Genomic DNA, 121,896 nt, shown 5'->3' with positions numbered 1-121,896 from the left:
AAAGAAAGAAGTCCATTGTTTTTTTCTGTGATTTAAAATAAGGTAAATGTCCTAGTAGAGGACCAAGTCCCGATTCCTGAACGCTAACACTAATTTTATCCAATTTTAAGTTTAAATTGTAATATAAAAGAGAACAAAAAATATTATTATAAAATAGTGTATTTAATTACTGGGATGCATTTGGGATATGCATTTTTCGGTTGTCCATTTACTGGGACATTTAACATCTTAAGCGTCCAAGTATTGGGACATTTACCTTACTTTGGCTCTAGGGTCTAGATACTATTTGAAATTATTTGAAAATAGCTAATTTTTTACTTGTACTGTTCTTCCCCTCATCGATTCAATTTTAAAAAGAAATAGTTTTCACGTGACACGAAGTAAATAATCCAACAGGGGTACCACTCACATCTCACGAAAGGAATCATTCTCTTTTAAATTAGAAACATTCCACGTCTAAGTTCTTTAATACCTACTTCCTAACGCTATTCAAAATTTATAATTTTAAATATTACTCTTACTAACATCGATAGACGATGCAAAGATAGATAACAGTATATCACGAGATTACATTCCATTTTATCAGTACACACGTTTATTGCTCAAGAGCTGGCGAATCTCGAGTATCAGAAATCTTTGCTCGATGAATAAATAACTTAATTACATTCAGGGTCTGTTTCGCGAAGTTCATCTGAATTGAGTATCAATAAACTTCAGCGGGTCTTGCCGTCTGCAAGCAGAAAACCGGTTGGACGAAACTTTCGAAAATTCCAGAATGACGTAGTGGTCTTTCTTACGTGTATATATGCACCGTGAAGATACAGAGGCGTGTTTCTCTCATCGTTCTTCGTTTACAGTTACTTACGTAAGATAGTCGCGAGCCTCTTTCTTGGCTCTTCGACGCATGGCGATCGACTCGGTCACGTTTTATCGTACATACGTGAAGAAAACGTGCGTCTACCTTAACCTGTGTCGCAAATACTCCTGGCTATAGCCATGACGTACCTTTCGATAAGTATATTTTTCCACTTACCTTAGTGTAAAGTCACATAAAACACAATCACAAATACGGACACTCTTCCGATAAGTTATTCTTAAAAGGACACACCCGATGGAAATATTTCGCGGTTTTATGAACGTATTATTGCATTAAGATATACAGGGTGATCGAAAAGAAATTGGTAAAATTTAAGAGTTTTAATATGGTAATTAATCTGAGATTCGGTTATTGCAGGAAAATATGGTGGAAACTACGTGCAAATATCAAGGTTCGATATTTTTATTGAAGTAGTTAAGCAGTTATTTTCAAACTAAAACTTATTGTATTTGATCAACTAAAGTTGAAAGAATATTTACTGTATTTTTAAGAAATGTGTGTAATATAACATAACTGAATTTAACTTAATTTGTTTTTAATTTTATCATTAAATGTTCGTCCCATAATTTAAGAAAAAAGCACTTAAATTAGGTTTTAACGATACAACAAAAGTACATAAATCACCCTGTATACGTTTAATATAAAGGATTTCGTACGTTATAAAAATTTCATAAATTTTAATGCATAAATTCAAAACTTTCCTCGATTCAGTTCACAGAATAATATCATTCGGGCAATTGTAATGACACAGAAAAAAGGTTCATAAAAGATTCATGCAAATAAAGAAAATAAAATAAATCAGTACTCACGTTACCGCTGGGAATTCGATGCACGATCTGTAGGAGTCGAGAGGATTGGTGGGACTTCGTTGTCTTTTCGTGGTCTCTCCGGAAGCAACTATAAATAATGTACGTATTATTTAATCAGACTAGTTACAGTGCGTTCAAAAAATGGTGTCACATTTGAATTAGTTGAAATTTTATTTTTAAAAAACTGGTGACTAAATTATTTTGAGAATTCAAGAAAAAAAGAGCAACAAATTTAATAAATTAAATATATTATTTATTATGATTACTATTATTATTCATTATTATTATTTAGTATATTCAATTTAAATATAATAAATCATTTAAAGAATCGAATTTATAAATCTAAACAGTCATTCGTACAGAGTTATTTTTACTTGAACATTACTTTCCCCTTTTACTATTCTTGGATCAATGAACAATGTAAGTTTTTTCCATGATAGGAAAAGTTTTTAGTTTAAGTGGATGATTACACTTTTTACAGCTTGCCTTTGGCCTATTGTTGTTTAAATAGTTCTAAAATTATACTGCTATACTATCATTAGTTCTCAACTACAACACCAGTGTATAGTCTCTATAGATTAGCACTTTTTACTTGCTTAAATCTTTCTTTTTACATACATAACTGTATAAAAAATATCATATGATATCAAAAATGTCAAATAATATTCCATGAAATTTCTAAGAATTTTGTTCTGCAATAAACAACGATAATGAAGAACATGTACTGTATATAAGAGTAGAGAATTAGTTTATGTCAAGGAAAACACAAATGCATATATTATTCTTCCTATCTTGTGTAAGTTAGCTACCAAAGTTATTGTTCATAGTTAGCTCATTTAAGAAATAATTACATTTTGAAAACATAAATAAAATACGTATATTTTATGTACCCTCACAGCTGTAATGCAACAATGCTCGCTAATGGTTTTCAACTTGATGCGACAATAAACAAATACGTAAATAAAAATTTACTAAAAATATTACCCATTTAAAAAAAAATATAAAAATAAATACAATAACTCAATTTCCCGATTATCATCAATGTATCGAAAAAATAAAAAAAAACTTATACAATAAATTTGTGTGTGTTAAGTATTACAGTTACATAAAAATTAAATGAAACATTGAAATGTACACATGATAAAAAAATTCAAATACATACCATTGCTGCAAGTGCGTTGGTAACTCGGTGTTCCAGTGAACCTCTCTTCAGATCTGGCGGTCAATATTTCGTGGATCCTCCAATCTTGTATTTCTTTACGCAACACAGTAATTGGATCTTCATGATCTTCGTCACATTTATTTTTCACAGATTCTCCATGTTGTTTGGACTCGATTCTTTTCTCCTCCACAGTTTCCTTTTGAGTAAACGCACTCCTCGTATATTGTTTTGACGCGGGATTATTTTCCTCCCCACTCTTCCGAGCTAATGGAGTTTTATTTTTCACGGCTATTTTCACGGAAGGCTGTTGTGATTTTATCGAAATGGGCCTTCCGCGAGAAGTGGAATTCACAGCTCTATTGTATGGCATTTTCGCGAATGTTGAAGATAATCGAAGCTAGTTTTCGTCGCCTTCTTCCGATTTCCTGAAAATTAAAAGTTACGATTAAACAAAGTAGCGAAAAATGTAGAGACGACTCCTAAAGTTTCTCAGAAAATTTTTTAAGTATCTTTAGAGTTTCAAATTACAAACATTTTTGATTTTAATATTTGTCTAAAATTAATTACTTACATAAAGACTTTGACAATTTGAGTATTTTCAACTTTATAAACATTCTTAATTTTAGTAAGTTGGAAATAATTAAATTTTCAAAGTGTTTATGCAAGTCGTTAATTTTAGACGCTATTTAGTGTAAAAAGAAAAAGATAAACAAGTCAAATATGTAAAATTACAAAGGTTCGAATAATCGAATGCAAACGAATAAACGTGAAAACTTGAAATAGGACGCCATCTATAGAAAACAGCGTTCGTTGCTGCAATATTTTCCGATAGCATAGCAGATATGAATATGATAATCGAGATATGATAATCAAAACTTAAGAAAGTAGAAAAACAGTAGAATTTATAATTCTTTATGTAACTTGCTTACTTGAATTTCTAACGGTTAACCTGTGATGCATGTAACATTGCGGTTACAAAGGTAAGTAGACACAGCAACATCAACGTGAATAAACTATTGTAATTTATGACCAACAACAGAGAAAAGAATTTACTGGGTAACATCTTTGGATCTTGTTCGATAACTTAACTGAAATTTTGCACGTCGTATAAATTAACGCGTTTATAATGACATAATGTTAATTTCTGTCGAATTACGTCAAGATATTGAGACCCATAATGCAGTATGAAATAAGTTTTGGTTGCTTTTACCACAGACAAGATATGAAATAGATCTATCATCTTATAAAAATTTGTGTTGCATGGTTCAAATACCAATTTCCAAAGAATTAGTGATTTTATTGCGCCCTCTGTGGTTATGAACGGTGGATTTTGGAAACACGTTTCGAATACCAAAGTCGGTAAAGTGTGAACAAATGCATAGAATTTAAATTTAAGTACGAGAATTAGACAGTTGCAGTGGAATTTTAATTAACCGAACCTCTATTATTTGTAGTATCTTTTATTTTGGGACTGATGCTATTCAATGTAGTAACAATGAGAGTAGAATTGTTTGAGACTTAAACTATGATTTAATAGTAAGCTACCGAAAATAATAAAGTTGGTCGTAAAGAGAGTGCTAATATAAATTTTACGACTATGAGCACAAAAGAGAACACATGATGAGAAGAATTTTTTGCAACAATTAAATTAAATACTAATGGCAACCTAGATTATTTATATGTTTAATTAAAAATGTAGATTACTTAATACTAAGACGAAGTAACTTGACTTTTAAAAGAATTATTCTTATAATTATGTAATTTTATCAAAATAAGCTGTATAGTATACCTAGTATAGTCTCTTATGAAATTGTATAAATAATGTACAGACGTAATAAATAATAATATCTTACAAAAGAATATCTGAATTATTAGATTCCTCATAAATTCAATAAAAAATTATACAAATTTATTCAAAGTTCATATCGAATATAATTTTATAAATCTAAAATCTAAATTTGTATTAATGCAGTTAATGGTGACTGAAAAAATTACGATATACAATTATCATTGTTCAACAATCAACACTAAAAGGGTTAAGTAATACAGTAAAATTTAAGATCAAGTAAAATTTATTTGAATTCTGCGAAATTTAGTAATATATTCCATAGTACTAAAAAATATTTTTGTGAGGACACACGACCATGTATGCGACCGTAGAATATATATTTTTATTTAACAAATGCAATATAGTGCATTTTATAATACCATTACGTGACAAGTGAATTTACAAATTCTAAGTTATCAGTGAAATAAAAATGAGAACGATATATTCAAAAATAGCGACAATAAGAACATTTGTGATCGTACCTTCTGCATAAAAAAGCAACTGCTTCGACACATCCGAAATAAAGTCGGGGCTTACTACGACTGGTATACTGCCATCGACTACCGACACGAAACATCTGCTCTTCCACTAGCTTCGTCCCTTATTTAAGCAGTTTCGCTCACTTCTCTGTTTTAAGAAAGAATAGAACTGATCTTTTGTTTATTGAATATTAATCTGATTAATTGTAACTAGTCTGCGAATTTTTATACATTTATGAGAATTTTAAACGTGTAAAAAGTTATAGATGTACACATGTAAAAATACACAAAATTTAAGAAATAAAGTAAAAATTATAATATTTGAAGGGTGACACAAATTTTTATTTAAGTTTCGTTTCTTTGGCTGTGTCTATAAAAATACGCATTTGCATAAAAATCTGCAGTCTAATCGTACCGTCATTTTTAATTATATTATCGATCTTTATATTTGATTTCTTTTTTCTTAGATGTATGTTAGATTATTAAAAATGTTAAGAAATTTTTTCAATGAATATTTAAGAACGAATTAGATGGATATGTTATTCCCTACGAATCTTATGAGTAGGATGGAATATAATTATTGAATACATTAAAAAAATTTATCTGTGTATCTTAGAAATACACTGCATCTCTTTAAAAATGTTAAACAAATACATTTTATGTAAATATGAAACTGGATTTTATATTGTGTTCTAAAAATGCATAATTTGATTCGACACAATTACCATAATTACGCGTTATGAAATAATGCATTTGTATTTCTATTTTTTATACAGTTTTGTAAATAAAAAACTTACACAATTCATTCACAAGAAAATTTTCAGTACGTTGGATCTTGTTCGTTAAAACACAACACAGGCAAAGTCCACTACATACATGACGCGCACGTGCTGTATGAAAGTAGATTCATTCTAACCTGTCCTAACCTCAAAATCATTTGAATCGAAGTTCCTTCGTCAGCTCAAGTGTGTATCGATAGTTTTCGTGTGAATACACAGCGTTTGAATAAGAAATAAACTATTTGTTGTAATGGCAACGCAGGTTCCTACAAGTGTGGATGATGAACAGATTAAAGCCGTATGTATTTGCAGCGATTTCATACATAATTATTTGTATAAAGACCGCAGCAGAATATGTAAATTAACGATGCATTTGTAAATGAAATGTAGACGGTCGTTAAGTTTTAATACGAAATAATGGAACTAGAACTATGAAAAATGGGAAAGTTTGAATGATCGGAATTTTTGTACTCCAGTTTCGAGACTTCCTGACGTCCTATAACAAATTATCAGAGACTTGTTTTGTTGACTGCATTAATGATTTCACTGCACGGGATATCAAGACAAAGGAGGAGAAGTGTGCTCTAAATTGCATGGAAAAATATCTGAAGATGAATCAAAGAGTATCACAACGGTTCCAAGAGTTTCAAATGCTCGCTAATGAAAATCAATTAGCTGCTAGTAAAAAATTGAACGAAGGTAGATAATCTTTAATGTTATATATGTAAAATTTATACAAATAAATTATTCAAGGAGGATACAATAGCAAGGATTATGAACCACCTGTTTTATTGCAATACAGTCAAATCTTTGTCCTTTAAAAATATATGAAATGAACATGTAATTAAAGCCAACAAGATCATAGCAAAGATTTTAATTTAGGATCTATAAAATAATATTGTTTGTAATATATATGACACCTGTAATAAATTTTAATGTAAACAATGTTAAATAAATAATTGATAGTAATTAAGATGTGATTAAACAATTAAAGTAAAATGGTAGAAACAAATATCTGTGTATTTCTATTTGAATTAAAAAGGTTTAGTGACCCATACATTTAACTAAATTTACCATATTAAAGAATATAAGTAATGTATAGTACATGTAGTCCTTTGCATAAAGTAATTACATATACTTAATTGTATATTTGTCATACTCAGAAAGTGGTATGTAAAAACAGCATATGAAATTACATATAAATAATTTATTTTAAAAAACAAATTAACAAAAAAGAATTTTGTTTGATTTAACTTGATTTTGAGTGTCCAAAATCATGAAATTTTGATTTCCCATGGATTTCAATATCCATGCTATTCGAATTCCATTCTAAATGAGACAATTTTGGTACAGCCTGCATTGAATCTATGTTCGAACTAGGGCTTATAATTTGCGAGCCAAAGCTTGTGCTCGTGACTTGAAATTCCTGATTGTGCATCGCCAATTCCGGATTGGGCGTATTTGGCGGAGTTCTTCGTAATCTTTTATAATCTGAAAATCTCTTTAATGGTACTTGATCTACGCAAACGGCTTGAGTAGTATGTCGAGTTTTGTACAAAATTGGGCAACCTAAATCGCCTTTTAAACTTAAACTATATAAATTTGCCAGTCGACGGAGTTTCTCTCGTTCAGGCTGTCGCATAGGGTGCAATTTTAATTCACTTTGTGTAGGATCTTGTAAAAATCTAGATACTTTTTCATTAGCTGATGTAATAATTGAATACCCAGGCTTATTATCAACGTGACGACGACCAGCGCGAATTTCTCTACCACTAAGACCCTCACGAATTCTTTGAATTCTGTGTCTATAACTTTTCTTTGTCTTATCTATTGAATGGTCAAAACTACCATGTAGTATCATTTGAAACGCTGAATCTGTGCTAATTTTATCTTCATTAGCACTTTCTCCATCGTCCCACCAACTTGGTTCTCCAATCCAATCGGATTGTTCGTCATCTCCTATAGTTAAAAGGTCCATTAAGTGTAGCACTTATTACTTTGCATAAACAATTTAGTACCTTCTCTATCTTCATCATTTGTGATTAGTCCAGTTTCAGAATCACTAGATGAGATACTTGAACTGGATATTCTTGAACAATCTATAGCATCATCAGTCTGCATTTTAATACGATTTTTTGATTTTATGGTTCTATTTGGTTTTAGAGTTCTCATTTCACAGTCTGTAGAACGCTCTCTGCAAGATCTTTTTCGTTTCCCACACCTGCAGCAAAAAACAATGTTCCATAAGAAGTTAATTTGTTTCTCTTCCTAGAATTTCACTTTTTATTGTTTTTTTATTACCATATTGTCCCATATTTGTTTTTACAATCACCGCGAAGAACTCTCTTTTTATCTCCAAGTGTTGTTGACATTATTGCAACTGTCTGAGAAGTAGATGGATTAGAGTCAGAGTCAATAGCCATTCTCTTAAATTTTCTTTTACGCCTTGGATTTACTCTAGGTAAAAAATTTTCATTAACCGAATCGCTTTCAATGTTGCTAACATTATTTAAGTTAGAAAAACGTGCAAATCTTTTGGTTTGATTTGTGTCATCACTGTCAGACTGATATTTGGAGGCAGTATTATTTTTTGGAATATGAACATCACAAATGGAAGATGAACTATCATCCGAGTGTTTGTTCATATGCAATGATGCTGAAATAAACAATAAATACTTAAACATTGTTTTCAAAATTCCTTAGCTGTTCTTCACGTTTTAAAAATTACTTTTCATAGATATAAAAAATTGACTTCTTTATAGAAAGAAATACGGTTTCTACAAAGACAATCTTGATAACAATCCTCTGTCTGCCTTGTAGAAGTAGACTGGAACTAATTTCATAGAAATATGATTAGAACATAAGTATTTAAATAGGTAATTTTTGTTAGAATTGTTTCTCAAAAGTGTTTATCTAGAATCTTAACTAATAAAACATTAAAAAAATAATTTTTTAGGAAAAAATTCTATCTTTCAATAGTTTTATTCCCTTACACTTACGAATATTGCCCGTAGAACGAGCTCTTCTTCTGATGCCCCATCTGCGTCTGACATTTGCACTATTGCTGCTTTCTTCTAATGCCAAAGTTAAGTCATGCACGAGTGCCTCCATTTTTACTCTTAAATCTGCTGGTACAGCTTTTAAAACACGCTCCATTTGAAGGACACGTTTGTTCCTAATTACATTTAATGCAACTATGTAAAATATGGATAACAATACAAATTTATTACATAAGGAGTTATTTACATTATAAAATTATCAATACATAACAATATTTAAACCACCATATTTACTGATTTTTATATATTATTTCAAATAATATCGATAACCGTTCGAGTTATCGTATAAAATAAAAGATACAGAAATTAGTTCGAACGCCATACATTGTCCCTTTAATTTCTTTCATGATGGAATATGGTTTATCTGGATGGTATCTTGTTTGTTACTCAATAACTGATAATGAATTTTGACATACGTTAGAAAATAGAAGCAACAATGAAAGATATTCGCCACTGAAATAGCGATTATTTAAAAATTCGAGTGGAACGTTAGAACATATCGTTTTTCAAATCACTGACAAATTAAAAATCTCAGATTAACGTCGTGCCCACCTTGTACATATAATCTGCAAAATGCGAACTTTCTTTAAACTGGAATCATTGTTGATCAACAACTTTCGTAATTAACAATTACAAAAAAAGAAAAGATACAACGAGTGATAGGAAACTGTCAAGCTTAAAAACTATTTTCACTGTGCCTCACGGACGTTCTCTACCTTTTTTATATTTCTGTGTGTGAAGTTAGATTTGTGAAGGTGCAGCTCGCGTATGTGTGTGTCACTCTATATCTCGCGAGCAATAATTTGGTCATGGTTGAACCCACCATGGGTGTGTTCTAAAATCAAATGTTCGCATTGAGAGATAAAAATTCTCTTTTTTAACAAAAAATGTACGTACTTTTAACTATTGTCGAATAAAAAGTCAATTTTATAGTAGGTTGGATATTATTACCGTATTAATGTTATGCAATGCTAATTACATTTATGTTCATTTGTATTGTATAGGGAGTTCCAAATTGTGGGGGTCAAAGTTCGAGTATGTCTTATAAGCAAAAATGAGCAAAAAGTCGTATAATAATAATAATAATTGCATTTTTATTAGGAAGTAATATTAATTGCGCGTAGAAATAGTATTTAATAAATTTATGGATGGATTGTAAACCTAACCTTGATATGATTTCATATCGTCCATTTCCTGTAACAATGACAGTTCAAAAATCATGATTTTTAAAGAAATGAGATAATGTAGCTATGTAATGCAAGAACTGTTCTTCCTATATTGATAATTCGAAACAGAAAAGTTTAGAATTAATCGATTCTTGCATGATATGTAGGGATTTCAATAAAACGAAATGGGAACGATAAACTTGCTTTCATACTTGTAATGATGTGAAAAAGAACCAAAAAAAACTGATGACGTTTCATTGATCTGATGCAATTTATTGGTCTCAGAGATTATTAAACTAATTAGATATTAAGAATAATAAGATTCTCTATTATACGCAAAACTGAAAAGAAGTACATTAATTTTTCAACAATATCAGTTTTGCTCAATTTCAAGATGTTTCGTGAAATGAAGCAATACTGTATTAATATTCCACATTTATATCACAACTTTTATAATATTCATTTCTTCTTGCTTCAACTCATAAAATACTTGGCATTAAATTGTCCTCATTAAACCCTGACAACTACAAATTATTCTTCATCCCACCCATTACAAAAAAAAAAGAAGAAACTCCCACACGAAAATATTAATCAACTAATTTTACAAAATCACAAATCCGCAGAACCACTTCGAATCCACACAAATTTTCTCCTCATCTCGCTACATAAATTGCTTACCAAATTTAATTCACGCGCAAACAAAAATCATACAACCAATCGCAAACCCTTTCAGCCATCCATAATTAATCAGATTGGTGAGATTCCTTTAAGGCACAGTCCTCATCGCCACGACGTCGTCACGCTTTGAGAACGCGTCCTTAGCATATTTTTTCGGCCATTTCCGGTTGTGTGCTCTACAGACGCTTGGTGTCCGCCGAGGCTGTTGTCGTTTTTTCGTTCGAATGCTTTGGCTGGTCCGAGTCTACGGAAAGATAAGTAACTCCTCTCGGTAACAGGTCCTCCCCGTACGCCTCTAAAACCGTGTGCAGTGCGATAGGATCGTAATGAGGAACGCTCGGGAGCATATTCCGCTGAGAGATATCCTGGCGGTTGTGTAAATAGCGCGTAGTGGTGTCTGCGCGTGTGTTGTGCGCATACGCGGGGACAGATGAGCGCGGGATCGTGGCGGCCAGACGCGAGGGGATTGTAGCACGGTCGCTTATGTCGAGAAACGGTTGATGGGGTTTACATGAAGTGACGCGTCAGGTGAATATTTACGTTTCTAGCGCGCCGTTCGTCGAAGTTGAGAGGACAGAGTGTTTGGTCCCCGTGGGGCCGCGCGATGGAGGAGGCCAACGTGAATGGCGGGAACGCCGAGGAGGCGCGCGAGATTCCTAACCTAGAAACAACGGCCAGTATGCCGGATCTGCAGGAGACGCTAGTGAAGGAGGAGATTGTAATGGACGGTGAGGAGTTGAACGGCGACTTGACGGACTCGCCGAAGAAAAGTGGTAGCACGACGCCGATCGTTAAACGAAAGCTGCGTAAGTTCAAGGCTAACTCGACCAGCACCATTGAAAATGATACGGTCATGAAGGGACGTAAACGCAAGCTCTCGGAGCCCGACGACCTCAGCTCGGAGGAGTCGACGGGGTTCAATGGATTCGATGCGCAAGGGGGTAACGACTTGGTGCCGGGGAGTCAGGTCTTGAAGAAGCTAATTGGTATCGGTAATTTCCATTATGATCTGTTTAATATGCAAAATGTGAAATAGAGGCGCTTAGCAGAAGGTATTATGGTAATGTGGAATAGTTTTTGCGGTGGAAGGATTATGTTGAATGGACTGTTGAGTCTGACATATATTTTGATACATGTTTATTGGTCTGTTTATTGTAAGATGAAAGTTATGACTTTGAATTAATCTGTTATGTTTTAATGTTGCTTGTCTTTTTATGATGTTAATATGAAGTTTATGTAATTGTAATTGTAGGTAGATTATGTTTCAATAAAGTAGCCAGAGAAATATGAGGTATAATGATCGAGTTATTGTCTTAATTATTAATAGAAAGCAACAGAATTTTTTTTTAATGTTTCGAAGGAGCATTATTGAATTATTTTTTTAAATATAGCTATGAAGGTTTTAAATATACGACATGGATAATATTTTAATATGTTTGTTGACAATGATATTATAAGATTTAAATTAGTATTTATAAGATATTAATGCTCATAGCTTGCTAAATATTTTATTGTTCAAATGCTAAGTTATTCAGTGAAAAGTCGTTTTATAATTTCATATTTAATGGAAGTATAAATTTAACATAAATAATTGGCATGTGTATATGTGGTGCAAATATCTGTTGTGTTTACATTTGAATGAATAAAAGAAATAGAATATTTATAAATAATAGAATAATAAAATTTATACAACAAGTATTTACTTTAAGATTGTCTATTCCTTATTCAAAAAATGTGCATTATTTAATCATATAATATGCATACTTATATTACATATTACATTATTATTTGTTTTAATTTTTGTTATAAATTAATTTTCAAGTATGTTAGAAATGAAACAATATTTGTATAATATTATATCAGGGTAATGATGCTTTATATGGTTGATATGATTACAAATATAAATAAAAATATAAACATAGCAATAAGTATTTTATGTTTCAACATTTTATACAGATTGACAATGTTTATAAAATTTATTGCAGCTGAAGCTGAAGTAGCGGAAGCTCAAATGGCTAAACGGTTTAGATATAGTATAAAGAAAAGTTTTGATGGAAGGGAAGATGAACAAGAATCAGATGACAATAGAACACATAATTATAAAGGAGAGTATGGGCTAGATATAGATAAATTAAAACGAGAAAGAGAATCTGATAAATCTGAAACAGATTCAACTGGAGTACCAAATACTATGGAGTCTGAATTAGAAGGACATAAAGCAGAAGAAACATCACTTAAGTCAACAAATTCATCAGCTGCTAGTAGTCCAGCAGTGTCTCTAAAAATGAAAGGTCGTTTAATGCGTGGGTTTAGTCCAGTCACTGCTACCCCAAAACAAAAGGTTGTTGATATGGCAAACCCTGCGTACAAGGAACCTTTTAAATATGGCTGGAAGCGAGAATTAGTATTTAGGGGGAGTAGTGATTCAAGTGTCAAGAGAATGGCTGATATATATTACTATACACCACAGGGCAAGAAAGTTAGAAGTTTTAGAGAAGTTGCAGAATTTCGTAAGTGAAAATTATAATAATGATAGTATATTATAAAATAATTTAAATGTAAAGGAAATAATTTTTTTTTTATCTTTTTTTCTGTTACAGTTAATACAAAAGAGTTAACTATTGATAATTTTACATTTTTCAAAGAACCAATTGGTGTTAATGACCCTGAAAAAGAAATTATTCGTGACGCAAAAAGAATGAGGGTACGTAGCCCTAGTACTTGAACTGTAAATCTATGTTGCTGGTAAATAATAATTTATACTTGACTATTACAGGGATCAATGGCTACTCCTCCTAGAAGAAGTTTCGGATATAAGAAATCTACACCTGTAAGGAGAGCTGTTGAAGCAGCACCTGTGCCTGTACCTGTGCCTGCAAAAACTGTTACTAAATCACCCAAAGGTCCTTCAGCAGGATTTAAAGTGAAAGTGCGTGGGAAGAGAACTCCACAAATAAGTATGTACTTATATTGGTGTATATGATAATAACGTACTTCCATTATTTGTTTGCTATTTTATGTTTCGAAATCTTTATCAATCACTTTTCAAATTTCAGTTGTAAATTTGTGAATCATAATTACCTTTTCATTCAAATCTTATTTACATTTGGAAATTTGCTTTATACAAATCTTTGCTTATATGTGCTTAGCAGAAATAAAGCCTGAAGAAAGTGAGATGCTTCCACCCCAGCGAACCACAATCACAAGAAGAAGTCAGCAGATACCTGTCGAAAAACCACCGCCTCCTAAGGCTAAAAGACAAGTAACGTAAGTAACTAACTGCTTTAATTGTTATATTTATTGTATTGTATCACTGTGATTAATTTGCAATATTCGAGGGTATCCAAAACGCTTACTGATTAAATATCATTAATAATTATGTTTAACGTGCTTTGAAAAGGTCCAATGAAGGATTTACAGCATGTGCATTATATTTTTTGTCAAAAGACTATTTTTTTTTTACGATTTTCGTACAGTAATATGTAAAGATGTCTCAGACAAAAACAAAATACAACAAAAAATTAAATAGCATCATATGATTTTAAATTTCCAAAATTATATTCAAAATATTTATTTTATATTACTTAAATTCTATAGCTTTTATAGTCATTTACATAAAATTTCTCGTAATAATTTTACGCATAAATTTTGCTTTACTACATATATAGATACATTAAAGTTCAGTTCATGTTGATAATTTTAAAATGCATGCTGTATAATATGTATATGTAATCGTAGAATTTAGAATTTTATTCTAAGGCAGTTATATCTGTTCCTTCTATATTTTCATGACTACATCCGTCTTTATCCTTTTGATCCTTAAATCCCTTATTTAAATTTTGTGTTTTGTTCCTGAATCCCTTTCCCCAATCAACGCACATCTTACAGGCCCAAAGTTCAAGAACCGTGCAGTATAAGGTGCTCAACAAGTATGGGATTGATACCAAGTTTACAATGTCGCGTGTGTCTATGTTTATATCATCCTGAATGTGTTGATGGCATGGAATTTGCAGGAAGTGATGATTATGTTTGCAAGGTATGTTTCTTTTACTTTATACAATATTTTTTTTCTTTGTAAAACTTTGATTATTCATTAAATTGCCTGTATATTATAAACTCAGTATTTAAAATTATTTTTATTGTAATTTCATAGAACAGTATAATTTGTATTTTATATTTTATTGAAATATTTAGATTTGTATAATTTCTGTTAAATTTTTGAATTCGGTTACATGAGATACAAAATATCAAACTTAGTTAAAAACATGTACAGTTTAATAATTGAATTAATTTGACTTAATTTTGTTGTAGAACTGTCAAAAGGATACTAGTGAATCTCAACCTCAAACAAATCCATCTTTGACACCTCCTCCGTTAATACCAATTAGTATGTTAGGTGCACAAAATGCAAAATCGAAACACCAAGTTAATTTAACTCCACCAAAACTTCAAAGAATTCCTAAATCTGATAATGCAGATTCGCAATCTCGGAACACTAATAAAGTTTCAAAAACGCCATCTGCGACACCATATTCCACTTCAAATTCAGACAAAACAGAAAGCAATTGGTTTTCTCAGGCAGAAAGTGAATTTTTACAAAGTCACGATGGAAGTTTACCAAAACCAGCTCAGAATATTGCTTTAATGGGAGGCAAAAGATACATTGTTGTACCGAAAAATAATGCTATGGCTGTGCAGCCAGCCATAACAGTGAAACCTGATAAAATAGGCGACAAGCCTCCAATACTTCAGGATGGTTCATTTACTGATATATCTAATGCTATTGAAAATTCCATGACTACGAAGTCACATATGTCCTTGTCAACATCGTTGGGAAAAGATATTCCTGATAAATTAACTGACAAAGACATACCAAAAGATGCATTAGTTACAGAACTTAGTCCTTGCACAGTAACAGAAGAAATAGAAGAAACGTGCAATAGAAGTAGAATGGATGTTTTAACAGTAAATAGGCCAGAGAATGATTTGTCCAATGCTAAGACAGATCTAGTATCAGAAATTAAGAAATCACCAGAAAGAAAAGTTACGGCTAATAATACAAGTACAAATCACGATCTACCTAAAGTAGATTCACGTCAGTCGGTCACAAGTAGTTTGGGTACTATTAAAATAAGTAGCAAGTAAGTGTTTGCTGTTCAAACACACCAGCATATTTATTTTACTTCCTTTTTTCAATAATTTCTCCAGATAAGTTAAGGCAACTCTCTTTTGAGGTTTTGGCAGTTGCTTTGTACATATTGTATTTACAAGATATGTGTGCTCTTTCTATGGTAATTAATTCTATTTTAAATGTATATTAAAAATTTTGGTTTTATTTAAAGATCTTTGCAAATAGTGCCAGGATATTTTCATAATTTTGTTTGAATATTAAAGAAAATGAATAGAAAGTTATAACTACATATTTGATTTCATTTACACGAAATTTATAATGCAAATTGTAAATGCAATATATACTGATGTTTATTGTATTTGGAAATATAAAAGTTCGACGTGAAAAATGAATTTGATTTTATCTTGTGATCGAAGCACACTGCCTTAGCTTCTTAGAAATGCGGCCAAATTATTGAGACATGTGAAAAATGAGCAAGACAATCACATATCATTGGTTCTTGCAGGTATTGCGTAATTGTAGTATCAAAGTAAAGATTTTTATTCCGATTGATTTATTACTGTTTACAAGCAGCAAAGAAGATTGAATCAATTTTCTATATATTGTTTACATTCATGCTACAATTATGAATACAGCTACTGATAAGTGCTTCAGTGGAAAAAATCTAATTCATTTTTACTTTTTATATTTACAGATATAAAGACATGTGCGAGCTGAAACACAAAAAAACTCTTAGTGCGTTTTCCCAAAAATGTCTCTATATCCTTTCTCCTCCTTTATTTATGCCTTCCATTTATGTTTGTTTTTTTGTTTCTCTACCTGCTATCTTCAAAATGCCAAATTTTTCAACCTTTGAAGTTTTTTTCAGAGGCTTTTACTTATATTTTTTACGTAACACAATACGAGATTGTTGGCATCATTGTTGTAAATCATTGGTCCTTTAAAAGCCTCTTTAAAAATTAACGTTTTTTTCATTAATATCGGGAACTGTAAATAAATGTTACTGCATATTCTAAAGGCGATACCCTTATATATTTTAGGCCGATTATGTTTTGAAGAAATTACATAAACGTGTTCTTATTTTCATATTTTCAGGAGGAAACCGACTCATCAAGAAATAGAACAGCAACAGCATTTCATGGATTCAGTTTGTGCTGGTTATCACGCATTACTTCGTATTTTTCAATATCTTAAGGTTCAAGAGTTACTTCGAGCTGCCAGAGTATGTAAAATGTGGCGGGACTTAGCCGCGCATCCTTCTCTGTGGAAAACTGTACGAATGAAGAACAGTCAAGTAACAGATTGGGATGGTTTGGCGGACACGTTACAAAGGCGTGGTACTCAGCACTTAGATCTTCGAAAAATGCTCGTGGCGGGGGAGTCCGATAGCATTTGGAAAAAGTTCTTAACAGTGATACCACGCGTAACTAGTCTCGTTAAGCTAGAGTTGTGTAGATGTCCCGTCATGGTTGTCGAGGAAGTTATCAAGAACTGTCCTCAGCTGGAGGTACTGAGTGCAATGTCGATAAAGTGCGATTCCCTAAACCTAAAATCGGTTGGAAATCTCAAACGTTGTCAAGAATTGAGGCTGAAAGCTATAAGCGGAATGTCTCTGCAAGAAGATCTCACACCTTTACAGGAATTAACACAGTTAACACAATTAGTAAGTGCAATCGCCACTGTTAAATTTGTGTGTGTGTGTTTTTTTTAAATACTAATTACTAATACATTTTACAGAGTTTAACATCAGTTAAAGAACTCGGCAAGAAAAGAATCGATATTATACAAGCCTTGGTTAATTTGGAGATGTTAGAATTGGGAGAATGTTCAGATTTTCCTGACAAATTTGGTACAACAGTTTTAATAAAGTTACAAAAATTAGAGCGTCTGAGGCTTGAAAAGGGGCAAGGTTCATGTTGCACATTCGACATTTTGGAAGGTGTATCTAAGTTGCAAAACTTGAGTCAAATGGAGTTGGTCAATTTTGACGTGAAAAACGGTTTCGACAAATGCCTCGCTAATTGCAAGAACATTAAAAGATTATTAATTATACCAACTTACATATCTCAGTCAGCAACGTCTAACAATATGGTGCTTGGAGGTGTTACGGAACTTTCGAATAATTTAACACACTTCGTATGGGGCGTTACACTTGAGTTACTAAGGGTTACAGAACTGTTTGTTGATCAGTGTAATCTAATGAGCAAACAAGTTACTGGTGATTCGATACCAGTTTTGAAGCCAGTACCCTGTTTGAAATTAATTGAAGATGTTGAGGATGAGAACGACAATCAAAAAGGTATTTTTTCTTTATAAATATGTGTACTCCTAATAAATTATGAGTTTGTATTTTTAAAGAATAGTTTATATACGCGTAAAAGTTATTTTATAACAATTCTCATATTTTCCAGGTGATGATAAGCAACAAACAAATTTAACAAATCCTCAAGTGGATATTTTGCCTTTGCCGCAACTTCAAAAACTTTTATTAACCGCATTACCCAAAACCCGAGTTAAAATTTTGAAGATTCCTTTCCACGCTACATGGCGGCAAAGCATTTCAGATACTGCTACACAATAGAAGAGAAGGAACAAAGTGTATAAATATATATACTAAACAGAAAGAAATTTACTTGATATAAGGGAATAAGAAATTTTGTAAATTTGACTCCAATAGTGTCTGCACAACTTATTCCAATACTTGTGAATTGGATGAAAAGTAATTTAATATTTATGTACAATGTGTTTTGCAGTCTTCAACAAATCCCCTCGAATGGTGTATTGATACACTCTACAGTAATAACAAATACTGTTCACGTTAAATCTTTTAGCAAGTTAAAGAAAAAAATAGGGGACCACAAATGCATCGCATATTGTTCTGGTTACAAAGCAAAATTCCATGAGAGGCTGGTATCCTTGAGTAGATCGTTTAAATGAAAGTTTTATCTTTTGTAGGTTGCAATATTTTAATGAACGATTTACAGATTATTTGGTATACTGTAATGTGTATCTATATAAAAAAAATGTCTGAATTACGAAAAAGGAAACAGATGTACATGTTTAGAATAATTTACTATATAAAATTAAGAATAATGAAGGCATCGCGCACATTTATTAAAAGGGGAATGATAAATGAAGTATGTAGTTTTCGGTTTTTACGAATATATAGAACTTTCAAGATAAATTGTACTTTTAATTTCGTGACATACAATAGATTTCAATGAATTTCTATTGAGGTAGCAGTGACAGAAGGAAATCATGTGGTCTATAAGGCTCTATTTAGAGGTTAGGCTGTATAAATAACGATATACATATATTACTGTAATTGTACGTGTATCTTTAATATTTAAGGTATGAGTTTTCCGCTGCAAAGGAATTATCGAGAAGTTTATAGACAATGTAGAATGTGTAATATATTTATGATTCTGCACAATGCGTAATCAAATACAATATTATAAAGATCTAGTTTATCTGTAATCGGTACAAATTGTATAATTACGATAAATTTCTTAATCGGGATATTTATTTTTTTTTCTTTTATATATACTATTAATGTTTCCTTCCTTATTTTTTTCTTCTGCGAGAGATATATTAGTATATGTTGCAAAATTAGATCTTATATTGAAATAATAATCATGGCATGTTTGTTTTAAAATTGTTGAACGCGAAGGCGCAGTAAAATAATATTACAAAATGATATAGTACTATGTGCATAGAACTTTTCGATTCAATGATATTAATTGTTGTATCAATGTATTTTATTTAAACTCGTACTTGCTTTCGATTCGTTACTTTTGTAAAAAACAAAAAAGAAAAAATTTAGTTACCTTGCTTTGCAGCGTGAAAATTCAATTGTTTTATTATATTATTTTTAGTTGTACACAAACTTGTATAATTTATATACATTAAGGGGGTTCCATAGATGCACTCCTAGTTAAAAAGTTAAATGTATAAATAAAAATATTTTTTATGTTAAGTATGAGCTGTGAATAATACTATTAACTTAAATTTAAGGACAAATATGACATTTTCATGGCTCTCAGCCTTGATACGAGTATTACAAATAATTTTATATCGAAGTAATAAATGTTAAATAACCGATCGAAGATAATTAAAAAAATTATCTCTTAATCATTTTCCAAAATTTTCATCGTTTTCTTTCGATTCTCAGTTTGCATTAAAGATTTTACTAGCTTTTCATTCTTTGATACTTTTTTAAATAATTTAAAACACAAGCGTTGTAACATTTCTTCTTTCATTCTTTTTATTATGCATGTTGCATCTGTGTTTCTACATGAGTAGCAGATGAATTAGAACACTAAATTTTTATCTTACATTTGTAGATAATTGTTTCATTATTGAGTATCTTTCTAGATCCCCCTTTAATGTAATTAAATGACTAGAATGTAAAAGCAATATAAATTTATCCTTAAAAGTATATCAAACGATTAAATCATTTGTTTATCACTTTGTAAAATATAGATCTTATAAAAAAAGAAGATTCGTTTCATTTACGTTTTGTACATACGTTATTCAATTTTTAATGGATATTTCTATAAATAATTCTAAAACATAGAAAAAGATGTGGGAGATAATTAAGTTTTATACATTTGCATGTATATATTATGTACTTGTATATATTTTCAAAGGATGTTGTACATTATGTCGTGCTAATGTCGGCATATATTCGATTATTAAATAAAAATATACGAATACTATAATAATATTGAATTTAATGATATAAAATCTCTTCGACAAACTGTATGTTCGTAAAGTTGTATCAGATGATTCAGATGAAAGAATCGTCAGATTCGTTCCTGTCAAAAAAATTTAACGTAATTGCGAAAGTAGGTGACCCCCGACAGAAACTGAAAATCAATAAAGTGCAGCGGAATCTGTAATGCATGGGGAAGGAAGGTAGCTTCGTTCTGTCATTTCGAGGTTATGTCGGCCGAATTTTCGGAAGGCGCCGAGTGTAGGGTGTTCTATTTTTGTTTCAACGAAAAGTGTTTATTCTTGCCAGCCGTAGGCACGCGTCACACATTATAATGCATCTAAATGTGAGAAGAAGTCGACACGAAAGTGCCGTGAGATAGTACAAACATGGGCAGAAAGAAATCTCACGGATCGTCTAAAAGTAAACAACACGCTCCACATCAAAGGCAATTATCCTTGGCAAAAAGGAACGAGATAAATGCCTTGTGCGAAAAGCTACTTCATCGTGAGTATTATACATTTTTTATCAAATATTTTATAACTGTGTCATTCTATCTCTATCATGCCATTCAAAAACGACTTTGACCCTTCTGTATTGTCGGCGTAATTTGATTCGAAATCGAATTTTGACATTAAATAACTTTTAAGAAAGTACTCAGTTTAGATGAAATTTAATTACTTTTATCAACATTATTTTAAGAATGTATCAGACAAAGGAAAATGCATTTGGTAGTGTTCTGTATGAGATACACGTATTTGTTATTCTGGCACTGTATGGGTCATTAAAATCAGAAAATCTTGAAGAAATTGAACAGATTTTTGAAATGAGAATCCTTTTACATATACCTTGACTATTCTGTGTTTTTCTGAGATGAATACATCTAATAATTTTTGTTTTTTTATACCAGTAAGCAGTAATTCGGCGTATGCAACACAACTATGGGAGAACTATATAGAAATATCATCAGTTTTGGAGAAGGTTAAACGTTTGGAGGAAATGAAGACAGAATCATCGAAACGATCCCAGGGGATTGGACAATTCGTAAATTGGCTTAAAGAGAATGGCGCAGATATAGATGGAGCAAGTGTTGCAGAGTTTCCTAGCTATGATCTAGGCTTGAAAGCAGAACATAATTTTCTTGAGAATGATCTTATTTTGAGGATACCAAGAGGACTTATTTTCAGTATTCATAATGCAGCACCAGAGTTGACTGTTTTACAGAATGATCCGTTAATACAGCATATGCCCCAAGTGGCATTAGCAATTGCCTTACTCATAGAGAGGCATAAGGAAAATTCGAAATGGAAGCCTTATTTGGATATCCTTCCTACTAGTTATACTACAGTCTTGTATATGACTGCTGCTGAGATGATTGAGCTTAAAGGCAGTCCTACTTTAGGTAGATATTTACTCTGGAAATTGGTTAAATATAAAGTAATCATAAAAATGTATAATTAAGATTTTATGATTTTTTCTTTGTAGAGGCTGCTCTAAAACAATGCAGAAATATTGCAAGACAGTATTCCTATTTTAATAAAGTATTTCAGAACAACAATAACGCTGTGTCTGCTATACTCAGGGATGTTTTTACATATGAGAGATACTGGTGAGTAAATAACAGATTGTTATTCTTAATATTTTGAGTTTAGGAAAATGGTATCATATTTATACAAAAAGTCATTTATTTCGCTTACAAATTACTTGTATAAATAAATATATATTTTATCCTATGCATATAAGTTTGAACGTTTAAGTTCATAACATTAGGAAAATGTGAATGTTTTCTGATATCTGATAATCAAAGTTTCGAAGAAGATTGCACTAATTCTAACACTCCAAATAACATTGAATTTTAATGATTAAAGTTAATTAAGAACTCTATACAATAATATATACAAACACCTGCGTCTGAAAAATCAGTCTATTGATTCATTGTTCTAAGAGCAATATTACAGTCGATGATTCGATGAGATGTGTCTCACGCCTTTCACTTCGTGTCATCGCTGAATTCAAGGTACACAATCAGCCTTCGATGTGTAAATTAACTTAACGTAAACGAGAAAATACTGTTATTTTCAAGGTTTTAACGGAGCCGTGACAAATGCGGTTAAATTGGTCTGCCATCATTTCATGTAATCAGGTATAGTTTCCCAGCTGTCATTAGCGTCCAGAGAATCATTATCGATGTCACTTTTAGGATCGGCGTTTCCCACAGGTTCCTGAATTTCGTGTTTATCTGGCCTTTTCGTTGTCGACGTAGCGACTACGTTTACCATTACAGTGCTCAAACTGCTCGAATTCGATAGTTTCCTGGCCGCCAGCATAGGACCTTGGAACACCGCTCTGGAAAAGGTATTTCTGTACCTGTATTTCTGTTTCTGTCGGATCCTGCATACGATGAATATCGCCAGGAAGACGACAATCGTCACCCCCAGAATCGCGCCGCTTGCTATTATGCTTGGTTTCACTTTCGACAGTGTTTGCCCGTTCTCATTCTTCTCGTCTTCGTCAAAAACACTACTCGTCTCGCTGTACACTGCCTGGATATCAATGGAATTTGGCTCCTGTCGTACTATCTCCTTAACATAACCAGAATGAATGTCGTTTGAGGTGTCATTGGTGTGTATCGTCTCGACATTATCCTTCACAAATACAACTCCGAAGTTGTTGTTACGTTCGGGTAATTTTCTGTCTGGGATATCATATTCGCCTGCAAAATTGCGCTGAATGTCTTTCGCGAAGGGCAGCGAGCCGAAGGTCGTCAATAAGTCGACGATCTGCACTGTGCGATGTCTTTCTTTAATGTCTTCTTCATTGTGTATGTCCTGGGGTGAATTATCTTCCATCTGTATAGTACTTTCATCTGGGTTAACAAAATTGGTGGACTTCGATGTCGATTCGCTACTTGTAATACTAATTCCTTTATCATAACCTTCAGTAATACTTGTAATTGGTTCTACTGTTTCAGTCAAGTATTTTTGTCCAAATTCGTAGGGAGCGACTTTTGGTGAAGGTAAAGTGGTTGCTTCTGAATTACTCTTGCCCTCGGGTTGATGTTTACTCGGTTTCTGTACTCTGAGTCGCGACACTTCGGCCAAGTGAACTTTACTAGAACCCCTCTGTCTCAGAGCGATTAGTTCCTCCAAGCTCATGTTCCTAGATTTAAGCAGACGTTCCAATCTTTTCCCTGCCGATCCAGACGCAAACAATTCAAAGATCTCAGCCCGTGCTTCTGGCTCCACTTCTGAAATAACTTCATCATAGCTTTTCTTTTCAGTTGTGTTTGCAGTTTGATGATTTTTAGGTGGATAATTAACATTCTCTTCAGGCAAGCTCCCCGAGGGCACTGAGTGGCTCTTCATCGTGAAATTAGTACCGTAGGAAATGGCATCCAGCGCAGACTCTATTTCCCTCATTATACTTTGTCTCATCTCGTGTTCGTCGACAGGAGCATTAACTTGCGTGTTATGTTCTAGGTCATGGTACGTCGTCGGTGCGTCATCTTGGTATTCTTGCTCGGACACCGTGCTGTAATCTTCACGCGTCAAGATTTTATCCCCTTCCTCGTTCCCAAACGCAATCGACACGTTTTTAATTAGCTTAGTGCGTTCTGTGGGACTCAAGATGTGTTCGATGCTCAGCGTTGAGCCTCTGTCCTCATAATTATCGTTCACATCTTTAACCGTGGATTTATCGTTCTCCTGATCTTTCATCATCAACCAAACCGGAGACATGCTACTCCGTCCGTTCTTGTAATCGGTGAAATCAGAGAATTCCATAATTTCATCTTCATCGAGGCTCTCGGCTTTGATTTCACCATCGTTCGGCAATTTCCCAGCGTTATCGTTGCTCGGCAACAGCTCCATGGAATTGGTTGCAACGGGTAGTGGTAACGATGTCGTAATAGTCGTTGGCGCGCTCATAAGAGGTGTAACTTCGGTTCGTGGAGGATCCAGAGTGGTGAGAATCGATTTTCCAGTCGTACTCTCGGCTTCTGAATACATTTCTGCGCGTTTCGTGCTGCTTAGAATGAGCTTCGTGGAATTAGCTGGGTCTGTTATATCCACTGGGATAAATGAGATTCTAAGTTCCTCCTTTTTCTGACTATTCTTTATGTTCGCAGGCTCTGGATCGGTTACCCATTGCGGTTTCTTTGCGGCGTAGACTTTCGTGAAGGAGTTAGACACCAATCTCGACGTTTCATCGACGTAATCCTCGCCTTCGCCGCTGTCTTTCGATTTCAAGGCGTTAATCGCGTCAGCTTTCCCTTTCAAGAGATCGTTCAGCGTCAGATTCCTGCGCTGCAGAAGCTCGGACAAGCTCAGACCTTCTTCCTGTTGCATTTTCAGCAGAGATTTCAGTTCCATAGCGTTCTGGACGAATTGAGGGTTCTTAGACTCAGAGTCTGAGAGATTTTTCTTAATGCTTGCAGGAGACCAGGGCTTAGAATTGCTTTCTAATTCTTCCTTATACGAAGACGTTTCGTTTTCAACAAGGGCGAATTCATAGTTCTGCGGGGGTCTCCTTTTTCTTGGACGAGGCTTCAAGTACTCCTCGTCGTCCAGTTCATGTTCGTAGTCATTTGCATGAATTTGGAAAGTTCCTTGGTACCTCGTGGACGTTGGGTCTTTATTTTCAGCGAAACTTAGGATCTCTTTGTCTGACTCTTTAGAGTTGGCTATGTGTTGATTAGTAAACAACCGATTGTTCCTTCTCCGCGGCGTCCCCTCGCGTTCTCTGTATCCACGCCTCTTATCTGTCGATTCGTAGTCTTCGTAGTCGGTATAAGAAATTCTTAAAGTGTCCCTGGAACGAAGGGCATCTTCTCCACCATCGTCCTGACGACGCTTCGATTCCTGACGACTGTAATCGTCTTCTTCATCTTCGCTGTCTATTTTGTCCCTAGAATATCGTGAGAACTGAGAAAACGGAAGTAGAGGCACCGTATCGCCGTCCCTCCACTTCGGTTCAAGAGCCTCGCCATTGTTCCGCCACCTGCCAACCAGTTCGCTCGAATTCTCTTGCTCGTCGTTGATCCCGCGACCTGATAGTTCCTCTCTGTCTTCCGTCTGCCCTCGCGTTTCCTTCTAAAAACAGATTGGTCTTAAGAAACATGTAAACAGTCCTTGGCGAACAGATTGGTACACCTCAGCCTACAGTTCGAGTTATATTTGATGGAAGAAACTAGAAAAAGTTATTTTTATGAGTGAAAGGGACGCAAGTTTGACAATATTCTTGGTCGAAATTATTATTACTATAATTTGTTTAAAATAATAGAGGTATTCATGAAAATTTTTAGTATTATTGAACAGCGTAATAAGATAGATATGACAAAGAGACTAAAATCTTTGGACTTTAGCTACTGTTTTTCTTTCAAAGAAAGCAAATTTTTATTTAAATAACTGGTTTGCATCGTCAACAGTTTGAGAAATAATTACTTTGCATATAACATAAAGTTTGGTCAATGATTAATACATTGCTATGTAAAGTATTTGATATTCATTACTTGTTAGTTTGGATGTTGAGAACCAGGCCAGTGTTAATATAATATTTCTGATGTGGAGTTATTTCTGAAATCTTCTGTGAAAGTTTTTATAGTTCCTATAAGATTACATCATAGAGGAAGATATCATAGAGTTGTGCAGACTAATCTCCCAGTTAGTTAATTTCAATTTTAAGAGGAAGTTAGATGAATAATATGAAACAATTGGAACATTAATCATACAATCTATGATGGATTTTGATGATTAAAATTATTCCTTTATTTTTAGAGTTATTGTTATTCTTTTGTTGCTAATATTGCATTAATACAATACTGGCTGTGAGAATCTTTTTATTGATTTTCCCAATCTACAGGCAAAAAGTAGAAAGTAAAGTTGCATCATTGTACGTTATGTATGTGTTAGAATATCTCAAATTATTTACTAATTTCAGGAAGTAAAAATTCAATTTTAACCAAAATGATAATACACTGTTAATTTTGCAGTGCGAAAAATATAGAAATTATGAAATCTTTTTTATACCTATTCTATGTGTAATATATCTATTTTATATTTACTAGTGATAACAAAATAATTCCCTAATCGAGATTAAAAGTTCATGTAAGTATTCAAACATCAACTTTTTATTTTTAATCTAATTCTTAAAAGCTTTTATAAATATGCTGGGATTTAAAACTACTGTCCTTCAATATTTAATTACCTTTGAGTTAAATGTTAAATGAACAAATATATCCAAGTAAACGAAGCATGCGCGCATAAATAGTGGATAAAGTTCAACGACTATAAAAAGGAAAGTGCAATGTCTAAATGTAATTTGTGCAATTTTTCTTGCGTAAAATACAAGGGCGACGAGAGGCAACCAAGTTGTTTGCAATTATTGCCAATTCGATCGGCTTATGATTTACAATTACATGAATATTTTTTTCTATGATCGATGTAGACAGTTCTTGAACAGTTCTGCATACGTACGTCTTTTATTGTTGAATACCAATAATGAGGTCAAAGTGTGTATCTAATTATGTCGAAACTGTTGCAATATCATGATTACTTTTTTTATAACAGTAACACCATTTTTTTACAATATTCTTTTGCGTCATTCTAAAGAATTAATTATCGATAAAGACAGAAATAACTCTATGATGATTCGTTCTAATTTTTTAGTATTTTAAGTAGTTTCTGTATTATATCTAACTTTTGTATCCATTTTTAAACGCTAACTATAAAATCAATGCTTCAATTAAAAAATCGTGAATTATTCACTGTGTAATGAAGCTATTTTCATTCAGTTATGTAAATTTATGAATAAGCTTCGTTAACTATCGAGTTCATTCCACTATTATAAAGGTGACACTGAATACTTAAGTGTATTGATATATCGAAAAAGATTGAACAAATTTAAAGTGGATTTATAAAATGACTTAAAAAATTGGTGAAAGAATACTGAAACATTAAAAAATAAGACTAAAAACACTAAAAAATGAGTTTAAAATTGATTTTTAAAGTAATATCGAAACATGATAGATTGTGATTGATTAAAAGAACGATGTCGATTAATATTTTCAAAAGTATAGTGGCTCTAAAACAAAAACTGCAGTTGCTGTATACAATTGCGCCAATGCACAAAAGTGCATACATAAAAGTAGCATAGTAATATGCACTTTCTAGGAGTATTAATTCAGCATTGTTCTCTTTAAACATTCCAGTCATTTCATTTATGTCGAATCATTTTTTAAATTACTATAATCACGTCAATAAGCAAGAACAATTTCCTTATGAGATACAAAGGCATGCAAATTGCCCATCACAGCAATTTTCTCTTATTTGTGTACAATAACCTCAGCAAACAATCATTTTAAAAACCGCAGAGCGTCTAATCTCTGCCATGAAGCTGTCTAAACACGGAAGTGAAGGATTTGATGAAGTTTCGAAAAAAACAAGACTCCTCTCTCACCAAAGCAGAGAGCAGATTCCAAACAGAGCGGAAATTATCTACTGTTGCTTCAACAGTGTTCGAATAAATCAGACATAAATTTCAATAAAGATTTCTATATCATGATTCAAAACAAAAAGATTAAAAACTAGACATACCATCTAGATAAAAGGTGAAATTATTGAAAGTATCATTTGTATCTGATGTATATATTAAGAAGTTAGAAATAGAAACTCATTTCAAAGTACATATTAAAAATAAGATATTAGATACAAAAAAGAATTTCAGAGAAAGGCTGCAATTTATGTATAAATTAAAATACTTAGAAGACATCCATTTAATACAGATTCATACGATCTTTGGAATAATGAATAAATCTCTAATATAATTACGTACTTGTTTTCAAAATTGCTTTTAAAAATGATAGATATTTTTAGAATTCTAATTCATTAATAACTTGTCGTGTAATAATTAATTAGCAAATGTGGAAGAACCTAAGTAACTATCTTTCAAGAGTTAACATTTCATTATTCTCTAATAATAATTATTATCTATATAGCAATCGATTTTTGGTTAAATAAGTTTTGGCAAGTGTCATTTAAGAAAAATTGCAAAGGAAGGGGTGGAAAGCATAGCGTCTTAAAGGGGGCCAACATCCACGATCGAAGTGGCGTTATTATCCAAAGAAAACGTCATTCCTTTTTCCATCACGTAAGATTACGCGAGTCTATGAACTGACCGCGCAAAATATGCGACAAAATGTTTGTAAAGTCTCGAAGTTTCCGTGCTCGCTGCCAGCTTTCTCTTTCTCTACTGGCCTACGTGCTACTGTGCGGCTAGTTTTTTTCCGCAGCAACGACCTCGACGTGCATTTTGACATTTACTGTCGTCAGAGTTGCTCGAGCGACAATAATGAATAAATCGAGCAACTGCGATTTATAGCCACGCGCCTAGGTCAGGTGTTCTAATCGCAAATTGCTCGGCGAAACTGCGCGCGGAGCGAGAACGTTCGATGTCCTAGATGACAGATGTGGCATTTTTCAGAAGTGCCTAATTAAACTGTAGAAAAAGGAACTCAATGATGTAATTGAGTTGCGAGAAGAGTGTCTCTAAAACTGATTAAGTTAAATATTTTTTAGAGATAAGGAAGTTAAAAATTCAGTATTTAAATATTCAATATTTAAAAATTCAATATTCAATAGTTAAAATATTTTGAATAGTTAAAAATTCAATATTTAAATATTTAAATTTCTCTGTATTTACTCCAATATAATATTAATTACGTAACAAATGAATTGGTAAAAGTGGTTTCAGTTGACTATTTTAGATTTCAAGCTCTTGCAGAATACAAAATATATCTAGTGAAATATAGTATATCTATGTATATAGTCAAAGATGTTGGTTATTAACATTATTTTTGATTATTTACTTAATGTTTGTGTAATATTTTAGAATATAATTGTAATTTGTATAATGAGATCAAATGAAAAAGTACTAGTTTTTTACTAGCTACAATTCATTCTGTATCAATTTTAAAAATAATGCAATGAAAATTGAAGGGTGTGTTTAAAAACGAATACAAAATCTATGTAATTTAGGTATATGTTGAAAAAACATCTGAATGTTCTTAGATCGTTCTTGCATTCAACAGTACAATCCTTTATGGCACAGATTTTTGCCTTTAATAAACAACAAAATATATAAATTGTTAATTACATTGCAGTTTATAAACATTTAGTTTCAAAAAAGTAGTTTCTAACTTTATTATATTACTGTAAATTTAAAAGTGGTATATTAGTATGGTTCAATTCGACATCATTAAAAGTTCTTTTTGTATTGTCACTACTTACATTGATTATCGACTGAAGCCCATATTCCCATGTTTTTACTTCACTTCACGAGTTCAGTATTATTTGCAATTCATGATGACTAAGTTTTTGGAAGAATTCAGACTGTGTATGAATTTAGTCTTTTGAAACAGTTTTGTTTTAATATGGATGTTAAAACAATTTAAGGTAACTAAAGAATATAAGATTAAGGTTTGTTTTTTTGGCGCGAGATCGATGAGACTGGGATCAGATTAGTATAAAGGGATTAATTGGGATTTAAGTTTAAGTTAATTAAATAGTTCGCATTGTTGGATAAAAGCGAGTACGAGTTAGGGTGCATGGCTTCGTTGAATATTGTATAAGTATAAAAATAAATAATAAAAACAAGTGTCTCTGAATAGTAATAAACGAAACATGAATTTTTGAGAACATTGATTTTTTAATTTTGAAATTGAATGAATAAAAAGAATTAACTGCATATTATTAGAATTTTTGTTACAACATTATATTACAGATATATTTAATGTCCTGTTTTTTTAATCAATTCATGTATTATATATTTTATGTTTTTTAGTATTTTTTGTATCAAACTTTCTTCTTGTGTTGGTGTTTATAAATAATACATTTTTTTCTGTTCTTTTAAGCAAAGACCTGACACCAAGATTCTCTGAATTTTCAAATTTTTTAACAAATTCATATATAAAAGTAGAAGAATATATTATAGAAGAATAGCAATTTTACATAAAAGTTACACTAAATCAGTTCCTAAATACGCATAAATAATTTTCATATAGAGCTTAGCAGTTTTTGCAAGCGTGAAATATTAAAAAAAAATGTTGCAAAAATGAATTCTAAAGGAAAGCAGAGTGTTTTATACATTCTTTTCTCCAGACGCTCGATCTTCCAATTTTCTCAAGCGGTACGTAATTATGTATTCAATACTTTTACTCATGAACGGTAATCGAATTCACGAACTCGTCGGGTAAAATGTTTCGAACATTTCACAACGCTACCTGTTCCTCGGCAGAGACAAAAAAGTTAAAAAAGGAGGAGAAAAACGCGACCGGTTAAAAGAGCAAACGACTACTTTAGTTTGGGGGGCGTTCACCCCTTCGTATCATTATAAAACTCGAACACGTTTTAAGGCTTACGTTTCCTCTGCGTTCGGTAAATATTCATTTAATTATGTAGTAAGTTGCTGAGGGGCAAAATCCTTCAATTCATGATGTGGACAGTAAATACAAAAGATAATTAGTTAAGAATTAATCAGGAATAATTGATGAGGCTAAGAATAGTTTATGATACATGGTATCATTGCACAGGGGATAACTTTTTGTACTGAAATAAAGTCGATAGTGTAAAATAAATTTTCTTTGTAGAAAGCTTCACTTCTGAGAAAATTGAATTACAAAATTTATGCCATATTAATCCTCTTTTAACTTCATTTTCATTCATGAAATTATAATAAAGAGATTATAGTACATATCAAATGCAATGTTCGTAAAAATTTCGTAATCTTATGAGTTGATATGCTCTCTATTCAAATAATTACTTAATCAATGCTGTAAATGAATAGTCAAATATGTAAATGTGTACTTATCTGATACATCTTATCTATTTTTTCAAAATCGAAGCTGCAAAAAATTGTATTCTACAATTTTAACTTTATTTAGTTTAAACTATTGTTCCATATGCAATGTATTATTAATTGTACTTTATTTTTTACGACACACCTGATTCAATTTAACAATCGTATGCATTGTAATTATTTCTCAAATTTTATTGACGACGTGATGTCTTATTTGCAACACTTCTTTAACACAATGACCGCTTAGCCACACCTGGCTGCCAATATTATTTAGTGTGATTGTAAGTGCTATTGTAAACTGTACTTCGTTTCGAATAACGTTAATTAGAATTTCTAGCAAGTAAGTGCTAGCAATATCCTATCCCATCAAAGCGAAATTACTTAAGTGTCGTAAGAGATGTGCAAGTTGTTAGTTTCCTGGAAATATTGGGAAACGATAACTTAAGAAATAATTTTTAGTTATTAATTTAAAACTGAAATAACTTCGACATGGTTCATCGCTGACTTCCGTACAGTTACTCTTAATTATTTTTTAACTGTTTTTTCGAGGTTTCAAATTTAGACAAACTGAATTTAATTTGTTATGGCTCTGATTGAACCTCCCAAGTTCAACTCGATTTTAATTTCTACTTAAGTCTTCAGTAAATTATACCTCTTAATTTTATTGCAATAATGTTCTCAAATGCTAGTAATTTGTAATTAAAAATAACTGGTGCATAACTTTAGAGTCTGAAAAAACAAAAACAAAAAAAAACTGCATACTTAAAATTGCACGTTTTTCTATTTACCTCGAAACAAGAGAATGTCATTTTCACCGCACAGCAGAATCTAAAATTCAATCATCAGAAAGCATCATGAATTTTTCAAGCCACTGCTATAAGCAGAGTAATCTACAAACTGAACCCTTTGCAAAAAGAAGCTCCTGTTTCCCTTTTCTTTCCAAACATCTTGATCCCACAATTTGCACAGCTCCACACACCCAGCGATCCTCGCTGGAAACCTGCTCGACCGTTCACATCTACCAATGCCGAGAGATTTCTCTTTCGTTTCTTACCCGATGGCTCGGATCATCTCGAGGAACGAGCGCGTCTACTCGAACAGGCTCGGCTGCGGTGCCTCTATCGCGAGGGAAACCGAACGTGGAAAGCGTCAACGAGAGCAGACAGAATGTTTTCCACATCGTTGCAGCGTGATCGGAAGACCGAGAGCTGCTCGTCGTAGATGCACAAAGTCCCCAGTTCCTCCTCCACGCTCAAGGGGATCCACTGCTCCCCGCTGTCCTTCTCCTCGCTCGTCAACAGGTGCACGTAGATCACCGCCGCGCACAGGATAACGAAAATCGCGTTCTTCCTGTTGCACAGGCCCAAGATTTCCTCAGGGGTCATGCAGACCTCTTTTGTCCTCTCTCGGTTTTAATCACGACGCTCCCTCGGGGCTCGCTCGCTTCTGCGACAGTTGCCAGAAGTTGGCTGAGGTAGAAGACTTTTTACGTGCAACAATTGTTTCAGTGTAAGCTTTGGTCCACTTTGGGGAGAGGAAGATTGACTTTGGGTGCAATGAGGCCTTCTGAGATGAGAATTGGTGAATTTGGAGTCTTTAGTTTTGAGAATCGTGAGCTGGGATTTCTTCTGGGATTTGGGTCAATTATTGATTATGGAAGATTTGGGGAGTTCGATTTTGAGAATTGTGGGGAGGTGTAGTTTAGGAGTTGAGTAAAATGATGATGGAAACTCTGGGGACTCTGACTTTGATGAGTAATTGTGATCCACTTTGGGATTCGAGTTGAATGTTGACTTTGAAAGCTTTGGGGGCTTCAGATTTGAAGATTGTGATGTTCCACTTTAGGGTTCGAGTAAGAAATTGAAGCTTCTATGGAAATTCTGATGATCCACTTCTAAATTTGAGTGAATGGTTTACCATAAGTTTAGGGTTTGAGTACAAAGTCAACTTCGAGAACTTTAAAGTTGGCGATTGCAGTCCTTCTTAGAGAACAAAACTCAAAGAGCTTTAAATTCCAGAATTGTGATCCACTCCCAGCCTGGGCTGGCAAATCGATGATGGAAGCTTAGAGAGCTTCAAATTTCAAAACTCTGAGTCCACTTTAAAGATTGAATCAAAGAAATGTTAGAGATTTCAAAGTTGGTCTACTTTAGGATTCATCAAAGCCCAACCAATCCACTTCAGAATCCAAGTGGCTAGCTCCTCATAAAAACAATCGAGGTCCAATATCAAATCTCACTTTAATCCCAGTGGAAAGCCAACAGGGAGGACTCCAGACATCAGAATTCTAATCCCTTTAAAACCACACAATAAACTCGATCATAAAGCCTCAAGGACCTCGATCTCAAGATCCCCGATGATCCACTTTAATATTCCACTGTAGCTTCCCGCGGCACCTCAAATCCAGAGATATTGTCAAGGAAGAGGCGTCCAGAGGTCCTACCCCGCGTCCTTCATCGACCAATCTTCTCACTTTTATCTCGTGTCTCCCAGCAGGGAGGAAGAACACGTCGAATTTCCTCTGAATCTGTCCTCGGCACTAGTAATCACCGCGATGGCCGCGCTGCAGCATTTTTAATCGGCGCGCGAGGCAATCCTGGGCTCTCGTCACTTTCGAGGCGGCACACCACTCTTCCTCCACGCTCGGCAAATCGTTCTCGCGTACTGACGCCGGTTTTCTCCACGCGCGATCCTAAGTAAGTCGGTGAAACTCGAGAGCAGTCTTCTACTAAACGTTTGCCGAGCCGAGGGACGCTCTCTTGCCTCTCCACGACCACTACCGGATCACCAGAGATGAAATTCATCTGGTGGCCATCCCCGATGCTAGACGGCGCGGGATCGGTTCGATCGGGAAGAGAGATGAAAAGAAAGATCGAGCGGCCTGATCAGCGATACGCTTCGGTTCATCTTTCCTTCCAGCGAGGAATGATAGCGGCAAATGGCGCGTTTTATGGTAACGCTGTTTGCGCTCGGCGAAGGCAGTCTCGAGGGAATTATTCAGAGTTTCGGAGAAACTTTGTTGCGGAGTCTTGGTGGGACGAGCTCGGTGGGCATGGTGGTCGAGGATGGCTTGTTTCAGATTCATAGGGAATGTAAAATGCTCTCTTGTCTTTGACAGAGTTATAGTGACATTAATGAAGCGTTATTAACTCTAGTGCAAACCCTCTCTAAGTCAAATTTTCGTATATTAAATCTCTCTTACTCGAAAACTTCGATAAGTCGAAACCTCTATAACTCGAAGGTGTTAGTTCTTCCCTTGAGATTCGAATTATCGATGTTCGACTGTAGTAAAATTTGATGAAGATTGTTTTTATAATATGCTTCCAAATTATGCTCTATAACTCGAAGGTGTTAGTTCTTCCCTTGAGATTCGAGTTATCGATGTTCGACTATAGTAAAATTTGATGAAGATTGTTTTTATAATATGCTCCCAAATTAATATGATTGTTTATTATCCTACGTTTTATTTTGCAAGAATATTGTGTTTGTATTAAATTGAACCCGAAAACAATTAAAACAAGATTAAATAAACCTTGTTTCCTTGAATTAGATATCTTTTCAGAAATTTATGATTTTTAAAGCATCGATAACAATAAGTTCTTATAATGTATTTGTTTCATTAACTCATTTTAATTATTTAAAACTGAAAAAAATGTTGAAATTATGCGGTTAGAGTAACGCAACATAGTTTTCATATTTTCTTAATTTTTTCCTGCTGTTTATTAAACAGCTAATAGCAGTTTATTAATATCGCGTTTCGATCGAGAAACATTTAACTGGATTGTTCCACGATTTCTTATTTAGATTCCTGAGTAATTAAAAACGATTGCGAAAAAAGTAAATTGTTCCATTATTATATAATTCTAGTCGGATCAGACATTTACCGCGAAAGTACCTTCCTTTTATGAGTGCTAAGGAAGAGGTCTTTTTATATCGTAGAATTAGATGTGCAATTAATTTCGTTCGTTAATTATGTAGCTATTATGCAATTTTCTGTTTTTGTTGACAAACTTTTTATCTATAGAAATTGCTGTTAGACCATGTAAAAATTTTCTCCAATTATTATGGAGCAGTAAAAATACACTATTCTTTAATTCATTCGGTGATTGAATAAACGAAGGCACAGATAGAGAAATACATTTTACATTGTTTCACTCAAGTAGACACACATGAAAGACAACCTATATCTGATCGCTAATTTGCAATAATAATACAGTAGAGATACAATAATTATTTCTTAACAGAAAAATTTCCGATTTGAACTGAAGATTATTATTTAAAAATTGAGAACTATTGTACAGAATTCTTCACGATGTTCTTTAAAATAATGGAAAAACTAAAGTAATTGTAAAAAAGATGTTATAAACTATGAAAAGATTTCGACACAGCAAACTTAGCAAATAATCTAAGCTTTACTCCCTATTAGCTCTAATAATGATGGTTCTGCTGTATCATAACGATTGACAAACAATAGGACGTTCCTAATTTGATCGTACCATTTTCTACGATCTTCTACCTGCTAATGGAGAGAAAATCTAATTTCAAATCCAATGTTTGTTACCGACATTGCTTTAACGATAGTAATTGCAGTTATGAACATATTATGAGTGAAAACAATGCGAAGTAATCGTTGGGATAGCTCCGTTTTAATAGACTAGGATTTGAAAAGTTGATTCACACGGCAATTATCTAAAATTCAGTAGAATTGCTGATTGAAATAATAGGTAAAAAATTACCAAGAATTTCTTATTTGAATGATAATACACTATTCAATGGATATTATAAAAAGATCCAAATAAAACAAGTTCTTCGTTTTTTAGTAATTAAGTAGGTACACTGAATTCTACCTGAAGTAATTATTTGAGAAATTAAAAGGAAGGCTAATTAAAAGAAAGTCCAAGAATCAGAACTTTCTCGTCCCTGTTTTTTTGTGGACGCGGAAATTACTTTTAATTTCTTCATTTTGTATATACAGAGTGTTTCTAAAATTACTGTGTACTGTAATGCTATAAATTGCAGAATCTTTTTCGAAGATTTTCTACTCCCAGGTATATTTATTAATTAGAATAGTTAGATTTGTTCAAATTTCCTACACAAAATATTGAAACTTAACCCATTTAGAAAAGTCCTAAAAATATTCAAAAGACGTCTCTGAGACATCTGATGTTACAGATCAGTATATCTCTAAGACGTCTTAAAAGACACTCATAATACGTCTTAAAGACGTTTAAATTACGTGTATAAGACGTTCAGTTAAAAAATTGAGGTCTTTAAGACGCTTTATGGACGTAAATTTCGCAAATTCTTAAAACGAACACTGTTGGATGTTTTCAAGACGTCCAAATTATGTCGTAAGACATTCAGACATAAAATGGACATAAAATAGACGTCTTCATTTAATTTAAAATCCAAAATTCTACCTTGCAGATCTCTTTCAAAAGTGACTTATCTTATTTTGCTTATACTGTAGAATATTGATATCTAATCCTCAGAAAGGGCTAAGATGAGAAAAGGTTTCCAGGCTTCCAGAAAATACCAAAAAAAGAAGAACTTGAATTTCCCTGAAATTGCCTTTCTACGATCAAAGACTCGAAAAGAAAATGAATTTTCCTGTGCGAGCACGAATCAGTGACAGTTTCGCGATCGTTCGCCAGCGTGCAGCTATCCCGTAGTAGAAAGTGCGCGCGAGATCTCACGATCTTCGATTCATAGCACGACCTTCCCACGTGCAGTGGACTGTGCATCCATCCCCACGGTGCAGTCGGTTCACGCTGTGCTCGTCTCCCGATTCTTATCTGCGGCTCGCGATACATTGCGAAACGACCACCGTCGTTCCTATTCTTTTTCCTTTTGTACGCGCTGCGTCCTCTCGGTTCTACCCCCACCGCGAGGCGCTCGTTAGCGTCACGCTTTTCGCCACTTTCCTCGCTAATTAACCAGCGACGATGATACATCGGCGCACGCAGGAGCATTATGTCGATCGATTCAATAACTGACTCGCTCAAATGGCTGACTGATCAACTCCGTGAAGCGGAAAGAGGAGGGAAGATGAACGATGAATTTGACGAATTTTAAGGGTATTTTTTATTTATGGGATAAGTAATGAATTTTAGGATATTTTTTAGTTATAGGATAAATAAGGAATTTTAAGAATATTCTTTATTTACAGGATACACAATTTAAGGATATTTTTTATTCATAGGATGAATAATGAATTTTACGAATTTTAAGGGTATTTTTTATTTGTGGGATAAATCATGAATTTTATGAATTTTAAGATATTTTTTACTTATAGGATAAATAAGGAATTTTAAGAATATTTTTTATTTACAGGATACACAATTTAAGGATATTTTTTATTCATAGGATGAATAATGAATTTTACAAATTTTAAGAGTATTTTTTATTTATGGGATAAATCATGAATTTGATGAATTTTAGGATATTTTTTATTTATGGAATAAATCATGAATTTTATGAATTTTAGGATATTTTTTACCTATAGGATAAATAAGTAATTTTGAGAATATTCTTTATTTATAGGATACACAATGAATTTTAAGGGTATTTTTTATTCATAGGATGAATAATGAATTCACGAATTTTAAGGGTATTTTTTATTTATGGGATAAATCATGAATTTTTGGATATTTTAGGATATTTTTTACGTATAGAATACACAATGAATTTTAAAGATATTTTTTATTCATAGGATGAATAATGGATTTCACGAATTTTAAGGGTATTTCTTATTTATAGGATAAGTAATGAATTTGATGAATTTTGCAATTCAGTTTCAAGGAAATAACCAAAGTAGTCTGAGCATCTATAATGAACTGTTTAAGAAATTATTAATTTTGTTCCTAGGATATTTACTATTCTGTTCAAATTCTTGCTTTAGAGTTGAAGATTTGTCAAATTTATGTTATTTATTAATTGTACATACCCATGTAACCCAGAGACAGTGTAAGGCAGTGATAAGATTCAAAACTTCAAGTGTCAGTATGTACCTATTTCGAGAAAAGCATGCATGATCTACGACGATTTATTTTAGTATCACGAATATAAACCTGACGTTTAAAAGAATGTAGAAGTTATGTATTTAGAACGTTTTCTTTCGTACATAATTTCTTTTCAATTATTAAATTGATGTAAGTTAATGTGCCTTTGGTCTACCTAATTATAAGTAAATTTCTCCATTGCGTTGGATTAAGAGTTAGTGAACCTTTCTTTATAGTAATGACCCATAAATATTTAATTGAATTTATATCTGGGTCATTCCCAGCTGATGGAAATAGTTTTCTATGGTTTACACTCTGTTTGAAAGACACTTTACTCGGAGAGGAAATCTTCCATTTTATTGCCTTCATTTCTAAATAAATATCTTTTATATGCCTACTAATTGAATTTAAAATATGGAAAGCACTCGTAAAAATTACACATGGTTCTTCAGATTAGATTGAATAAACCATAATATATGCGTATAGTCATACTTTAATTTTCATTAAAAATTAGGACGATATTAGATATATGATATATTAGATATATTTATAAACAGAAGAATCTTAATTAAAATTTTCATTTTATGTTCATGGAGACTGAAAAGCATCTTTACATAAGCATTTCCTGGTGGACATTTTGAAGCCTAAACAATACATTTGAAAGCAAAAAACCAAATCGATATTAAGAATAAATGAAATTTATGTCCTTGACGATCTCTAAATTTTAATTTTGCATATTATTACAAAATGACAGCCATGTAAAGTAATGGTCTAGAATTTCGATGGAAAAATCGTCCTTTTTTTTTATTATTGACAAATTGTAAATCAAATTTAAAAAGTTAGATCGTCATGTACAACGTAAGATGCCTAAGAATATCTCTTGTAAATTTCAAGTAAATCTGTCGAGTGGTTCTCTAGATATGATGTCTAACACATTTGAAAATCGCGTTTAAAGTTTTATACATGTATATGTAGTATATGTATATGTAGTTTCTTCTATTAAGTATCAGCACTCGACCACACTGTGTCATTTAAAGCTGTATAACTTGATCAATTTTCAGACATCGATATGAAATTTCCAGGATGCATTCTTGAAACCTGGTTTTCCAAGCGTGTAAAACCAAAAAACCTATTTTTTAATTTATCTATATAGCTGTAACCCCTTAAGATATCTCTGCGCCCATTTTCTTCCGTGTACATAATCCTTTTTCAGCCCATATTATATTCTCTTCCGTTGCCGAGATCCTCAGCGGCGCTTCGTCAGAAGAGGAGCCGTACTTTCACGCGAGGCCGAACTTTCATATGGTTTATCTGGCTCTGGTAACACGCAGAGGAGCCGAGCGTTCCCTTTTCCCGTTCTTTTTCCACGGAACATAATTTTCTATTACCGCGTAAACGCGACCTCTCCAGTTTCCCAGCTGATCTGCTGAATCGCATTACCCTTCTTTCGCTCGTCTACTTCGCGAGACGCGTTGTTCATCGCTGGAAGAGCGTCGGTGTCGTGAACGAAAGCCCAGTTCCGCGGGAACCGTTTCTCTTTTGAGATCGTTATGAAATTTGTCGCTGTATGGACTGGTATGCGCATGGTGAAAGAGAAATTTCATGTTTTCAGTTATGTAGTTATTTAGAAAGGTCATTCTTTCACGTTTTTGCAATATTCCGCGGCTGGTTTCGCTGAGGTCCTTTTTAGATGCGTAAAAGGAAGTGGAGGAATGAGTTGGGTTTCTGAACGTCGCACTGTTTTATCTTGGCGAAGCAAAAAATTCTCGAGAAGTCCTCTCATGTTAGCATGTAAAATATTAAATCAGTATTGATATTGACTTTTGAATGTTTCGTGAAGAAAAATACTTACGAGGAGGTAAGGTAAAAATACTTACTGTTGGATGGATGTATTATACGTGTACGATGATCTAAGAAAATTTCCTTTATCGTTGTTGCAGCGTTGTATTCTCAATGCATTTTCTGTTTCTTGAAGTAGACGTGTTGTAACAGTTAATAATGTTCATGAATAGTAACTCAAGAATATATAACTAAAATTTAAAAATTCTTGAAGAAAAAACAACATCTAAGGTATTTGTTAAATAACAATAAAGTCTAAAGTGACTTTCTCATTATTGAAAGTAATTTCCTCGAGTTATTTTATGTTTCTGAATATTGTATTGTTTTAATTCCATAGTTACTTTTCTTTAAAACCAGGCAAGCAATTAGAAAATTTTATTCCATAAGAATCTGTTACTTGTCTTTTTTCTTTTAAATAGAGAATCACCTTTTCCTCAGTTGAAATCAATAGAAATGTCTTAAAATTGCCAATTCTCCATATTTAAAATTTTCAGAATATATAAAATTTTCGTAATTCAATATTTATAATTAAATTTCATTTAGCTTTTTTCTTGCTGGTACATTCTCTTCCTAGATCCTTTTAAAAATTCTTTCCTGTTCTCTCGCAAAAAATTTTGCTGAATTTAAATTTCAACTTGCATAAGTCAATCATGAACATTCTACAAGCTTGGCAAGCGAAACAGACATTTAGAGCTACGACGGATTCGTATCTCATGTATCAATAATGAAATCCGCTTTTGGAGACAGATTTCCTTCTTTACGTAAGAGGAAGTAACCTAATTGCCACGCGACAACCAGAACGATCTCCACAATACGATCAGAGCTTTCATTCTCTCCCACAGAGTGTCCATTTTTGTCCTAGCGAGACAATCTAGACAAGGCTGGCTAAAGAAAGTACCGCAGAAAGATTGGCGCCGCGAGATGACGACAGAGAGAGAAACCAGTAAAAGTAGATTTGCTCTCATTTTGTTCATCCAATTGTGGAAATTATGCTGCAAGAACGTTTATAGCAGAAGTCATCAAATACGTTGACCATTTGCCATTTTATTTACATTTCCATACATAGTCGAACATTTTAGATATTTTAGAAAGCAAACTTTATGTTCCCCCTTTTCCTGTTTAAGTTTATGAGTTTTTGTCTCAAATTCAAATGGCTGTGTAGAGCATCTGCGTATTTTTCCTTGCGCACATTTCTGCTGTCGGCTCGCCGTAAACTTGTGAAACGTGAAGCGTTCTCTCCCAGAGAGAGAGAAAGTCGAGGGAACAACGCGCACGACAGCGAGGCTGGCAATGAATCTTCTTTTACTTCCATTTCCGGAATTCTGGGTCAAGTTCTTGTCCGAAAAGAAGATTCAGCTGTTGGTCGATGGCTTTATAGCATGTTTCCCTCGAAGGCGAAAGTCACTTCCAAGTTTTTTGGTAGTGTTTACCGAAATTAAACTGAGAGTCGTTTCCTCTTCTATTAGGATTCTTTTTTTATCGAAATTGTGAAGCAACTCTTCATTAATTTTATGTAGAGTGGTCCATCCAGTTTTAGTTTCGTAAATAATTATACGTATGAAACACTAGATACATGTAATGTTTCTTGCTGTGTTTAGCTTCTGACAAGTAGAACTTTCTTATCTCCTTTCTATTTAATGTTTCTAAACAATGAGGTGAATTTTTATGGACAGAAGTTTCTTTTTTCATTTAAATAAAAAAGAAAGAAAAGACAAGCTTTTGAATTGAAATAGATAAAAACATTAATCTTATTGCTAGTTACAAGTAATAAAATAATTGTTCAGAAGATGGATTTTTTAAAAATTTTCATATAAAAACAATACATATAAGTACATAAAAGCAGTTATATGTAAAAATATTACTTAATTCCTTTAACTAGAAGATGAAGATAATTCTATCTGTCATTTAATTCCTCATTCATTCAAGTTTATCAAACTTTATTAAAACTGAAGAAAGTAATAAAATTTTCCTTGCAATATCTCATTTTCTTCTTCTTATTATTATTTCGAATTATGTAACGAATATTTATTCATCATAATATTTATCACATCATTACTAGCAATATTCGAATTACAAAAAATTGAACATTGTCAATATATCCACTTACAGATATTAAATAGCTTCTTCTTTATTATTCTCTTATTTAATAATATCTAATATTGATCTATTAACATCTCATGTAACTTCAAGAAAAAGTTTGTCAAGACATTCCTCATCACCATCTGTTAATGAACATCTGACGATTTATATTTTGCAATGAAATTGATGTTTCAGCTGGGCAGTTTCTACAGTAATGACAAGGCAGAACTTAATTCCAAGCGAAGATGGTTCACGCATGATCCACGCTTTGATCCCGATGTGGGACATGTGTAATCATGAGAACGGAAGAGTGAGTCTTTTCTTTAATGTTCTACCTGGTAAATGGATGGCCTCAGCATCCTCTCGTTTTTATTTCAGATCACCACGGATTTCAATGCAACAGCGAATTGCTGCGAATGTTATGCTCTGAGAGACTTCAAGAAAGGAGAACAGATATTTATTAGTTACGGGCCCAGAACGAATTCCGATTTTTTTGTACATTCAGGATTTGTTTATATGGATAACAAACAGGTGAATTATTTGGTCAACTTTTTTTTTAATTAAGTCTGCAGTTAAGATTCTGCAGGATAATTGCACTTATTGATTATGGGTACTGTCCTTCTTATGCATATATTTATAAGTTGTAATATTTTTTGCAATTATTAGAAAATTAAGTAAAATTAGAATTTTTGTCTGTTAAGGTTCCTTTTGGGGTATATAATCTTACAGAAATTGTAATTTAACTCTCAAATTGGGTCCCACATGTTATGAAACACTCTCTATATGTACGTTTATGTGAATTTTCATACCTCTAAACACCTGCTCTTCTCTGTTTTTTAAAGGATGGCTTCAAACTACGTCTTGGAATTAGCAAAGCCGACACCCTCCAAAAAGAGCGCATTGAACTACTAAATAAACTAGATCTACCCTCCGTGGGTGAATTCCTTTTAAAGCCAGGGACAGAGCCGATCTCTGATTTATTGCTAGCGTTCCTAAGAGTATTTAGTATGCGTAAGCCTGAACTTACTCATTGGCTGAAGTCAGACCGTGTGAATGATTTGAAGCACATGGACTGTGCTCTGGAGACTGTCGTCGAGGAGAACGTCCGGAAATTTCTGCTTACTAGACTGCAGCTCTTAATTGCTAATTACCCGACGACTCTGAAGGTGAAAGTGAAACGAAATACCGTTTGATTGTAGCATAAAGCAGCTCTGAGGCTGCATTAGAAATTCGTAATCGCGTTACGTTCGTTTCTGTTTCTTTTTGCAGGAAGATCTGCAGCTGTTGGAAACGTCTTTGCCGCAAATTAAGAAGCTAGCTGTTCAGCTTAGGGTAACGGAGAAGAAAATTCTTCAGGGCGCGCTGGAATATATGGAACAATGGATTAAAGCTTAAATAAGGGCTTCGCTAGTGAGGATTTTGCTTTGTCGATGGAATTTGTATTTTCCTTCTTGATGTCGATCTGATTCGAGTAAAGAACAATGACGAAAAGGGAACAATGGTATTAAAAGTCTATTGAAGTGTGTAAAACAGTGGACAAATTATATGTGTATGTGTATTTAACAACTATACAATGCAAAGTACTCGCGTGTTCCAAAATGTCTTGATTCTTGTTTTCGAGAGATGAGAACTTTCAGAGGCATACAAATCGTTTTTATCTATCGCATTAATATTTCTTGTCGAACTATATTTGGAGCGATGTAACTAATCAAGTTCTAATCTCCGATTACAAGATTTAACAGATAAGATACTTTCAGCTTTGATATATAAAAGAAAAAAAGAAAAAGAAAAAATGTACAAACAAAATGTTACTATTCATGGATATTTATTTTTCAAAGAGAATAGTTAAGAGATCTAATTCTTTATGTAAGCTATTGTGCGATATTACACAGGCCTACGAAATCAGACTTACAGAACAATTATATGCCGTAAAATTTAATATCGAATTTTAACAGTACGCATAAAAGTAAGACAAGCAGTGAATTCCAGATATATTTCCCAGCCAACAATGTTGTATTGTATCATGTTTATTCCCTAAAACTTGTGGTGATTTATGAAACTTGACACAGTACGCTTATACGAATGATACCTATTTAAAATGATATCGATGTATCCAAACATATAAAAAATTAACAAGGTAGAAATAATGATCTAGATGATGCTACAGCAGGACTGATAGCTCTGCATATTGCTTTCTAAATACGTCGGGGAGTATACATGATACAACCAAATGCAAATATCACATTAACTAAACGTTACATTTCCTTCTAATACAAAATGCAGAAAATATATATGATTATATTACTTTAACAAATCTCTAGAAAAATTGTCTTGCTATCCGATCCAAAAAGTTCTCGAATTAGAAGAATCGATACGATACTCATAGTTATGCTCTCAAAGTAATGTCATCGACATCATGACAATATTGTGTCTGAATAAATGGGCGATATTCCGTATCTTACATGATTGCTAAAAAAATATACATGTATATGTTCATCCCTGCGACAAGTGAGGTCAAACTGTAATACAGTTTATTTCAGAACTTTTTGATCAGATAATACCGAATACACATTCTTATTAGTAATTTATACGTTGATTCATGCCAGTCATATTTATCATTATATTTAATACATGCTACAGAATGTTTGATCTATAGTAACGGCACGTTTCATTCTTGCAATTCATTTTAATGACCAATTTCACATCCTTCATTCCTTCTATTTCAGCTGGAATTAACTTCTGGAATATTATCTTAAACTCATAGCGCATTTTAGAACTCGATTTTATCTTTCGATAAGCTTATGTTATTGTTTCGACCAGCGTAATTCGTAGGTCCACTTTTTAGTGCTCGAAGTAGTGCTTCGCCAATAGATTCTTCTTTTTGTTCGTCTCCTTTTTTCACGTTTTCAATACCATGATCTTCCTGAAGATGCAACATGAGAGAAGGTAACGCATAAAATATTTTGTCACAAAGATTGCACTGGAATGTTTTCCCGTCCACTGACTGCAAGCAATGGAGGTAGTCTTTCATAGAATGAAAGGTTTGTCTATGCAATGCCAAATGTTTCTCATGGTCCATAGAAAGAATGAATTCATAAGAACAAATTGGACATTTTAAATTGTGTTTCGCCCACACTGTATGCGCTTTTAGTCGGTGTAAACTATCGTATACTTTACCGCAAACGGCACACTTCATACATTTGTGATTATTTAGCGTTTCTATGCTCTCGTACAACCCACCGCATTCCTTACATTGATAAGTTCTTTCCCTTTTACATGCGTGCTTGAACCAATGCTTCTCCAGTTGCGGCAGCACGTCGAACACTAATTTGCAGAGAGTACACACGAACCTTCCCCGATGATCTCTTTTCATGGTAAAGTTTGATGCTCGTATGTCCCAGTGTTTCTCGAAATTATTCTTGCGCATTAAATTTTCGTTACAAAACTCGCATTGATCTTGATGTTTGGATAAATGAGTGAACAACATTCCAGGTTCTGTATTTGTATAATTACAAAAGGAACATACAAAAGTATCGTCTTCCTTGTACATATGAGAATATAAATGCTTCTGGAATGAGTTTGAAGTGAAAAACATTGCTCCGCATGCTGGGCATTTTAAGTAAGGTTTACCCTTATCCGTGTGATATAATGGCAGAGGTCTGAAAGTTTGCAACCAGGCAACATTATCTTTGGAATCTGTAATATTTTGGTCCATAGAAGACTCGTCGTAATCTATTTCTTCTATGGTTGGCACACGTTCATCTACATCTGTAGCAATGATTGAATGCTCTTCTTCCTTTATTTCAACTATCGGCTCATGCTTCGGTATGAGTTTTCTTAATAATAATACTTTGTTACGTCGTTTGGAGCGATGCCTGGATTTAGACTTTTTATTCGATATAGAACGTTCAGTAGACAATTTCTTTGTCATTAATGCCTCATCCGACTCCAGCTGAGTTATTATTATATATTCTTTACTATTAGGTACAGAAGTAACATATGATAGAGGCGACTCCGTTTTCAAATCGTCCCAGTCACTAATAGTAGACTCACTAGTAACTTCAGAGTCATTCTCAATAGATAAAAATTCAGAGGATACATCATCTTCCTGAGATTCAACATCATCGTCATCATCCTCTGGAGACAGAAGTGCTTGATCTAAGATTTGTTCATTTTGTATGGGATAGTTACTCTTCTCGTAACTATCTCCTTTGTTTTTCTCTTCACTAGTATCTTCATCTTCCATTGTGTTTTTTGTAAATTCTTTGTATTCTACGTTTTCCAATGTTAGCATTTTATATTCATGAATATTTTACAATTTGTTCAAATGTTCACTGTAATACAAAAATCACTATGTTATGATGTTTACAATATTTAAGCGCTCTAAACTGAGATCTGGATAATCAGAGTTGATATACAAGGTGATTCTATGAACTAGGCCAAAGAGAAATCATAAAGAAAAATTTTGCACTGTTTAAATGCAGTGGTATTTAATAATATGTATAGACTAAGCGAACTAGGGGAGGAATGAACATTTGCTCGCATGATCTAAATACAACATAACAATAACAACATTTTCTCTCTTTAAAAGTTTCTAGAATAAAACACGAAAACATTATTTATTAATGAAACAAGGGAGATGCAAAGATGATTTGTGCAACAAGGATTTGCATTAGTTCCACATTGTAATGTAATGTGAACAACTTTTCTTAATAACAATAAGTTGCTCCTTTCTGAACAATCTTTTGTTACATTTACTGATGTCACTACCAACAGGTGGTAGAAAAGTTTCTACTATTTATAAATCATCTCTAGCTACCCAGACCTTAGCTACTGTATCAAAAATTTCCTAAACCAATTTGGAGTGATCAAGATCTGCTTGCATTCACACCCTTTTGTTTGTTTCTCTGACAAGCCAAATATAAGTTACTAATACATGAATTAATATCTAAAAAAGTTCCCCGTATACAATGGAATCTTATATTCGATTTTAAACCGCGACACTACAGCGTAAAGATACTATGATGTGTAAAATTCTAAAGAATTAAAGTTAACCTCACTTTTACTTAACAGCCACATCTTTGTTCGCCACATTCGATCATACGTACACGATTATAGTAAATTTCAGTGTAAACAGTATCCACAATTACGTAGACAAAGCGTATTTACATACAGATACTTAATCTGAGTATTCTTTGAGGAACGCTTCTCCACTGCACAAACATTGATTTGTATCTGCATGGAGTTCTTTAAAGACGCATCAAGAGATGGGCAAAAAAAAGTGAACGTTGTGGCAAGTGTACAGCATTCGATATTCGGTTTCCAAATTCCACGTGCAATTCCACGGTTCGGAGCTGGTCGTTACTATTTGCACCTGACGACTTTGATCAGCTGTTTTGTGATTATACGAAATTGACAGAACGTTTCGGTGTGCGTCCAACTGATGACCTGCTGTTGGTGATACCGAAAGTAATTCTCAACCTCTCGATTCTGAACTTCTGTATTATGTCACAGAGTTCTTGCAGATAATAAATGTAAATGTGAAAGTATTTGCTGAGTGTATTTATGTGACAAAAAGTTTCATGTTGAAGTAAAAGGTTCAATATTTTTGATGAAGAAAATGGGATATGAAAAGTTTGAAACGGCGTTGATCATAAGGTTGAGAAACATTCACAGAACAAGGTGTATAACTGTACACAGCGTGTAAGATGCCCTCATTTAATACGATCATTCAAAATATACTTTGTTGTTCTTTTGAGATTCTCCTATTTTAGATAGTTAGAAAAATCGAAAACTCTTTTTTTGTATTGATTGATACTGTGGGGTACCTAGAATAAGTACGTAAAATTAGAAATATTTTTCAAAATGGACCTAATTTCAATTGTGTCAGCATAAAGAATGTATAGCGGGTAGAATAAACGTGGATTTTTTATGAGTTCGTCTACAATACTGCATTTTTAAAAAAAAATAAACTACTGGTTTTATTACGCCCTCACATGCAAAACGGTAGTTTTAGAAATTACATATAATTGTAACACCACAATCGGTAAAGTCATTGTCTATATTACGACCATTATGTTCACAAAACAAAAAGAAAATACAACCAGTCACTCGTGCTGGTTCGGACCTGTAAGTCCTACGACATGATCGAATGACTGGAGGAACTGTAAACATGCGTTACCTTAACACCCACGGGATGAAGGCAGCTCGACGAATTACCCAGGGGGTGTCTGCTGGGCCTGAAACGAAAGAAATAGAATATTAAAAAATCAGTTCTTGAATTCTAAACTTTTTTTGTTGCTTTTATTAGCAGTTTTAACCTCTGTACCGAGGTTATTTTACAAATCCAAATACATAAATGTATAACGTGCGATGCTATTACAATCTTAATTGCATCTACAACTCTAAAGTTTAGAGTCTAAATACCAAAACCTACTACGTTATTTAAATGAAAATTTAATGAAATAAATTGATGCTTACATTATTCTTCGCGTTCCGACGCCTGAACTCAGGAACTCGCCTTCACTGACTCTAAGTACTGATATGTGTATTGCTTTCATTTTTAATATAAAAAAAAAGAAAATAAGAGACTATATTTCCTATCAGTCTGTGTACAACACTGACTCTACTCGCGTTCTAAGAGCTTCATAGAACTCTGCAATTATTTTTGATTCGCCAAAAACACTGACTCTAGTATCGCGTGTATCTAAAATGTGAGTAGACTCTACTAGGGCCAACTTGCCCAAATTAAAATAAAGATATTTACGCAGTACAGTGACTCTACAACCGCATTGCTCGCGGCCACAAATTCCCTAAATCTTTTATTAATACTATTGAAGAACACGTTTCGCTGTCTTTCTTTGGTGTATCAGTTCTCCTACTTTCAATAGTGACAAGAATTCTATAACAGAAAGAAAACAAACATTTAAAATAAATATATTTAAATAAACGCGAGTGTGTTGTATAAGAATAAACTATATTATCCGAAATTATGTATGTAATTGAATTAATAAAAATGATTGAGTGTTTCATTTAATATTAAATGTAGAACAGTAAATAAGAGTTAATTACAGGTCCTCAAAATATTAAATTATGAATAAAAAATATTTGATATTAAATAGGAATAGCAACAGAAATTATAAATAAAAACGCTAGTGATTCTTAGAAATAATTGAATTCAACAAATAAGGTGCAGCTACCTTAACATTTGCTAAAATTTCAGGACATCCAGTCACTTGTATGTTCACCAAATAAATAACCTTCTTTTCATACGAGTAAGACCTCTGAAGTAGTCTTAGAGTGGGGAGACGCTAGCTGCCGCTATGATTCGTAACGGAAACTGAAAATTTTAAAGATCTTTGACATGTGAATTTCGAATCTTTGCTTGTAGTTTTCGTTCAAGTCACATGAACACAAAAGCAATAGAGTTATAACAGCCATTTAAAAATAATGAACTAGTTCACTTATGATCTATTATGATGTATTTTTTCAATGATTCACACCATAGACATTTGCTTTTTTACCGTTTGGAAACCACACATAAATGTTTCAATGAATTCAAAGATATATGAAGAGATAGATATAATTTTACTATGTAATAATACTACAGGAATTATATTTTATAGAATCACACAAAAATCTAATAAATTGTGAAATAATACTAAAGAAAGTAGTAAAAATTTACCGTTACGATGAGGTCTGCGTTCGGCGTTCTTCCTTTCGAAGTGGACTGCGCGCGCAGCTTCGAGAATCGCAAGAACAACTCTCGAGTTGCGATAGTATCGAATCTCGCTCGCTTCACCCACCTGTTACTTGCAATACAAAAATACTATATAAATGAATAAAATATATTAAGTGCTAACAATATTTTATTATAGAATATATAAAAATGTAATGGTAATTTAGAAAATATGCGATAAATTAATGAATTCCATTAATTCATATAAAAATGTCGAAAATGATGTTTGAATTTTAGCGCCATTTTATATAGCTTAGAATTTTCTATTATCTACAATTTTCCTCAGGCGACAAGATAGAATACAATATTTAAGAAAATAGATGTATAGTAACTATACGCTGTTATGCAACACGTAAAAATGAAAATAGCATTCGAAATAGATATTTTCTAACCAAACTTATTTCAGTAAAGGGTAGTATTGAATATAGAGAGAAATATATTGTTCAGTATTTCTAGGAGTCAATAAATATTTTATACTCTAGCACAAAAGTATCATTTGTAATCAGAATCGAGGTTATTTCTACGTGTTTTAGTTAGACAATGTGTTTGTATAGGGACACAAAATCATTTTTGAGCATTTGTGCATTCGAAGAGGTACGAATTCTTTGTACATACTAATATAATTCACTAGAATCATTGAAATCAAAGTATATTTTCCATTCAATACGCGATAATGTGATAAAATTAAGAACACATACCTTTATAAATGATGAAAAAATCGTTAGAAATGGGATTAGAAAAGTTTAACTCAGCGAATGATACGCACGTCAAACCTCCATGGTGTCCATTATAACAGTGATGCCGCGCGCAATTTGAATAGACATGGCTACTGAAATTAAGTAGCGATAATGACATAAGATGCGATGCAATCTCTGTATATTTCTTAATATTTTGTTAACTAACGTTATAAATACATTCTAATTTTTAAACTCATTGAATTTAGGTATAAATCATTGTCGAATGAAGATATAGAAAGCTGTAATGTCATTTTTACATTCGAATGCGTACCCTCTCCCGCCATTAGTCAATTTCGGCAGCCATGTTTGAATTTCGAATTGCGCGCGCCGTCATTCGGGCTTGGGACGCGCTGTTACTCGGACGTGTGTATTCCTTCTGATGTTAAACGTGTTTAATCCTGTTTCTGGCGGTTGTTAACTACTTTTAAGGGTATGTATTTTTAATTTTATTATAATAGCACTTATTTATCGAAAAATTTACCATAGTTTTAATAATTTTTGCATATAAACTTGCTCGAGAAATTTCGCCTTCTCGATCTGCTATCGCAAGGGTATCCAGCAATGCATTTCAGACAATATTCACTGTTATTTTAGTATATTCATAGAGATTTAACAATTTTCGAGTGTTATTTCTACCTGTGTACCTCTTGTAGTAAAGTTTGTTTGATATATTGTCTATTTCTTAAATATCTTTCTTGATACATTTCTTGCGAAAGTCGAGGAGGGGGGGTAGGCGTTGATAGAAGACCTTGTGGTGGGGCGAGGGGTGTGTAGAAACATGGCAGAAAAATTGAAATGACATTTTCGTAAAGATTAATAGAATTTATTAAACTAAAATGCGTTTTAAAAACTGTCATTACATTTTGTAGCTTCTGGAACGAGGTGTAACTAGTGCTTTATATTTTTTACAGATTTCTGTCGTACTTTTTGTTCACAATGGTTGATCGAGTACGTTAATTAATCAAGATTTTTGCGATTCTCGAAGCTGCGCGCGCAGTTCTCTCTCAAATGGAAAGACGCTGGAACACAGAACTCGTCGGAAAGGTAAGTTTTTTATTATTTCCTTTGCTATTATTGCTGAATTTATCGTGTTCTTGTGCTTCTTTGAAATATTTGACTCATTTTCGTATTACTAAGTAATAAAATTATATGTATCTTTTGATATATTTACGAATATCGTGAAAATATTCAAGTCTTGGTTTTAAACATTAGACAGAAATACGAATAATATGATAGAAATACGAATAATATAGCCTCTAGGAAGGCTGTAACCTATTTTCTGAGTTTTATTTTTTTATATTTATTGAATTAGAATGATCTCTATTTTGGTCCTTCTCGTTTAATAAATTTACGAATAACAATGTATCATCGGGAAATTGATGAAGTAATTTTATAAAATTTAGCGCCCTAGGTGGCTGCTTTTGCAAGTTTATATTTAGAACTCAGAAAATTCATATTGCGAATCCATTTACGCGTTTTGCTTGAATTTATATGTAGAATAAGTGGAAAACTGAAAGTCATTCTGGAATGTAATATCTTTAAGCGCCTTTTATGGCTGCTTTTTTAATATGCTATATGGCTGCTTTTTGAGCGCCCTATTGTAAGAAAAACAAAGTAGAAAAACAGAAGTAACCTTCATAAGTTTTCAGCGACTCCATCTACAAAAAAAGTGAACATGATCATATGGTGAGCCTTTTTAATATCAAATAATTTTTGTTTAAAAAATATTTCTATTCCTCTTACAGTGTGAAGATAATCAAGGCAAATGCATTCAGCATTACTTTTTTCTCTAGCATGCACTGCCTGTTGCCCACATCTATATAGCAGACGCTATTTCTTTTCTAACAGATCAGCTTCACCTCCTCCTCTAAAAGTCCACTTAACCCTCCATCCTTTAAGGTGGGTCTACAATACGTTTTATATAACAAAGTTATATAACTTTTCAGAGAACAGGAAAGAGAAATATTATACGTACGTTTCTTTTCTATGTTCTAAAAAGTTATATAACAAGTTATATAACATATAGTGTAGACCCACCTTTAGATCCACGAGTCGTAAAGTGAACCTCATCTGCCGCCAAAAATTCAAACATCACTTTAGCGCGCCCATTAGTTCAGCCCTCGCCGCGCGGTGGCACTGCGCATCGACTGTTTTCAACATGGCCGCCGTGCTGCTCGTCAGAAGCGATTCGGAAGGAATCGATCACGGTTCGGTACCGGAGAACACGTCACAGAACTTGCTTCGTGAGTTCCCCTCGAAAAACGTGTGCGTATCATCGTTTCCTGGATTATTCGCGTGTGGTGTACACTGTGGGATCGAAAAGGAACGTGAACTCAGGCGCATCCATTCGACGAAATGAGCACCAACGTACCAACAGGTGAGGGATCGACGCCACTTTCCTCCTGTCTTTATTAACCTTCTCAACAATGTGTCCCATATTTTCAATGATTTATCGCCAACGCGAAACTCCACGCTCGCGCGACGTTCGCATTAAGGGAGAAGCTGCTCGCGAAGCAACACTGCTGACGCGACACTCCTGGAGTGCGTTCTAACCTATTACAATTTTTTACCACTCGGTGAATAGCCTTCGAAACCGTTCCTTTCGTGCCACTTATCGCTGCATACTTTAACGCGATTAATCCTACGAGATAATATTCTAGAGTGGTTTAAAATTCTCGAGTCAGCTGAAAATTGCAGGGAGAATCCTCGTTTGTTTATGTCGAGCCTGGTGGAACTTTGAAGCGTATAACTGTTTGTAGGGAATTTTTGAAAGTGGAAATAATGCTAGTGATTCTACTTATCTTCTTTCTATTCGCTTACATTTTTGACAGATGTGGTTACAATGTTTTTGCTGTGTGTCTAGCTCTAATTTTAGATAATTATTTTTTAGATTTGAATCATGTGTACAGCACTGTTTTAAGGTTTGGAAGCAGTCGTATTTTTTGGAAGTATATTTTTGTTAATAGGTTGGAAGTAATTACACCATGGATTTATTCCATATTTGAAATTTCTCTTTTTAATTATTCTTTATTTTGTTAAATGTTATTTACACGTGTATTTTATTATTATTTCTCTTTTTTGGAGTTTTATTGCCCTGTAATTTTAAATTGTATTGTTGGTGCAGGGTTCCCTTCGTAAGTAGATTGAATGAAATCATAATCATAATCGTCTCTTATCGCGCGGGATTTCGTTTATCAACATCGTGACATGGGTCTTCGTTTGTTTGGACTTTTGCATGACATGTTGATTCATATGTCGTCATTGACTTTTGTTTTATCGTTTCGCGACAAGTCAGGTACATTTGCGATATTGTACAGTATTTTCTCGATATAAACTCGTGAGCAAACTGTGACCCTATATCGAGGAAACATTGCAGTGCTTACTGCTCCCTGGCGAGCTTAAAACGAGACACGTTTTCGAGATTACTTTATTTACGTAATTTGTCATTTTAAGTAATTTGAAACTGAAACTATAGCGAATGTAACGAGGCTATAACGAGAGAATACTGGGCTGCATAAATCTGGGCGCTCGGTAGATGTTAATTAAGTTAGCGTGATTAGAATTTGCTCCATCTTCTGTGAGACTATTTTTAACATGAGTTTGATGGAGGCACGAGCGTGGTTTCCTTTAAAAGTGGCTAATCTTTTAGGCTCATTGAATGCGCGATTGAACTTGATCTTATGGGATACAGGTTATGTGTATTTACACATGTACACTGTCGTGCAGAAGTGTTTGGACACTTGCACATAATTGGAAATGCATGAAATATACTTCTTTATTTATGGTAGATAATACCAAATATTATTCTTATCTATATTTTGTAAGCCTTATACAATATCCATATAGCACAGAAACGTCTTAAAAACGTCTTAAAGGATGTCTTAAAAGACACTCATAAGACATTTCATAAACGTCCAAATTTCGTTTATAAGATGTGAAATTTCTTAAGAACAAAAACTCATTTTGACGAACGATATGAAGATTTTATTACACTATGTGTGTATATACTATAAATTATACCCAGTTTTATTCTAAAAGCGATTTCAAGGTCTATAATCAGAATTATATTAGAAAATTGCATTTGAAGTGTATTTTGTGCATAACTAATAATGTGAAAGTGTCCAAATACTTATGCACGATAGTGTAGATAATTTGGTGTATATGTATGTAAAAGTGATAAGGAGAGTACAAGTTTTTTTCGTTGATTTTAACTTGATACAATTGAATATTAATTATGAATATTCTCCCTAAAGAGTGAATCTTCTCAAGGAATCTTATCAATATTCTGCAATATAAAAAAGATATTTTTGCATTATAGAATATTATTCAAGTTCCTCGGGAGCATTTGTGGCATTGAAAGTATTAATTTTATTACTGATATTATTTATGGCTTTATTGGTTCATCAATCTTGCATACACACACGTGTTTTGGAGCAGTATATAATATTAAAGCTATTAAAAAATTGGAGTGAATCGTATGTTTGATGGCTCGAGTAGAATAATAAATTTGAGTATAAATTAGAATATTAGAAGAAGCTTGATGAAATATGTGCAAGCATGTTAGGAAGGAAAGTTGCGTGCTGTTAGTTAGTGTTAACACTGTGAACTTCACAAGTGACTGGAAAAGATAACGATTTTTTAAAAATGTTGATAGATAAAGGTCATTTCCGATATCGTTCATACATGTGTTATGTATGTACGTACAAATACATTGCTGCCATCATGATAGGCGTACACTTTATCGCGAAAATAATTATCTTTGAATATTCCATGATATACTTCAATATAAATAATTGATACGTACTATCTCGAATCAGGAATTACGTACATGGATATTTAAGTATTTAATTACATTCAGTCAAGCCTGTTCAATATGTAAGTATTGATATATTTGCAGTTATAAAATGGTGGTCATGTAGGGCATTAAAGGTTATGTAGGTAAATTTATGTCAAACAATGTTCGTTTTTTAGTTATGAGTTACTTTATGCTCTGTCAAATACTGACCCAGCAGTAATGCATAAATCAACAGTTATCGATCGATCGTTTTGTACCATCAGCTGGCCAACGAATGACAAATTCTGGGAGTTTCAATAAATAATTAGCGACATTTATACATGTTGCATGTCAGGATAGAACGAAGTATCCAAACTTTGCTTTATTATTTATATTTATGACTCTTACTTTTGGGCAAAATACGAACAATAGGAAGTATTATACAAATCACGTGAATATTTAAATAAAATTTAAATGTACAGACAAATTGTAGAACATAATAGTTATGAGTCATACAAGAAAGCACATGTTGCAACAATTTGTCATTATTTTTTAAGATTTGTAAATCTTTTTCTATCCGCGACGCGAGAATCTGAAATCATGGAAAAAGTGCAAACTTTTGAATGATTGGAATTCAGATTCTCTTGGATTTGAAAGGTTTCCAGGTATCTTGAAACAAGCCTGTTTTGTCCAAGGAAGGGTGCTCGAAATGTTCAGGCAGCAATACCCATTGAAAAAAGATACATTCACAGCATGTTGGTAGGGTACGAAGGGTTGAAAAGGGCCACGAGGGAGTTCATTCAGGTCCGAAATTCTGGAGCGTGCCCGAGCCTATTTTCGCGACCTACGTCAACCGCTAACAAGCCTCGCGCTCGCAATGGCCACGGAGTTTTATCTTTCACGTCCCAGCGTTCCCATTTGCGCGCACGTCTTCCTGTTCCGTCGACATTAACAGCCACATTATTTTCAATGGAAATATTTTCCGTTGCCGCGAGCGCGCTCCTTACGAAAGATTAATGAAGAGGAAACATCCGCGACAGATTTACTGAAAGACCAGCTTTCCACGAATCGTTCTACCCTATACTGCGTTCACTGAGAGAACGCAGTCGTTTCACGCAGATGGCTTCCATTGCCCCGACTGACTTTTCCACTGAGATTGGTGAAGGATTCAAGAGCCTAAAAGGACACGCCTTGCTTCTTTCTACTCTGTATACCTAGTGTCCAAATGAAACAAATGTTTCTATCTATTAAGAAACAATATTTATTGAGATATCAATGTATAAGAATCCACAGCTTATTTGATTATAAAGAAACAGCAACGGTAGAACTGTTTCCTGGATTTCCTACAAAATGTTCGATGCGACCAGGTAGTTTATGACACGGGAAATCTAGGGTCGTTTATGGTATTGCAACGCAGTAAGAATTCTGACTAGTACCAGTACGTTTTCGGTCGACAGAGACGATATTCAAGAAGATTTTTATTTGCTAACAGAGCCGCATTAATACTTTCGGAGAAAACTAAAATCTAAAAGAATATCGTTTGCTTGCTCAAAATTTCTTTCACACCGTTTATGCGCTAACACTTGAGGAAGTGACTTTCTTTAGAAATGGTAGGACCTCCAAGGGCCCAACAAGGGGTTCATGGGTAGGGATGTGCTCGGGAGTGACAGAGCCAATAACTAATGAGCGTAGGCGTGAACTGCGCAAAGGGTACGAAAACTCGTCAACCGACAACTGCGTTCTCCCAGTGAAAAAAGTATAGATTGTATACGGATCTTTACGCCGCGGAATCACGAACACGATCGAGTCACATCAGTGAATGAGGCTTTGGTTATCGTGCCTCGAACCAGTTTGCATAATTTCTGTGTAACAGACGATCCTCGAGAGAAAGCTCGAAAATCTGAACCTGCTGGTGTCGTGTTCACGGAAATCCTGTGATTCACAGGTCGTTCTCTGGTTGCAAAGTTGCAATGCTACACCGATGACGCGATGGGTGAACAATTTCTCTAGGTATAGTTACTTGTCTAGAGAAATTAGGCGGTGAGATGTAGGAATGGTTTTCGAAAAAATTGTCTCTCTGCTGGAACTTGTTTGCTGCTGTCTTATGATTGGAAATATGGAGCTGGAATTCGGTGCATTTCGTTTGTTAATTTATCTTTGCAGATTTTTTGAGGAGTTTTTAATTGCTTTTTCAGGTTTTGGTTTTCAGATTTAAACATTTTTTAGTTCGTGGACTTGTAAATTTATGAATGTTCAGATTCTTCAATTTTTTAATTTTTATATATTCACGTTTTTGAATTTTCAGATCTTGAAATTTTTATATATTCAAATTATATTGCAATTTAGATCTTCTACTGTTTTCTATTCGATTCGAGGTATGATAGATGTTTTATTGGTCGCGATTTCTTTTAGGCAATCGTATGATTCATTTTCACCACCTCTAACATTTGCTTGTTTTTTCCCCTTGTGATCAAAGCAGGGAAGTGAAAGTTTAACATTCAAACTTGCATTCCTTGGTAGCTATCGTGGTGGTAATCATTGTCAAGAATAATTGCTGGCCTCTGTTGGAGTGGTAAATTATTGCAAAACAGTAGTTTGAAAGTAGTTGAAGCAAAGTTTGCAGTTCACGTGAAATACTCAATTATGAACAAGAAACTAGAACCACTGTATGAATTCTAATTTTCGTACGCTCATAAAATATATAATGAATGTCCATCATTTTTAAAATGATAGAAAAATCATTCTGTTTTTATTTAATTTTTATTTAAACTATGACTTATTGTTTTTTAGGGGGCTTTATCAGTGCTGTACTTCTAATTCTATTAGCAAATTCTATATCTTTAAAGACTGGATTATTATTATTAATACCTCTGATTTAAAAGTCCATTATATGTCAATATTTTGGTTATTTGTTGTATATCGATAATTAATTCGAAATTTTTTACTTTATCCTCGTTTTCTATACTATATGGAGCAATTTGGTCGCAGTTTCACATGGTTGCACAAATATGTCTGCGATTGTCAGACTGTGGAAATACTAATAATAGCTGGTTAAAGTAACGGCGCAATTTTGTGGCTAACAATATCCTTTGTTGGTCGAACGTCTTTTATGAAATTATTAAAAACAGAAACAAAGCCACTAACGCGACCACGGTAGTAAAATAATTCATATTAATATTTTTCATTACATGAAACAGACCCTTTTCTCTCTTTAAAAATTATTGAGGTAAAATCATGTTAAAATACATTTACATAGATATATTTAATACGAATGATTTGAGATAAACGTTGCAAATTTGCTTCCTTTTGGCCACTGGACATTAATGAAGACAAATATGCATAGTATTTCACTAGCTACATGTTCAATTTAATATTCTCGTTTTTTAAAGTTGATATTCCACTGTGTTGTTACTATAAAATTTACTGCTTAATACTTTAGAAAACGATTTATTAGTTTTGGTGTAAAATGAATCCTAATTGTAAAGTGCTATATGTGTCTCATGAGAAGTCCCCTGGAAAATATTAGGGACAATGCTTTCCAAGGGACTTCTCATGTGACACGAATAGTACAGTAGTTTAAGAATCCACATACTTCTTTAAGTATATATAATTGTTAAAATAAATCTCAGAGAATTATTAAATACACTCGACAGGAAAGAGAAAAAAATTAAAACTTCTCCATAAACAACACGTCATCTTCTTCATGTTAATTTTTTATTCAGTTACAGATTACTTCATAATGTTTTAAAAATATTCTCCAATGTTTCCACAGATAACAAGCGGAAAAGTTAGAAAAAACGTACTTAGCATAATTTGCATATTTCTGCAGTGAAACGTACACAGTAGATAGTCAAAAAAAAAATAGCTCTGATAACCGAGCACAAAGGGAAACTTCGCTACTTAGTCCACTGGTTGCTAGCTTTGCCAGTATGCTGTTAGCTTCGTGAATACTTAGTACAGCAGTTTTATTGATCTTGACTTGAACTTATGGTTAGACGTCTCGCGATTCCTGTATTGCGTGTTTCGAGGGACTTGCAATGAATAGATTTTCTATCTGTTTTATTGTTTCAAGGGGGCCTCTGATAGTAGCTATTTTATGAACACTTTGGTCGAAGGAAAAATTCAAGATGAAAATTCTGTGATTGTAAGGAAAAACGATCTATGTCACATTATCAAGAAATTTGAGTTAAGGTTTTAATTGAGATCTAGAATATAGAGTTTATATCTTCAGAAAGAAGAGAGGGCATTCAAAGAATTTTTTCACCTAAAAATAAGGGTTCAAGAAGACATTGACATGAAGCTAAAAGCTTTACAAAAACAAAAACGTGTGACTTGAGTCGTCTTGTAACCACAGAATTGTGGAGTGTATCTCACTGACTGAAGGGCATGGAAAAGTTGCTAACTCTAGAATTTATCCACGTATAGTCCAAAGTGATTAACTCTAGTTTTTGAATTTTTTAAAATTTTAGCGCCAAAGCACTTGATTGACGCTTAATTTCTTATATTTAAAATAAATCGATATGGGTACATATTTTTGTTTTGTGGAGTTAATCGATTTGGTAAATGAGCTGTTTTACTAAGTGATCGACGTTGAATATTTTCAAATCTACATTGACCAAAAAGTATAATACAAATACTATATACATAACACAAGGTAGATGTGTCTTATGTCAGTGATTTTTGTAATTTTGCTTCACAATTCTTTACAGATATTAATGATAAGCATAATAAGCTAAATATTCACAGTTTCCAAGTATTCGATTTTGAATGTCTTCAAACCCATTTTGACAAAAAAATAGCCCACTGTATATGCTGAAATAATATGTCGAACAATAAGTTATCAAGGACAAAAGTTAATCTCTTTGGGAGAAGTAGTTCTTAGAACTCCGATTACTGGACCAAGGACTATTTGTTTATATAAAAGGTGATAAGGGTCCGTGGGTCCTGTGATTAAATTCGTCGGTCGCTTTTTAGTCTTTCGTAATCACTCAGCAGAGTCAGTAAAAGATATACCTTCCTATATGAAATAAAAGTTTATACATTATAAAAAACAAAGTGGAGTAAAAAACGTTTTCTCTCGAAGAAAGCTATTTTTCCCAAGGTCTATTTGGACCAAGGATCTAAGTATAAGAAGGAATAAAACTGTTAAAATTATTTTTCCATAACCAAAGAATCCCAATAGTATAAATGAATTTTTAATTTTACTTAACTAATTCTGGAGATCAGATTCAATTCACCTACACGAAAATTAGCATTCAGTATTCGTAACAAAATAATTAGGGGACTCTAGGGCGGCGCTGGAATTCCCAAGTTTAGTATTTCTTAACGATTCGCCACTTCATCCGTGTATTATTACGACAGTCGTTAACCTTGGAGTTCCTGTTACCCAGGGAGGCCCGTATTTAGAACTGCATCGAATCGAAAGCCGATGAACCGGTTTCACGTAGCTTCCATCTTATCAAAGTTTCGCCCGTGACGGGACTCGATATCGTAGGATTTATCATCGCTTCCGATTTACCTTTCACGCTGCCCCTGTCGAAGTCTGCTCGTGTTATTGATGCATTGCTTATTACCTCCTCAACATATTGGTAAAACGTTGAAAAACTCGGTTTCCCTTAGAGTTGAATTATTCAGCGAGGGAATATCAAATGAGGGATGGGGAAGGAAATTTGAGTAGATCGAAATTATGCATTCATCTCCCTTTTTCCTCTTTCTTTTTTTTAGGAGAATACAGTGCATTATTTTATGGCTCTGGGAATTACAAAGTGTTGGAGATTGAAAGAGCTGGATTTAATTATTTTTATTTGATAACTAGATTGTAGATTTGTAAGCATTTATGGGAATTTGAAATGTGTAAAAGGATGCAGAATGTATGGAATATTTAAGGACATTAAATATCTGGAGAATAGAATGCAGATTGTAGTATTTGAAACTTGAAACATAAAGTATGTTTTTATGTGGGTTCTATTTCTTTAACTGTGTTTATAAAAATATGAAAATGTATGAAGAACCATAGTACACGCGTGAATTCTCAGAATGCATTTTCATGTTTACTTATTTGTAAATCATATAAAAGTTAAGGTATCGAAAAAATCTTATGTCAGAGGGTAGACAATACATTGAAGAATATTTATGCAGAATTGTGCAAGAGCCAGTAGAATTTTACTCAAATTACAGGTTGCAGTGTACACTGTTTAGGAAAGTGTGAAGAAAAATGCAGAAGTTCTCGAAACGAAAATTTTTTTAGCACAATTTAAAATTTTGGTTTGTTTTATTAATTTGCTATTCTTGCATCATAATATAATTCTTATTCCACATTGTCATTTTTTTCACATCTCTGCTTTAGCTTTTTGGCTAATCGAGCAGTGGTCAGCAGAGTACAAAAACTTGCTGTGCTGTGCTTAGGTATCTTAACGAATTAAATTAATTTTCTGTTCGAATTTCGACTTCAGACCAAGAGTATATTATTTTCAGGATAATAAAGTAGGTTAATTCATGGAAGAAAAAAATTTTCGATTTTTTAACTGGTCAAGGTACTTCAACCCTTAAAGAAAGTAAATTTCTGTGTTCTTAATTCGATTTATCGAAAAAATGCAGTATTTATTAGCGCTGCACTTGGCTCGAATTTTTGCCTCGTAGGAGGAAACCTAACACACCGGATATCGAGGTCGATGAACCTGAGGATTCCGTTCCGTCATCCTCATCCAACGAAATCCTTCGTGTAAGAACCGCTGCTCCTTTTTCGTTTCTTTTTCGTTTCTTTCGAAGCTCTCAATCCAGTTTTTGCCCCTCATAAATCTCCTTTTCGCCTGCTACTGAAACCAGCGTCCAAGGCAGTCCAGACACTCGATGGACAGAGTAGAAATTAAGAGAACTTGGCTCGTGTTATCGCTCCACGGAACTGGGGGAAGATTTATTAACAGTTTTGAGCATGACTCGTCAGTTTCGGCTTTCATTAACGATTAAAAATCAACATCTCGACTGCGTTATGCAACGTTGCGTGACGCGACAGCAGCGAGAGGAAGTCATTATCGATGATTTACCAACGCACTGCCCTGCCACGTTTATTTTTCCTCGCAGGCGCAATTCATTTAGGAAAATGTGCAGATTTTAACTGGTTAGAGACTTGTCGTTACTTTTCTTGGGTTTTGAGATTATTAAGGTGAACATTAGTTGCTAATGAATTTATATAGTACTGAGTGAATTAATCACTGGAAGGTGTTTTTTATTTTGGTGAATTTTGTTGCTGATAATGAATAATGAGGTTGTGCAGAGTGTAGAGTAAAGACTGTACTTGTGAAAGGAATAGTTAGAATTTTTTTCATTTTTTGTTATAATTGTATTGTAATCTTGTTGCAACACAAATACTACCTTTGGCATAAAGTTTTCGATCAAACACAACAATACGAAATTATTTATTTTTACAGACCTAATTATTTTTTTTTACAGACGTAATATTCTCATATGTTTTATATTCATGCAATAGCATTTTATATTTCAAAGACTACAATATTTTTTAATAATTTTGTATTGTTACATTCAATTATAAACTTTTTGCTAAGGTAGCAGCGAAGAATTTGTGGGATTCGCAATCAATTGTGATAGCTTTATAAAAATATCACTACTTCCTCATATTTTATGGTAAAATATAAAACAAAATCTAAAATTCTACATTTTAATTTTAACTAAAGGAGTTTTCTATAAATTTGCTTTTGATTTATTTTATTTCATAGAATTCTGTTTTTTTTTTTTTAATTGCAGTTGTTTTTAGAAAAAATTCTTGTTAATACAAGTAGTGTCCGTATTGAATCTATTAATATTTTACAGTATCAACTTCTTTAATTGAATGAAATTATTCTGTTCATTATAAAAGTGAGTGAAAAGAAAGTTCTGAGTCACACCTTGAAAGTTGAAATACAAGCTATAGTTTTCATTACTTTTAAATAACCATCTACTGATAAAATAGTATAGGTAAATGGTACAAGGTAAAAGATTCTTTTTTAAGAAATTGAACATTAATTTTTCTTTTTCTCGTGAAATTATGCTTGTTCATTTTGGTTTCTTTGCACAAGCCATATGGCATAGATAAGAGTGAAGAGTTAATTAAAATTCTTCATTTAAACTTAACGAGAGATTTTAATTAATATCAAGAACACTTATTTCAAAAACTGGTGAATAGGCCTCAGAGTTTTAGATAATTTTATTTCGTTCTTTAAATTAACTTTCAGCTGTGAAAGATGAATTTATTCACAAATTGTTTTTAACGTTCTGTTTATGAACTCTCAGTGTTATAATGGGAATATTGTTAGTGAGGTTATTATAATTGAGTTACAAAAAAATTATTTAATAAAACAAAGTATACAGTATTTTGTTTTACTTATTTCTCTAGATTATTCTTTTTTTTTCTATTAATTCAATTATTTTATACTTACATACATGGAGTATAGATAAATCTAGTAGTAAATTAATAGGATAATTTAACTGTGCCATAAATTAGTGTTACTAGTTAAACAATTACAAAAATAATTTTACGTATAAAATGCATCTTATTAGCCTGCTACTGCATAATTGCTTATTATTTTCTATGATACTATTATACCGCACAGTACACAAATTTTTCTTGAAAAATTAATGCAGGCCTGAAAGCAGTAATTTCGTGCACGACCTTGTTTGTAGAAAATAGGTTGGCGCCACAGGTGTAAGGCATGGTTCGTGCATATAATGTACTCTATACTATACCCACGTATAGTTTAGGCTGTTAGGTGTTACCAGCTGCCTCTAGACTTACGAATTTAATATTACTCAATAAATTTAAATCTTGTATAAAACATATACAGGATTTTCGACAACAGATGATACAAATTTTAAAGGGTGATTCTACTTGTCAAAATAGTACGAAAATCAAAAATGACGAAATTGGGTTTGGGGCTTTGTCACTAATTATTACAAAAGTGTCTAGAATTCAAGTTAAATATGTCTGACTTGGGGCTTATTTATTCTACTGTCGGCGTGAATTAGTCAGGTCAGATACAGCGACGTCAGTAGAATAAGTCCCAGAAGTCAGACACATTTCACGTTTATTTTAAGCGTTTTTTTAGTAATGTATATTGCAAATAAAAAGGTGAAAAGTGGTATTTTATGTGAAACTATATGAAAGAATAAATGGAAAATATCATATACTTTTTTTTTCTTCACATAGAATACAATTTTTTAATTTTTTACGATTTAAAATGGTAAAATTAAGCTCTGTTCATTCATAGTTGTTCATTAAAGTGAGTAAAATGCACTGACCCAGAAATTTGTTCATGGATTATTAACACGTTAAATGTCATAGCGGTCACAGGTGATCGGCAATTTAGATCAGATTAGATACTTTGTAATAAATAAATCCTAACATTTATAGACTTTCAGTCGACATTAATGTCAACAAGAATTTACTACGTAAAGTATCGAATGTATCACAGAGCTATAAAATGTTTTGTTTCATTTTTTAAATGTACATTTGAATAAATAAAAGAATATGAAGGACGTCAAATAATAGAGTGGCATTGGAAATTTACATAATGATATACAAATTTTGAAGATACTCTATTTTTTGCACTAAAATTAAGAGAACTGATTGAGGGTTAATCAAAACTGAAAATAAAGTAGAGAAAAGGAGAAGTATACTGCAGTAGTTCCTACAATTAAATAACTAATATTTTTATTACATGTGAAGGAATCTTCGAGGTACTATATTTAAGTGGAAAATGTATGATAGTTATATTCTTAATTTTCGTATAATACTTTATCTTAATTCCTTTCGTATAATATTCTGAATTTTCTCATAATATCGAAATAAGATAAAAATTAAAAATATTATACATATCATGTAATTTTAGACATGTATTACATTTTTAATTTTCATCTTACTTCAATGTCTAAAATTGTAGTAAGATGACATTAAAAATATTATACATATCGTGTGATTTTAGACATGTATTACATTATTAATTTTCAATGTCATCTTACTACAATTTTAGACATTGAAGTAAGATGAAAATTAAAAATGTAATACATGTCTAAAATCACACGATATGTATAATATTTTTAATGTCATCTTACTACAATTTTAGACATTGAAGTAAGATGAAAATTAAAAATGTAATACATGTCTAAAATCACACGATATGTATAATATTTTTAATTTTTATCTTATTTCGATATTATGAGAAAATTCAGAATATTATACGAAAGGAATTGAGATAAAGTATTATACGAAAGTTAAGAATATAACTATCATACATTTTTCAATTAAATATAGTGCAATTAAATATAGTATAATGTCATTTTCAATTAAATATAGTATAATGTCTAAAATTGTAGCAAGATGACATTGAAGTAAGATGAAAATTAAAAATGTAATACATGTCTAAAATCACTTCTCAAATTTTCCTCCACCTGTAACGAAACATGTGTATGAAAACAGCTGCTCATCAGACACGCAGAAATTTACGCGGGAAAAGTGAATCTTGACGTATCGGTAGCCCAGGCGAGGATGAAGGGGCATGAAGACGGAGAATAGTGGGGGCCCTAGGGCCCCTTCCCCTTTCACCTTCCTCTGGATGGAGGAACTAGCAAGCGACCGTGATTTCTTTCCTTCTTGGATACGTGGCGGCACGACGCTGGCGTCGCTGCTGGTAGAGATCGAAAACCTGCGATCTCCTCGCGTCGGGAAAACGAAGTGCGATCGTGCCAGCTGTGGTCGTCGTCTGCACGCGCCGATCGGTACACGTGGTCACCTAGATCGTTCCTCGCCGAAAGTGATCGTGAAACATCCTCGATTCCATCACAGTAACACACTAATTCTCAAATATATAAATACTCTTTCACTAAATATTCATCGTGATGAAGTTCTCATATTAAACTGGATTAATAAGTTCGTGAAATTCCTGTGGAACTGGAAACAATTTTGAAAAGTGATACCACGTATTCTGAAGTGATTGCAAATATCGATCGAGTTATATGAGATCCTTGTTAAGATCGATACATCCTCGGTTGTAATTAGCTCCTGCAACAGAGATTACGACAAGTGGTTTTCTCAAGGAAACTCGTTCTCACGGTTCACGGGACAGCAGGAAGGCTAACCGGTAAACAAAACGTCGAGACAGAAGGTTAGACGCTTCCTCGAGGACAAGATGCGCTGAAGAATTCTGGGGAATCTTATAATGCTTGGATTGGCCACCGAAACTGGCTCAAGGAAACACAGTGGAACTGGTTCCCTTCGATCTTCGCTGCCAAGGTCGTTTTTAGCCCTCAACTGGGATGGTATTGCTACCAAAACAAAGTCTGATGTACTCACTACCATCCCATTGTGAAAAATGATACACAAGATACAGACGATTAACAGAATTTTGAGATAAGTCATTTTTGGAAGCTGTTGATGGATACTTTTGTTGATGGAATACGTAGTAAATAGAGTCGAGTTGGGTCAGAGTGTATCAGGGAAGACATAGTTCCTAATTCTGGGCAAATTGTTGTCTCCAACTCTAGATAAAATTATTGTCTCTAATCCTGGATAAAATTGTCCTCAATTTTGGACACATTACCTCCAACTTTGGACACATTGTCTCCAACTCTTGGCAAGTTGTTGTCTCCAGTTCTGAATAAAATTGACCCCAATTCTGAACACATTATCCCCAAATCTGTACACATTATCTCCAATTCAGCACACATTATCTGCAACTCTGAGCACATTGTCCTCAACTCTGGACAAATTGCCCCGAATTTTAAGCAAACTACCTTCACTACCCCCAAGAAACCTAGACTCCATCTACCCCTAATGTACCGAAAACATTAACATGAAAACTGACATGCCAGACGTGAAGCAGGGAAAAGATAAGATCGAGGGTCGGCTGGTATCGCAGGCCTCGAAATCGAGAGTGAGTCAGGAGCACGAGGAGGATCCTCCAAGCGAAAACGAGCAGGAGTTCGAATCGCTGGAGTACGAGGAGGACGTTTATTACACAAACCTAACAGCGACTCCGAGCTTCGACGACATAGACGAGCTCAGCGACGACGCCGACGAGATCGTTGTCCACTGTTGGCGCGACTCGAACGATGAGATCGACGAGATCGTGGTGGACGACGCGAACCTGTTCGTGGAGACTCAGTTTTTGAGCCCTGAAGAAGACGGCGCCAGCAGCGGCCGAAAGAAAAGGAAATCGGTCAGAGTGATATTCCAGGACTTCTCGAAGCCTTACCTCGCGAAGATCAGCAACAGCCAGAATTATAAGAAGTTCCTCGAATTGGTAAAAGGTGGATGATGTAATTCGGGGAACGATTGATCTGGGGCGTTGCTTAGAGGGTTGACAGAGTGTTCACAAATAGCGATGGGGTTTTCTCTGTACAGTGTTTCCTCGACATGGCTTTTTCACGAGGTTTGCTATACAAGGTGGTTAGTTTATTTGGAGATCTTCCGAGTGCTGGCAGCATTTATTCTAAATGCTGTTAGCGTTGTGAATGCTGCCAACTCTCATTAGAGGGCTTCCAGTTAATGTGATCACTCTGTAGTTGAGGGCAGAGGTGCAATAAGGGTATTAAGAGGTTATCCCAGTCTCTTTTTGCGGACATGTGCTACATTTAGAAAAGTATTAATTCATTTTAATATTTTTAAAGTTGAAGAAGAATAGAACCTTTTGAAGTATAGCTTGACTTGTTTAATTATCATAATATGAATTTGGATGTTGTCTCTTTGTAACTAAGTTCTTGTACTTACGCCCTTCTTGCAGATAACTCTTCATTTTTGAAAAGACCAACAAATTCTAAAGTACCATGAACATCAGCTGATCTAGAAAAAGTGTTCCACGCTATGAACTCGCCAGTAATAAACCTATATCGAGGAAACTCTGTAGAGTGTTAATACACTAATTGCTATGTTATCTATACAGGGTGGTCCATTTAAATAAGGCCACAAATATCTCGTCCAACTGTGATGATAGAAAAGATATTTCATATGCATTGTGAATGATATTGAGAGAACAATATACTCAAATACGTTTTATTTAAATGTAGTTTAACTATAGTTTAGAAGATAATTATATGCAAATCTTCAAATGAGAATTACGAATGGTTTAATAGACAATTATACTGATAACTATTGAAGTAAAGGGAACACTAGAAAATGAATTGAAAATGATTTTTCTGAAGTTAGAATCACAATTAGTGTGATACTAGTAACTAACTTATTTCGGGATATTTTTAATTTTATATAACATAGATATTCCATGCTTAGTTTTTGTTACAATTATGGTGCCTTTCGCTTCACAAAGCTTTCAAATCTAGTTTTGAACAAAATTCTAGAAATTTATGAACTAAAACTGAGAAAACCTTTCGATGAGATCTTTAATTTGTGGATTCATAAGCCCCTACATAATTACATAGTGCATTAAAGAGCAAGTTCGAGCTCATTTAGATAGTGTCTAGATAAGCAGTGTTCAGAGATCTACGTCTACTAAAAATTTTCGTTTGATTTATGTTACGACTTACAGCGATTTCCGCTTGGAAGCAATTACTTTGCCAGGTTGAAAAATTCCTAATACAAATATCGTTTTTGTGATTTTACAAATTTTTATTTGCCGTGCTAGTTTAACATTATTATTCAAAGACTGAGAGTGGTAACCCGCGGCGGATCATAAGTAGGACGGCATACATTGCAAAATACGAAAGTGAGAACTGTATCTGTGGCGTTTACACTGAATACCAGCCGTGCAACGGTACTCAAATGCGATGTTAAGCCGCCTTTTCACTCGTGCAACTCGCGAAACAATTAATCTTGTCAGGCTTTAATCTTGTGAGTGAAAAGTACAATTTCTTTAGAAAACTATTTATACATGTTCATTTCAAATGAAGTGTAATTGCAAAAATCGGGCTTGCAACAGTGTTGAGAATTTTTATTATAATTATTATTTGAATTATATGTATGAATTTCAGACCTTAATCTTATGAGACAAATCGTAGTTAAGAAAAAGTTATTGGTATTGTTAATTTGAAGAAACTTGTATTTGTAAATTTCTATTGTGGTTATTGTCATCTAAAAATTCTTTGTGGAATATATAACAAACATGAAAATAAAATACAAAATTCAAATCAATCATGAAAAGTGCTCTAAAAGTGGACTGTCTCAAGCGAATCTTAATTATTAGTGTTTCTACTTTCTAGAGGATTACTTTTAACAATTAAAATGCATCACAAATTTACTCTCTGCGTTTTAAAAAAAAAGATGAAAAAGAGAATGAAAAGATTCATATTTTATTACTTTTACTTAAAAGTAATTCAACAGACTTTAATTAAAATTATTGAAATAAGTATTCAAAATGCAATTTACCTTGTTTAGGAAATAAATCTCGTAAAAGAGATTCCCTTTCTAAATACCTCAAATTCGAGTTACCAAAGGAGCATAACGAAAGTAAAAATAATTGAAAAAAATCACGAAAAATATTCTCCTAGATTCTAACAAACACCACGAGATGCCAGTTATCATCGCGGAAGTTCGTCCCGTTTTAATTTCTTCGCAACACACGATCGAATTGTTCTTGCTGTTCTCAGTGATGCTGTTTCGCTTCACCGAATTCGTGAAAGTTCTCATGCACTGTCAGTAAATCGATGATATCCAGGATATGCTGAAGCACATGACGCTTCGTTCTAAATCGCTTCCAAGAGCAAGAAATAGAAGCTGTTAACCACGTACCGTGGTTCCCTCTTTTTCTCTTAAACCAGCTACGTGTCTAGCAACCGCAAACAGCAAATAAGTGTTCCCACTAATGTTCCAGGCGAAGATTCCTCATCGACACACACGTGAATTATGATTTTTCGCCGCGAGATCGAACACTCCCTCGCTTTCACTTCGCACCTTCATTTCTTTTTGCGTAAAAATGCGCAGATCTTTGATATCGACTGCAGTCACCGCAGAAATATTTCTTTCGTTAATTAAATTGGTAGAGGAACGAGGAGGAAGTGCTTTTATACTCGTTTGCGTGAAACGGAAGCACTGGCCGGACGGGGATCGTTAATTTCGCTGACTTTGTAAAATCATGTATATTATTATAAATGTGCTTCTTAATGTACGAGAAAACAGAGTTTTCAAATTATACTCGTAAATAGCGCAAAAGTGATGGGACAAGTTTATGAGGAAGAAGCAAATTTTAGAATAGTAAAAAGTATACTGATTGCAGCTTTTAAGAGTGATAGCAGTGAGGATGTATGGTTTTTTGAAAGTTAGTATATCGAGTTTGATTTTTTCTGTGGATAAGTGGAATCGTTAATTAAGCAAGGTTTTCAGAAATAGTCGAAGGGAAATTGCGCAGTTGTGGCGTCAAATTTTCCATATCATCAATAAAATCCCTAAGTAAACCAAAAATCAAATATTAAAGCAGTTTTATAAATATGAGATTGATTTAGAACGTTTCGAACTTTGAAATCGGTTTCCTATAAAATTACGAAACTGTGGTTTATCGAGTTCTTCTTTGTGGTCTTCATATATTATGAGTTGTTTTTTTGAAAAAATTCTTTTGCACTTTTGCTTCATAAAATCAAGTGTAAACGAACATTCTATTAAATAGTTCTACCTTGACTTAGGTATAAGCACAAAGTACACAAGAATTTAAATCCGTGAAATGTAATAGGCACAGGTAAACGTAATACAATCCATAAAGCAGCAATGATCTATAGCTCTTAGGTTTATTACTTGCGTAATCCTTCTACCATATATGACGGGTACATGTATCCCTGAGCTCTTCGATCATGTTTACTGTTTTGCATTAACTTTTTTTTTTATTAACAACCTTGTAACTTTAATTAGATAAAATTGATTATCACTCAGTATAGCAGGTGGGGTCATTTAAAATTTTCAAGGATTTAATTTCCACATCTTCAAAGTCTTTTTATGTACTTCTTTCACTTTTCTGAATTCCAGTTCCTGAAAATTTGTATTTAAAATTCTAGTGACTATACTTTGGTATGATAAGGGTTAACTGGCATATGTGGTGCAATTTGAACTCAAAGTATTTAACATAATTTATAGAGAATATTGCCTTCTGTGGCCAGCTGAGTTTGTTCCAACTGTGGTCTCGTAAGGAACTTTGCCAAATTGATGTCTTAGATTTGGATGAAACTTTTTTCAGCGAAACAGTAGGCTTTAGGCTGTGTTCATTCTTGTTGCTAAAAAGGCAATACAAATCTTAAGCAATCTCAAATTCTCCTATTTTCTATTTATTTAAATTTTCGAGTTTTCTGTGTATTCAAATATAATTGGGCACCTTTGTATTTTATAATATTCCTAGGAAAAGATAGAACACATATATGACCAAATTGCATCGACTTTAATGGATATGTACATTGTTATTTGTAGCATTCAGTCCTACAGGAACAAATTCAAATCACTGATACAAATTTGACCTCTCCTTCCCTCATTATTTGTCTCATGATTTATTACAATATCTTACTAACATGGTTTCATTCTCTGCATCGCAGGAGAAGATGCAACGCTTCACTCGTCCGGCTACATTTCGCCGTCGTCGGAAAGCGTAGTGAGCGAGCTGCAAGGACTTTCTCTGGAAGAACAAAACCGCCAAAAGGCAGAATGGAGCGCAGAGCTGGCCAAAGTACGTAGACAACTGGAATCGTGAAATATGATTCGCGAGAAATTCTGCGGCTGCGTGATTTGTTTTCGTTTTTGCGGTCACAAATACTTGAGAGACCTTCCCTTTCTAAGACATAAGTAGTCCAGATACGTGAAAGATTGAAAAGGATTTGCACTATGTCAGTGTCATATTTTACAGCTTGAAAATGAAGAACAATATGAAACAGGATTTCTGAATATATGACAAATCGAAAGAGAATAATTTTGAAAGAAAATCGTATTTTAATTTTGGAACTTAGAGAAAAAGTTAGGTGTAGTTAGAATCATTTAAACACATTATTATTGCATCTGTCTTGTTTTTGGAAAAAGAAAATTCATTTATATCACTTCTCCACTGAATGGAGAATTCAATTTCAATTGAATTTGAATTAAATTCAATTAAAATTGAAAAATCCTGTGGAAAAACTAGATTTTTGAAGTAGAAAAAGTTAACACTAATTTTGTAAACGAATTTCACAGAACAGTAGAATAAAAACTACTCAACTAACAAACAAATTTTCCAGTATATATTACATATTCAAAGGTATACAAAGTGACAAATAAAAAGTGCAAATCTTTGACCATATGCTATCTCTGAAATACGATTCTTAAAACAAAAAGAACAAAGTAAAAAAATAAGTATCTGTAGCTACACATTTAGTATAATATACATATATATTGTACGTATGTATAATAGTTTAATAACAGTTTCAGTGGTTAATATTTCTCTCCTAAAATAAAGATCCATTAAATTGCAGGTAGAGGAAGAGATTCAAACCCTGAGGCACGTGCTAGCGAACAAGGTCAGAGTCTCGCAGGAGCTGAAGAGGAAGCTTGGCATCAGTGTTTGGAAGGAGATCACTGACGACATGAACCAGGGTTTGAAAAACGTTAAGGAGAGTCAAGTGTACGTTTCCAATTATCGCCAACATGCACGCACATATCTTTGTCCTTCACCTTCATCTTGCACCAGTGGAGTCTTTGCTGGGTTCACAGGTGCTTTCGCGCAGGAGGTTTCCAGCAGCATGAAGGTTCCCTCTAACCATTATCAACTTTGCATTACGATACGTGTACTAAGCTGAACAATATTGTTCAATTTAATTTACGATCCAGTTTCTCGTTTCTGTTCCCGACATGCTGCTGATCCCTCGAATTACAAACACAATTAGGAATGCCACGGGTAAATAACTAAGCAATTAGAAGCATACATGCAGCTAGAACAGCTTGTTACCAGAGACATCGAGGTTGCTATTATTTGTTTAGAAATTACAAATTTAACTTTATTATAAATAAGCGCCCTCCGACTTCACTTTTAACATAACGTAAGTAAATATTCATGAAACATTTTTAGGCCCCCACAAGTTTTCTCTCTGATTTTAACACTTCGTGTTGCATCTTGTTAAAAAAAAAAGATTGTTGATTATGTTATCGTTAGAAACTATACGCATGCAGAATACTTACTTAGTGTATTCTTCATCTTTTTTTCTGGTTTTTGTTTTCATTTCGCGTAAGGTGACAGTCACCGATCTCCCATACTCTTTATTCGTTTATTTTCTGCTACTTCTGCCCTTCAGACATGTAGAACACTTTTCTTTGACTTTTGGTTGGGTTCTCATTCAGTTATCAGAACGTCGGAGAGAAACTCGGTCAGTTCACCAAGGCGGTCTCCGAGAGCACTTTGTAAGTACACAATACAGTTGTGTTTTCCTTAGGATCCAACATTTCTTCTGCTATTTTAGTAGTCGTTATAGTAGGTAGAGAACGTCTGTTCTTTTGTCGCGGTTTATTTCTGTGGTTGTAAGCCAAAATGACCTAAGTCATACGTTTTTGTTTTCAAGATATTGGCATTTAAAGTTTCTAACTTCAATATTGTCTCATGGACTTGTGTCTTCTTGGACCTTTATTTTTAGGTAAAAAAATTCTTTGAATGTCCTTTCTTCTTTCTGAGAATATAGATTGTATATTCTAGATGTCAATTAAGGTCTTAATTCGAGTATTTTGAAAATGTGACATAGGTCGTTTTGCCTTACCATAGATTTGTGCTCGAGAGAAATTTTGGATCACAGTTTTCATGCGCCACATTCCCTTAACTCCATTTTTGCAAATAGTTTTTGTGACGCAGTTGCTCCCTTTAATTATTGGACACCACAGTAATTTTATATTCGGTGTTTTGTGTTATAATGAAGTGTACAGTATTTTCTCGTTAAGACCTCGTTGTTACGTTTTTCATAATTTTAAATTAGAGGGGAACAGTTGAATTTGCGTGCACCATCAGTCACAGATTTTTATGAGACTAACATGAAATATCAGGAGCAGCAGGAGATCTGGAAAAAGTGTCCTACTAAAAGTGTCCTAAACTATTGTACTTGGTATCTGCTGAGAGACTAATAATGGTAAAGTGATATGAAATTCTGTTTTAAAAATATTCTAATATCTTGTGTACCACTTATGGGTAAATACAATACTGAAATGTGGATTCTGGCTCAAAAATTAAAAACATGGATGAAAACATTTTTAATACTCTTTTTTATGAAAGCCTGTAATTCATTTATTTGTTGTACTGCAAGACATATTATAAAAAAAGGATTTGTATAAATTCGTAAACAATTCAGTGATAAAGATATCTATGCCTCGTTTGAACCTTTTAAAGACTTTTCATTTATCTGATTCTTCTGAAATTCCAGAGAAGTTCTGAACGTTTTCTGACCATTAGTGGTGTTCGATCATAAAAGGAAGCAGGTGTACATGAAATCGACAACGCTTGCACAAATAACCCATTGTAAACAGAGAATAAAAAAGCGCATCGAGAACGCCGATTAACTAAGCCGATTAGTTACCCGATAGACAAGTGATATATATCGACCTCGAGTCGCGGCTGCGTTTTGTATCAATCGCTTGCGTAAAGTAACAATAACAGAACCATAAGCCTTATATAATTCTGATTGAACGACATACGCGTTGTGTGCTATGACTAATCCACGAGAGTCGGTGTGCGGGCAAATGCATGAGCAAACGATATCATTGGCTTGATTCTGATTATTAAGAGTTACCAAGCAAGCCATCAATGACTACGAATAATGTGACCTTGCTGGAACAGGATTGAATTCTCTGAAGTCAATATTTATCGTTTTCTTTGTCCATAGATTTCAAAAGACAGAATCTGTCTTCAAGACCACGGCTGAGAAGACTACCAGCATTCTCGGTGGTTTTGGAAGCGGTCTGTCCATGAAGCTGGGCCAGATGCGCAACTCTGACAGCTTCCGTTCGTTGGAGGAGCGAGTTGGTTCTGCCTACGAAAACATGAAGGTAAATGTTGTGTTATTGTTAGTTGATTTGGATCAGATTTCTACTTTTGTGATGTTCTGTGTGTGAGTGGGTGAAGTGGAAGACTCTTAATGGATCATGCAATAACGCCTTTAGGGCTTTGGTGAACTTCACACTTGGACTACCAAATCAGATAAAGTGACTGAAATGATTTTGTTTGCTATTATATTTTTGAAATATTGGATTATTCTGAATTGGCTTGAAAATAAGCATTATGTTTTTTGATGGCGTATTTTTCCAAAAAATGGTCCTACAATAGTACCTGTATCATATATCATAATTATATGTCTACTATATCCTTGTAATATATAATTATTGGTAGTTCTAGTATTAAAACAAGTTCGCAATTTGAAACATGCTCATGGAATGTGATTGATTTTTTATGGTTTGCTATGTTATGTGTGAGTTATTAATGAACAAACAATACCTCCTACAATTTCCTTTACACAGCACAATGGATTCGTTTTATTCAATTGTTAATTTTTTTATGTACATATATATCACCTTAAACACTACACATACGAAGATCTGTTAATATGATTTGAAAAAGCATTCATCTTGAAAAATATGGTTGCCAAAGCGACATATTTCTCTTATGATATATTATCCCATTCAATTAATTTTTCTTTAAATATTCTATTACACTGTTAAGATCAATGAACACTTTTACACTTCGGTCTTACGTTTCACAAGTATACTTTACTAACATAAATCTTTGTACATGTACACAACAAAAACTGAATTTAATTAACACTGTATGAAGAAATGATGAATATGTGTTATTGCATTCTGGGGTGCATTGTTAAGTATGTATTGTTGCGTTTTGAGCGAGCGTGTCAAATGCATGTCGTTGGATATGAAAGTGCTAAGTGTCTGAGTCATTAAAGTGTTTTATGCAAGAGATGTGTGTTCTTCATGATGCCTGATTGCAAATAGGTAAGTAATCAATATTAAGTATTATGTAACAGTGCTGTCATAGGCGGGATGTGAATGAAGTTATAGGATAATTGAGGTGCTTATGGCAAAAACTACTCTTGTCAATTTCGTCTCTTTTCTGGAGAGTAAAAAGATACTCTAGTATCTTTAATTCTTGGTTTTATATTATAAAATTTGTAGAATGCAATATTTAATTTATTACATATTTATTGCATAGGTCCCACTATGCTCTGACAATGAGTCTCGTTTCTGAGCACTAGAATATGTTCTAATAAAGAAATTGTAAAATTTGACAAGGATTGTTTCTGTCATCAATTCGTCAATTATTGAATATGATAGAATAAATGATACAAAAGTTTACTATGTAAAGAGAATATTTTAGTATTTTCTTCTTGTCAAGAAAAGTTGTAATTTGGAGCAACTGATCAATGTGTAGGAGTATATTCCTTAATTTATATAACAAAATACTGTGTTTCATAACTTTAAAATTACTTTAGAACTTCTAATCCTTGTATCTGAAGATTGCAATCAAATTGGACTAAATATTTGATATTTTAATAATTCAACGTTTCAACATATATTATATACCACTATTTAACTTTCACTCAAATCCAGTTAATTTAGTGATATGTGTTCATTAAATGCTTCAAGCTGGTTTCATAGTTGTGAAATTCAGTGTATAAGTGAACTTTATAATTGCAACTGAAATTAGTTTCTGAACTTTGATCCTACTTGCATTCAGCAAACACTACTCCAAATCGCGACTTCTTCTCAGTTTATTATCTTGAGGTTCTCTAAAATTAACTTATACAAAGCTTATTTCATGAAATCACTGATATCCCAGTCTAACAGGATGATCAGTTTATCTGGAAACCCTCCGAGTGTTGACAGCATTTATTCTAAATGTTAGCTTTATAAGTACTGCCAACATCCATTAGAGACTTACCAGTTAAACTGATCACTCTGTACGATACAGTTATCTAAGAATTTCAGTTCATGGTGTTGCCAGCTGTTAGAGACACTCATGCCTAGACTGCGAATTTTTACCCAAGTGGAATCTAAATAAAAATCCATTTCACTCTCCAAATACTGTTATCCATGCTTTACTTTTTATGCGTTATATATAATATTTTTGCATATTAAATGCATTCATGAATGATAAAAAATCCGCAGTCTACTTCTAACCTTTGCCTCTACTTTGCCCAGCAAGTACCAGCTTTCTATCCATAGATCATATATCATCCTACGCACACATTGTCTCTTTAATCACCTGTTTACTATTTCCAGACAAAGGTCGTGCCTTCGAGGTCCAGTTCGATGCAGAGCTTCGACGATGCTCTCCGAGAGTCCGATGCAGCGAGGCGTGCATCCGCGGCGCCATCCGCCACCAGCCCGACCATCCCCGAAGACAAGCTCCTGTCTTAGAGCTGGTTCACGAACTCACATCGATTTCTCTGCCTCTTCTCTGCGTAACATGCTGACGCGTCGGTCCATGATGCCAGTGTTGTCGCTCTATGCTACTTCCTATCACTTTCTACCGCATTGCTACTAATCAGGGTTAAGCGATCTGTGTGTACAGTCGATCGTGTATTCAAATTGACCGAGGAAAGTACAGCGGGAACATGTTTCGAGAGAGTTGGCTTTACAAGAGGTCTATTAATCTGGGCACAACGATTCGGATAATTTGTGTATATCAGTAGGTATCCTCGCGAGCAACTTCTAAGACTTTGGATACCGACATCGAAGGCAGATTGTGGAACATTAAGCACAGTCACACGTAATTACGTGACTCGTTGAATCGAAATAGAGTAATTTTTTCCTTTTATTATTTATCTTCGAGAGAAACTTTTAATGATCGTCGAATCGAAGGATCAGGTGAAGACACATCGGTTTTATATCATTGATGTTGATTTCTAATTTGTTTCGTTTTTCTAATGGTGTCGACTGACATTTAGGAGCTAGTTTTTCTGTTGGCAGGCCCCAGGCGTTGCGAAGGAAATCACGTTTCCGCTTAGGATGGCTATGTTACTCAAGAAGATGGCAATTAATTTCTTATTTTATTGAACTTATTTGCACCATAGCGACTTTTGTAACTATTATAGTAACGTATCGTTGGTACCGTACCTTAATGGTTTTCGTGCAATTTGTTTCTCACACCAACTCGTATGGATGTAGGCACACTTGCTTTTGATAGATACTGGTGGCGTTTCTCTCTTGAACGTTCTCTCGGGATATGTGTCGGACAAGAATGATATCTCCACGTACTCCTGATGGAAATCGTTTCAATACTCTTCGACTGAATGCGAATTTACACTTTTTTACTTTGGATATGTGTGTGAATGATTTATCTACTGTGAACGTGAAAGATGAAAGCTAGAGAATTTGCACCAGTTTTCAATGGTTGAACTCATTTCATTAGTTTTCAAGTCTTAGAAAAAGAAAGATATAAAAGGAGCAGTTCTTTGTTTTGACCTACTTTTTTGAGGATAATTTGTGCAGCCTCAGTTCTAACAACTTAATAAAACTAAATTTGTACAGTACTGATAAATACACTAATTCAGTCCTGTCAATTTAACCTGGCAGCTTCTTGACAGAGTTGCCTTGTTTTTATTTATTCAAGCAAGGCTGATTCACTTTCTTCTGGACACGTTCAAGGATATTTAGACTTATCACTGCCGTTCCTCTGTGAAGGAATGATCCATGTATTTCGTCGAAAGTAAAGACCACCTCATTCACTGTTCACTTTGGATGAAATGCAGTTGAAAACAATCTCCACACCGTTCACTGTGGATGGATCATCCTCGATGCATATCCAAAATATAAAGTCTAAATTCGACTAACAAGGGGAAGGTACGGATGTGGAAATCACTTTTGAAATTACACTGGGTGCAAGTTGTGGTTCATGTCTAGTATTGAAAAATCTTGACGAATTTTGTCATGGTGGGCCTCTATTTTTAAAGTACTTTCATTTAAAGCTATATTCGCTGGTTTGAAATCCTCGCCGATGCGCTACAATTTTGTTTTTTTCATTATAACTTGATTGTTGTATCTTCAAACAAGCTTTCTGTTGTTTTGTATGTAAATGTAAATTGGATAATACATTTTTTAACCAGCGATTTTTTATCCACAACCGTTTCTTGGGAATACATAAATTGCTAGCGTAGCACCTAGCTTCAGATACAAATATCTCGAGAATAAATGCCCACCATGACAAAACCCATTAGGGTTTCTTAATTTTAGGCTTCTACTACAACTTGCACCTAGCGTCACTTCAAATGTGATTTCCACGCTCGTGCCTTCCCTTTGTAAGCTTCGTGTGCTTCGACAATACTGTCCGTTTCGCGTGATACGAGAGCATCAATATTCATTGTAACTTGGTTGGGAGCGAACCGAGCAGCAAGTGGAAGTTTGAGAACGAATTCGGTGCACAGGTGGCCGCCATTGATTCGCGATATGCGAGACCATCCCGGGAATTCTGTGAAAATTTATAATCCAGCATCAGCATAATTGCGGCGTGTCTAGCATCTGCTACCTGCGATGAAAAACGGCCACTGTCTCGGCTGGAAGTACTTTCGAGCGCGATAAATTAAATCGTAGGATCAACTCGTTTCATTAATGGGCTGTAATCTGTAATATAAAATGAATGGAAGCAAAATGGCCACTTGTGCTCCGCAATTCTCAGGCTTCACGGATGAACTGTTCGATCTTTAGAGCTACTTTAATTGCTAATCGACCAGAAAAGCGAGGAATATTTTTTACTGAGCTCTGTTGTGTGATTAAGTGGCGCGGATGCGCGGTGACTGGGAGCGCGTTTCGCTTTGCCGTTGCATTTCAGATGGTAAATATGAAATCTGCACACACATGGTCGCGGAAGAATTTCTGGTATGTCCGTCTCGTAAGGCTGCGCGAGCAACGTGGCCGAGCATTTATCGAATCTATGTGTCCTTCAGACTCCATTTATATAATTCCTGCGAACATGTGGGATTCTGCGCTCGTATCGTCATCACTCTGCTACACACAATCTATTTGTTTCATATTGGTGAATAAATTATTTTAAGAAATGCCATATACGTAAGAAGCGAATTTCTGTCCCTCAGCTCGGAGTATACGTAACACGCTTACTTGTTATAATTTAAAGATGTACGTGTGTTTCTTGGTAACATGAATATTATTCGTATTTATGGGAATTTAATAATATATTTTATTATGAAAATTCCAGGCATTCTTTTCTCTTTCGTTTTTTTAGGGAAACATCTTTATGGCGTTTTAATAATTAAGAATTGTCCTACTGCTTAAAGGTCAGTCAGTAGTAAATACATTTTCGTTTTATTAATTTTAAGCTTGAATTAACAATTCATCTTGCTCCTCTGTTTTTTTTGATAATGCTAATTTCGAGACTGCAGTTTTAGTGTTTGTAGAATTTTAGAGAGATTCAAAGCTAATATGAAAGTGTTAAGTGAACATGATTTTCTATACTTTGTAATACTTAGTGACCAGCAACGATAAACATCAATTAATATTGCAGAAACATGACAGTGCTTGCACAGATTTGATGCAAAAATATTCACTAAATATGCGTGGGATTGAGAACTCGTCCAACGTGTATGTCCAGTGCCGGTGATTTCTACTTACGTATTAGTGTTTGTGAACGTTAGAAATATGCATAAAATTCCAGAGGAGTTTACGCATTCCCTGTTTCTCGGTGACTTAAAATAACAAGTAAATTAGTTTCTTGAATATATTTCTTGACACAAAAGTGTCTAATACAAAACAAGATTAATTGAGTATTAAGATTTATTAACTCCATCTACGAATCAATTTCAAAAAATTATTTAGTATATATAAAATATTTAACAATAAGTACTTATAGAACATAATAGACTTTGAGGGCAAATATTTGTTTCATAGTTCTTTGACATTTCTTTTCAAGTAATAATATTATTTTCATTATAAACCCCTCTTAAATATTTTTTAATTCATTTCTATTACTGACAAATTTCTACTAATGAGACTCAACAGTGAATGAGTATTTTACCTACAATTCTAGATTTAAAACACTTGAAAAGAAAAATTTAATTTTCTTGAAAATCTAGTCTTTGTAAAGATCTGATATTTTAGATTTTGATATTTTAGATTTTCAACTCTATTTATATGTATCAAGTTTCATCCCTTGTGGATGCAACGCAGCTGTGGGTGAAGGATTCGGTGCGGGGTTGGCTCGCTAAGAAACAGAAACACGTGGTATTAAAAAAAGGAATTGGTCAACTACTTTATTACCATTCTGCACGTGGTACAAAACATAGTTCGGTCGCGTACGAGCACGCTTAAGTACAAAACAAAAACGATCCTCTACAAGTAGTCTTCTCCAGCTGCATGGCGAGAGGCAAACAAGTGGGAAGGGTAGGGGAGGAAGAAGAGAGCGAAACTTCGTAAGAGAATAAGGGAGAGACGAGAGAGATACAGAGAGAAAAGGGGATGAAAGAAAGAGAGAGCTGTGTTAACATTATATGCATACATATCTATATATGTATGTGTATACATATATATATATACTCGTACATTATCTGTGTATCTGTAGACGTATAGAAACATGTTAACAACATAAAATGTAATTATTCACATAACACAATAATCCGTGGTCTATAATATTATAACGATCTGGTTTTGTACTGGATAGGCCAACACGTACGTTTCCTATATACACAGTCGAGACTCCGTTTCAATAATATCCATTTAATCAACACATACAGTACACATACAATATTTATATTCATGCACATATAAATATTCTATGTATATACTAAATGAAAAAAAGATCTATCTCGTTCCCTTAGTTATATGTTGCGCAAGCTTGGCCTGTCGCTTTGCCCAGGCTTCGTGCAAGCCCTCTTGAGTATTATTTATTTATTCATTAATTTATATATATATATATATCATCTCGTTGGAAATAACTCTTAGCTGATACATCTCGTTACCATGGTAACCTTGGAACTGGGTTCGTCACCTTAAACAAGAGCTATCAACACCGCTGCTCTCGCCTGTCGTCTACGATCAGAAGTCGTACGAGCTAGGAAATAGTGGGAGATAAAAATATATATATATATATTTAGATTTATATAAATATATTTTTATATATATAAAAACAAGGGGAGTAACATTAAATTAACTCACGTGTAAGTGGAAGGGATTGTCGTATAATACAACGGTACCTTGAGTATTCTTTAACGAGAACAAATCGGCGTGACGACTTCCTGAACGAGTCCTCATCGATTCGCGAGTGGAACGATCGAGGTGATGGTTCGATTACGACCGACGATCGTTGTTAGTGCACTGCTGTCGATGTAAAGTTCGATTTCTGGAGAGAAGGAATTCGAGATCTTTGTGAACTGTCTTCTTAGAACTTCCTAAAATAGATTTTCTTCAGGTTCGATCATTGGATTTTTCTTTCCTTTGAGTTCACGTCGCGACGGTTTCAATATTCTCTCGATATAAGCTCGTGATAGAGGTCTACGAGTTAATAGAGTCTAAGGAGCACATTTTATGCACTGGTGATTTAATTTTATATTGAGGACGAAGGAAAGTGTGAACAAAATTGTGAAAATAACGAAAATTCTGACGAGCTTATGGCGAAAAGTTTGAGGACCCTCTGGCAGTTATTTTGCTTATTGTTAGTTTGTTTTTGAGTTTGTTATAGTTTGAGAGATAGTACAAATTATCTCTTGAAGTTTCACTATTTAGAGTCCAATTTAATTTATGTTATTATAGTTTGACTGAAGATAGACCATCTACAAACGCACAATTGATATTAAATTCAGATTAATAAAGTTGATTCAAAGTATCAACTGATATTAAGGTCAATAAATAAAATTCAATATTCTAAGAGAAACAGCTTAAAGTGTTTTCTCGATATAAGTTTATGGTTCACTGACAACTTTGATAGTGAAGCACACATTTCTGAAACCAACTCACACTCAGGATAGCTCATTCTGGACTTATTATAGATTTGAGAAAAATACATATAGCGTACTTTAAAATTTTGAGATATAGAAACAAGCTTATAACGAAAGCTAACTATATCATCGTAGTCATAACAATTTATCACAAAAAATCATTTAATATATACTAACCTCACATAATTTCAATTTCCCAGTATTTCCTCGTCATAAGCTCGTCCCTATTTCTCATATTTCATAAAACCACTCATTTTCATTCTTACCCCTAACCAAGCAGAAATGATCAACCTATAAATATTTCCGATTTCCTTAAAATTCAACCTTCGAGTTACGAGTCCATAGTGAATAGTAACAATATTCCTCACCCACGTCTAATTGTTTCACAACATAATCTCCCATAAAAGCATTTCTGGTGTTAAGAATATTCGACAAATTTCACTTGCTTCACAGCTCCAAACTCTAAGCGACAGCAATCTGCTCTTCCCAATAAAAGCCTGCTCCAAACGAATAAAATCACCACAGCGCTAAAAAGTCAAAGTGAAGAGAGCACCGTTAGGCCACTTTCATTCTTCAGGCGCGATAGACTCGTGTTTCAGGCAGACCGCTCACAGACGCTTCCTCCGCGCGAGCTCTCATCGCGATGACGAAAATTCAGGCATCCCAGGCTGCCGCGACATTATCCTCGTTTACGCGGCTCAACCGTGGTGACCTTTGCACGTGAACATTGCACCTTTCCGTGCAATCTTCCATCTGCCGCGACCATTGTTGTATCTCATACCTCGTGTTTACGGAGAGACGGGGGTGTGCCACACCTTCGTTCTACCTTCAGAAGGTTAAAGCCGTGTAGCGGTATATTAGTCGACCACAATGCGGCTCGGATGCCGAGACACTGAAAAATCGCGGCTGAATAAATCTCCGTGAAGTTTCACCCAGTACCTGAACTTCTTTTGAGCTTCCGCTTTTTGCGCCTGGCGAGGTGAAACGCGAGTGGCGTTTCCTTGCTGCCTGCTGTTTCTGCGGGTCCCAGGCTTGGCGTGGTGCCTCGAAGGTTCTAAGGAATTTTCAAATTTTGGCTCTTGATTGGGTTGGGATTTGGTGGAATTTTGTGTTTTTTGGTTGAAGGAGTCAAGAGGTGACATTTTTAGGCTTTTATGTTAGAAGTGTGTTTTATTAATAGATGTGGTTCTGTTGTTTAGAGGTTACTTTCACTGGAATTCTTGTTGGAGTCCTCTAGTGGTTCTATTAATGTAGGATTTTTCTTTATTTCAAATTATTGGTGATATTAGTTATGATTTGATAATGTGTTTTTAGATAGGTATTCTCTTTAGGAAATATTGAGTTTTATAGTTAGTTTATAGCGTCTGGTGAGAGTTTTCTTTACCAGTTGTTGAGGCTGCTGTCTTTTGCTGTATATATGAGCTGATTTTGTGTTCTTCTAATGTTAGAGATCTTCTTTCGGTAAATAGTGTTGATTCTAAATTGGTTTAGCGTTTTGTAAGTTTTTTTATTTGTAGGGTTGGTGTTTCTATTGTCTTTTTCTATGAATATGGTCTAATTTGGAGTCATTTTATTATTAAAGATTCACTTTCATTAAATAGTGTTGGTCCATTAGTATTTTAGCAACTTAGAAATGATATATTTTTGAATGATTAAAAATTGATAAAAAGATGACAGTTGCTGTTTGTATGATTTAGCTGTACATATATTCTGGAATTTCTTAGTATCTTATTTATTTTGTTAATGTTTCCAATTTTTTTAAAATATCTTCTCTCTCATCTCAGTTTTTTTCAATGTTTTTAACATGAATAATAGTAGCTTGATCAATACATTTCTTCTTTAAGAATTATTTTCCGATACTTTGCTCTTTTTATTTTAATTTCTTAGTAATTGTAAGCTTTTCTAAACTTTTCCCAGGCCTGTTTCTCTGGACCTTTTTCAAAATTATTTTCATTATCTATATTTATACTCTTCACCTCGACTCTCAATTAATTGATTTCACCATAAGTGTCCTCCACTTCCAATTGCCATCTCATCGCATAAAATGCAGACATAACATAGATATCTGATAGGACTATCGATTCTTCTCGTGATTAAAGTGATCGTATTAGCAAGGGAATGTAACTACTTAAAATACGTCGTATAAGTAGTGTCGCAAAACTATCACTTGCTATTACCACAGATCCATTACCAGTCTAACCAATAGGAATAGCCTTACCACAGAGGTTATTACTATTATTATTGCTTTTGAGGTCAATTAAAAGTCCCTGATTCGTAATCAATTATCTGTTACATGAGTACGGTTCAAATAAGTCGTGAACAATTGTCAGATACATATCAGCATTAATGTGTCATTTGAGCTCCTGATGAAACTGATTGCGATGATAATAATGCGTTAACATATGTATATGGCGATTCCAAAGTTTTTGCACATCTCTGCATTATCTTTTTTCTTATAAATAAGAAGAGAGGAAATTGATTTTTTCGTTGTCATAGATTAGAAGACATCCTTAAGAAAACCCACAAGTAAGGAAAATAACAAAAAGATCATTCTTTTGTTAATTCTAATAAGTATCTTTCTGTATATGTAGTTTCGTCAAATTTTCTTCAATTTTGAGCCTTAGAAGTGCATCAATTTTTACTTCCACATTGAACGTCGTTACTGGTGTAGGAGACCATTCATGATGTATTGCTTTATAAGCAAGGTCATTAAGTAATAATTATTTAAACAAAAGATGTTTGCGAAGGTAATTGAATGCTAATAGTGTTACTATACATGAATATTCAATTAGTTCGATAAGATAAGTCAATTAAGAATTGAATTATTGCCGTTTCTTGGAAAAATAGCTGTTTTACAATTACATTTTTATTCATATAGACACGTTTTCGTAAAATCTGAAAGAGCAAATTCAAAATTTTTTGTCGCGAATTTTTTGAAGTTGCTGAACATACTGAATGAAGTGAAAATGTTTGAAAATTGAGTATTTAAATAATATATGCAGCTAGATGTGATTGAGAAGAAGTATAGATAGAATGTGTAATAGACTCTTTTAAAGAAAAAATATATATTCTTATCATATTATTATCGAATTTCTAAAACTGATCCTCCAGTGTGTAATATTTTTGTAACTTTCAAATTATAATAGAGCATATTTTACTGAACTCTTTCTATCAACTGCAAAGTCGGACTCTTGCAGTGTTGCTGTTTTAGATAACTAGTACTATAGTCGGATCAACGAGACGAGTCAAAAGATGTAAACAAATGTACAGATTCGATACGACAGAGCAGGATGGAATTTACAGTTTCCAGATCTCTGTATGAGTATCAGGAAATTAACATTTAATACGTCTTTCAAAAGGCGACGTTCTAATACTTCTCCATTCATAATCAGAACTTGAGGAACCTATAACAAAAGCACACAGTGGAAGCAAAAAGGCAAACGTAGACTTGGATGACTCACAAAAATCGAAAAATCTGTTTATTTCAGTATTTTCCCAAATTTGTCCCTAAATGTATCCCTTGAATATCATTTAACAGACACACGAAAATTTTGTTTCTCTTTCCCGACTCGTCTCGAGTATAGAGTCCCTCGTGCAGTCACTAATAATCCCAAACTGCATTTGCTCTCACATAAAAGTCCCTTTAAAAAGAAACACATTTGCCACATAGTTCCTTCAACGAAAAACCTCAAATAACCGATTTTTGCCAACGCAAAAAGAAACTCCCTCATTAAACGAATCCCCCGATTAGTCCCGCGCGTTTCACACACCATTGACCAGGCGGTGAGCGCGCCAATGGTGGTATCTCGCGATATTTTTGCGCCTTCTTGTTCAGGCCATGTAACGACGTCGAGTTACGCGAAACTGTTGGATCGATTACAGGCGCAATTCCTGGCGTGTATGGGCTAGCGGCGATTAGAAGCCGGGCGGGTCGCAATCTGACTTTAAATTGGTGAAAGCCGCGCCACTGGTGACTTTAAACACCGGTTGTAGACTTTATAAGGCAGGTCTCATCATGCCTGGCCGAGGAAGCGCGCTGCTCGTCGGCGGTAGTTTGCGCTAACGCGATTTGGCGGTAGGAGGGAGAGAGGGAGAGGGAGAGGGGCCCAGTAATCACGGGCACACGCGATTACCCGCGCCCTGCTGCGGGGCCTGCGTCCCGCAAATAGAGCCCGATGACGCTTTTTCTGCCTCCAACGTCGGCCCCATTAATTAGAGCACCGGTGGTTCGCGTTTTTCCTTTCCTTCGCTCCCGCTGAACCGGGTCAAACAGCGGCTGGGGAACGCTGCTGCTGTTGTTCGATTACGGGAATTGGGAGAACGTTGCTAGGTGAATCGCGTGGCTGGTGGAACAGGTATGTGCTGTGGACTTCGCGTGGATGTGTGTATCTGTCGTGGTGTGTCTACATTATTCGCCTGCTTCGAGCAGAGGCGCTCGCAAGCTGGCTGGACCGGCTCTGGAGCGCGTGTCTTCCTCTCATGTAGACTGGTGAGGAAGAGGAAGGAAAACCAATACTGTGGTGAATCGAGGGACTGTCCTAGTATCAGTTTCTTCAATTCTGGATCTGTTCGTAAGTTTCTGAAGTGTCTAAGTGATTTTGATAATGGTGGGTCTACTTTGTTCCTCTGCTCATGAGCAGAGCCGCTCGTAAGCCTGCCTAGGCTGCTCTGGAGCGTGTATCTTCCTCTCAGGAAAATTGGTGAGGAGGAGGAAGGAAAACTAATACTGTGGTGAATCGAGGGACTGTCCTAGTATCACTTTCTTCAATTATGAGTCTGTTCGTATATTTCTGAAGTGTCTAAGTGATTTTGATAATGGTGGGTCTACTTTGTTTCTCTGCTCATGAGCAGAGCCGCTCGTAAGCCTGCCTAGGCTGCTCTGGAGCGCGTATCTTCCTCTCATGTAAACTGGTGAGGAGGAGAAGGAAGGAAAATTAATATTGTGGTGAATCGAGGGACTGTCCTAGTATTAGTTTCTTCAATTCTGGATCTGTTCGTAAGTTTCTGAAGTGTCTAAGTGATTTTGATAATGGTGGGTCTACTTTGTTCCTCTGCTCATGAGCAGAGCCGCTTGCAAGCCTGCCTAGGCTGCTCTGGAGCGCGTGTCGTCCTCTCAGACAAATTGGTGAGGAGGAGGAAGGAAAACCAATACTGTGGTGAATCGAGGGACTGCCCTAGTATCACCTTCTTCAATTCTGGGTCTGGTCGTAAGTTTCAGAAGTGTCTAAGTGATTTTAACTCTGAGTTAATGTTACAAACGGGACTTCCAAGCAGGAGAGTATTGCCTCAATTGGTGGGTGGTCTGGATCACTGAAAGTTAGCTCTTTAAACGCAAACATAAATTGTTTGTACTCCTTTTACCCCTATACCTCTCTGTCGACACTTCTCCCAAAGCAATGACAATATTTAATTAATTATGGAACGCAAATCAATTATACCAAGTCAATTATACCAGTATAATTATACCAATTATACCATTTATGAACGGTTTAACTACATAATGTGAAGACATTGTTGTAAAATTATATGGCTGTCAAGTTATAGATAATTCTGAAAAAAATTTAATTGGTTGAAACTGGATTGGTTTAGCTTAATTTTGTTTCTTCTCTTGAATTATCCTAATCTTATTTTTTCTTCTTGAATGATTCTGACATTTTGCTTCACTTTTTCCTTTGAGAAGAAGACAATAAATTATACTGATATTCTGAAGTTGTGTTTTAAATTGATTAGAATAATCGACACAAGTGGAGATAAAATTTATCATTGCTGTTTTGCATACAGTAGTTGTTATAAGCTACTTCTATGTATTAGGTAATATTGATGAATTTTGCAGAAGGCAACTCCCTCGTGCTTCTAGACTCTTCTAAATGTCACGAGCCACTTCGTGAGGACACTTTTCATTCCTGAATAATTAGTGACTGAGTTCAGGCCACGATTTCAGTTCACTACAAAGGATGCGATGCAAATATCGTTTGCACATCGAAAGTTATGTTGTAATTACTTGCAAAGCTATTGTTTGTCATGTATATCCTTTTCTCTTTAAGAGAATGACGTTTTCTTTCTAATATATGTGTTTTACATTTTTTAATCTATTTTGTGTCCTTTGTAGATTAATCGATTATCATAAAAGTCATGATATTGGTCGGAGATCTTCATAGAAATTATTTGTTCGTAATTATTCATCGAGTGCTGTATTCACAAAGTGTTTTAATACTTCGTTCGTGAAAGTTATTTAAAAAAAAGAAACAAAAAATATTTTCAGTTAACAAAAATTTCTATCTTTTTTAAAAGAGGCAGAGATAATTAGAATAATTAAATTATTATTAGAAATTATCTACTATTTAAAGAGTATTTGAGACTTGTGGAGATTCTACCACTAAATATTAATTACTTCATACTTTATATGGAGTATTAGGAATGTGAAGAAATAATTTTCTTCGAGATTTGTTCAGCTTCTCAAAATTATACAATACTTCTTTTCTAGTATCACAAATACTTTTCAAATTTCATATAATATTGTAGTAATTCATAGATACAGAGAGACTTAGATATATTTATGCCTCATCCATTTGATCTTCGTTCTAAAAACTATTTGGTAGATGATTTTCCTTCAGAAGTTAAAACAGATACTACACATTGAAAATTTGAATAGTTGAACATATTTCTGTATTTGAAATTGTTTAAACTTGAGTATTTAAAAAATTGAAATATTTAATATTCGAATATTTAAATCGTAAGTAAAAACATTGAATATTCAGAAATACGAAATTTAAAAATTTGAATTTTTAAAAATTTAATATTTAAAAATTTCAAATTCAGAAAATGTGAGAATTGGACACTTTGGTATTTTAATTACAAAATTTTGAATATTTAAAAATTTCAAATTCAGAAGATCTGAAAATTAGGAATTTTAGTATTTCAAAGTTTGAAATTCATAAGATTTGAAAATTCAAAAACTAAAATTTGAATCATCGTACTAAAAATACAAAAACATTGATAAACTCTCCACACTTCTATATAAAAAAAATGTCCCCCTTTCTGGGAGTACAGCAGGGTCACCACAAAATTTCAGTATCCGTCCCATAAATCCGCGAACAGTACAGGTAGCGGAAACGAGTTCCCATTATCTCTGTCCAGAAATCCAATAAATATCTCTCGCGCGTGCGTATTAACTGGCCAGGAATGAATCAATTACCGAGCAGCCTAGGATCGATCCGTGAACGTCGATCGCGACTGTGCCCGTCGACTTTCCGATAGGCGTGTGGTGGTTCGGTTTAATTAATGCGGCAAAGCGGTATCGGAACAAGATATTGTTGTCCTGATAACGTATGAAAATACTGCTTAACGATTACGATAATTCCATGTTCCGCGGTCGCTAATTATGCGCGGGCCTAATTAGAATATTTATGCCGTCGAGGCTTTCCTGGAACTCCTTCGCGAGGCACACAGGGCTCGATCGCAGCTACGTCAAGAAATTGGTATTTTCTTTCATGCCAGACGTCTGTACATACACTATATATTTATAATTTCTAGGTTTCGATCTCGTCGACGATGTTCAGGAAGTCGTGGTACCTGGTCGCCGATTCCATGCACGACGACGTGCTTCGAAATGCTTTTCGTATCAATTATGAATGAGTATCGACCTTGCGGCAGCGTTCGATATCGTAGAGGAGTCGTTTCTGATTATGCTGGACACGTGACTAATTATGTGCAGGCGACAAGAGTGTAACTAATTATGCGAGATTGGCGAGAAAATGGAGTAAACTCGTGTTTGGGCTGTGATGGGATCGTTTGAGTCTTCGAGATGTGGAGGGTGGGTAGTGTTTTGGGCCTTGTTGGTCGAGGAATCAGTAAACCTGATTTCTTCAATGTGTTGATTAATTTGATGGTTTCAGAATTAGTGTCCTTTAGTAATTATTTTAGGTTTGAATTGTGGCTATAATGCAAAATAACATGTCGAAGCTGGATTTATCGGAAATAGGGTGTCTATGTTCTTTGTGATTCTGGGTTTGCATTATTTGGTATATTTGTGATGGAAGTACAGAGTACAGTAAGATTGCTAGTATTGGAACTTGATCTATTCACAGTCTAATGAAATTTAGAAAGTCAAGAATTGAAAGGATACTTTCGTTTCGAATATGTTTGTAAGTCGATTAATCGAGGTCCTATTGAATGTCATATTTTCAAAAAATTTGAGTTTATGCTTTAGTTGAGGTCTACAAGCAGAATTTATGTTTTTAATATCTGAAAGAAGGAACTTTTTCCTTGGAAAAGAAATACTGTTTTTCTCTGTTTTTTCTCTGATCAGTTTCTTCATATCTATTTTTTAACAATAACTTTAATATTAGTTAATATTTAGTAAAAACAGCGTAGAATTTTGTTGAAATTCATTTCGTTCCTAAAAACTTGCATTTTTTCAAGAAAAACCATTTCTTCGAATTCAAACTTTAATGTGTTTGCAAGCCATACAGGATATCTCAAAATCTTCAAACCATTAACGTTTTTAAATACTAATACATTTTTAGAAATAAAAAACCATTGACCAAAATATCTCAAAGCAAACAATCTACATCTACTACCTAAAGTTCGCCTAGTTTCCAGGTGAATACAAGAGTCAACACAAGAACCCCAACAGCTCTAGAACACCTCAGTCTACTTGCTCATCAGAGATAGAACTATCCACAATCCATAACGAAATACGTTCAGGGGTTAACCACGATCTCGATGGCTACATCGCTAACCAGCTTCCAAATTACAAGTTGATAACAGCTATCGAGAAAGTTATCTTGCGGGGAAGCGTCTAACCGAGGCAATCATTCGACAACACTTTCTTGCTTCTCGAGTTAATTTATCGTCCTCGTTGAGGCTCAGCGTTTTTCCGAGAGCCCCGGCGCGCTGATACAGCTGATGAAAGGATGAAAGAATTTCCCGTCGTTAACGCAATGAGATATCAAACGAACCTAACGGGCCACCACGGGCCCAGCAGTCGTCATCGCGGATCTAGCTGTAAATTGGCCACGCGTCATTAATATCAGCTCTGCGAATTGCCACATCAGCCCTCGATAACGCGTTGCGGCCGATGAACGAGTAACGATAAACGCTAGGGCGGCTAATCGACGCTGGCAAGGGAGCCTGGAATGCCTGAGCCATCGTCGGCTTGGACACTCCGCTGTTGCCGCTGACTATCAGGAAATATTAGCAGTTACTGATCATCTGGCTCCACCGACACGAAGATACGACACGGGCAATTAATTTTCGAGCTGGAAAAGTTCGAACCATCCGATCGGCTTCGAGGATCGCCTCAACCACCTCAGACGCATTGGACCCGACGTTGACAAATGACTAGGCGGAGCGCTGAAAGGTTTCATCGTTGCTAGAGCGAAGGCGGAAGATGGCGGAGAAAAAGTAGAACGACAGATCTCGAAACAAGTGGATAGACCGCTAGGTGAGTGGACTAAAGGATTACAGATCGATAGGAGAGTTCTGACGTTCACGCGACGGGGAAACAAGAGGAGCAAAGTGATCCTAGTTGGAGAGATCTCTGGACGCGGTTAATTAGAGTCCAGGTTATCTCAAAACGCTCGAAACGGAATGATGGAAGAGAAGAGCTTAAGGAACGTTCGGAGCTTATCAGTAGATCAGCAATTATCTTGACATTATCCAAGTGGAATCGGCGAAACGTCAGAGGCTAGGGTGTTATTGATAATATTTCGTGATGGGAAACGGTAAATCGTATCTGAGGCTGATTCCGCTGATTAGCGGGCACCTCTGACGCGTGCTAGTGTTATCGGACTCTCTGAGCCTTCCACGAGCTCCTGCCACCGATGTAGTTCATAAAACTGACTAATGGTCGGTGAGCGGGAAATCGAGAAGATCGATGGAAACTGATCGGAAACTGTAGTCGAAGCTAGGGTTTCGGTCTATTATGCTTGATAAGGTACTTCTGGTTAGGCTGTGAATACTGGGGAAGATATAATGGCGAGGACTGGAGAGAAAATGTTGAGTAACACTTTGGTACTAGAGGTTTCACGAGAACTAAGTACCAGTGAACAGTACAATCTCTGTTATTCAAATTTGTTATCTAGGTACAGAGTTTTCTTAGGGATTTTTGTTTAGAGAAAGATGTTACCTGTGAGTCATTTTTAGGGTTTGCTAAATCTTCTCTATTTATCAGATACAGTGGTAGCGAAGAATACTAGAATTTATTTTATACAAAATCTAGGTATTCTTTTTTCTAGGGATTTTTCTTTGAAAAAACTAGTACTTGTGGATCATTTTTTCGGTCTATTAAAGCTTATCTACTTGTCAAATATAATGGTAATGGAGAGTAATAGAATCTGTTTTATACAAAATGTGTTGTCTAGGTATCCTTTTTTCTAGGGATTTTTCTTTGAAAAAACTGGTGCTTGTGGATCATTTTTTCGGTCTATTAAAGCTTATCTACTTATCAAATATAATGGTAATGGAGAGTAATAGAAACTGTTTTATACAAAATGTGTTGTCTAGGTATTCTTTTTTCTAGGGATTTTTCTTTGAAAAAACTGGTGCTTGTGGATCATTTTTTCGGTCTATTAAAGCTTATCTACTTATCAAATATAATGGTAATGGAGAGTAATAGAAACTGTTTTATACAAAATGTGTTGTCTAGGTATTCTTTTTTCTAGGGATTTTTCTTTGAAAAAACTGGTGCTTGTGGATCATTTTTTCGGTCTATTAAAGCTTATCTACTTATCAAATATAATGGTAATGGAGAGTAATAGAAACTGTTTTATACAAAATGTGTTGTCTAGGTATTCTTTTTTCTAGGGATTTTTCTTTGAAAAAACTGGTGCTTGTGAATCATTTTTTCGGTGTATTTAAGCTTCTCTATTAGATATAATATTAATAACGAATGATAGAATCTTTTTTTAATATAGTATCTGTTGTTTAGGTACTGATATAATAATACAGAAGAGTAGTAGAGTTTCTCGTATTTAAAATTTATCATAAAAAGTACTACATTTTATAAGAGATTTTTCTTTAAAGGAAATTAGTACCTATTTGTAGAATTTGTTTACTTTACTGAAGCTTCTGTAGTTATAAAACCTAATTGCAGAGAAGAATAATACTAGATACAGTACTCTACTTTTTCTCTAAATAAAACAGATGTTTACAGATTATTTCTAGTTTTATTGAAGCTTTGTAATTAACAAACGTAAGAAAAATAAGAGAATATATATTATTTGAGATCTATTATCTGGTTATATTCTTCGAGGAAATTTTCTGAGCACGACAGGTATGTCTAGATTGTATCTTCGCACAATTATAGAGTGAGATTCAAAATTGCGTACTACACAATTATGGTTTTACAGACAACGATAAACTAAACTATCCTTTTAGATATTTACAATAAATAATCGTCTTTCCCAACTGATAGAAATATTGACGCTAACAACTTCCAACTTTAAAAGCCACTACTTTTCTTGCAATATTATCTCATCCTTCATTATAAAACCTCATATTTACGAGTGAAGAGTCCCGAATTATCTCACGTAGTATGTCTCATCATTACAAAAGACACGTTTTTCCACTCTTCACATCTATAATAGTTTCTTCTTTCATCTACTACGGAAGTAAATGTTCAGTTCACGCAGTTCTGACCTCTCACTTATCAAGATCAGATAGCGAAGATTCTGTCGTAATCAAAGAAGCCAAAGGGAGATTTCGCTAAAAATTCTCAGCGACCTTCCATAGCTGTTCTTGGCCATAGTATTAAAAACGGTAAATTTTCAACAGCCGATAATGTGGACCGGTTCCATTACTGACGCTGATAAAATTCGTGCCGCGATCGAACAAACGGTAGACCCTGAAGTTGATGCTATTTGCGGTTGTTCCACCTACGGGATGCGTATCAGATTAAGCTGATTTGCGATTATGGAAATCCCTTGCTACCACTTCGACTTGGATCTTACCGATGAACAGAGGACGATCTTGATAAGCCTTAGGTATGATAACAAGGTTGTGCGGAATCGTACCGAACTGAGGTGATCTCGGCATTGGGGGACAATTCTGACTTCCGTTTGATAGAATCAGACTGAATCAATGCGACTCGAAACCTGGACGAAGCGTTCGCTAATTAACCTGGGTTATTTAAATTTTAAATTACTACGAAAATGCGAATACTCAAGTCTTAAGGAGTCCTTTATCTGTATATCAAGATAGCTATAAAGTAATTTAAAGATATGCTTGGTGCACAAAAAGTTGAAAGTTCCGTCACTGATTAACTCTTCATTTATATAATGGAAATTATAGGACTTACATGTGTTAAGCTAGTGTTTAATAGTTAGTGTGAAAAATATTCATGGATAGCATAGAGATTACTATATTGGAAAATTGTTATTCTTAACTCTTCGATTGAAAGATATTAAATATTAATAAATAAAGAGTAAAACGTAAACTTTTGGTCAGAAAATACAAAAAGTATGGAATAATAGTTGAATTAGTTCTAGATGTGACAATAATTCCCTTTTTTCTTCTAAATAAAATTTACATACAATTTCCACATGCAATATCTGAAGAATACTTGGATTATTCAAAAAAATGAATAGCTGAATAAATACTGAATAATAATGTTAATCATTCTGACTACTTCCCACCGTCAGGGAAAGTCGAGAGTAGCTTCAGAGCAATTTTACATAAATGCTGCACTTGTCATGAAATATATGTTAATATTCAGCGGCGATAATTTTGCGCTAAGTGTGAAGAAAAAATTGAAACCCGCAGCTCGGACTAATTCTGCAACCACAAGTGGAGCGACTGCAAATAACGTGGCCCTGAAGAATCCACCGAATTGTTCGCTCAACCGCAAGTGCTACCAGTCTTCCGCGACCGCAAGAGAACTGACCAGATATAGAGTGATGTCCTTTGCAGCAGAAGATATTTTTTTCTCAAAATTGCTACTTCGTGAGATTACCCTCCCAGTATGGTTTACCACTGTAGTCAGAAAAACCAGCGAAACGACTGGAAGCCTTGAAATTTCAATCTGAAGACTGACTATCAGCTGAAGGAAGACACTGAATTGGCAAAAAATCTGAGGCTAAAGGGTCAAACTAATTTTCCGACCGCAGATGGGGCAGTTGGGAATAAAGTTGCTGCGTGAAACCTGTAAGCTTGTTTATTTTACTATGAGTGGAATACATTTTGTAGATGATTGGGGGAACGATCTGAAATTGGTTGAGGAGGTTTTTAATAAAATATTGACTGGTTTCAGTGTTCCCTTGTAAGCTTGGAGTGAATCGAAGGAATTCCTCCTTTTATAATTTTGGAAGCAGAATTAAATTAAATTAAATTTTGAAATATGAATTAAACGAAGGAAGTTTCTATGCAGCCATGAAGCTACTTATTAATCAGCTCAAAATTACAAATTTTAAATCCACTCTTCAATTGAACTCCGTTTGTAACAAAAAGTAGAATTTAATACACTTCTAAATGAAATTAAAATTTTCACAAATGGAAAGACAGAAATGGAATCTAAATAGAGATTTATTTAACCCCTTCAGTATTAAAATATATATATCTAGAGTATTTTCTACATATATTTTATCCTGTCTTTCGTACTATTTCACAAATCATAATTCTTCATAAAAGCACGTAATATATTCACAGTTTAATAACGAAAAATAATTTAACAAGATTTTCATTAAAATAAAGATATAAACGTTTCAATCAAGTTCCAGCAGGTGTCCAAATACATACTTCTGGGTTTGCATACTCATGGTAGTGTGCACATCAACTACACGTAAATACGGTGCCTAATTAACGACCCTATTTGTCAAAGCAGCTCCCAGTCACGGAACCGCTGAAAGCAAGAATTTTAGGCTCGGGCATCGGGGCGATTATCACGTTTCCCTTGCTAACGCACTGCCATCGAATCTATCCGAGGATCGATAAACGTCGCGAGCGTCTAGCCCAGGCAATCAGCCAGCGAGGCCTCGCTTTCGAGCGGAATTTATCGCTCGCCGCGGGTATCGTTTTCCTCGCTGCCGCTTCGCACGCCGAACTATGTGCGTAATGCATGCACGTAACGCAATATCGGCGTGCAACGTAGTAATTACTACAGCGAGGCTCGTAACAACCCCGAGCTCTCTCTAAAACTCTGACCTCCGCGATGCCAGCGCTCGTTTCGCGCGCTTTTTTCCTGCCAGCTGGTGTTGCGCGGCGTTACGCATCGCGTAGCGGTCTCGAGGCTGATATTCCAATGTGAGCTTGTGGCATCGAGTCTGTTCCACTTGAAACTTCCTTTTCCTGTGGGTCTCAGACTTTCTGGGGACTTGGGGATGTTCTGGGACTCCTGAGTGTCTTGAGACTTACGAGTTTTCTGGGACTTCTGAATATTCTGGGATTTCTGGGTGTTTTGGGCAGGCTGAGTCTTCTGTAACTTCTGAGTTCTATGGGACTTCTGAGTCTTCTGGGATTTCTGGGTGTTTTGGAATGTTTCAGATTTTTATGGCTACTAGAATCGTTGGTAGAGCATGGGTAAAGTGTTCTGTGTAAGTTCTAGATACATTTGGCTTCTGATGAACAGCTTTTAATTGAAATTGATTACCACGCTATTAGCAATTCGATGCTTCAGAATTCACTTAAGATTTTGGGTATCTCAACTCTCTGGGACTTCTGAGTCTTCTGGGATTTCTAGGTGTTCTGGAATGTTTCAGATTTTTATGGCTACTAGAATCGCTGGTAGAGTATGGGTAAAGTGTTCTGTATAAGTTCTAGATACATTTGGCTTCTGATGAATAGCTTTTAATTGAAATTGATTACCACGCTATTAGCAATTCGATGCTTCAGAATTCACTCAAGATTTTGGGTATCTCAACTCTGAAAATAACAACACCAACGCAAACACCGTCTCGCCAACTCGCTATCATTCTATAATTACTTTCTAACTGCATCAGTTCTGCATTAAGTACCTCCGAAGAATCTCCCACTTACTTTTCTATTTCGTCCATTCCACAGTTCACTAATCCTTTTTCCACGCCGCAACGCAGCTTATTATCCGAAAGAGAAATTCCATGTTTTACGTACGCGATAACATCGCTCCAATCAGATACGAACACGCGGAATTTCCAGGTATCGATGCCCCGACGGATCTACTTGCAGAAGTTTCATCGATGTTGGCAAATGGTTTCGAGAGCCCAGAAAGTGACGTAACGCCCCAACAATTATTGTCGTAGTCTTTTATTGGCAGTTTCTGCAATAACGCGTTCCTTCCCCACTAATCTTATGATGAACGCTCGTAGACAGTTATAGTACTCGGAAACAGGATTGCTGCTCTAATCCGTCTCGTTATTCTCGTCCCGCGGACTCAATCCCCCGCATTCCAGAAGAAAGTTCACACATGTAGCTCCGTGTCCTTCGACGCGAAACGGTGCGTCGTTAATTGGAAATCGAACTTTACGGAGGTAGAACGCAGTGCATTAATGAAGACCATCGTTACTCGTTTTTGCCGTCGATCCCATCACAATGACGCAATAAAAAGAAGCGAGTATGAGCGGCTGAGACGCGGAGAGAAGGAGGAAGAAGACGCGCTAGCTATATGGGATTCACGACCGTGGAACGGACAAGATAAATGCTACTTTAAATACCCAGGGAATCGCGCCGACAGTATTCACTTGGGAGATATATAATTTTATATCTTTTGTTTCCCCGTTTACTATTTGGCAGGGAACGTGGGAAACTTCAGAAGAGGAACAATGTAACAGGTCTAGTCAAATTGTAGAAAAGGTCAATGTGAGAACAATATTTTTCACATGGACCGAAATCGGTCAAGGGTTCAACTTGTTCAAGGATTCGTCTTCACAACTAGCCACATTAGGAGTGTACAGAATACTCTGGAAAACTGAGAGGAGCGTGAGAAACTGGGATATTTGACTGTAGCAGAATATTAAGAGACTACAAGCCATGGAATAATTTATGAAAACACCAAGGTGATATCTAAGACTATAGTAGAGAGTATTTTCCTTGAAGTTACAAGGAGTGATAAGAATTATCAAATGGTCGTGAATCTCACTCAGTACTCGCAGTATTATCAATTGGACACTGTAGAAAATTCTTATCGAACGCTGGCCGCCGAGAGGACTCTAGTTTGGACTCTGTCGAGAAGCTGGGGCTCGAAGGAAGCTCGTGAAGTTTCGGGGTTTGAGAGCGGTCGAAGGTTGGATTTTTTGCAAAATCGTCTGTCGAGCGTCTCGCTTGCACTCCCTTATGAATAACAGACGGCGGGACCCGCTGGCGCTAATAAGGGGCCGCGAGTCCTCGCGCGTTGAGTATGTACCTAAATCACAGCTCGTGCTACTAATTACTTAAAACCTCTCTCTGATACTTACCGATTTTATGTTATCATCCGTTAGTCTATCATTTCTGTGTATACATATATAAAAAAAAAATGAAAGAACAATAAAAAGAAGAATCCTCTGTTGTAAAACAGTGCTGTCCACGGGTGGTTACTCAGCTGGCGACTGTGTCGCCCTCTACGCGTCGTTACTCTGTTTTCATGGAGCCCACGCATGCTAGCAGCGTTCCTATAAATTCGAGAGTACAGTGACGTGTGGTAGAGTTTAGGAGGGACCCGTGGACAGCACTAGTATAAAATATTTTTAACATTAATATCTCATAGTGGTATTAAATATCGTAGGCGATCGTCGTCGACGCGTATCTCGTTGAACGGTAATGAGTCGTCTTAGGAACAACAATTTCACCGAGTCGCTTCGCGCAGCTGTCGACCGACGATTCGACTAATTAATTACGAAAGTAGAAAAATAAAGGGCGACCTGTTCGCCTGCTTAAATTAAATTACCTCGTGAATTTATCGACGGAGTGACCACAAACCTAATAATATCAATTTGACTGTCTTTGTTACGAACATCGTCAGTTCAGGTTTCCAGGTGGATACAATGTTCTCAAGTGCTCCTAGCGTTCAGCAGCCGAGCGTAATAATATTAAAATGAATCACCTGGAAGCCTGAACCAGTCATGGAAACGACAGTCATGGAAGCCAAGGAAGCTCACTTTTACCGTGGATAAATTCACGACACGCGACTCTACGGACGGATTTTTTACGTACGGTTGATAAAAACCTCGTTACGCGCGAGGCAGGGAGACGACAGAGATATTAGAGAAAGAAAGCGCTCGAAGGAGCGTCAGCGAGTTCCGCGACGTGGCTCGTTAAGCCACCGTGTTTCTTCGAGCGTTTGCATGCTATAAGCTCGCGCTTTCTCGCATAACTTATGAGCTCCGCCGCGCGTAACTCATTGAATAAATATCGGTGAACCTCGAGGCTCATCATTGGCGCTAGGTATTCGTTCTAAGACGAGCCGGGCGATCGCGAGACGGACTTCGAAAATTAGTCCTCAGATACCCATCGATCTCGCAATCGTTGCCATTAGTCATGGTTCGCTCTGTGCCCTCGTTGATTGCGAATCATTCCGCGAACGAAACTTCTGATCGTTCGGAGAACAGTAAGAAGAAAAGAGGTACAGCGAAAAGAGAGAAGAAAGAATGGGAGAGACGGAAGAAAGAAGAAAAAGGAAACTCGCACCGGTCTACCGAGGATAAAGTGGGGCAGCACAATCTAGTACGTCAGATCCGACGGTGAAACGGGGAATCAGCAGTCAGAATCCCCCGAGGACAACTAACTGGGTGGATTGCAGGCGTTCCCCGAGGGATCGACCGACACCTGGTGAGGCTGACTCCTGTTCGTCACGTTGCTCGTCACGTTGCTCGCCGTCGTGCTTGTCGTTTCGGCTGATGGACTCGGGTTCCCGCTGTTCCCATTGTTGCTGCCACTGTTGCCGGTTGCCTGTTGCTGGACACTGGGTTTCTGCGTCACGTGAGTTTGATAGTGCTTCGCCAGGTGCGCTTTCTGCCGGAAGCTCTTGCCACAGAGGGAGCAGGCGAAAGGTTTTTCCCCCGTGTGTGTTCTGATATGAACATTCACACTGTACTTGTCCTTGAAGCCTTTGCTGCAGATGCTGCAGTAGTGCAGGGAGCGTTCCTTGCGCTGAACGCTACCTGGAGACCCTCCAGATGCACCCTGTTGCTGACCACCACCAGTCCCACCACCATCGGACCCACTGTTACCATTGCTGGTTGCGTTAGCATTATTGCTGTTTCTGTTAGCGCGTCTGCAATACTTTTTCGGCGCCTTTGTGGTGACCACGCGCGAAGGAGCTATTTGAAGCTGATTGGTCGATGGCTGCTGTTCCACTTCGGCTCGAGGAGCTGGCTGTTGCTGGAGCACATCCTGCTGCGCAGCTGTGACAACCGTCACCGTGCTAACTTGGCCCAGGTCTGCTGGCAGAGTGATAGTACCTAGGCTACCACTAGTTGGGTCTAGAGTGTACATCACTGTGGTCGTTGCGGATACGTTACAAACCGGTTCTAAGCTACAGTAGGACTCTACCACTTCATTAGCTATGCTCTTCAACTTTTCGTAATCACCTGGACGATAGGTCGTTTGATCTAGCTGCGAGAGTAACAGATCCTCATCAGTGCACGTGTGCATAGAGTCATCTTGCTGCTGTTGCTGTTGCTGCTGCTGCTGCTGCTGTTGTTGTTGCTGCTGCTGGTCGGTCACTATCTGTAGTCCTGTGTTGCTTGTCACTGGCAACGACATGGTGGAGCTCTGGTTCGATGGCGATGAGGATGACACCACTTGGGCCGGGCCAGTGTAGAGTTTGCCTTGCAGAGCGCTTCTCAGAAGACTCTCGGCTGAGTCACCGACTGCAGCAGCCGCAACTGCAGCGGCCTCCTGCAGGTTTTGATCCGAGAGCTTCCAGTCATTGTTGTTATCCCCGCCCGCGCAATTGCCGCTGCTGGATCCTCGACCGCATAATTCCTTACTTTCGACGAAACCACTGTCGTCAGTGGCGTACTGCGACGTTGCAACGGAGAAACGGTCCGGGTGAAACCTGTCGTTAACAGTCCGCGATACTTCGCTCACGTTCGTCGTCTGGTCATGGTCTTGCTCGGTAGAAGCTGGGTCCATGCTCAGTATAGCGTCTAGATCCAAATTAGGTCGCAAGGACCAGGAGTCACTGGATGTGGGGGCTGGACTCTTGCAGCATTCCAGCGCGTCCATCGAGTTGGCCTCGTTGTTCAACACAGTTAAGGTATAAATAGCTCCATCCGTGTTCTGTCTATCATTCGCTGAGCAGCCTCGACCCACGCCTGGATGATGGTCATTGGACGCCTGATGGACGTTGACACTGTCGTTGGCGTGGGTCTGGGTGTTCTGGGCCGACCAGCAGTACTTGTTAAGGTCCTCCAAGAGTATATTACAGGTTTGTTCTTTGCTCTCGTCAGTGCCCCAATAGTCGCAGTCAGATTGGTCCATGGGTGTTTGTTCGTTGCTCGGTTGAACATTGCAAGTATTTGGATGAGTTCTTACGTGATGATGATGGTGGTGGTGGCTAAGGGACCCAGTGATCGTTGAGACAGGTGGCAGAGCAGTCAGAGTATTGTTATTGGTCTCCTTGATGAAGGGTGAACCGTGGAGGTCGCGACTGGTTTCGTGGTCTTCGTGGCTCTGTTGAAGGTACCCGATGCTTCTGCAGGTCGTGCGAGGCAAGAAGCTTTCTTCATCGGAAACGCCGTCTGTGGACGTGCAATGTGGCGGTGGAGAGACGACAAAGTCGAAGAAGTCGGTCTTTGGCAGGTCCTCCCCGCCCCCTCCGGGGGCGAATGCCTCCGTTAGATCCATGGAACCTTTTAAGTACTTCGTTTTCGTGGCTTTTTGTCCACGTTACGGCTATTGGGAGCCTTTGTCGGCTGGCAGTATTTCTCTTGCGATAGTGTTTGATGGTTCAGCAAAGGTGTCTCTCGTTCCTCCTCAACCACCTCATCCTTGAATGCAAAGAGGATCCTGCGCAGACAAGATTAAGGGAAATTAGGTCCATGGTTCTGGGCTTTTATAGGAGAAAATTTATGTTATTAATAACTCAGTAGAGTAGTATAATACTGTTAGGTCTATGATATAGGCTGTATAGATAAAAATGTTGTTTTGTATTTTTAGTCTTTCATAAATTGCTAGTTAGGGGTAAGGGGTATTCAGCGATTACTAAATTCGTTGCTAGACCCAGGAACTGGACAGTTTGAATTTTTTAATGTTTTCTGCGTTTTCAAGTTCTAATTCTTGGTGTCATAAAAGACTGTTGATACTTATAGGTACTTAGAATACATTCTGTATAGGATATTATCAGACATATAAAATGATAAAAGTACTTCTTGCGTGACATAACAAAATAAGTCCATACTATACTGAAGGTTCATTTATACAGAATCTATGTATAATGAACTCTTCACTTAACCTTCATTACATCTAGAACTTAAGGCATATGTCCCTGATCTGAATATTCCATCACAGGAAACCTACTAAGCTATATCAAGAAGAGTGCAAAAAGCGTCGCAAAATGGCTACCATAAATATCCCAAGCTCTATTACATCAATACAGACACTCGCCCAGCATTTCCCCATCGTCTCATTTCAAATAACTCCCAGGAAAGCCATATCTCTTAAGCTACTCGAACGCCACCATCCCTAGAAAACTCTCATTTCCACAGTCCACTGCCTCCTCTCTTCATCAATCACCGAAGCAGACCTCACGCCTCGCCGAAAGCAATTCTCACCAAGCGCCCGGCAAGGTAGACCAAGTCCAAGTGGCGAAACAGATGCAGGCAACGAGGAGCAGTGCGTGTGTAACGCACAAAGGTTCAGCATGTCGAACCAGCTGGCAGCGTTAAGCGGACGAAGAACCGGATCAACTTGGCGCATAGGCAGCAAGGTTGCAAAACGCCCCGGCATGAAAAATGACGATCTACCGTCACTAGATCGAATCCCATAGAATCCGAGGACAATGGCGCATACCGCGCCACGGTGTCCCAGATTTTCCAGCGTTTTCTTAGGCGACGGGCCAGCGGCGGAATAGGATCGGCACCAGGCGGGCATTAGGCCGAAGAGCACGGGCACTCTCGCATGTTCTAGGCGTGGGAACGCACTGTGGCCGTGTATAAATTTACTATGGAGCTAGCCGGCGAGTCAGCTAGCCGGTACAGCGATCAGGCACCGCGTATCTTAAGGAGACAGAGGGATCGAGAAGGGGAGCGACGGAGAGCTAGTCTCTCTGTCTGAGTCTCTCGAAAGAAACGGGGATAGATCCAGCTGAAAGAGTCTTGGAGGGAGAAAGAAACGAGAATAGACACGAAGACAGCCGTGGAAAAGTGTCTGTGCGTTCGAGTGGGAGCAACGCGGAGGAACAGCGACGGAGAGAGAAGGGGGGCGCACGTAAAGACCAGAAACTCGGCACACGGACGTGCACACAGGCGCAGACCTGGTATGAGGCATAAGCAACGCTTGCGCAACTTCTTTTCCGCGAGCTATCATACTACAACGCACTGTACCAAATTAATGCGGCAACAGTGCACAGACGCGAGCCACGCTTCGTGCGCCGCGGCTAAATGCCAGCCACGGTGTATAACAATTGATCGAGGGCCGCTGCTAGACCGCCACCCGGATGTCCGAGGACGGAACGGGCTCTCAGCGTTGCGAAATCGAGTCCTGGAATCGCTCGTGCACTAGATCATCCGTCCTGATCAAGGAGGCAGGCCGCGCGCGCGCGCAGACGTCACTCTCGCGGCCGTGGAGAGATTGGAGAGTTGGATGAGATATGGTTGCAGGGGAATTAACCCCTTAACATCTTGGGTGGCATGTGGGACAATCGTGGCCTATGATGCTTGTCGCTGGTGATACTTTCGTTGAGTGGACAAATATAGTTTCCAGTTTCGAGATTGAAGTGTGGTGGAAACTAGGATGAATTTCATTTTTATGTTCCTATTATTAACTTAACAGTGACTCTACGTCACTGTATAATTACATATCATTCGAAATGAGAATCTTTTTTTTCTTTAGGGCTGATGTCAGATTTCATGGTCCTGTCTAGAGAATATAGTGAAAATTATATGAATTATATAAATTGAGAATTTGAGAAAAATGGCCAGGATTTGATAAGACTAATTGCAAACATATTTTAGATTATAGTCTAATTGTAGGAAATGAATTTCATTTTTAAAAACCAAGATTATTTACGAGTATATGTAAATCTGTCTGATGAAATCTTGGGACTTATCTACTGATATCGTTGCGCCTGACCTAGCTAATGCACTCTAACAGTAGTACGAGTCCAAAGTCAGGCACATTTTACATCTACTTTAGATGTATTCAGCAGTTAATAATTCCAAAGTGAAGTCTTAAACGTAATTTCCTCATTCTTGCTTTTCGTTTTATTTTGATATGTGTTAAAAAATCACGAATCCCAAGTCAGGCACATTTTACATCTACTTTAGATGTATCCAGCAGTTAATAATTCCAAAGTGAAGTCTTAAACGCAACTTCCTCCTTCTTGCTTTTCGTTTTATTTCGATACGTGTTAAAAAATCACATCTTAAAATTTCAAGTGCCTATTCTCGAACACCCAGTATATCAGTTTCTTCTGTTACATTTCGCTGACCATCGTTGGCTCACTATATTATAACGGAGAATTCTATTCATCACAGTAGATAGTAAAAGTAGATTTCAATCTATGACCTTATACGTCCTCCAAAGCTGAACACTGTCCTCAGCAACAATGGACCAATCCCGATATAAATCGACAGACCAGACATCGGAAACGGAGTTGCTTTTTCTGTCGTGTCTAAACGTCACCTTCCTCTCGAGCAATCCTTTGCTTGCACACGAAACGCTGGAACTGCGGCATCATTAATCGCTTCGGTATCTATACAAGGCGATCGAATCTGTCGAAATTCGCAACACTTTTTCGGGGCGCAGTGTCATTTAACGCGAACGTGGAACATTAAACTCGATGTGTCTTTCTGATTAATGGTCCGTGTCGTTTGTGTTTGCGTAACGGTGAGAAATAAATTCCGAGTAGAAAGCGAGCAAGGAAGAAACGAATCGAGTGGTATACTTTTCAGGAAAATGCTACAGTTCTGGGGCAAATTGGAATTCTCTTTTGGGGATTAAAAATGAGATCTTGAATCCTAATTAGAATAGAAACAGTTTAGTACCAATGGGCCTTAATTGAAATGGAAATTCGATTCGATTAAATAATTTTTGTCTTTTCACTGCTAGATAGTGTGGAGGTGACAGAGAATTGTAATGATAATTGCAAGTTATCAGGTTAATAATTTAAAGATATTTAATAACACCCAGGAATTAATCTTGCGCTTTCAGTAAATTATAAAGCGATTATGTTTTGACAAATTCGTTTTTTTTATTTTTTCAACTCGTGTGTATTTATACTTCTCACTCAAATTAATAAATTAATATTGAACAAATAATATTTACGAAATATTTAATTATCTAGTCCAAAGAAGAATTGGCACGATAATTTATTTCGCTAGACGCAAAGATAATTTACTATATCCTTTACGTTATTAGATCATTATTCATTGCTTTTGTCATTCTTAATTTTCTTTTTCTTACAAATTATTAAACAAGTATGCCTGCACACAACGCTTATTGAGAAAATTCATAGTTGATTTCGTAAGGGTTGTCATGCCTTTAGTAGTGGACATTTATGACCGTAAAATTCATTACGCTTTAATTCTGCATAATCACAATCTGTTCTCAGACTATTATTGTGACCTGGGTGTTCCGGTAGCTTCATGATTGTAATTAAGAAATATCTGAGACATATCTAACCTCTATTCATTTTTCAATATCGCTGCTTATAAATTCTTAAGTAGAAGAAAGATTATCCCACGGTCGTTGAAAATTTATTCCGTTTTTTTTTTCTCTTTCATACTTCGTCTACGTTAATATACAAAACAATCTGATATTTTATAATCAAATGATATATTAATTATTGAAAATATACCTAAAATTATATAAATGTGTCTGAGGGCACATTTGTGTCTAAATGCGAGGGCTTAGTCTACTGATGGTGTGAGTTGGTCAGGTCAGACCCAAGATAGTAGTAGAATATGCTTTCAAGACAGACACAAGGTAGCAGCAAAATTTGTTCTCAGGACAGACACATTTTACGAGTATTTTCAAAAATTAATAATTCTGAAACGAAGCACTATTCTTCATTATCGTCGTATTTTGGTACATAGTGTCACCTTTTAAAACTTCTGACTCCTCTTATAGAGTAACTAATACAGGAACTAACAGTGTTCGACCATTCCTGGTAAAATTATTGTTAATTTTACCAGAATTTATTAGAATTTTATTAGAATGGTAGTAGGGATGTGACGTTACTCATCCCTAGGCGTGTCAGAGTTCCAGAATCTCAATTTTCACATTTTATTAGTTAACCCCTTGCCTTACTTAGACGAGTCTGGCTCGTGTGCTTTTTACAATATCTTCACTGCCGATTACGCGGTAATGCGTGATGAGGATTTTTCGCAAGTAACCGATCACGCACCATCGCGTGAGACGTCTATGTTCGCTTAATGGGAGCTTTACTGTTGGCAGTTTAAGATAGTTACACGTTTCAGATCGGCAGCAAAGGTGATAATATTACGAAAGAAAATTGTAAGGGAAAGGGTTAAATAACTCGGTTCCAAGTACAAATATTTCGAATGCATAAAAAAACTAATAATCCTCAATAATCTCACTCATTCTCCTTCATTAATACACTTTCAACTGGAAGTATAATTTTCGACAGCCAAGTGACCCAGAATAATTCACAATACTACCCAATTCTTCCAATCTCCCAGAACAGTCTACATTTTCTCAACCTTTCACAGCCCTCGACTTTAACACCTCAAATTCTATCATCGAAGTGCTGAACGAAAGCACGGAAGCCAGTGAAATGGTAGCGCCGCGAGGAAAGCTGAGTCAGGTGTCGATCAGGAAACGATAGAGGTCCGCGGATTCGGAGAAACCGTGGCGTTTATCGATTCTCGTTAGCCGATTTCGTCGCTATCCCCGCGGCGCGGTAGATCGACGCCGAACGATCGTTCGTTACATTTTTGTTCCTGGCCCATGAAACCGTTGCGAGACTATCGAACTTCACGATTCGACCGGGGCCTTTGGCTCGGGGCGATCGGGGGCCCTGGTTGCTGAAACTTTGGCCCACTGATCGTTCCATCGTCTACTTTTCCATCGTCGCTGCGAAACTAGATCGCGTTGCGCAAACGCCGTGGCTTCGTGGAAGGAAAAACGCTGGGGAGGGAGGAAGAGGGGGGCCATTGTGCCCTTTCATCGCTCGGGGGACGATCGAGGATCGATCAGGACCGAGGGGAGTATCGATACCGATTCGTTCCGATTTTTCGACCCAGTTGACCTCATTGTTGACTTGTTTGCTCAGTTCGGGCTGCTAGATCGATTTGGTCTGGATTTCTGTGGCGATTATTGTAATGTGTGGCCTGCTGTTTTTGTTGCATTTTCGTATTTTTATGAACGCGGTTGAAGAAATGGGACTGAAAATAATTTGTTTCGTGTGTTGAGTGATGGGTAATATTTGCACTCTTTTTCATATTTTCTGTGTTATAGATCTAGATCGATTTGGCATGGATTTCTAATAAGTAGCCTGCAGTTTTTCATGCAATTTCATATTTTCATAAACACAGTGAAAGAAATGAGACTAAATTTAGAATTTGTTTTATGTGTTAAGTACTGGGTGTAATTTGCATTCTATTTTTCATATTTTCGATATTATAGATGTAGATCGACTTGGCATGTTTCAAATACTGTAATTTGCACTGTATTTTTAATATTTCTTGTATTATTGTTATTAATGGGTTTGGTTCTCTTTGGTACACAATTAATCCAACAAAGTATGTAACAAGTATATGAGCAAAGTGACAATAAAATACATAAGTAAAAAATATCCAACCACAATACAACATTAAATGAATTCTAGCGATTTTAATCTATTATTGAAATTTCGAAAAAATTTCACTATATTTTTGAATATTATACGCATTCTGCACCTTTTGACGTATTTCAAATGTCCATAAGTGTATAAAAATCCACAGTCTAGTGACATCCTGTGAGTGACGTTATTTTTCATTTTAAAGTTTAGAAAGAAACTTGAAATATCTGAAATGACAATTAACAAATTATCTGAAAAATGAAAACTAGCTGCAGATAATAACTGGTAGATATGTCAATGATTGCCAATGATTGTAACTATCAACCAAGGTAAAAATCCGAACTATTAATCGTCTGCATTAGTATTATCTCTCTAATTTATTTTGTAGATAATAAAGATATTTATTTTGATAAACAAGCCAGTAGTTAATAGGATACTAAGATTTCCTTCGAGTAAACAGCGTGTTATTATACTGCACATTAAGTTGCTACAGCATAAGTAACTTCCTAAACGTTATTTAACTCGCGCTCGCAGAAGATCCTTTATCAGCTCGGAGGAACGCGCGAATATCCTTGTGCGCGAACATTACTCATCGACTTCGATCGGGGTTCGTATCCTTCGTATCTTAGGAAGGTTTACTTGTTCACAACGCCACGACGCAAAAAGTAAAAGAATAATTCAAACTATCCTTGACATTTAGCTGAGTTGCTAAGTTACCAATAGGCCAATCTTCCGTTTGCTGTTGCTGCAATAACTAATACTCGTTCGTGAAAGATCGTGGTTAGATTTTTGCTCGTCACTGCCACTGCGTATTAAATTTCTTACTTTATTTAGAAAATTATGGGATGAGATTTTTTCCCTGATTAGGGAGATGTTAGCGATGATTGTCTCTATTCGAAGTTTTGTTTCATAAAATTTAATAGTGTTATGGAAATTCTTTTCAAAAGATACTGCTGAGGCTTTCTCCATATTTTTTTGTTTAGATTATTCGGTATTTTTTGTGTTAGTTCTTGATCGAAAGATTACGAAGACTTTTATGCATTCCTTCAATCAGTTCCACTTGTCAGTTACAGATCTCATGGCTTCAATGCCAAGTCAGTGTCAGTTCTGATTTAATATACTACCACTTTTAATACCTTTTTCTCATTCTTAATTCTTACTCTGTTTGATATGTAGAACTCTACATCATAGATAGATGTTTAAATTTAATAGATGTTAATGCATTCCAGTAGATAGCCATTTAAATTCCTTTACAAAGATAATATTAATAGATGGTATCACAGACGAAGAACGAAATAAAAATGCAACTACAGTATCGAGTAAAATGAATTGCAGTAAAAAATGTTTAACCTTTATTCTAAGACATTTATTCTTACTTAAAAAATTTTCAAATACATATGTGTAGAAAGTTATTTTACTGTAATTCATTAATATCGACTTCAAGTTTTATTACACTAGTCTAAATTCGTTAATATCGACTTCAAGTGTTGTTGCACCAGTTCTGTAATGCAGTTACACATCAGTGGCGCTGAAGCTGCTGCTTACAATTCATCAAATGAATCCATCGTTTCGACAAGTGGAACGAGCTGTTCATTTCTTTCTCGGGTTCATTACATTCCTATCCATTTTCTAGATGATCTGTCCATGATATAATAGGCTGTTCATTACTTGCATCGCCTCTTTTTATAGCCCGTTCAATTCCTAGGTTCATTACACTTGCACTTACTTTGTAGATGATCAGTCCAATGATGCAATGAGCTATTCACTATATTTGCGTCATCTTCTTTTATATTTTTTTAAATCTCTAGGTTAATAGTAGTTGTACCTAGATAGTTAGATAGATGAATAGATTTGCTTCATTGTTTCTTTTCTTTTTGGGTTACAGGCTCTGGGACTTCCGGTTTCCTATATTCTGGTGTTACTCTGATTTATTGTACGTTCGTAATTGGCAGGCTGAGAATCCCAGAGGTGTTTATTGTTATGAACATCCAAGACATTTTTGTATTGTTAGGTAGCTAAGAAACTAAAGGTTGTTAAACCTCGTTAAATTTAAAATTCCATTAATTAAAATTGTGGAAGCTTTAACTTACAGTTTTATGATTTTCAGACTCTTAATTAACTACTTTGCTCTTAGACTGTTTTATGACTGAATTTTCGCTAAATTGTCAGTAATTTATTTTCTTTTCTAAACTTGTATTTGTAGCTATTCTTTAGTTAATTAGTTCGATGAAATATTGGCACTATTTTTATTATTCTGATTCATGGCTTTTTTAATATCTAGCTTATTTGCATTTGTATCTGTTTTCTATATTATCCCAGCTGTGTAAAACTGGAATATTATATTCCTCGTTATAAGCTCATTACTATATTCTTCACTTCACGAACTCCTTTAGAGCAAACGAATTTTGAGTTTTATACTGCTATTTGCATCTCTGATGAACCTAAAGTGAATTGTTATAAATTCACATGAAATAACTTCAGAAACGTGTTTCTTAAGTTTCTCAAAAGTTCATACTTCAATAAAACTCATACAATATAGATCATTTCAACTTGAATAAACACTTTCTCCTACTTTAAAATTAAGGTGCATCTAGAAAAGCTCTGTCGTACACACTGTAATGTCAAAGTTGTCTAAGTCAATGGAATAGTAGATTATAATCCTAGATATTTATTGAAAATAACTATAAAGATCAAACCTCATGTACACTGAATTCTTCACAATACATACCTCAATAAAACTCACAAAACATACACTAGCCTCTACTTTAAAACTAGACTGCATTTTCAAAAAACACAGAAACCACAAAAAAAAAACGTGATCTCCAAAATACATATTTTAAGTCACATAATAACCGAATAATAGCCTGCTCCAGGTGTTCATTGAAAGCAACTAAAAAGATGAAGCATACCCTGCTACCTCTCCACCGAATCGTTCACTGCTCCTTTTCCTTCCAGTTCCCTCGTTCTCCCATCCAAAACGCGAGCTCCTCCCAAGGCACCCAATCTGCCTCATCGAACCAACCACCCCTTGCATTCCCCTCGCTCTCCTCTTTCCTCCATTTTATTATATCGTTACCGCTACTTTTGACGTCCGATCTCGTTACCATCATCGCGTATTATTCCCCGAAGCGACAGGGGTAATCCCACGTAAATAACCGAGTAAATATCTCCAGCGCTCGCGAGCGCAGAGTGAAACGGGCACGGTTCCATCGTGCTCTGTATAAACGGGCAAAATAAACGAAAACGCGAGGCGTCGGTCAGTCTGTCAGTTATCCTTGTGTCGGGAATTGAGTCGACCCGAACAGGCACGCGCAAAGTGTCGAAAAAAGTCCTCGCTGCGCGGGCTGGGCCAGAATGGGGTCAGATGCACGTGAATCGGCCCGAGAGAAGGCAGGTCGGGCCTCCGCCTCGAACATCAAGCCGGATATCATCGCCAGCTCGGTAATTACCAAGGCAACGTTTTCGACAGGGCTCAACCGTGAAGAGATAATTCCCGTATCCGGCGTCGATTTCCTTTCCCTCGAAACTCCACGGAACCGCGCTCGCCTTGCCCCCGCGGATCACCGTTCCGCCGTGTAAATTAGCGGGTTTCGTCGTTAAGGATGACGTGGTCCCGATTTCGAGATCGATTCGAGGTATCCAGTCACCCTGCGTGCGAATATTCGGCGACGGCGTTGATACCGACGCGATTACTCCACTTATTTCGAGGTTAATTACTCCGCGGTGTACGGTGTCCCTCTGGTTGAGAATCTTTGACGTTTCCTGCTTAGCAGGTGCGAAAATTGAGCAGGAGTTGGAGGCTTGGTCCACTGATTTTTGTGGAATGATGTTTATTGTTGGGAAGATTCCAGATATTTTTATATTGAATTACTATTTTGGTTAGTTGTGTTTGTTAATTTGAACTATTGAGGTTTTAAAGTTACGATACTGAGATCCTCTGACTAAGTTACTTATTAATGATAATTGAATAGATTATAAACAGTCATTCTGCTTGCAAATACATATTCAATGACTGGTCTAATACCGACGCGATTACTCCACTTATTTCGAGGTTAATTACTCCGCGGTGTACGGTGTCCCTCTGGTTGAGAATCTTTGACGTTTCCTGCTTAGCAGGTGCGAAAATTGAACAGGGATTGGAAGCTTGGTCCACTGACTTTTGTGGAATGATGTCTTGGTGTTTATTGTTGGGAAGATTCAACATATTTTTATAGTGAATTAATATTTTGGTTAGTTGTGTTTGTCAATTTGAACTCTTGAGGTTTTAAAGTTACGATACTGGGATTCTCTGACTTTTAATTGAAGTGTTTGGTATAAGGAGGATGTAAGTCATATTTCAACAAGAATTTAGATAACTATGTAATAATCTATATTAAGTCTTTGTTGCCTAAATTAAATATTTACGTTGCTTTGGATCAGTAACTTTCATTTTGTTTTTATGGTAAGTTATTTATTAACGTGATAACTGAATTGATAATAAACAGTCATTCTGCTTGTAAATACATATTCAATGACTGGTCTAATACCGATGTAATCACTCCACTTATGTCGAGGTTAATTATGCTGCGATGTACGGTGTTCCTTTGGTTGAGAATCTTTGACGTTTCCTGCTTAGGAAAACCATATGCCATATCTTGGTTTATTCTTGGGAAGATTCAAGATATTTTTATATTGAATTACTATTTTGGTTAGTTGTGTTTGTTAATTTGAACTCTTGAAGTTTTAGACTTACGATACTGGGATTCTTTGACTTTTAATTGAAGCGTTTGTCATAATAAGGACGTAAGTCATATTTCAACAAGAATTTAGATAACTATGTAATAATCTATATTAAGTCTTTGTTGCCTAAATTAAATATTGACGTTGTTTTGGATCAGTAACTTTCACCTTGCTTTTATGCTAAGTTACTTATTAATGATAATTGAATAGATTATAAACAGTCATTCTGCTTGCAAATACATATTCAATGACTGGTCTAATACCGATGTAATCACCCCACTTATGTCGAGGTTAATTACTCCGCGATATACGGTGTCCCTTTGGTTGAGAATCTTTGACGTTTCCTGCTTAGCAAGTATGAAAATTGAGGGGGAAGGAGCAGAAATTAACAGTTTGGTCCATTGCTGTTATTTGTAGAATGTCTTGGTGTTAAACCTTGTGAAGGTTCGATATATTTATACATTGAATTATGATTTTTATTAGTTATATTTATAAACTTGAGTTCTCAGGTTATAATAAAATTTAGATACTTATATAAGGTAACCGATAAAAGCTGATGAAAAATAATTCAAATTAGCTACACTGTATTTAAAAGTCCTTGTTTCCCAAAAACGTTCATATTATTTTGCATCAATAATGTTGAGTTTGTACTGTGAGTTTGTAATGTAGTCTGAAAAAGCAGTGTTATTATAATATATGTTTTAGATTACATATCAACTTGATAATTGACTAGATAATAAACAGTCATCCTGCTTCTAAATATTCGATGACTGGGCTGATACTGACGTAATAATTCCATTTATTTCGAGGTTAATTACTTGGGACGTACGGTGCCCTTTGCTGGAGAATCTGACACGTCCTATTTAACAGGTGTGAAAATTGCCAGGGAATAAGCAGAAATTGGTGGACAGTGTAATAGCCACTGTGAGACGCTTCACAATTTCGTGGATTCCTTCACAAGGAAGAGTTTTACCAGTTTGCACCTGCCTTGCCAGACTTCTTTTGGTTTTGTTCAGGTTTCACAATTAATGCCTGTCTTTCCTCATCGTTCGGTTCAATTTTGAGGTCCTTTCTCTTGTGTCCTGTTACTGGAACAGTTTCCTCTTCAGAAAAATATACATTGACCCTTGTGTGTTTATTAGTGATACCTGTTAGGGGTTATTCAATTTTTCCTTTAATTTATGAAAATTAAAGAATAAATATGTTTGTTTTTGGTAGGGTTGGTATATTATCAGAATTCACAATCAAAAAAGGAACCATTTTTACACTTTTTGTGAGTTGTGGGTTCCCTTATATATAAACATATATAGACAGAAATAGTCTCATTCATAAAAAAATAGAAATAGAATATTTGAATAACGATTTGCCCTGAATTCAAAAACTGAATTGACATACTTGTCCACGTTAAAAAAATTAAAGATTGTTCCTCAATCCAAAAACTGAATTGACATACTTGAAAATATTTCAAAATTTGTAGATCTTTCCTCAATTAAAAAATTCAGAATTCTTCCTCACTATTCCCTCAATATAACCATCCATTAACAATTTATCAACATGTACATCTCAGGGCCACTTTTCTTTCTTGGCCACTTCTAACGTTCCAACTCAGGAACCATCGCCCTCACTTTCCATCGCTCCCAGCACACCTCGCGCGCAACATTGTTGCTCCCAGTTGTTCCATTTCCGCGCAGCAGCTCTCCGTCGGTTCCACAATGCTCGCTTATTAATTCCTGTCAGTGGGGAGTAGCAGGAACACGGTTGCCCCGCGTCGCCACGATTTCTCTTAACCGTAACAGACCCAGAGGAACGACGATGCAGAGGAATGAGATAGAGTTAGATCCATCGAGGCACATACCGACTAAAATCTAACGGTGCCGTTTCTGACCAAGAAAAACCAGCGCAGAACCCCGTGGTCGAATGGATTCATGCTGCGCTGTGGTTTCTTCGAAAATCTGGAACGAATTAAGGCGCAAAAATTACTGCCTTTGGAGGCACTCACAATTAGCAGCGCCGGTTGAACCAATAGCAGACGACTGATTCGTTTCCTTCTCGGTGAGGTGAAATTGTCTTGATTCTGCTCTCAGATCGGATGCAGAGTTTCAGGAATTTGGGGAACCAAAAGAGGAACAAATGAGCGAAACAATTTCCAAAGTTCGAAAATTACAAATCTGAATGTTTGAAGATTTGAGAATTTCAGAGATTTGAATGTTTGGAAGTCTGAGAGTGTGGAACAAAATTTGAAAAAGAAAATTGAAATGGAAATTTTGAATAGAATTTTAAACGAAACTAACCCTATACAATAGTCTTCATCCCTTCACCTACGATTTTCCTTAGTTATGTTATAACCTTCGCTGCTGATGAGAAAGAACAGACTATTCCAAACTGCCAACTACAGAGCTCTCATTAACTATACATAGATCTATCACTATAAAAAATGAACGAATCAGACTCGTCAAAAAAGCTGAAGGGGTTAATAATAATAAGCAAGTGTCTCAAGTGATTTTATTTCTATAATATTCCTTGCTCCCTAGTAAACCCTTCGTTACCTTATTCCCAATTATAGCAGTCATCCTTAATAACCACAATGCTCAGTTGAGGTAACTTAAAAATTCCTATAAAAAAAGAAGAAAAAAATCACAAAAAAATGCTCAGCTCGCGGAACGCTCTCCATTCTTCTAGTGTTTTGTCACGATCGGCGCGTTTGTCACAGTTACGCTTTGACGATCGTCTCGTTCCGAGACAGCAATTATCAGGGCATCCCGCCTGTGTCCAAACTGAATCTTATTTGCAAGGTGAAACGCAGATCGCTTGGACAGGTGGATGAATGACTTATCTTATCAGATCGGTGACATTTCGCGGTGGGATCTCGATTAAGCTGCTTACCGAACGCTAAAGGGGACAGATTAAGTCCTTGTCTTCTGGGTACCTGACACATGGGCGATGTGATTGAAATGCTTTAAAATTTCCTGTATGCGATATGATGAGGGGATATAACTGTTTGTGTGAGAGAATATCTGCTTCTTCGAAGTAAATAAAGGCAGATATAATTTAAGGCTGATTAGGGGAGATCAAAGGTGAAGCATTAGGAGTTAGGTACATCAGCCTTCTGTGGGGACATTGGGGCCATTTTGTCCGCAGAGAATTTCGATTTTTGTAAACATCTTCTAAATTGTTATTTTCTCTAAATAATCCTAGAAATATCTGACTAAAGTAGCGATGATGCATTAAAAGATAAACTTCAATAAGTATTCCAGAAATTTGTCAGACTTGTTCAGAGCTTGTATAGAACGATAAAAAAATAATTGTAAATAAAATGAATCCAATGGGCCCAAGAAAGATTCAAAAACGAAGATAAACTATTTGGGGACTTTTTTTAATAGGAAAAATAAAATCTTAACAAAAAATTATTTTATATGAGAAATTGTAGTTATAGTACAATATCAAGATTGTATATTTTACAAAACAAGTGAGGAACAATTTACGTTTTTAGGGCTCAGAAGAAAATGATTTGTCAAAGAAATAATATTCAGTATTTTTTCATCGTGGAACAAGAGACGACTTTTTAAAACTGGTTAAAGTGTCGGTAAACGTTTCACAAGTGCAGGAATTAATATTAATGGTACATGGCAGCTTTATGTCGCGCGTTCCACGCTACAAACTTCGCCAGGTCAAAGGACTTCGGAACAAGGTGAAATCGAAGTCGACTGCGAGACATACACGGAACACCTTTCCCATCCTTTCCACGTACAATGTAACCGATATCTTGGAAAGTCATCTCCTTGTAGAAACGCACGTGCTCTGGATCAATCGGTCATCGATTCGCTAAAGCAGAGAAGACGCTCCATATTTACTAAAAAAAGTTATTGCGTTATGTCAACTGTGATCGCGAAAAGGGCAAAGAAGAAGAAAAACAGGGAGTTTTAACCCTTTGCACTCCTAATTCTCTTCAATTTTCTTTTTAAAAATTCTTTTCTATCTTAACCCTTACACTACTAATTTTTTTTTAATAGTCGAGCGTGACTCGACATAGGAGTACCTTTTCATAGATAAAAAAAATATCATACATACACTTGCGCTACATTTATAACAAAAAATTGTGATTTATGATTTAAAGACTCCCTCTTCATTGTCATTTTTCTGTCCCTCAATTGAGAGACTAGTATTTCAAATTGTACATTAGGGGTTTATATAAATGTTGATGATAAGTCTTCAAGTTTTCATTTTTTGGGTTAACTCTTTTTTTATATATGAACCCAACTGGATCAGCAGTTGGTATATTTAAATGGAGTCTGAAGGAAGTTATGGTTGATTCAGTTATCAGAACTGGTACTGAAGCTTGGTTCCAGTTCAGTGGAACGTGAGAGCAAAAAACTGAGATGTTGATGTTTTAAGAAAGGAGCACGTGGCTGGAATTTCTAAATTGTTCTTTTGTGATGGTGAATCATTCGCTCGGTGAACCATTGCGGTGCTGAACCCTTATAGCTCTTCTAACTCATTGTTAGTCTTTGATTATATCTCTTGGTGATGTATAGCTGCTCTAGTATTGAAATAATTTACAATGAGTGTAGTTAAATTGCGCAGAAATTCGTGAAAGTACAATTTTGCTTCTTTTTGAAAAAAATTAACGCATTTTTATTAAGAAGTGTAGCAGTTGTCAGGAATCTTAAGAATTAAAACAGGATCTAAAAAATCTATTTTATATTCATTTTTTAAAACTAAATAATTTTCTAAATATAGTAGCTATATAAATTTCTAATTTTTCGAATCATTTTTAGCGTTGACATTATTCTTTAATCTTTGTGCTTTTGTTCTATGTATATTTCATATGATACACAGAAATTGGACTTATTATATAATTCCAATTCTACATATACTAATTATCACAGATATTTTAGTATACGGCTAGAATTTCCAGAATATAGTAGGATTCGAGTTTGCAGAGGTCTTGAAGTTTCTAGCTACTCAAATTATTATTTTGTAACCATTTTCTTTTTTCACTTTTCTGTATATGGAACACATATGGTACCTAAAGATGAAATTTATTAAATTCTCTTAATTCTATAATTTTAAGATATAGATATTACAAAGATCCTCAATTCAGAGGTTCAAGTTTTCAGAAATCAGTAGATTCAAATTCTTTGGCTCAAATTCGTACAATTTTCATAGACCTATTTTCTTTCATAACAAAAACACAATTCTAAAACAAATTTAATCAATGAAGTATTAACCTCCCCAACCTGTGACGAATAAGTGCCATTTTCTCGATTATAAAAGCACAGTAATCATCAGGAAGAGATCGAAAGCCATTTAAAATTCAAGTACATTCAATTAACTCAGCAAATGAAGCCAAACAAAAAGGAGCTACCTCAGAGTCCTCCATCGAGAGTCTTGCTTGAAAATTTGTCGCCATGCAACTTTCTAGATCTCTCACGAATAACGAGCCAAGTAAGGGTTAATTGAACTTAGTTGCTGTTTTCATCAACAATTTGTTCACTCCTTGTACAGCATAGACACCCTGCTGTTGCTACAGATTCCTCGACGTTCTCAGAAGAACTTGGGGAAGGTCGGTCTGTAGCAAAGTCTCGATTCTTCGTAAAACCCAGCCACCCTAGTGACACTGCGAATTCCACGGTGTTCCTGGGATCCCCAGGAAGTCTTTTTCGCAACAAAGTCTCTGGACGTTCCTTGAAAACTATTAAACAGCAACTTTCTAGACCAGAAACAACAATATGGTATCTGTTTGACTTTATCTATATATATTAGTCTGATTTTATTTACCTATGTGACAAATTTATTTTAGAGAATAAAATAAGGTGATTTCAGGTAATTGTAGAAAATAAGAGATAAGAATTTTTCTCATGCATTATCTTTATTTTCATATTATGGGTTTTTAACGAGAAAATATTTGTATCTGGCATTGAAATCTCGATGAATACGTTTCATTTGTAGATCTTACTGATTTAGATATATCGTATCGATGGTTTCTTGCCAGTTTTGTAACCAGTCCTACTATGTACTTTTTTATCTAATGGACATTTAAGGTGTTTACCGCTTTATTTGCTGAACATCGTTGAATTTTCTCGAGCAACTCGAGTGCCTGTCAATTATTGCATATTCATCGAATCTAACACAGTCAAAAAAAAGTGCCTATGCACTTAGTCTACTTTCATTCTAACTAACTTGATTATCGATACGCTGCCATAAAGAGAGCGAACTATAATTTATACTAGGTTCCTTTTAAGGGAGGGTGCTCATGCGTGAATCGAGTAGTTATTTTCAGGATATTATTTTACTTGTGATATTTAGCATTGAGTTATGTAAAAATTAATTTGGTACAGGCATTCAATTCGGTATACACGTAATATAAATTCTTATGGTAATTTGTGAAAAGTAGTTTTGGAAACTGTGGAATCTGTAACATTGTTTCTTTACTGGCCAGAACCTGTATCTGTAAAATGTGAAATTATTTTAATATTTGTAAGTGATTCGTTAAGCTTGCGAAGTGATTCCTGAGAGAGTTACTTATTAATTCCTTTTAATGTTACGTTTATTGACACTCGTCTGACAAGTGGTTGGGTATTGCTAAACGAGGTTGCGATAAAGAAAATGATTGCAAAACATATGCAAGGTATATGCAAAATGTATTCAATACATATGCAGAGAATGTATTAAATATGTACATGTATTTATGAAATATTAACCTTAGGAAGTTGAAGCTGTAGCTGGGTTTATGATCAGTTCTATATTTAACAAAAAGGAAAAGCCACATTTATTGGATACACTTAGGTAGGTACCTCACCTCGATAGAAATATATTAAAGGCACACAGGATGTATTTTATGCAAAAAGAAGTATGTAGAGTATTCTTATAAAAATTTCATAATTTTCATTTAATTCCTTCTACCTGCGTCGTCTTACGCAAGCGTAAATATTCGAAACACGATTGAATTATTATGAAAACATCTATATAAGTTCCATATGTATGGCGTTTTTAAGACATAGCATCCTGTGGTGAACACACTTTGGTTCAGAAACAAGTCTTGTAATAGAATCAGTTGATAAATGAAAGCAGCAGGGACACTTCAAATATTACTTTTACACATCGCCCACGTCTGACTAGGAACTGTTTCTACTTACAGTTTCTATTTACAGTTGAGAAGAAACTGTTGATACCGTTAGAAATCTCTGTTCATGAATAAATTAATTGTATTTAAAATATTCAGTGGCAGTAGGTTGCACATATTGAAGAAAATCGACTTAAAAGTTATGCCTTTAATTTTTATTTTTGCGAATCTGTGCTCTTCCCAAATAATTTATTTGAATTAAAGTTGCTCTACTTGGCAGTACTAGAAGAAAGATTTACATTCATATTACATATAAATAAAAATTGACAAATTACCTTCAGTTGTAATATGGTAGAGTTACTGTAGTTTTATTATAAACAATTTTTAGTATAAAGTATTACTAGTAGTTTAGAAAAAATTCACAATTTTTGAATTTGTTAATCCTCTCTCTGTAAACATAAATTCTTTTATACGAACTAATTCCCAAGGTATTACTATTTTAATATTAATGTATCTCTAACTAGAAAAAAATTTTTTATCTTTATGTAGAACTATATGTATATTTCATGGAAGACGTATGAATTTCTTCAGATTTTTTTACACTGTTAGAAAATATCTTTATAGTCATTTTATATATTTTAGTTATTTATGAGAAGCATTAGTTAACACCATATAATTTTATTACAAACTAAAA

General features: G+C 35.2%; 8 protein-coding genes across 14 annotated transcripts; 4 read left to right on the top strand and 4 right to left on the bottom strand.

Moving 5' to 3' along the window:
* Window positions 1-6,028: 6,028 nt before the first annotated feature.
* Window positions 6,029-6,994, top strand: Tim9a (translocase of inner membrane 9). 2 transcript variants are annotated; one of them, XM_076391172.1, is made up of 2 exons: window positions 6,029-6,232; window positions 6,411-6,994. In XM_076391172.1, exons 1-2 carry the CDS (start codon window positions 6,185-6,187, stop codon window positions 6,639-6,641), a joined length of 279 nt encoding a protein of 92 aa, XP_076247287.1. In that variant the 5' UTR covers window positions 6,029-6,184; the 3' UTR covers window positions 6,642-6,994. The 2 variants fall into 2 exon arrangements, with proteins under 2 accessions (XP_076247287.1, XP_076247288.1); XM_076391173.1 differs by having other exon boundaries at window positions 6,325-6,994.
* Window positions 6,995-7,121: 127 nt separating this feature from the next.
* On the bottom strand, window positions 7,122-9,835 carry LOC143187147 (G patch domain-containing protein 2-like). 4 transcript variants are annotated; one of them, XM_076391169.1, is made up of 6 exons: window positions 9,710-9,835; window positions 9,546-9,607; window positions 8,928-9,109; window positions 8,236-8,590; window positions 7,953-8,155; window positions 7,122-7,893 (listed from the first exon to the last, which is right to left on the bottom strand). In XM_076391169.1, exons 3-6 carry the CDS (start codon window positions 9,088-9,090, stop codon window positions 7,184-7,186), a joined length of 1,431 nt encoding a protein of 476 aa, XP_076247284.1. In that variant the 5' UTR covers window positions 9,091-9,109; window positions 9,546-9,607; window positions 9,710-9,835; the 3' UTR covers window positions 7,122-7,183. The 4 variants fall into 4 exon arrangements, with proteins under 4 accessions (XP_076247284.1, XP_076247285.1, XP_076247282.1 ...); XM_076391170.1 differs by lacking the exon at window positions 9,546-9,607 and having other exon boundaries at window positions 9,710-9,788; XM_076391167.1 differs by lacking the exon at window positions 9,710-9,835 and having other exon boundaries at window positions 9,546-9,703.
* Window positions 9,836-11,014: 1,179 nt separating this feature from the next.
* On the top strand, window positions 11,015-19,944 carry LOC143187029 (uncharacterized). 2 transcript variants are annotated; one of them, XM_076390962.1, is made up of 10 exons: window positions 11,015-11,829; window positions 12,823-13,347; window positions 13,438-13,541; window positions 13,614-13,794; window positions 13,990-14,104; window positions 14,726-14,873; window positions 15,149-15,978; window positions 17,064-17,631; window positions 17,706-18,267; window positions 18,380-19,944. In XM_076390962.1, the coding sequence occupies exons 1-10, from the start codon at window positions 11,442-11,444 to the stop codon at window positions 18,547-18,549; spliced, it is 3,591 nt and encodes a 1,196-aa protein (XP_076247077.1). In that variant the 5' UTR covers window positions 11,015-11,441; the 3' UTR covers window positions 18,550-19,944. The 2 variants fall into 2 exon arrangements, with proteins under 2 accessions (XP_076247077.1, XP_076247076.1); XM_076390961.1 differs by having other exon boundaries at window positions 13,987-14,104.
* Window positions 19,945-20,618: 674 nt separating this feature from the next.
* Setd3 (SET domain containing 3) lies at window positions 20,619-45,139 on the top strand. The gene is made up of 7 exons (XM_076390702.1): window positions 20,619-21,189; window positions 21,593-22,084; window positions 22,168-22,291; window positions 42,648-42,762; window positions 42,831-42,983; window positions 43,295-43,618; window positions 43,722-45,139. The coding sequence occupies exons 1-7, from the start codon at window positions 21,072-21,074 to the stop codon at window positions 43,845-43,847; spliced, it is 1,452 nt and encodes a 483-aa protein (XP_076246817.1). The 5' UTR covers window positions 20,619-21,071; the 3' UTR covers window positions 43,848-45,139.
* On the bottom strand, window positions 22,472-33,012 carry LOC143186877 (uncharacterized). The gene is made up of 2 exons (XM_076390700.1): window positions 32,588-33,012; window positions 22,472-25,772 (listed from the first exon to the last, which is right to left on the bottom strand). The coding sequence occupies exons 1-2, from the start codon at window positions 32,711-32,713 to the stop codon at window positions 22,809-22,811; spliced, it is 3,090 nt and encodes a 1,029-aa protein (XP_076246815.1). The 5' UTR covers window positions 32,714-33,012; the 3' UTR covers window positions 22,472-22,808.
* On the bottom strand, window positions 43,988-48,210 carry LOC143186878 (uncharacterized). Its single transcript, XM_076390701.1, has 2 exons — window positions 47,508-48,210; window positions 43,988-46,786 (listed from the first exon to the last, which is right to left on the bottom strand). Exon 2 carries the CDS (start codon window positions 46,744-46,746, stop codon window positions 45,223-45,225), a length of 1,524 nt encoding a protein of 507 aa, XP_076246816.1. The 5' UTR covers window positions 46,747-46,786; window positions 47,508-48,210; the 3' UTR covers window positions 43,988-45,222.
* Window positions 48,211-53,164: 4,954 nt separating this feature from the next.
* LOC143186842 (tumor protein D54) lies at window positions 53,165-80,684 on the top strand. 2 transcript variants are annotated; one of them, XM_076390647.1, is made up of 6 exons: window positions 53,165-53,304; window positions 72,211-72,341; window positions 73,117-73,265; window positions 73,979-74,038; window positions 75,502-75,664; window positions 77,906-80,684. In XM_076390647.1, exons 1-6 carry the CDS (start codon window positions 53,283-53,285, stop codon window positions 78,041-78,043), a joined length of 663 nt encoding a protein of 220 aa, XP_076246762.1. In that variant the 5' UTR covers window positions 53,165-53,282; the 3' UTR covers window positions 78,044-80,684. The 2 variants fall into 2 exon arrangements, with proteins under 2 accessions (XP_076246762.1, XP_076246761.1); XM_076390646.1 differs by lacking the exon at window positions 53,165-53,304 and adding an exon at window positions 67,542-67,998.
* A 20,551-nt stretch (window positions 80,685-101,235) lies between these two features.
* LOC143187074 (uncharacterized) lies at window positions 101,236-103,305 on the bottom strand. Its single transcript, XM_076391027.1, has one exon. It carries the CDS (start codon window positions 103,303-103,305, stop codon window positions 101,236-101,238), a length of 2,070 nt encoding a protein of 689 aa, XP_076247142.1.
* Window positions 103,306-121,896: the final 18,591 nt, after the last annotated feature.

Source organism: Calliopsis andreniformis, unplaced genomic scaffold (assembly GCF_051401765.1).
Source record: "Calliopsis andreniformis isolate RMS-2024a unplaced genomic scaffold, iyCalAndr_principal scaffold0022, whole genome shotgun sequence".
NCBI classification, from domain to species: domain Eukaryota; kingdom Metazoa; phylum Arthropoda; class Insecta; order Hymenoptera; family Andrenidae; genus Calliopsis; species Calliopsis andreniformis.
This window is presented reverse-complemented; position numbering and strand designations above follow the sequence as displayed.

Excerpts from the sequence above, each read along its gene's own strand:
- Tim9a (XM_076391172.1), top strand. The coding sequence starts at position 6,185 with ATGGCAACGCAGGTTCCTACAAGTGTGGATGATGAACAGATTAAAGCC. Across the intron at positions 6,233-6,410 it reads ATGATGAACAGATTAAAGCC|TTTCGAGACTTCCTGACGTC; the intron begins GTATGTATTTGC and ends TTTGTACTCCAG.
- LOC143187147 (XM_076391169.1), bottom strand. The coding sequence starts at position 9,090 with ATGGAGCGTGTTTTAAAAGCTGTACCAGCAGATTTAAGAGTAAAAATG. Across the intron at positions 8,591-8,927 it reads TACGGGCAATATTCGTAAGT|CATCATTGCATATGAACAAA; the intron begins GTAAGGGAATAA and ends TGTTTATTTCAG. Across the intron at positions 8,156-8,235 it reads AACAAATATGGGACAATATG|GTGTGGGAAACGAAAAAGAT; the intron begins GTAATAAAAAAA and ends TTTTTGCTGCAG.
- LOC143187029 (XM_076390961.1), top strand. The coding sequence starts at position 11,442 with ATGGAGGAGGCCAACGTGAATGGCGGGAACGCCGAGGAGGCGCGCGAG. Across the intron at positions 14,874-15,148 it reads GTGATGATTATGTTTGCAAG|AACTGTCAAAAGGATACTAG; the intron begins GTATGTTTCTTT and ends ATTTTGTTGTAG. Across the intron at positions 18,268-18,379 it reads TGAGAACGACAATCAAAAAG|GTGATGATAAGCAACAAACA; the intron begins GTATTTTTTCTT and ends CATATTTTCCAG.
- Setd3 (XM_076390702.1), top strand. The coding sequence starts at position 21,072 with ATGGGCAGAAAGAAATCTCACGGATCGTCTAAAAGTAAACAACACGCT. Across the intron at positions 22,292-42,647 it reads TTTACATATGAGAGATACTG|CTGGGCAGTTTCTACAGTAA; the intron begins GTGAGTAAATAA and ends TTGATGTTTCAG. Across the intron at positions 43,619-43,721 it reads ATTACCCGACGACTCTGAAG|GAAGATCTGCAGCTGTTGGA; the intron begins GTGAAAGTGAAA and ends TTCTTTTTGCAG.
- LOC143186877 (XM_076390700.1), bottom strand. The coding sequence starts at position 32,713 with ATGTGGAAAACATTCTGTCTGCTCTCGTTGACGCTTTCCACGTTCGGT. Across the intron at positions 25,773-32,587 it reads GAGATGATCCGAGCCATCGG|AAGGAAACGCGAGGGCAGAC; the intron begins GTAAGAAACGAA and ends ATCTGTTTTTAG.
- LOC143186878 (XM_076390701.1), bottom strand. The coding sequence starts at position 46,746 with ATGCTAACATTGGAAAACGTAGAATACAAAGAATTTACAAAAAACACA.
- LOC143186842 (XM_076390646.1), top strand. The coding sequence starts at position 67,542 with ATGAAAACTGACATGCCAGACGTGAAGCAGGGAAAAGATAAGATCGAG. Across the intron at positions 73,266-73,978 it reads AACGTTAAGGAGAGTCAAGT|TTATCAGAACGTCGGAGAGA; the intron begins GTACGTTTCCAA and ends GTTCTCATTCAG. Across the intron at positions 75,665-77,905 it reads CTGCCTACGAAAACATGAAG|ACAAAGGTCGTGCCTTCGAG; the intron begins GTAAATGTTGTG and ends TACTATTTCCAG.
- LOC143187074 (XM_076391027.1), bottom strand. The coding sequence starts at position 103,305 with ATGGATCTAACGGAGGCATTCGCCCCCGGAGGGGGCGGGGAGGACCTG.